Source organism: Lepisosteus platostomus, chromosome 2 (genome assembly GCF_059453375.1).
Source record: "Lepisosteus platostomus isolate fLepPlt1 chromosome 2, fLepPlt1.hap1, whole genome shotgun sequence".
NCBI classification, from domain to species: domain Eukaryota; kingdom Metazoa; phylum Chordata; class Actinopteri; order Semionotiformes; family Lepisosteidae; genus Lepisosteus; species Lepisosteus platostomus.
The window spans coordinates 64,680,579-64,799,575 of record NC_142612.1 but is presented as its reverse complement, the minus strand read 5'-3'; the positions used below and the strand labels follow the sequence as shown (position 1 = coordinate 64,799,575).

Genomic DNA, 118,997 nt, shown 5'->3' with positions numbered 1-118,997 from the left:
CTTGTAATAATGATGCTTCAAGAACTAATTTAAGATGTGCTTTACATTTGAAAATTAAGTGAATGGGTTTCATATTTCTTATGGAATTGTTATCCTAATAACTTCAAACTGCAATATGAAATATCTTACTGTTGAATAATGATTTGGATCAGTGTTCTACTTCTCTCTCGGTTGCATTATTAATGAATTGAAGCACAATGAATGAAGTCGTTGCAGATTTTACATTGTTCCTCCATGGTGATAATTAGTTGTTGACAGACAAAAGTCTTATTCTAAGCATAAAACTAAATTTTGCAAGGTCAGTAAAATTGTGGATTGCTTAAAAAATGTCACAATAGACACTGGCTGTCCCAACTTGCTAGGTTTAAAATAATTGGGGTATAGACAAATTGAGTTGAACTGAATGTTTAGTCCATTCAAAAATGGAAAAACACATTGTTCGTGGAATGGGATTATAAATGATATATTAAAGTGACAATGTTAGATGAAACAAAGTGTGATAACCTTTAAATTTCTAGTATTGGGGAAACAAGGGGCAGGTTGAATTTAAAATATTGCTTTTATTTTATGGAAACAAAAATGAACAGGTCTTCGTGTTGATTAAAGTGGACAGAGGCCAGTTAAAACTAAACAAGACTGAGGTGACCTTTTTTAAAAAAACATCTTTTGGATTAAGGTTTTTTGGCCCTGTTTGTGCTGGGACAAATAGTTGTGTTACCACTACGCGTGCAGTTCATCCGTAGGAAAAGTCAGAATCTTTAATTGTTCTTTTCATTACAAACTCTGCAGGCAACCTTGCAATCGCATTCCTAAAGCTGTTTTTTTTTTTACTTGTAAAATAAATGTCTCATTTAGTGCTGTATGATGATTGGGTTTTATGTTCAGATGATCAGAGAACACTTACACTGTGACGTTGTTTAGTCTATATAGAACCATTGTGTGTGGCTGGGTAATGTTTTTTGATATACAACACCAACACTTTAACACGTGAAGTGGGTTTATTTATTCGGTATCTAGTATGTTGATTATGCAAATAGGTTCAAAGCAACAAAAACAAGGTAGTAAATTGGAATATGTGCTGCATGGGTTGTGAAAAATCATACTCTTAAATGTAGTGTGCGCTCAGAATGTGACCTTTGAAATATTCCAATTGTACGCTATGGGTAAAATTTCCCAAGTCTGTCAAAGAAATGCACTTGGTGTCTATTTAATTCTACAATGAGAAATGTATAGCCCTGAAGACTAGACGTGCAAAATTCAACAATACAAATTTTTTGTAATGTTTTGTCATTCAAGCTTATGTTTTTTTGCATTGCGATGCATCAGTTGTTTAAAACCCGTCAGCTGTATTGTACAGCGGTTTTACACCAAGGTACAGAAAGGGGAGACATCACCACCACCAAATCTGTTACAGTGTCTGTTCATTCAGCCTGATTACCCTACTACAAGTGAAATCCATGTAAGTGTTATTCTAGTCGACCTTGGCTCTTTATTTTGTGTAGATGAGTTTCAGAAGGCTAGCACTGTCCTGCCAAGAGGTTTTTAACCTTAATCATCGCGATCCCCTGAACCTAAGCCAGTAGCTCACAACTGGGGGATTAAAAGCCTGTGCGAATCCTGTTTATCCCTTGATGCTTGTTCTGCCATCAACTGAAAAAGACCTACTATGGCTCTGAGGCAGTATGTTTGAACCGCGTGTCTTTTGTGGGGATCCACCTAAAAAAGAGCACGAAAAAGTGCATTTCAAATGTGTATACACTATGAAACGGACATGCTCCAGTTATACTGGTTGCCAGGCAACCTATCCGAAAGTACCGGATCACTTCAAAGGCTATAAACATTTACAGTGACGCCATTACAGAGATTTATACACATCTGACCTGTTGACATTTGGTCTTTTTTTCTTTCAGCAAAAGTTTAGAAAGAGCTGTTTTTTTCCCCAACTAGGTCCTTATTTGAAAGCATAGACTGTGAGCAGAGAAAAGGCAAACACTTAATAGATGCTTGCAGAAGCTAGCACTGGTGTGGTGTTTCAAGGCCAGGTTGGAACAAGAGCCAGTTGATACAGGGGTCCCCAGTACTGAGGTTGAGAAACTGGGGTTCCCCTTCCCCCCTTCCTAGCTCTGGGGACCCCTACACCAACTGCTTTTTGTTCCATTTAAGCACTATAATAAATCTTTTAACACGCTGTAAACCTAATAATTTAAACGCTTCATTGTTTTCATTTCCTGAACGTGTAGGACGTTGCCTTTAACTACTATATTTTTAATAACTTAAAATTTCCCAGGTTTGAGGAAAAGAAGCTTGCAAAGGTTTTAAGCAAAGTTATCGCCTAATTCACCCACTGAAGTAAAGAGCTCAGCTTTTATGAATACCAGCAGGTATGAGGATCTCCAGCACTAGAAATAGTACCTGTTTCATGAACCCCTCTGTTAAATACAGCCCTGGGAAGACCTAAAGCTGGGCTGTGATCTGTCCATGGGACTATTCTTCATCAAGTAAAGTTATTTTTATGCTGTTGCCATGTGAAATTTGCACATGAACCAAGGGGCCGTAGCGATACACTGTATAAAACCCTACAATGACATCCGAGTCTTCTTATGCAGGCCTTGTGGTGGTGTGGCACCTTATGAAGGGTTGCCTGGAAACCAATGACATTGTAGCCTGTAAATATAATACTGTATCAGGTAACATTTCATTCCTTCATAAAAACCATTCATTTTTAATATATGATTTTCCCATTTTTTCCTGTTTCTATACTTGTTTCCTCTATATGTATATTCATTAGTCATTATGACTAACTGGCTAATTATAGCCAGCACCTGCAGTACATCACCCTGCAACTCACAACTGACAACCCACTGATATTAAGCAGGTATGAGCCTAGCTAGTACCTGGATGATAGACCACCTTAGAAAGCTGCTGGCAGAGGTGTAAGTGAAGTCAGTAGGGGGCACTCACTCTGCGGTCTGTGTGGATCCTAATGCCCCAGTAGAGTACAAAATGGCAAAAGACTTCTGCAAGATGAAGAGAAACCAGAGGGCATTGACTCTAACCTATAGAAAGGCGCTGGCTGGATAAAATATAAAACCAAGATCCCATTGTTCTTTACCAATAATGGCCTCATTATAATCCTCATCTAGGAATTGGCTTCATCATTCTCCTCCTCACTGATAGCTGTTGTGTGGTGAGTGTACTGGTGCACTATGGCTGCCGTCGCATTATCCAAGTGGTGATGGAGGGGAGTCCCCATTACCTCTAAAGAGCTGGAGAGTCCAGAAAAGAGCTATATAAGTGTAAGGAATGGTGGTGTTATTATTACTAGTTGTAGTTTGTAGCAATACATTTTTCAATATATACATTCACAATTATAAGTAGATCCATATGTAGATATCGCTTATTTGGAAAATGCGACTGCAACGCTCTGTGTCGATGGAATTTCTTGCCACTCGTTTAGCTAATTGTCATGTCTGTACAATCATGTCATGTAATGAAACTAAACCAGGTGCAGCTCCTGGTTTAGTTTCATCTCCCCTAGAAATTAGTTCTTCAGTTCTGTACTGTGAAGCTCCAGTCCACAGATTTGGCTTGCCTAGGGATTGCAGAAGACGAGTAGGTATTTGAGATGGTGCTGGAGACCTCTCTATCTCTATTGGCAGCACCTTCTCACTGGTGTGTAACTATTTGCTGCCTCGAGGACTAGTGCCTTACAGTATGTTCAGTGAATCTTCAGCCATTTGGGCCTTGTTCTGAAGTTTTTACAGCACCATTGAGGAACATACTCCGGTGTTAAAAGGCTGAGTAATGCACCTGTATTCCAGAGAAGGAAATATTTGCTCATGTTTTATACTGTAACGCAACGGGGTTCAGGCAGGCGCCCTTGCCGCATTAGGTCGGCCCCCCACACCATCGGGGGCTCGAACCCGGGACTCCCGCGTCACTCAGCAGGGACCCAGCCCGGTGAGCCAAAGAGAGATCTCTCTACAGTCCAGTAGCTGTAGTCCTGGTATCACAGGGAAGGGCGGCGACGTCACCGCTCTGGTAAGCCGGCTCTTACACAGTGCCTGTCGGCCGTAAGCGTTACAATACTTTCACGAAGGATTTTTAAATATAGTACCGTAGAGTAAAACATAAAAGGCGAGGTAGGTTCCTCAGTATTTTTCGATCTAACAAAAACCCGCTGGTTAGCACTGGAGTGCTTATAAACACGATGAAATATAGTCCTTGAATTCACTCGTAGCTGTGTGACGCATTTAATTCATGCAAACAAAAACGTGGTTGTACTTCCAATGTAATAAAAAAACGTCTGGGTTTTGTGTTAGGAGTGGCCACTAGATGGAGATGTTTACAGTTAGACGTTAAACTCCTGTGAGACCCTTTTGGAGCACGAATATGAATCACTTAAGATATGTAGATTGTTTAGCTCTTTAAAAAGCACAATATTACAATATATTGCAGTAGTCTTTGTATAATAAATTTAAAATAAATGTATAATAATAAATTTAAAAATAACCTAGACTGAGCCTTTGTTTAAACTACAGGATGATATGCACTGTCCTAATCAACTAATGTGGTTTGTAATGGATATGAGCTTGTTGTTTATGAACACAGGCAGAACATACTAACTCCACACAAACAGAACCCCACGTCTAGAATTTAATCCCGGGCCCCAGTGCTGCGAGGTAGCAATGCTGACTACAGCCACCCTTGTAACAATAATGCGAATTATTCATCTTAACTGATGGGTCGCAGTTATCAAAGAGGCGTCTTTCTCCATTATCCTTTTATTGTGTTACGATAAAAGACTGTAGGATTTTCAATGCTGCATTTGGTTTACTGCTGATGGAACGCTAGAATCTTTGGCATTAGCAGAGTATGGCACGGACAGGTGTAGTGCGATAGTGAGATCCTCCACTTCTCTTTGCTAAGAAGTGCTGCTCCATCTTGATCTCGTGCCTCTCCTCCATTCAATGACTCACGTCAGAAAATTACAGACAATGAGGAGGAAATGTATATTCTGATCACAGCATGGAAGCATAGAGGGAGGGTAATGGAGAGAGACAGTTATAATAAATCACAGGGCATTATAAATTATAACGCAGGTTAAGACTGGTTTCAGATATGCACATTTTAGAATATCTGGATGTGAGGAAGATGGGGTGCAGCTGAAAGACGTTGATACTGTATTACTACAAAACTCATCCTTTTTTACTTTTTGGGTTTAACATTTTTACTTTTTATTTTGCATATTGTAACGCAACGGGGGCTCAGGCGGGCGCCCTTGCCGCATCTGGTCGGCCCAAAGTATAGGTGGCTCGAACCCGGGACTTCCGCGTCTCTCTGCAGCGACCTAGCCCCGTGAGCTAAAGAGAGATCTCTCCACAGCCCAGTAGCTGTGGTCCTGCTATCACAGGGAAGGGCGGTGACGTCACCCGCTCTGGTACGCCGGCTCTTACACAGTGCCTGTCGGCCGTAAGCGTTACATTCTCCCCCGCTTAAATCGCCGTCCCCGGCGAAGGGCTATCCCACCCCGCTCTGACACCAATGTAACGCAACGGGGGCTCAGGCGGGCGCCCTTGCCGCATCTGGTCGGCCCAGAGTATAGGTGGCTCGAACCCGGGACTTCTGCGTCTCTCTGCAGCGACCTAGCCCCGTGAGCTAAAGAGAGATCTCTCCACAGCCCAGTAGCTGTGGTCCTGCTATCACAGGGAAGGGCGGTGACGTCACCCGCTCTGGTACGCCGGCTCTTACACAGTGCCTGTCGGCCGTAAGCGTTACAATATATTCACGACCAAATACATTTCCAAAATGTGTAGAAATGGAATTGGGAAGACTATTTTAAGACACTGGTGAATCAGAACAGAATTACACAGAATGACAGAATGTCCTCGCTGAGCTTTTTTTTGTTAAGATTTACACTGGATGTGAAGATTTTTTGAGTTCGCAAAAACGTTGCTACTGTCATTGTTTCTTACAATAGTGCTATTTAAAACTTAAGCTTCTGCTACTCTAATTGGATAAAGTGGTTAGAAGATGGATGGATATACAGTATAAGCTCAGAAAACATAAAATTATACATAAAAACCCACAAAAAATAAATATTAGTGATGTTGTCAGAGCAGCAGAGATGACAGTCCATCTTAATCCATGTGTGTGAGATCAGGAGTGGTGTTTTTTTTTTTAAACTAACATCACTTTATTAACCCTTTATAATTTCTTGCATGAGGAATGATCTTTTCACATACCCCAGCTTGCTCTCCATGAGACACACAGACAGGGAGAGAGTCCCTCCCTGTAAGGGCACAGGGTCTGCCATTGTACAGCACCCCTGGAGCAGTTGGGGTTAAGGCCTTGCTCAGGGGCCTAACAGAGTAGGATTCCTCTGCCAGCTGCAGGATTTGAACCAGCAACCTTCCAGCCACAGGCACAGATCCTTAGCCACAGAGCCACCGCTCCACACTAAGCTTGGTGAATTACTCTCCCATGTACCGTTGGAAGGATCAAAATCCTTTGCTGTTGCAAAAGCTGCCGGACATTGTGGATTGTGGTGGACATTGTCCTGTTCAAGGCTTGGATGGTCAGGCACTTTGGACTAACACAAACCAAACTATAACATGGCTGAATATGTTAACCCTGTGTTTTATTTTTCCTTTTAGGTCGATAATCGCTAGCTGTTACAATTACCTGTGGTTCTTACACATAAATTGTGGCACTAGTTTATGCAGCTAGGTTTGTTGGAGCAATCTGGATAAAGGTCCTTGGTGTAATGTGCATCAACAGTATCTGCACTTGGGATTTGAAGTCCAGAGCCCATTGTAACACCTTTGGAAGTACACTAATGGGGTCTGTGTGACATCTGAAGTGATTTAAAGCACACTCGGCTCTTGATAATGCTCATCATTAGACAGCTGTGGTATCAATGTTTATGGGATTGGGGCTCTCCTGATATAAACTGGTGGTTGCTTAACATGTCTTTCTAATTATCTGACTTGTCCAATAAATACATCTGGACTACACCTTGTAAGTACAATTCGAACAACCTGTGATATGTTGTGATTCTTGTCAGCAGTTTTCAGGCAATTGATTGTAGTCAATACCATGTGTGAATCACAAAAATCAGATGCTATGTTTATAAATTCACCCTGTTTGCCATGCAGTATACAGTATATTTAAAAGAATAAGTTTTGCACAAACACAACAACTAATAATGACTTATCGCATAAACTGTCCTCATCTGTTCTACACTGTTCCAAACAAATCAAAGATCTTGTTACACAAAATATAAGAATGTTCCACAGTACTAGTGAATACAAGGAATATTTTGGAAAGTCTCCAAGCAAGCAGAAATGGTTACAAGGGGTGTTCTGGGGAATGCGTCAATATTAATTGGATGCTCAACCATTTAGACATTTGATTAATCTCGAAGAGCCGGCTAATTCATTCTGTTACTTTGGACGTTACGAAACGGAGCACAAGCATTCCTAAGGGTGTGTGGAAGCAGTGTGAGGAATGGTATTGATTTTTCTTATTTTTATTTTCCCTTGGATACGAGTTGCACTCGTTTGGTTGCAAAAGTGAAAGATCAGAAAAGTAGCTCTGCAGGCTGCTTGATTCATCAACGGCCAGAAAGGAAATGACATTTTCCGAAAGGTATGAGAAGATATAAACAGTACAAAGCAAGGAAGAAACAATCTAGGCCTTGGTTTAATTATACCCTTTAGCATCACTGTCCAGAGTGAAAACTCTAATCCCAGCAAATCACACTTGCACACAATGATAGATTAACCTCCACTATAATAGGAAATTATTGTGTGTTAGGCACGTAGTTGCCTCAGGACTGATGTAGATCTATTGTATGACAACATCTTGTACTGCAAACCAAACTGATTAATACTGAGATTTGAAATGGACATTCATAATGTGAACTCATTTTGTTCTGCTTTGCTTTTTGTTTTACTTCGAATGTAATTTGCTTTCCGTCTGTGCACATTAAGCACAGCAAGATAAAATTGTTTGTTTTATCAATACCCACCACCCCCAATGACTTTCATTGACTTGGACTTCAATACATTTCTGCAGTATAGTTTACATTGCCCTTGAAGAACATGAGTGTACAATACAAACAAAACTTAGCGTGAAATATACATTTTTCTGCCCCACTGACTTTTAAAAAAGTTGTCATTGATATTTCTGACCCATCCATCCATTGTCAGGATTACAATTATACTTAATAAGGGTTAGAGCCATCCAGAGCCCATCTTGGAAACACAGGGTAAAAATAGAATTATACTCTTGACTGTGAATTTGGCCTTATTTATATTGTATACTTCAGTAACACTTTATAATGAGGTCACACCTATAACATTTAATAAGCAATTTACATAATATTAACAAATAAAGAATAATGACTTATAAAAATGTAGTCTTTAGTTATAAATCTAGATAAATTAATACTCTTCCAAGAAAGCAAAAGCTATAGAAAGCAACCTGGTAAATGTAATAATTTTTTATTGTCATCAAACAGTGAGGCTTTTTGTAATGGTGTATGCTCTTCAATATTTACTATAGAGGAATATATTTGACTATAGAGTTTATAATATAGTGTTGAAACCAGGTAGAGAAGGAGTTGTCAAAGGGTTCAGACCTGAGCTGTAATTTTGCATTTGTTTGTTATTCATTGCGATTCTGCTCCTTAAGGTCTTGCAATGATGCTCAGCTTTCACCTGACTCATGGAAATGTGTTCATGACAGGCAGTAGATTGTAGGAGTCTGGGATTGAAATGATACAGATTAGTCATTGTTGTATACCTCCTCTTCCTGGGATATTACCAAGCAGACTGCAGTCTTTAAAATTCCACCTTCTTAAACCTTCGGGTGTGCTCTAACTGACAAAGGAATGTGTGATCAGCCATGCCTATGCCATACAATCTAATAATGAGTAAATGGTTTTAATCTCATTTCAAAAAGCTGATCTGGATTAGAGAAGTCCAGACAATCTGTTTTGCCCACAGGATCCTTGCCCCTTCAGTAAAAAAGACAGGGGGAAAAAGAGGACATTTAGTTATGAATGATGCGTGCTAAATTAGCTCTTCCTGCTTTTGTGGCTGTGTGTGTATAAGTAGGTTGTATCCCTAAAGGCTTAAGACTGTCGTCACCTGTCGTCACTGTGAATCAGTTTATGAAAGTGAGCTGGAGCCTGCCTCCTCCTTCAGCCACTCAGCCAGCCAGTTTGCTTATCAGCGCTGTGCAGCCCAGCTCACTTGATCTGCTGTCCTCTCAGCGTCACAGGCGGCAGAGCGCTACAGACAGAAACAGTAACAGCAGCATCAGCAGCAGCAGCAGCAGCAAGAGATCCGCAGCAGTGAGGGCTAGGTCGTCTCGAGCAGTGTCAGCATGCCATCCCTACTGCAGCTCCTCGTTCTCCTTGGTATCAGCTACTGCCTGTCCAAGCCCCTGGCCACCCTGCCTCCAGACCCCTGTGAGGGCAAGCCATGTCTGAACAACGCCACCTGCGTCCCCTCGGCCGGAACTTCACCGGAGATTCAGGCTTACAACTGCACCTGTAGCCCAGGGTTTACTGGGCAGAACTGTGAGGTAAGGTGGGGGTTTTGTTATCAGTGTCTGTACAGTTTTCACAAACAGGCCTTGGCTTGCATTAAACAAAAGAAAACTTAATGTCTGCTCTTCACTTTCCTCTCGGTTGCTGTTATGCTTGATGTGTGCATGTGCCGTCAATTAGATCTTTAAATATTAAAATGCCGTTACTCTGGCAAACCAACTGTGATCGCAGGGCTGCTGGTAAGGAGCTACTGTTACAGCACTGTGAACGCTAAGGAAACTGGAGGTGTCATTTTTGTGAAAGTACTACACAGCAACATTTAGTTGACGCCTGTTTTAAAAAAAAAACGTTTCCCTTAGAGGCTCTGGGAATATTAATTCTTATCTTTTTCAATATCAGCATTATTTTTAAAGAGTCAATGCTGTACGTACAAAATAGGTCACAAAGCAGTATCTAAAACCTGTTTTGAGTCTGAAATTCCAGTTCCAGAGTGTTAACATAAAATGTGCAACCATCAATATGGTGAGCAGTAAGTACAGTAAATTAAAGAAATAGTGAAAAAATAAATTTTGAGTTTAGTTAGTTAGACCTAGTTCCTATTTTGCCTTTTTTGAAAATTGTGCTGATAATGTGAAACTGAATTATAGACGGGACTGCACTAGACACATCAAGTTAAAATCTGGTCAATTGTGCCAAACGGTGTTTAATCTGGAACCTACAAGTGATTAGAGTATTTTGTCTAAGAGCCCTTTTATAATTTGACTTGAGGGGTCAACCTCTGACACTGCCATATTATCTGTTTCCACTGGCAGAAAAATAAATAAGTCTCTTCAGAACTCAGCAAATCAAGCAATTACTACAGGCCATGTATTTAATCTTAAACTTTAGGCTGATTTGCTAATGAAAGCCTGGAAAATGTCCACTTCGTGCTGAGAGGTATTCAGGATCTGTTTCACTGGATCCTTCCAAAATAACTGTAAGCTGCCCTCTTGCATTCTACGATACGCCTCGTTGAGATTGCATTTCCGAGCTGTTTGGGCTTTTTTTTTTTAAGAAGTCAGAGTCACAATGAAACTCATTACCGTTCATTAGCTACTGTAGATTTTACTTTTTCTGTGGTGGTGGAAGGCACGTGTTTTTTTTTTTGTTAGTTTGATAGAGAGCAATCTCCATATCTGCATCCTGTGAACGGCTGTTGAACAGTACTGTACGTATGTCGCCATCTGAGCTTGCACAACAGTTACCAGTGTGGCAGAGACAGGCTAGAAGCTAATTGGTTGAGGATTGCAAGAATTTGAGGATAATAATGTTGACTGGATTACAACTCTGCACCTGCTCTGCATTGTTCCAGGCTATACAATGTACTTCCTCTGTATCGTAGTCTACTACTATGGGCTTCAAAGAAATTTTCATGAATCCCACAGGAGACATGCATAGTTTCAGAAAATGCTATGTGTATTTTGGTGACATTAATGTGGGTAGTGTGATCAAAACCACACTTTTTTAGGATAGGTTACACCTCTGAAGAAAAAGCAGTAAAAGGATGATACCAGTCGATGTCTGTAAAGCTGTTTTGCTTTGGTATTGCAAAGATAAGGTCTCGGTGTTAGCTTACATATTTTTGGGCTTTGTGAAAAGACAGAATATAATAGTAACAAAATACCAAATTTTTAATTGGCAGTTTATGAGTGGATCAAATTTTGATTTCATGTTGCCACCATTGTCTACAATGTCCTATAAAATAGGTTATTTATAGATCAGGAAGGTGGTGTTATCCCTTTGGATAGAGAAGCCCTGATTATGACAGTAATCAGTGGGCCAGTATACACTCAATTTGCAAAATTCTTAAGGAGACTCTTTCTCAACTGATGTGATGGATTAAGATGCATAATTGCAAAGTGCACTTTGTATTATTTACGTATGCTGTGGAGATTCTACTGACAATTTTAAAGCACATGAATTTAGAGATCGTTTAATGGTCACAATAGAGTTTAATGCATTATAACTTTGAACAATCCCAGATTTGTGGTTAATGGTATCCTGAGCCTACTATGCAGGTGGCTTCACATGGAGCGCCTTGTCATCTAGTTGCTTCATCAGCTGTTGGCTTCAGTGTATGGGGCCAGGGCTGGGCACTGTCTTCTATAGCAGTCCCATCAAAACATTGCTGAGACTCCAGTGCTTGTGTGGCATGTCACACTGCTGGTACAGCAATGTTTGTCCTGAGTTGAAATGACAGCACTAGGCCTAATGAGCCTGCATGCCACTTTTGAAGGCTATTCTGAACTGTTCAACACTCCCATTGATTTGGGGAATACAGACCTCAATCTGGACAAGTTTGATATCATTATTGCTCTGTCTATCTGATCAAGTAATGAAGTTGGACAAACTGTGGGCAAGTGTCCAAGCTGATGATCCAAACATTCCCCCAGCTAATAGGTTGGTTAGGATACTTATGATGTCCTGAATGGTGACCAAGCCCACAGAAATGGCCTCTTGTTATTTTGAGTGGAGGTTTTCACCACCAGAAAGTTCTGGTGGAGGGGCCCTTCACAAATTGTCCCTCAGGTGTTCCCAGGGTTGCTAAGGCCAGGAGAGGGGCTACAAATGTGGACACCTATTCTTTCCACTGGTCAGACCTACTGTGAAGTAATTAACAAGTGCCTCAATATCCCAATCTACACCTGGCCAACACAAAAAGCAATAAGCATCCCACTTTGGTGCCAGTCATAATCTACAGATGTGGACAGTGCTACAAAATCAAGGAATCAAACCATTGTCCCACATCACAAACAGGTGCCTGTGTATGTACTCCACTTTGTAGAAAATGGTGAGTGAGGATGTCTGCTGACACTTAACGCAACTGCAGAGCTCAACACCGGGCATTATTCCGAAGTAGTTTTACTTGCATCAGCTGACAAACGTGCAGGGACTACAGCACACATTTATCTGCCAAATAGAGATTGCAGAGACAACATAGCGACAATTAGGAGGAATCCTGAATGTCTGCCTTGATGTCAAATACTTGTAGGATGATATAAAGGGTCAAAAGATATTGTTCAGAATAGGACCTGGGACAACACTATAGGCAAAATGGTTCTGTGTAGGCCATGTCCTTCGAAAAGTGATGGTTTATTTGAACCCAAAAGGTTTTATCCATACATATCCTATGCTGAGAAGACTTATATCTGAGAAAGTGATTGAGAACAGTCCATGACAACAATAGATTTTGACTCAGAGATGTCATGGTCAGTAGTGAGTAGCCAATTAATGACAGCCTTCAACAACGCAGATTCAGTGATGTGGTACAGCTGGAAATCTGTCTAGAGAGGCACAAGGAAGCTATTTTCTGCACATTAGAATGAAAAGAGGTGGATAACAGCTGGGACCATCAGAATGAAGTGTTGATTTCGTTAAGAAATTACACACAGTGGTACTCAACTGATTCCTATATTTGTAAACATAGGAAAGCACTGAAAGAAGTAAGCGAACATCAGAAAACATGTTTCAAACAATAATACATTGATGCAACTGAGTGATTTTAATAGAATACACATACACATACTATAGTCTTTTTTCCAGCTAAATATATTTTGTTAATACATTTTTTACTTAAAAAAGGTTTGTACATGTAGTATTACATAAATCGTTTTGTAATAGCATTCTTAAATTAAACCTTTTTATTGATTTTTTTTAAAGATTTTGCATCTGTCATGTTCTGATGTTGTTATGATGCAAAGTCATAAACTTGTTTTACAGACACAGCAGCTTGTATTTTTAATGGAGGCTCATGTTTTTGTCTGGAACTGGTGACTGAATTTGAGGCAGAGGGAAAGGAAGCGATGTTTGTAAATTGTGCTCTTGACCCAAGAAACCAGACCCTGAAGTAATATGATGAAATGTAAAACAGTGCTCTGCTTGACCCAGAATGCGAATGGTTTACTAGATGAGGGTGGGTTAAAATGCGTTTGCTTCAGTGTTTCAGGAACTGAAGTAAAGCACAGCATTCTGTGTTTTAATTATATATACAATATGTGTTTATTGAGCAGTATTTTGCTTCTAGTGTAGCTCTAAAGAAAACAACTGTAAAATTAAGGTGAGCTACTGTAACACATTGAGATAACCACAAATGAAGTATTACCACTTTGTATCTGTTAACAGTGCTTTGATTTGTGCAGATAGGCACATTTTTTACTGTCAGGAGCAATAATGAAATCATGAATTCCTGTCATAATTGGAAAAGGACTGAGATCTTTTGAGATTTGGAGCTGACGAATATATGCTGTACTGTACAGCACTGTTCCATGGCATGCTCTTGGAATAACGAAAATCTACAGGTTCAAATCATTACGTATTGGTTAAAGGATTCCCTTTATCCTGTAGTGTATCTGTTTAATCTAGTAATTTCATTAAATGTTCAACTCTCAATTTATAATCTCTTTCTTTTTTTCAAGTAGACGTCTGTACCGTCTGAAATGTGAATATCCGTACTAGTATTCACAGCTTTTAGTGGTAATGTGTACAATTCCAGATAATGAAAACCAGCAATATTAAGATACAAAAAGGTTCATTTTAGTTTAGAGTAACTGCTGAAAAACACTGGATTACCATTAACGTAGAAGAATCACATGATACATGGATGCATATGATGGGTTTCAATTTATCCCCTACTGTCATTCTCACTTCATTGCCCATCAAAACTGAAGCTGTTCACCTCTTAGAAACTGTGCGTCTGGAACATTGCAAAGCAGCAGTAAGAAGACACATAAAATACTATGAATCCACTGAAATGACCACATCATGATGGTCCCGCCACCCCTTAGGCTGACTTGCAGTATTCTTAAACAGGGTCGTCTTCTGTCTCTGTTAAGTGCCCTAGTTAAACATAAAACTACTGTTTTAACAAATGTCTTGTTTAGTTGCTATGTTGGATTCCGTACCAGCAGGTCAATTGGCTTCTGGGAAAATTGGCCCTGGTGTGCGTGCGTGCGTGCGTGCGTGCGTGCGTGTGTGTCTGCCCTGTGATAGACTGGCATCCCGTCCTGGGTGCATCCTGCCTTGCGCCTGTTGCTTTCTGGGATAGGATCTAGCTTCCCCGTGACCCCTGAATTGGATTAAACGGTTAGAAAAGGAAATGGAAGGATGGGTTGTGATGGAAAAGTAGAGTGAAAATAATCAAGCTTCTCTGTTCGTCCCAGACTGCTTCCCTCTGTTGAAGCTTCTGCCTCTGTGTGAAAACACAGCACCTTGCTTTAGTGGTGTTGTCTTGTTTTATGCTGGTGTTCCCTGCCACCATACTGGGGCCATGATTTGGTATACTAACACCAACTAAAGCCACAATCTAGTTTTCCTTAGAGGTGTAACGACACAGTTCTTTCCGGACCCTATGCGGACGACACAGTCCGACGGAGTGGGGAAACACTGGGGAAACGTCATGCAGGAAAACGGGGCTGAAGACAAGGGGGCGTGTCCAAGGTGCGCTGGTGCACGGGGGAGGTGTGGCCGAGGCAAACGATCCAAAAGAGTAATCCAAAGAGGGAATCCAAAAACACACGAGTAAGTCCAAAGCCAGGAGATCCATCAAGACAAGGAATTAAAAACCATGAACCGGGTCGGAACCGGCGGACAGGGAACAGGAACGGGAACCGAGGTTAAAACCTTAACGGGACCAGGCGCTTCCTGGTCCCGGACTCGCACGATATGGAAATCAGATGCAGAGCCCGGATGAGCGTCAGCGCCTGGCTTTTAAGGTGGGCTAGGTAAAAGGGGCTGGAGCACCCTTAAGGAGGGGGGACTATAATCGTGACAAGAGGTCTATGAGTTCAATACTAACCTGCCCCAGCTTTGCTTGGCATCTGAGATCTAATGAGAACATGCTGCAGGGTTTCTTCTGAGATTTAATAAGAGCAGGTTATAAGGTGATAATCCTGTTGTCATGTTCATAGTAAATGATCCTGGTAAAAAAACATTTAATAGTGTGGTAACCTTGTTTGTTGCAAATTATAATGATATTGTGCTTTAATTCTAGTTATTAGACTAGAATTTTTTATTAAAAATTCAGTGATGCCCATTTATCATTGCAGTTTGAAGCAAAATTAACTTACTTGAATTCAATTGAAATGTAAATTTCAGTTCTTTTTAATTCAAATACTCCTTTATTCCACATTGAGTGAAATAACAGACATAATTACGCCTGATAAAGAGCTGAGGTGCCAAAGAACCTTTGTATTTTATTCTTAAATTGGAGATCGACCCAAAGTACCGGCCCTGATTATATGTCTGGAAAAAGTGTCATCATAGGGTTGGAAAGAGGTGGAATTACACTACTGGGGATCCTATTTTTCATTTGTTTTACTTTTCTATCAGGATACTGTATGATTAGGACACCCACCTAGCCTTAAAAAGCGATGCCACATTAATGTTGGCGAAATGAACTGCCTCTTCATTGAGCATGTGGGGACGCAAGAAGTCACATTGCAGTTCAGTGTGGTTCTGAAATAAGTTTATCACAGGCGGCCATCTGGAGAGCGAGCAGTGAGACACCATGTTCCCTCATTCCACAGCTCCAAAACCACAGAATTTTTCCTATGTGCTTTTACACCCATAAACGCAACGTTAATAGGTTGCCTTTCTTACCATAAAAGGTGTGTTTGGAAAGCAGTTCCAAAAAGGACATATCTAGAAAGAGTGAAAATTTCAACGCCAACGTAGAAAACAATGTTTCTGACCTCCAGAGCGGCCAGCCTTGCACTGTCCATCTGTCACACATCTCTCATGGCCCCAGGCAGTTAGAACGCCGACGCACACAAGGTGTCCTGTTTTTACACTCATCAGAAAGCAGTAGCCATGCTCCTTCATTTTAACGTGCTGAGAGTACGCCAGCCCCACTCCTGTGACGAGCTGACGAAAAACCAACAAGATGAATTTCTCATTGAGCTGCCTCTCATCCTCAGGTAGTTGAGGTAGTTGAATCTGTGGAAGAAAATAGTTTGATACGTGCTTGATATACCAAATCTGTTTAATCTATCCATCCATCCACTTTCTAACAGTGTCATCCACCTCAAGGTCATGGGGGAGCCAAAGTCTATCCTGGCAAGCAACAGGCACAACACTGGGGGGGAACAGCCCCACCTTGGGCAGGATACCAGACCATCACAGTGTCTACACACACAAACTCTTATCAGGGCCAATTTTCCCAGAAACCAATTAACCTACCAGTATGTCTTTCGGCTGTGGGAGCAAACTGGAGTAAACCCATACAAACACAGTAACAACATCCAAACTCCATGCAGAGAGCACCCCAGGTCCAGAATTGCAAGGCAGCAATGCTAACCACTGTGTCACTCACAGATCTGTTTTAGATCTGTTTTATTCTTTTATTATTCAATGTATACACGTTGTTAGGAAGAGAAATTGCATTTTGGAGTTTTTCTTGGCAGTATCAACCATGATAGCAATATCAGTGCTTTTCTGAACACTTTAGTCATGACTATAACAAAACTAGGCAGATTGATGGGGAAAGTTCTCGGACAAAACAGGATTGTCTAGCCACATTGACCTGTGACATCAAACTTAACCAGAGGACAGTATATTCGCTCATACCTCCTAACGACTTTTGACTGATTATTTATATGTAAGTTCATTCCGCGTCCGGTTATAATGTACATCACAACTTTAAAAATATTTGGGACCCCTTTTGTGTCTTACAGTATGTGTTATGTATTTATCTTCATAAATGCTTGGCAATTTGTTTCTTTTTATGGTTATTTGAAAAACTGCGAAGGCTTTACTTTTGGTAGATGGTGACATCTTGAACAAATACAGTGCTTTTATTTACTGGATGTGAAATAGAGCCTGCATGGAGAAATAAAAAAAAACTTGTGCATTCCGTATACACAGTGCTTAAACACAATAGAAATCTGAAAAGGCAACATCTGTAATGTTCCTTAGAGGCTAACTTGCCTGTGGTTAGATGCATGATTTTCCCTTGGTACAGGATATATTTTCATTACCTATATATTATACTCTTTGCTTATGTAATCAGGGGATTTAAGGTAAGCCACGCATTTTAGAATAGCTATTTATATTCAGGATACAGTTCTAATGTCTGTTATATATTTATAGTGGTTCAAAAGTCTTGAACACTTATTATATCAGAAGACTGAAGTCTGAAATGCAACAAAAGCAGTTGAAAAAAATAACCTCTGAGAAGCAATGATTTCTTTTGGTTCTTAAGCATATGTGAATCTCATGTCTTTTTACACAATTGTGAGCAGACAGTGCAGAAAGACCGAAGCTATTGAACCATTGAACCATGTTAATTTTACATATTGAGATACAGATGGTCAGAAAAACTAATTCTGGTTTTCTCAGAGGCGTCAGAGGTACCCAGAGAATGTAAAAGTTGAGTCAAGAATGAATCAGTCTATGTGTTACAGAAACTGTTGTAATCAAAGCTAAAAAAGCACTGTTCACATGCTATCTGTACGATAAGTGTTATAGTGTAACTGTCTCTCTGGCAGTTATGAGTACTGATACCATTTTTTTATTTCATTTTTCAGATGAATAATTATTCTTGTAGCAAACAATAAGTAAATTAGCATCCTCATGAGCTTTCAGGAGCTTTTTGTTCTAAACAATAATTCGGTATAGCAAGCCAAATCTTAATAAGTTAGTATTTCTCCTTTCTCTCCTCTAAACTTTGCAAAGTTGTCTTATACTGTCTTTATTTAGCTTCCTACCTTTTCATGCTATCGCATCTACGGTGTACGAATTGGATGTATCGAACTAGAAACAGCTTTTTGTATTAAAACAACAGCACATTTTTGTCTCCACTAGATTAAAATGTATTAACAGACATGTTCTGCCATCACACTCTGTACTTTTGTCCTTCGCTGTTCTTGTAGAGCTTGTTTCTTAGCAACCAAGCAGCAGTGCCTCCACCTCCTGCTACCCACTGTATATCACTGAATGAATTCCAGCCATGATTAAGAGAAGGAGAGGAGAGAGATATGGGAAGAAAAAAAGATGAGCCCAGACATAATGATACAATTATGAGCACATTAACAATTTAATTCAAGACAGGAAACTTCAGGGTGGGAATATGATGACAAAATCCCTGATTCAGGGTTCACAGATACATTGATTCATTCTCTTTTAGTGACTTGTTCTCGTTCTAGATGGAGCCCACAATTGATTGGTGAAAGAGAGGAGTCTGGTACAGAGCCTGTGAGGCCGACAGACAGCTGGAAAAGCAGCTTGGTCATTGCTGCTCCTGGGTCTCATCTTGCCCAGGATTGCTCAGCTGTCAGGGAAATCAAGGCTCTGTCTGACACTGTCTCTAGCTGGTCACCAGCCTGTCTGGCAAGGACAGCTGTTGGCAGAGGAGACTGCTAATGAGGAAAAATGTGTGTCGCAAGAAGCTTGCAGGAACCTAAGCCACCTGGATAAAACACAATAAAACACACGGAGTGAGCTTAGAATACAAAACCTACTATAATTAGAGAATCTTGTTCTGATTTTATTGACATGTATATTAATACAGAGAATTTTAAGAAGAGATTGAGCATGACAACAATGAACATATAATCATCAAAAATGTAAATCTTCATACAGTCTGAGAATCCTTTGCTAAACAGATGTCCTTACACAGGCAGTTCCCATTTCTGTCAGAATTTTTTTTAAAAATAAATTTGCTTTATTTGAACCCTAAGCCTCCATGTAATGTTTTCATATGGAGAGATGGAATGTAGAGTATGTTCGAATCTGGGATCACGTGCTTTTTGAGGGACAACTGATAGTCTGCCACTTGTGGCCTTGCCTGATGATTTAGCTAGGTTTCCCTTTTCATAAAATGTATCTTAAATATTTAAGGAGTTTGAAAGGATTTACATATGGGGTCGATGGTTTTACAATACAATACAGTAGTACCTACAGTAGTCCAGCCCTTGCAGCATTCTGTTACATTATTTTAACTTACCATCTCGTTGCAATCATTGCTTTTACTAACAGAGAGTCTTTTAACCATGCTTTGGATCAGGGTCTCCAACCCGGGTCCTTCAGAGCCCCAATCCAGTTATTTTCCCGGGTCGTTTAAAGATTAGGAACACTTGTTTAATCAGTTGATTAATTAAGCAAATAATGTTTCAAAGAAGGATCTTCTTGGTCCTTAAGGGCTGAATGATATTCGGATGTTTGTTCCAAATGATCTTAAAATGACATATTTAAACACATCAACTGTTTAGGTGAACACTGTTCAATCACTCCAGGTCTTTAGAAATTTAGAATTTAAAGATCACCCATAAAACTTGGTAGACTTGGGCTCTGCAGAATCAGGGCTAGAGGCCCCCTTGACAAACTGGACTGAGGCTCTTGAGGACCAGGGTTGAAGACCCCTGCTTTACACAGATGTTGTTTATCTACGCGTGGACCGCATTTTCTTTCTAATTTGTACCTCTAATAGCTTAGAATAAATCACCGCTCTGCTGAAAACCTTGGTTGCTTGATATGGATATGAAATAGTAAGAAATATGGGTAGTCCATTAAGTATTCAGTGGGTCCTCTAGTCTAGACATGTTCTCTGTCAAACAGGAAGGAAGATATTAGATTTTAAAACAGCTTCCCACTTATTTAAAAAAAAAAGTGACAATTGTCAGGTAGGTGTATAACTTCATTTAATTGCTCACGATTCGCTTCTGCCACAATGTCACGAAAATGGATTTCCATTTTAAATTCAAACACGAGTTGTTTTTGTGAGACAAACACATCCTCTTTCTAGTTGGTGTTTTCGGCTGTGTTGTGTCTCTCATAATAGCTTCAGTGGCGCCGCCCCTGCAGAGCCGGGTTTCAAGTGCTGCATAAGTCACGCTCCCAGCTGGAGTGAGTCCATTCCTCGGCTCCTTTTGTCTTCCTTTCCTGAATACCCTCCTCCCACTTGCTGGCTGTGCGCTCTCATGCTGCACTTTCCTCCTTTCTTCTAACCTTTTCCAGGCCAACAGTATGGAACTGCAATCTCGCCTACGGTCCGGACACAAAACAACTTCCGAAAAACACATTTCTATTTCAGATAAAAGAAAAGTCTTGCCATGAGAAGAGGCCTGAGAAAAGCATGCACCTGGGTGAATGAAAATCAATAAATACAACCCAGCTTTGAAAGATAAAGAACATGCATATTGTATTTATCAATGGGGTTTCATTCCTTCACTTTACCTTTTAATTAAGAAACATTCAAAAGGGGCTTTGTTGGGTATCTTGTAACTGTAGTAAAATTTATTAGCACATTATCAAAATGCAGGATGTATGCTGAGATAACTACGGTCACATAGCAGTTTGATCTTCTGCTCTTGTGCAAATAGCGATGTAACAGGAATGCTACAGTATGTAGCAGCCATATCGCCCTGCAACTCACAACTGGTAACCCACTGAAGCCATGTGGGTCCTAATGCCCCAGTATAGTGATGGGGACACTATACTGTAAACAGGCGTCGTCCTTCGGATGAGACATAAAACCGAGGTCCTGACTCTCTGTGGTAATTAAAAATCCCAGGGCGTTTCTCAAAAAGAGTAGGGGTGTAACCCCGGCATCCTGGCCAAATTTCCCATTGGCCCTTGCCAATCATGGCCTCCTAATAATCCCCATCTATGAGTTGGCTACATTACTCTGCTCTCCTCCCCACTGATAGCTGATGTGTGGTGAGCGTTCTGGCACACTATGGCTGCCGTTGCATCCTCCAGGTGGGGGCTGCACATTGGTGGTGGTGGAGGGGGGTCCCCATTACCTGTAAAGCGCTTGAGTGGAGTGTCCAGAAAAGCGCTATATAAGTGTAAGCAATTATTATGTGTTTAGTTTTATTATCTGACCCAACAGCTGGTGGTGGCTCACTGAAGATCCTGTGGCTCTTCATCTGCTAGAATGAATGGAGGTGCTGCACAATGGGAGTCTTATCTTCTTTAGTTTTAGTAAAACGCTTTAGTTTAAGGGCTTTTTGTTCCAGCTGGGAACAGCTTTATTTTTCTGTTTACAGTACCTGCCTCTGGGAAACAAAGATGAGGCTTGCAGGAAATTCCTCTCTGTGTCAATGTGACCTTAACATTTTGCAGGTGGATAAATGATTGTTTAGCACATGACAACACTTTAATATTCCTAATCTGTGTTGTGTGAGAGAGCTTTAATTATGTGGTGCCATGGGAAAGGCTTGCAGGGTGTGATTCTTTTCTTATTTGGAACTGCTTTTTTGTGAAGGTTAATGTTTACAAATCTGAAAATTGACCATGCTGGCTGCCTATAATAAGCTTATATTTAAATCTTAACACTTGCGATTCCTGTTCTCATCTAGAATATCGTTAGCATTACCTAGCACTCAACATTAATGTTACAAGTGGAGCATCACATGTTGAAATTTTCACACGGTGCACCCACGTTGATTTAATGCACAAATCTGAGCAACACCATGCGATTTTAAAGTAAATAATGTAATCCATATTCCTAAGACCTATTTCCCCTGATATGACCTAGCTTTCTGGCTTTTGATTGAACAGTATCAGTAGTTAATGAAGGAGCTGGTTGGGACAAACTAAAAACACGCCCGTAACTTGCATGATTCTTCTCTGTGTTTTGAAGACCTTACTAATTACCAATGCTGGCAAAAAATAAGCCATTTTGTGTTGTGGCCTATGAAAGATACAGCCAACAAACTGTGTTTCTTACAATGGACTGGTTGTAAAATATCTTCAGAATTAATTCGAGTTTTAGAAGTGACTTGGTAATTGACCTTGCTGGATCTCAGCTGTACTGTAGGATTTTAGTCCGAAGAATATTGGTATAGTATTTAAAGGTTTTAAAGCCAGGAATGTTTCGATTTTAAGAGGTAACCAAGAAGGCATGGACATGTAAGAGTTAAAATATCTGTCTATTCCCCAAGGAAATGTTGTTAGAACAGTTTGCAAAACAGTATAATTAAAAAATCACATGCAGCTGGGTTTTCTTTGCAAAAAGAAGAAAAAATGAGATGTGTATAACTATATGTACAAAAAACGTATGGTATATAATGCCTCCAAATATTCTGTGGAATTTTTTTACTGAAGAAATTTTAATAAGCCCATACTGTATTCCATGAGGTAGGACATGAGGGTTTTTATATGTATTACATCCTCACCTAGAGTACTCTGAGGAAAACAGGGTCACATACGAACTGGTCCATCATTTTAATTGACACACAGTCAATAAGAAGAAAGGAAGGGGAGCTGGTTTATAGCATTAATGTTTTACCCACAGAGAGTGTGCCAACATCTCAAACTGCGTGTTAGTCCCAGCTCGCCAATTATGAGGTGTCTGCAGGAAGGAAAGATGGCTGAAGGGAAACTATGCTTTGTGGAGGAAAATTAAAGCTTTTCAAGAACGCTTTAGCACTGACAATAGGAAAGGGTTATCTTCTCTTTTCTTGGCTATTGAAATATCATGTACAGCCAGCAAATAATTTAAATTGCTTCCCTATCTCCTAACACATGCACCCCCAGAAGCTATCCGTGAAGACACATAAAGCATGAGTTTTGCTGTATTATTATATTTCTTAAAAAATTTAAACATTTCATTGAGAAGAATAGATGTGTTTCTATACAAATATGCACTCATTAAAGTAAGCCACTGTTTTTCCTATAAGCAGAATTCATGTAACATATAATAGAAATTATATAGAAATTCTAAACAGTAAGTGATTATACGTAGACAGTATAATACTGTATATACTGTATGGCATGCATTCAAAATTCAAAACAAGAATAGCTTTGACATTCATAAGAGTTGGAGCCTTGCAAAAACACATTTCAACCATCCCAGTTCATTCAGGCATAAAGCAAAACTTTCCAGTAACTTGATATATGTATAATTCTCTTGTCCTCAGAGATTCTTAATTAGAAGTGTTGCATGCCTTATAAATCGCAGTTTCCACCACAGTGCACAGTGCATTCTTATATTTGGAGAGTTTGTTAAGTAGATGCATTCATTAAAGTGTATTCATGACAATTAATTGTGCACAAGTGGGCTTATTGGTTGTTCTGGGCAATGCTCATTGCGGCAACTTCACAACTCCGCAACATCCTGCGTGTGTTTAAAGAGTTAGTAACTGGAGTGTTATACTGATGACTAACAGTGCTGTCTGGGAGTCAGATCTTTTATTCCTTTATCTGATCTGACTCGGAAAAATACATTCTAGATTAGTGGGCAGCGATCTGCCATTCCGTCATAGAACTTTTAAAGGTTAAAAGCAGCAGCTTCAAACTAAGTGATATTTATGACGTTTATCATGTTGGTATCCTGTTTAATCTTGCATTCTGTTACCATGCAGTGTTGCAATAGCTATTTCCATAATCACATCTCATTCTACGCGAAGAATTCTAGTTGGAAAAAGACTGAGCCTCGTATTCTGCAGTGAAACTATGAGAAGTTCAATCCGTCTGCAGCTGGGAGGTTGTGTAGTGATTGCCTACAGTATGTACTGTATAGTATTTACCCATCCAAGTGGTTGAAGAGGCTATGGCTGCTGACCCTGAGCCTTCACTTCTCTTGCTTTATTTAGATCAGCTTTTTCTGAACTTGGTCTGCACTGCCAATGGTGAAAGATATGCACGATACCTGTGGTTGTTTCATTATATTTTGTTTTAGCATTTTGATATCAGTAATGTGTTATGTCTTTGGTGTCTCTAACCCCAGTGGGGTCCAATCCCACATCCTGGTCCTCATAGGTTACAATGCAGCAATTTATTTTTAAGGTCTCTTCAAATCATTGACATTAAGTCATGGTTTACCTGTTTACCTCTTCTCTTCCAGTTTTTAGTTTTTTATATGGTGAAGGCATGTACAGTATGTGTATGTGTAGACATGTACTTTGATGGATTGCTTCTCTAGTGATCAGTGCTGAGGAGCCCAAGGTTTGATGATAAAAGGTTTAGTGCTGGCCTATTCAACGCTCTGCTTCTACACATCCAGTAAGTGTAGTGTTTGCACTTCCTTGCAGAGGTAAGGGACTATAGGGAAAGTGTTTTTGTTGGCAGTGAAGAAAGATCGATGGAGATCCATGTCAGACATTTCAACTTCCTAAACTGATCCTCCCCTGCTTTTTCATGTCTGTTCAGACCCGCTGCCCAAATATTAGTAAAGAAATAAGCATCGGAATAACCATCATCTTTGAAGTGCTAGTTATTGAGTTGACCTACTGACCTATTGCTGTGCCAAACACTTTTTCACAACTTTGACCCCTGTGAACGTTTCCCATGATGATGTCAAGGTGAAGTCAAGCACAGGAGTAAAGGGTATACTGAATCCCACAAAGTTAGAGTGGGGGTTAAGGCTAGGGTAACTTGAAGACCCAGCAAAAGCGCTGCAGTAAAACAGTCTAACCGTTCTGCAAACCTGCCTACTGCTTCACACAGTAGAAGGGATAGCACAGGAGGAGTTGTTGGTGTTCTAAATCCCATTTTGTCTGATTAAACTACAGTATAAATGTACATTTTTCCTGAACAATAACTGTGGTTAATGCCTGACTATCTGGAGCAATACATATACAATAAATCTAGTTGTTACATTTCAATGTCACTGTAATTACTGCAGAGTAATTGTAATTGCAATTGTAATCGAACAAAATATCACTGAAATCAAAATTATTTCAACTATCAACGCAACTTAAAAATTTTGAATAATTTTAAATATAATTGACCAAAAACTCTTTTTATTTTTTTTAGCTCTAGTAGCAACAGTCAGTTTTGATAAGGGCTAAAAAGGATATCCGTGAAGTATGAAGTCTTATTTTCAAAATAAACGACAATGAAAATACTGTAAACCAAACCTAAAGAGAAAAGGGAATGATGTAACTATAGTAAAATAGATTCAGATCCTGTCTTACCACAGATCGTGTCATGTAGTCATTGTCTGGATGTCCATGCAGGTTACAAATAAAAATAACATCACTTTGGAAACACATTTAGTTGTATAAATTTGGTGTTTTCTATTGTGCCTATAGTCTTTTGCAGTACCTTAGATTTCCCAGAGAAGTGTGTAAAATATTGTTTTTTGTTAAGTTTTGTTTTTGGGCTCCTTGGGGTTTTGTTTAGTGCTTGTCTTACATGTTTTCAGTTGTAAAATGAAAGCTTCGTTAATATTTTATAAAGTAAAATATTTTTAAAATAAAGTGGATTCACAAAGCAGGTTAAAACGAGTTTGTAGCAATTATTGCTCACTGTTCTGAAGAGTAGATTATATAACAAAAATATTTCTTAAGGCAGAGTTGAGTAAGAATAATTATCCCTGAAAAATGATTATCTTTTAACATCACTGTCATTTTGTTATTATTTTATTGGCCTAACTGTTTCCAGCCAAAAACAGGCGGGATGCATCAGGTGTCTTTAAGACAACACAGTAAATTTGACTTTTTATTGCATCCTAGGATGAAAAATGGTTTCTGAATTTAGCTCAGAGAAAAACAGTGCCCACATATTCCATATATTTTGAACAATTTTATAGCAGGCACCATCTGTCTCTCTATGAACAACTCTACACTTGAGGCTTGATTTTCTTGTTGCTAGCTCAGAACATGTTTTGAGGAGTCATATTTTTTAACCACCTGGGACAAATAATCCATCCATCCATTTTCTAACTGCTTTATCCAGTACAGGGTCACAGGGAAGCCAAGCAAACAACAGGTGCAAGGCAGGATACACCCTGGATGGGAAGCCGGTCCAATGCAGGGCAGACACAGACACACACAAACTAGGACCAATTTTCCCATAAACCAATTAACCTAACAATATGTTTTTGGACTGTGGCATGAAACTGGAGCACAGGAGGAAACCCATATTAAAATAGGGGGCACATACAAGCTCCATGTAGTTAGCCCCCCAAGAATTAAACCCAAGGCCCCAGTACTGCAAGGCAGCAGTCCTTACCACTGCGCCAGCCCACAACTTATACACGTGGTTCAATAATTAAGAGTCTTAAATGAACTGTAAAAAACAAAAAACAAAAGGTAATCCATTCTAAAGCGAGGGTCAAGTACAATAGATCAGTTCCTATCCTAATACAGCCACCTGTAGGTCCTTGTACTTGTTTGTTGCAAACAGCCACTCATGGGTACTGTAAGTATCAAGCAGTCAAAGAGTCTAATACCAAACACATATTAATGTTTCACAGTGGAGTTCGGACCAATTGAATTACTTGCATTACCAGTATAATGGTCTTGTCTTTGTGATCATTTTATTAATACTTTACTTAGTTGTAATCATTTCCATTGTTTCCTTTGTACCCACACTTAATGATACACTTTGTAAACACTGTAAGTCACTCTAGACAGCAGCATCCACTAAGCAAATGAAATAATAAAAATTGCTTCCTTGAAGCTCTCAGATTAATTTAATTATTGCAATCAGCTGAGAAGAGGGAGAACTGGAATAATTTTAGGAAGCTCAAATCTTGGATGATGTAGAAAAATGATGCCCTTACACAATAAATTACATAATAATACTGTATAGTTTTTTTCCAAGTTTATTCTTTCAAATTAAATTGCCACAAAAGCTAAGATCAAGTAGAGTCCCATAATTCAAGTTCTGATGGAGAGATAACTGCACAGCTTGGAATTTTGACAATCATTTTTTTGCTATTATAGACGTATATCATTCAAAATAGCTGGAACAAAACGGTTTAGACAAATCTGTATTTATTAAGTCAAAATTATTAACATTTTGTTTTTTGCAGCATGCTTTAAAATATTTCTTACACTGACAAACAGATTTAATCAGTCTAATTAAGGTTTTTATGTTAATGTTTATGTTCTTTCTATCACTCAGCACAACTGATCAAATAATGCCTTGAAAAGTGTTAAATAAATTGTAGTGAAATAGTGATGTTTTGTTTAGAAATAGCCGAAGAAAACCAAGGAACTCCCACAGCCAGCTAAACCATTAATGGCCTGAAATACAATCTCCAAAATCCCCAAAGGTGAGCTGTCAGAGGCCTCAGAGCCTCTGAAAAGATAATATAAGATGACTTTGACAGCCGGTTTTGTTGTCTTCTCTGCTTAACTGGCGTGTGTCTCAGACTCGGTGGCATCTGCTAGGAGCACGACTTGATTTGGGCTTCGCAGTCTGCTCCTGATAAAGCTCTTTGTCTCGGAGTCCGAAGATGATGGGGCAGAGGCAACGCGGCGCGGCAGGACTGGAAAGAGAGACGCCGATCAAATGAAGATAAGCGAGGCCTCTCACAGCGGTCCTCTCGTTTGACAGGTTGCGGAAGACAATGTTCTGTAGTTAGCCACCGAGAGGACGTAAAGCAGGAGCTGCAGGCCATGCAGAAGCACAGATTCCCAAGCTCTGACCTTTGGAGATGTCTGGCATGCCTCCATGCAAATCGTGCAGTGGGAGAAATAGGAGAAAATTATTGTCAGCCCACTGCAATGGAAGTCGAGACCGATGAAACAGCCTCTTGAAAAACTGAAACAACAACATCGAAGAAATATCTAAAATCCCTTCCTTCATGGGGGGAACTGACATGTCAGAGAATCTGTGAAGTCTACGGCTTTATCTGTATTGAAAGGACCATTCAGGAAGTGCATGGGAGCATCGTGGCAGATTTTTAAGTAACTATAGGGCAAGAATGCCTTTCAGGGTTGCAGATTGAGAGACAGTGCAGAGGCCAACAGGCTGCAATGTACTTGTCCACACACAGAGCGGTGATGGTGAAAAATTCACTGATCACACTGGAGAAAATTGGCACATAATTGTTAGGGCACAGACTCCTGGGCGGAATGATATCCATTGCCCAAAGCCGATAGGCATAGGTCGACAGGGTCAGATAAGTCAAATCACTTACGAGGAAGCTGGACAGCAGCAGGTCCCTTGAATCTTTATGGGAAGCAGGAATTTGGAAGATAGCATCCAGGACAGCAAAGCTGGAAGCCATTATGAAAACAGGACAGGCAGACTGTGGCAGCAGTATCGCCCAAGAGAGACAGCTGAGAAATTCCTTTGTTCCATTGCCAATATCCACACTGCGTAAAATGTAGAATTTTACTTTTCACTGCTTCTTTCATGAAGAAAATTTTATTTTTTATTTAAGTAGGCGCTTACCTCCAGAAACAAGTTTCATCCTCAGTAATAAACAGGGGTTAAACTGTTATTCCAGTAAGGTTTAAATGGACGGAGACAAACAGGAGTTCTCTTTATCCCTTGTCAAAAACATGTTGAGTGTAAATGTAGCGCACATGCAGGAGATGCAATGCTTTGGAAAGGATGACGTCTTTTAATGCTGCGGATCACAGCAAAGGGCAGGGATCTCTGAAGCGTGCTAAGGCAAATGGATGCTTTGATGTGCTGAAATAGATAATGTAAAAGGTTAACTCAGATGCTCTCATAGAGTGCACTAAAGAAGTGAAAGTGTGAATCCTCTTGCTGGAAAAAGTGTAATTTATTTGAGGTTATTTCAGATGCAAAGGTCTGATAGACATCTGACAAAATTACACTGCCTTTCAGATGGAGATGTTTTGAAAAGCAACACAAAAAGGCAAAAAATCCATATACTCTTACACAAGTATATACTGTATCACATGTACTGTATACATTTATATGTAGAGTATGATGGAGTTTAATTTAATTTGGTTGTTTGTCAGTATGCATTTATTTATTGGAGCAGGATTCTCTAATTTCAGATACATGGTCAAAACTGTTACATACAGTATATTTCTAAACGTATTATATTATTAATACCTCCAGGATGTGGGACTTGCTATTGTGGTCTGTTTTTTCAGATCATACCGTAAATGTTCTACAGGATACTGATAAGTCATCAGGGACTGATTTTTATGTTCTCCTGTTCTTTTCGTCATGACGTTTGATGCTTTTTGCTTTGCATTGTTACAATGCAACACAACAGAAAGCATATTTTTTTTACTGAAGTATTGAGGTAAACACTGTCACGATTGTAGTCCCTCCCCCTTAAGGGCACTCTGGCTCTTTCACTTTTGAGTTGATTTTGTGCACCTGCTCCCGGTTCCTGCCTCCCTATAAGAGCCAGACGCGCACTCTGTTCGAACTCCCTTTCCACCTTTTTCCCCCCGACTCTCCACCTGATACCGCTATGGTTTTTAATCTTGTTTGCCTCGTCTCGGTTGGACCGCCCGGCTTTGGACCTTTTGCCTTCCTCTTGGATTTCCCATTGGACTCTAATTTGGATTGTTTGCCCTGGACTCACCCCCCAGAACACCTGCGCACCATGGACACGCCCCCTGTTTTCATTCCCGACTCCCGTATGCTTTTTTCCCCGTGTTTTCCTCACTATACCCCGGATTGTGTCGTCTGCATAGGGTCCGGAAAGAATGCTTTTGTGACAAACACCAAGGCAAAACAAGATCCAAAGCAGTTCTAAAGCAGGGAAGATGCATTGCTCTGCTTCACAGAATGAATGGCATTCTTTTTCTACATGTGCTTCTCCTTTATTATCATACTCCTGAAGAGCCTGACCAAACATGCAATTTATGTTTAATCCAAATACGTCCTTTGGATTCCTTTGACTTTGGAGTTTGGCAGTTTTGTGTCTTTTGTGTTCATGTTATCATAGGGCTCATCTGCTGACCCCAGATTCATGAGATTAAACATGAATGGTAATCTTGGAGTCAATCTTGTGTCCTGGTTGGGTGGAAATGATCTCATTATCCTTGTGCATGCTGATGAAGGTGGATTCTTGTGGATTTTTTTATATCTGTCAATGGAGTTGTTGAGGTTGATAATCTTTTACCTCAGATCTTGTACACTTCTATGACTTGCCCTGTGATGAGGTGCTAAGAATTTTGCTTATGTGTTCAACCTTCTTTAATTCCTAGTGACAGTCAAAGTTATTTCCCATGCCTTCTAAAGGCTGATTTTTCTCTCATATGACTAATGTGAAAATAAAAACATTAAAGGATTAAATTTACAAACATTTATTTTTAGTAATTAACAGGGTATGAATACATTTGAACATTTTCAGTATGTGTATTTAGAAAGATCTACAGTCAAGCTAGTGATATATTCTGCACTCCATTTCATTTTTTTTTCATAATTTTAATTCATAAATTTTAAATTTTTCTAATGTTCACATGTATTTTGCAGATATCCTGGTTCTACTTTAATTTAATCAGTTAATTGTGGATTTAACTTTTAATTTATATAGTAACTTTATATAATATCTTAGTTCCATAAGGCCCCTATAAAAACAGCAAAGTCTTGGCACTGAAATATTTTTTAAAAGATATGGAAAACACAGGTTCTGTTTCTATTTTTTTAACATTATTGTTAGAATTGTTCCCTACCTATTTTTTATAAAGGGACATTTCATTTTAACTGATACTTCTAAGTTGAAAGTAGGTTGTTGTGTTAATTAGAATTCAATTCTATCTCCCATTCTTACACAAGGGAAATAAAAAAGATCCAAAAATAAGTAGCCCCAGTTCTCATTTAGTTTTGCTGATTGGAAGAACGTATAAATGCAGATTCCTTGTTGGCGTTTAAGAGCTTAATCACAGAGCATCTTTAACATCTGCTCCTTCGTGGACTGGAGAACCCACAATTAGGAAATATAGCAGAAATCTTTCAAATCGTCTTTCACGAGTGTTTGGGAATTATATCCCCACCCTACTGAAATACAACCAATAAATGAAATGGATGGTTTTAAAATTGGGCAGATGATTGACAGCAAGTGTTTCACACCAGATTTCCTATCTCACCATTTATTATCATTAAGTGACAGGTGATAGCATCCATTGATGTATCAGGGAGTGTGCGGGGATCGTGCTGTATAATAAATCAGTAAGGGACTGAATTACCTTAGTTATAAGGATGTGGACGTTTTTTGTAGGAAGCAAGATGGCCACCTGCTTTTCTGCAACTTCTTGAAAGTTTGTTTGGGAATTTTTACTGTTTTTCATTTTACTCCTGCTGTGGATTATGCCAACACAGTTTTGGTACACTGGACCATGGTAAATGCTACGATTCTTTGATTACCACCAAATACTGTACCTATCGGAGGAAAATGATTGTTCAAGTGATAGTCAGTTGTTTCTTAAATTGGTGAGGTGACCAATGATGATAATACATTCCTCATTGCTCTTAGGGGAATGTGGTTCAGACAAGAATCTCCATCTTGTCTTCACCCATGGGATTTTTACACGCTACAAAGGTTTCTAAAAAACATTTACAATAGTACATCATGGTTTACTCATCATCCAGTGTAGTGACATAGCAAATGCACCTTGAAGGATATAGGACTCTGATGTGGTGGCCATCACTACTGCCTCATGCTTGCAGGGTCTGTGATTTAATTCCTAGTTGTTGTGAGGTGTAGGACTTTAAGGGGGGTAAAATCTAACCAGATGGGTACTTCACCCTTGTCAAGATTCATTTATTTTCTGCTAATTTGAAAGAAAGGATACTATAGTACTGTTACCCTATCCTCCTGTAAAGCAGAAGAGATGTTTGAAATCGGAATAGGAGGGTTTAGAAACCCCAAAGGATCCAGGTTCACCAGTCAAAACCTGCGTGGTACTGTACCATGTTCTAATCACCATGGCATAGTACCTTGATATAATAGTTCTTGAATATTATATACTCTTGCGCAAATCGTGTCTCTCAGTGAGCTACGCAGTGGGATGAATTAATAAAAATAATCTCTGTGGATCATATTCCAAGGGTTTAATGATATGGAATAGAATATGATTTCTTGGTGGGGGGACAATTATTTTTGTGCAGCTGATTCCACCTCTGTCCTCATTCTTCTCTGTTTTTATTTATCCTGGAGCTTGATAGAACTGAAGCCCAGAAGTACTGGGAACTCCTTGCCGTGTCTCAAAGCCTCAATGTGTCACATCGTAGTTTAGATTCAATTTGAAGCGTGTCATTTTGTGTTACAGCACCGTCAATGTCAAGAGTTTATTTTCAGAAATAAAAATAAACTGTTTGTTCTGGCTTAAACAGTTTTGTTTTATGATGTTTTATTTATAATCAGAAGTTAAAAACATTTTTTTAAAATTATGATTAAACCTTCAAAAACAGAACATCTTTTTTGACTTTAGTGAATATGTCCATATATTGCCCATTATTCTGCAGTATTATAAGTTATATCATAATATCATAATAATGATACAACTGTGCCACTTCTTTACAGTGCATGGCTAAAATCAGAAAGGCTTCCTAACTACAGTAGAACTCCTTTGCACTCCATTTCATAGTTACAGCTCGTTTGAAATGTAATGCTCTTAAAAAGCATTTTCTTTCCACGTAGTTTGTCAAAGACGCACAGAGAAGATAATTGCCCCATGATGAAATTATGTTGAATTTGTAGATGGTGTTTTTTTGCTTTGTTGTGAATAATGACTGTCAAAAAAGGGGTACACATCCTGATCATCACCATAGGAGAATAATCTCAGATCACACCATACAGAGATATTCCAAAAACAATTTGATTCAGCTGATGGCAAGTATGAATTACATGTTGCCGCAGTACGTGAAAGGTGTTAGACAACTGCAGCTGGAAGCTCGACTTGGATTTCAATCAGCAGTGCTTGTGCCATTACCTATGTATTAGACAACAAATGCAGCAGTGCATTGTGGGCATCCAGTCCTGTCAACCCATAAAAGCTAAACAGAGACTAAAATGTAGGAAGCAATTTCAAATGCACGGCGCAGGGAGACACCTTAAAGTACCTTTAAAGTCCCATGTAGTATGTGCTATTTATTGTTGATGTTGTTTCTTATTAATCATCCAACATCTAATGCATATTCTTCAGATTATGCAGGGAATAGTGGAAGTCACATTTGTTGAGAATACTAAAAAGAGAATTCCCAGTCTCAAACATCATGTTGCTTGTTGTCTTTTAATAAAGCAGCCATACTGTGTACTGTGGTCTAGGTCCCCTCATGAGGGATCACAGTTAGGCACTGCTTCTCATAACAGGGACGTATTCCATGCACTTTATGCACTTGAGAGCATGCGCTCCTCTCACTTCTGGTGAATTAATTTACCTTGGCACTAAAGTCCCAAAGATGATGATGGTTTTATTGGAGAAACAAAAAAAACAACAACAAATGTGTGTCATTGAGTGCCATTCAAGATAACATTATACCTTGGGATCATGTTAGACTTAGAAAAAAATCATAACACCTTATGCCATATACTGTAAGTGGGCTTTGTCAAATATCAAATGTTCATGCATTCCTAGTGTATCTGAAATTATATGTGATGATTAACATTAGTTAGCTGTTCTGCCATTTCCTCCTCTCCACACCTAAATTCAAGAACACGCAGTGCAACACACCACAAAACAAAGCAGAAGACACACAATAGAAGAAAAGAATTTTAGAAATGAAAATGACAGAAAGGAAATAGCTAGTCTTCTTCCTAAATACTGTACCACAATAGCTGTGATGTTCTCCTGCCCACTTATTTGCATTTTGATGTAAAAGGCTTTCTGGGACACCCAGGCTCTGAACAGATGTTCGTAGCCAGAGCGCATTGCATTTTGTTCATCTTATTAACCCAGCTGAATGCATCCCTTCCTTTCAAGAGGTTAATTTTGCAGTTGTTCACATTGTGAAACATACCATCACTACATTACAACCATCCCTGCCTAATCAGTGGGAGACATAATTGATTTAATATTCCTTATTTCCTCCACAAAATAAATTATTCCTCTCTTATTCGTTTGACTGTGTTCTCTTGCATAGGCATGAATGACTGCATTGAATTTGTCTCCTTTCCCAGAAACTGTGTCGTTTTCTGACTTATTAAATACAATAATAGAAAATGAAAGATCAATGAAAATTCTTTTGAGTTACATTTTGCTCCTATAGTTCTGCAGAGATTTGCGTGTAATCTCTCTTTTCAAAAACTTGTTTGTAAACACAGCAATGCAGATGGAGGCATATGTATCAGACCTCTGAATCTGACACAAGAGATTTCACAAATTAATTCAGAGGATGTTTGTTTTTCAGTGCTACTTCTTTAAAGCTGTTTAAACACTCATCGATCCTAGCAACTGGTGGTAGATTTTACAGTAAATGTAAGAGCTCATGTTTTAAAGCTGTACCATGATTTGTACTAGCATCCAGAGAGGTCTTCACCTGGATCTATGGATTTTTAAAAGCACTTAACATGTTTTTAGTGGACCAGAGGTTCCATACAAAAAAATCTATTTTATCCCTTATATTTGTGGTGTATAAAAATCTTTTGTCCTTAAGACAAACCTTGAGTTTAGCATACTGTAACAGTAATATAAAGGTACTGTATGTAACATTGCTATGTTGGAACATTTTTTAGCAGTAATAGTGTTGCATCGATTGTCATTTGAAGAGTTAATAAAGACTATAAAAAAAGCAACAGAATAACCATCAAAGGTAATTTCTACTTAAATGTAATTTCCTTGTATTCTTCCCAGGAGATTTTACCAGCACAGACACCATTTCAAAAATGGTTAGAGGGGTGGGCAGCAGTGACTGTGTTTGTGACACTTAAACATATTTTAAGAGACTTGACTTCAACTATTTTGAATGTTTCCAGCTGTGTTGTTAAGAGTATCACACAGATTTGGTCACAGTTTTAGTCTTGGTGCAATGAGTAACAGGAGAGATGGAGGGTACTGATAGGCAATATGCAACATGAAACATTCACTGAAATTAAAAGCAGGGGTTAGCATTGATGCCTCGCACAGTTGGGGCAATGGGTTCAATTCCAAGCCAGGGGAGCTATCTGTGTTTAGTTTGTATGTTCTCCCTGTGTTCACATGGGTTTCTTGTGGGTGCTCTGGTTTCCAAAAACATACAGCTTGGTTAATTGGCTTTGGGGAAAATTGACCCTATGGATGAGCGTGTGCATATCTTTCTTTGTTTCTGGGTGTATCCTGCTTTGCGATGTTGCTTGCTGGGTTAGGCTCTGGCTCCCTTGTAAACCTGTATTGGAAGAAGCAGTTAAAATTATTATTATTATTATTATTATTATTATTATTATTATTATTATTATTATTATTATTTTGCCACAATTACAGTGAAATCTATGAGTCAGCTACTGAGCAAGGAAGGCTGAGTAGTTCAGCAAGCCAGCATGAGTAAAATGAACAATAGTTACTGCGTTTGTACATGTGTCAATGTCTCAAGGTGATCAAACAGAATGAAGTTTAAAGTCTGGAAGTCTGGCCAAAGCCGGCAGTGTGCAACAACTGCTGCAGTACATTCACTTTCCTGAGACAAGCTCTCGCCAGTGAACCGAGCTGAACTTGTCTCTTTCAGATTCGTTCTTGTGATCCGGCGCTATGCCCTGACACTAAAATAGCCCTTGTGAAAGTATTCCAGTGGCTTTGCCTGTAATATACAGTATACCTCACACCTCTTTTGCTTTAGTATGCTTCCTGCAGTTTTTATCATGTTTCACTGTATCTGCTTCTGTTTTGCAGCATGGCCATGGGTTTACTGTGCTTTATAGCAGTTTCCAACACTTTAATTTTTACTTTGGTTTACTGTCCCGTTTTATATGCTGGAGCAAAGGCCAAAAATCACTTATTTCTCACCTGAGGACTGTGGGAATTCAGTGTCTTGGAATTCACCATTAGAGCTATGTCAGAGATCAGTCCTTTGCTCAATTAATTCAGTAGTCATTTTCATGTTAATTTTGGCTGAGAGAAAGAAAAATGTCTTTTAGAATTTTAAACCTGATGCAAGAAATTCAAAGCTTGCTTAGAAAATAAGTGATGTCCATATAAGGGGGACATTTTTAAATGTCTGTCTTGAAGCCATCCTATTTTGTTGTGTGCATGTCTGTGTGGCGATCTTGGACCATGGATGTTTGTTCGACTGTGAACTGGCACACAAATCAACTCTGCTTTCCAGATTCAGGAATCGGCAAGCCTGACTCCGAATGCTCTTGTTTAAAGACTGGAAACAATGGCCTATTTTCCCAATGAGTATTTATTCAGCTCAGTCAGATCTGTTTACCTCTGCATAAGCTGCCAACCTAAATTTGCAGTATTTCAGAATCATTCAGTTTGATTATTTCTGATCATTACACTTGTACTTCAAGGGACACTGTTAGTACGCAAGGTGGGCATACAGTTATTTCTCCCATTAACACATTCTTGAAACATTAAATATTTGAATACAAAATAAAAACAATACATTGTAAAAATGATTTTTTGAGATTTTATAGGTGACATCATAAAGAACAAGATTTTTTTGTCTGCAAGACAACACAATTCATGAAGCTACCATGGCATTTTGGAATTATTCTCTGGAGAAGAATGTATGTATTGACATTTGAAGGTATAGCTTTGAAACTGTCACTTTCCTTTTTGTGGCTGTTCTACTGAATTGCTGAGGTGGAATGAATGGGTCTGCATTTTACTGCGTTTTTTGTAAGAAAAGAATCATTTGACTGCTAAGCAATTAGTAAATCTTACAGAAAAGAACAGGCTGTAGCAGTAGCAGTATTGAAATCCGTATAAATACACATTTTGATAACCTACTATTACACATGAATACAAAGGAGTTTTTGAATCACTGATGACATCTTAAAAGTCTCTTAAAGTCTTACAGGGGCAAAGTAAGTAAAAGTAAAGTAAAATCTGAGTTTAGTCCTGGTAGTTATTGAACCTCCTACACCCATTTCAATTAATTTTAATTTACAGTAGAAATCAAACAAAAACAGTGGGACTGAGAAACCCCTTACTGGCCACGTGGTGTTCTCAGCTGAGGAACATAGGAGTGGTGAGTCTTCTCAGTTACCTCCACCTTGTAATGCAGATGCCCAGAACAGTAATGTCTTATTTCTTCCAGAATTAATGTCAACATATCCTGGAGCAGAGTTGAAAATTTTATGAGACTCTTTCATTCGTTCTTGGTTGCTGACTAATGCAAATACGTGGTGGTTTTTTATTCCTTTCTTCCTTTTATAACCAATTTTTTTTGGGTGAGTGAAATAGACCTTCGCATTGAGACAAGTCAGAGGCAATTTGGGGGATAGATTTTAAAGATTGATTCCTAGATGCTACAGCAGCTTTGTTGTCTGTCAAGAAATCCTTGTTTGACAGATGATCCTCACAGTAATTTATAATATTCCTCCTTTTTTGCTCACCCAGACAAGTTTTTTTCTCATTCCTGTCCTCATAGATGTTTCTTGTTTTCTAATTTTTTTTTTACTTGTTCTATCTTACAAGCCAAAATGCCCTGTTTGAAGGACATTTTCTTCTCATCTTGGTGCACAAAAATACCTGTCCTATGTACTGTAGCACAAATCTTCTGGGTACTGTGGCAGTGCCCTCCATTCATCAATTACAGCCTGCTTTTACCCTGCAGAGGGTTTTGTAATGAGAATCAGTTCCTCTTATATAGGTCACCATAACCTTAAGATGAAGATTCAAATATGGGGAGATTATATTCTGTGTCTGCAAGAATCTTCTTTTGGATTCCCTGGTGGGAATGTGCTGAAAGAATCTTTATGAGGAGACGTGAACTGAATAGACAGATGAGCTGGGATCCTGCTTGCTCTGTATTAAGTGTTCATGTTTACTGGCCAGATCCTTTCTTTATTTTGAATTTTCAGAACCTTGCTAGGTCATGGTCCAGCCTTATGTTGTTATTTTGCCTGTTTGATTTTATTTTATTTCACAGAAAGTGGTTTGATTTCACTTTCCACTTTTTGTTAGATTTCACATTTGAGCACCCGTCCGTGTGGACACCTCTGCTTCATACTGTAAGTAAGTCCAGGAGTCAAGTTTGTTTTCGTGCAGGACAGCAAACACTAAATTTACTCTTGTAAGGTCATGGCAAGCCAGTGCTGCTTTTTAGATAATCTGAGGTAATGGATTTGCTGATGCTTTTCAAGCAGGCAAGCTGCAGGAACACAGGCAATCGGATCACTGCTAACGATCACAAATCAAGGTTAAATGATAATGAAATATATTGGGAAATTAGAAGGGAAAACCTACAGTACCTAAGCATTTAAACATTATTTATCACAGCAGTAATGCTGAAACCACCAGGGGATTAAACACCTGTAAGTCAAAATACTGTTTACAATAACATTGATTGTTTAACCACTACCACAGTGCTGCATTGACTTTACTGGACAGCTGCCAAATGCACAAAGCTTTATTGTGTAGTCAGGCGGTCTATCATTTGAAGTTGAAGTACATTGCATGTTTAAATAAATGCTTTGTAGATCATTCAAATTTCGGAGGGCATTACTCCCTTTCACTACAAATAATTGGAAGAGATTTCTCTCTGTTATCTGTTCTCGTAACAATAAATAGGACTTCATAATTCTACATCCTGATTACATTTAATTAGCTACCACTTGGAAATTACATTTTGAAGAAGGCATGCATCAGTGGGTCAGTAAATACTCAGAACAAGATGCATCAAGTGTCTTCTAGCTGCAAGGCCTTTATGCAGATTTCAGATTAGTCCTGCTTGACTTAAATGTACTTGAAAGGAGCAAGCAAAGGTTAATTTCATGCTGCAAAGAAGAAAGAAGAAATACAATGTATCAGACGTGAAGCCTTCTTCGGGCATGGGGGAGAGAGGTGGCAGCGATATATAAAGCACAGGAGAACAAAGGTTAGAGCAGGTATGAGCACACTGGTAAGAGAGATTCCAAATGAAGGGAGATCTGGGAGTGAGCAGTGAAAAGTTTAAATCTGTAAATCAATGGAGAGGATCCAAAAATAAATTAGTCTATTACTGAAAGATGTTTACAAGAGGATTGTAGAATCAGGTAAGACTGGTGCTATAAGGTAGAATTGTGATGCCCTAAGAGCATGGAACAACATTACAAATGGTACAGGAACAGCAGTACAAATTTTATACTGCTGGCTTTATAAACTTACAAATTATTGAAACAGCATTAATTTTAGTAAGGTTTAATGTATAATTGACAAGTAGATTTCATTTTCTTCTGCAGATAATGTGTTATCAGTTTGTTAAAATTCAGTGCTCTCTCAAAGTTTCCTGGGTGTTAAGGGATTAGATGGCCCTTTTATCAGTGTTTGAACATCATCAGGAAAGGAGTATTACTAGGGATTTTCTCCACTCTGCTTGGTCTGGAGCAGATTAACACAGTTCTGGTCCTAGAGAAATTCAACCCTGTGAGTCTTGCATGACACTTTATATCTTCAGCACCTACAGAATTTGGGAAAGGTGTTAAATTGGTCCAGTAATGAGATCAATTGACTCAGAGCTGAAGTGCTGCACCATCCAGATTAAATCTAAATCTTTAGAGGAAGCATTAAGGAGGCAAGAACAGCTTACTGATTGCTCAACTGCAACTTCGGTCTCCATCAAGTTCTCTGCTCTTTCCAACATGACTGGACACTCACTTTTGGCAAAGTCTGCTGCATTAATCCAAGATAATGTGCTGCGTGATATGAAATTAATTTAATTTTTAAAAATTTTCCCAACCTTCCATCTTCCTCAGCCCCCTGTTGTAGTTTTGACACAGTCTGTGGAAAGACTATTCACTTCTTGTCAACATTTATTGTTTTGTTAATTTTCCAGATGGCCTTATGTTAATTACAAGCAGTCATGGAGACTACATTAGTATGGCTTCACTAGCTTCAGATCATTAAGTGATATTAAAACTGGTTAGTGCATATTAATGAGGATACACATTTAGCTTAGTTTTTAGAAGAATAATATCCTAACATTACTGTGCACACAGAAGGGTGATTCAAGAATGACATTTCTAAGATTGTCCATTTTGCTGCCCAAGAAGCTTGCTCCCATTTTCTATTTCATGTTAAAAAAGGCACGGATTAATAGGATGCTTCTAGTTCTTGCTAATAAAAGTCCAGGGTGGCTTTCAAACATTTGGCTTAAGCTGGCTCTCAATGTTTTTTTCCAAGTTGAAAGGTTAATTACGTAGACTAATTTCCCCCTTTGATCAAAAGTTCATAACCCTTTTTTTGCACTCCGTTATTGGTTTAAAAAAATTCCCTGCTCAGTGTGCATTCAGTTTCTCCTCAACTTACTTATAAGATGTTAGCCCACTCATTTCTTTCTACACAGTTCTTAAAGGATGGCCAGTAAGTGATTTGTAGGCATCGGTAAGGATGGCATTGCATCTCAGACTCCAATTCCATTCAGCTCACATTCCACAGTTCTGAAAACCAGAGATGAGTGCGGCACTGAAGCTAATTACAAACTGCACTCAGTTAAGAGCTGAAACCCTTTTATTTTTTAATAAAAAGAAAAAGATCCTTGAAAAGCAACTAGAGATCAATTGACCTGAGTAATTAACAAGCTCAGCTGGAGTGAAAACCAGTTGTTCTTAAAGGCCAGGACTGAAAACCATTTCTCTAGACATCTAGACGTCTCAAACTGTGTAAAGGGGTTTCTCAGAGAGAAGGAAAATCAAAAGGCAAGACATGCGCTGGCATATGTCATTAATTTAACAATGACATCTCTCTCTTGAATTCATGTGTTACAGATTCCGCCTTATCATAAGTTCAGTCTGAATTCTGCTACGTGGAGGGAAAACATTCCCCTGAGTTTGACCGTTAATTTTCTTCTAGCCAACTGAATTGTTCCATGCAGTGGATGAAACAAGATTAGTAAATGTATCTCAGTGGAAAGAGGCCAAAGTCTCCCTACAGTGTCTTCAAAACTTGAAATTGATGATGTCAGTTGCTTAATGGAATTCTTGTTCATTGCGATTGGTATTGATTCCTGGATGTTAGTGAAAATTCTTGCAAATTAGCAAATTGATAGTTTAAACAGAATGATTTTTTTCTTCTTTTTAACAAGTGAAAAAATGTTTAGATCAGTGCTGGATATGGCCATGATGTTAACTGTTTGAGGTGGACTTAGTGACCTAAAATTCCTTGGTCAGATGAACTACTGTATATACATTATGAGGAAGAAACATTTGCACGTCTAGAGATTTTTTATTCAAGGCAAATTTAAATGGGTGTCTGAATCCCTTCAGGTGATTCTGAATCCCTTGATGCAAAATAAACAAATAATGTGTTGAATGAACAAATCCAGTTATAAGATAAGCCAGTATAATACTAGATGGCATGATATTATTTCATATTTCCTTCATCTGTTCATCCTGTCAGTCAGGTTTAAACAGAAATTACATCATATGTTTTCACTGCAGTCAGTGACAGACAGAAAACAGAAATATCTGTTTGAGACTCACTAACACTATGCATGTGTTTGTCTCCATTTGTTCGGAAAAAAATGGAGCATTTTTACAATACTGATATGTATATACTGCATACAGGTACACTGTACAGAGCACATTCATTGACAATTATTGTTTTATTATATCAGTCACATTTTTCACAAATAAAAAAAAAGTGGAACCTGAGACCAAAAACGTGTAGATGGCCCACACCTCCACTTTTACATTTTTGTGTCGAAAATAATTATCCTAGATATTAAAATACTCTCCTAAATAGATGTATCTATTTTTTATTTTATTTGTTTTATAATATATTCATTTATTTTGCAAGTAGTTATCACTACTCTATATGCCTTCCTTCATTTACCTTTTCTTTTTTTTGTAAGTCTTTTCAAACAAAACAGGCTTCAGATCTGATTAATACATTGATCAAGTAGATTAGGACGCCTAAGACTTCTTCTCTGAAAACAAACAAACGGTAATGACAGAGGGCTATTTTGTTGTTTCCTCCTAACCTAAGCCCCCCCTCCCCCCTCGCTGCGATCAATAATAAATTGGGAGAACTAATTCATTATACAAGCAGGGATGATATCTTGCTCCATGGTAACCACACGATCATGACCTTGCCTTTGCAACTGGATAGGTTTACTGAAATTGTATCTGCAGCTTTCATTCCAGACCTGGGGGAAAAGCCACTTCTCCTCGGCTCCCACAACAGCCTTGCAGTCGCAGTGCTGGATGAACGAAGTTTTTGCTTTCAAAGGGGACTACAGGAGAATTTTTTTTTTGTTATGTTAGGTTTGAGAGTACCAGTAATTAGGCGAACCAGAATCTAAGTACAGTGGATTTGTTTATTGGCTGTTAGAGGATTTTCCTTTTTAATTCCGTTTTTATTTCACGTAGTTACTTTTCCCATTTCATGGCAGTTTTGATATTGATCAGGTGCTCTTTGTCACTGTTGTTTTAGCATTGTATTCTGTGTAAGGTTATTTAAAGATCTCCCAGAGGAGCAGTGTTCTTTATGGGCAATTGAAGGCTGAATTTTTTTTTAATGAGAATTATTTTTAGCTCCCCAGACTACGACACTGGTGTAGTCATCTATTATGGCTGCAGCAATGTTTTGCTGCAGTGTACCAGTTCTCTCATTCCCAATGTTTGGTGTGCTGTGCGTTTGATCTTGAAGCTTCTTGGGGAATTTTTCTGTCCTCTGTTAATTTGCCGAAGAACTGTCTCCATGCTTATCTGTGGCAAACCCGATTAATAACTTTGTTAATTGCTCTGCTTTTAAAGACTTGGTAATCAAATTAACTTTGATTTAAAATGAGAACTCCATGGATACTTGTGGGAACACCAGCTAATGTGCTGTCATGGGTGGAGCTTTTTTACCAGTAAAACAGAAAGCAAATGTGAGCTGTTACATGTGACGCCACTCCCCTTCAAGACAGATTTAAGAATTTCTAGCCCTTTCTGCCTGGGGCATAGTGGGTCAGTGAATTTCTTGCCTACAGAAAAAGGGTAGTTGTTTAATACAAAACATGTCAGTAAGAGCTCCATTTAAAACAAAGGAAACAATGTGAAAACTCTAGAGCACATTCTAGACATTCTAGAACACATTCTAGAGCCTTGAAATTAGAAAGGGGGCTTTAATATCTGGACCAATATTTTCTTCTTGAAAGTTTTTATTTTTAAATTAGACAAGTAGTTATTGAGTCAAAGATCTCTTAATTATTTCAATTACCTCTTTAAATATTTTAACTTAGCACAATGCTTACTTAGAATAGGACAGAACATATTCAGGGTTCTTGTTATTATGAGATGAAGATGGAGGTTTGCCCAAACAACCTCCTGTAAAGAGCTTAAAATGGACTCCAGTAATTGCTAAATATGGCAGTGATATAAATATATAATCATACGAATCTGTTTTCTTGGAATCTAATCTGGCTTTGTCTTCATTGCAGTTTTTCGCAGACCCCTGCACCAGCAGCCCTTGTCTCCATGGTGACTGCAGCAGCAGTGGCGGCGGGGGATACAGCTGTGTCTGTAAGGAGGGCTACCAAGGTGAACTCTGTGACCAGGCGCTTCACACAGCCTCTGTCGCTAGCAGCGAGGCCTCGCCATCTCCCTCACCGGAGCAGCCCAGCCTGGCACCCGCAACCTCCCTCCCACCCACTACTGTGCCCACCACCGTGCAGGCAGCTCCAACTCTGCAACCGTGGCAACCGCAGCCTGGCCAAAACGTAGTTGAGCTACTCTGGGAAGCCAAACAGGTGGGCTTTGACAATTACAGAATATTTAAAGACACAGAAAGCTCATCTTCCTGATGTACAGTATAGGATTCTTAGAGCCCAGAGATCTACTAAATATGTCTTTGCAGGGATCTATTTAAGGGGATACAGCAGATTCCGGTTCTCTTTGTTGTAGATTAGAGTTACATAACAACAGTGACCCAACTCTTGTTAGTTCTCACACTTAGGGGTTGCCATGTCTTTATCACTTTCTGGAGAGCTTTTGTATTCCCACTCCCCACTGATAGCTGGTGTGTGGTGAGCATACCGGCACACTATGGCTGCCTTCGCATCATCCAGGTGGGTGCTGCACATTGGAGGTGGTGGAGTTGAGTCCCCTTTATCTGTAAAGTGCTTTGAGTGGAGTGTCCAGAAAAGTGCAATATAAGTGTAAGCAATTGTTATTTAATTGATATTGATTTTTTCAGGCCATCATCGCAATGTAGTGAATGTAGTGAAGTAAAAGGTTTGGTTCTAATAAGAAGTCCAACTTTATCACAAATGAAAATGACAGCTATGCTGAAAATGACAACAAAGACAGGGCCTACTTGATTGTTTTGTGTGTGTGAAGAAGCACTTTGCTGTTGAGTGTAAAGGCAGATGGCTGGCACCACTGACCTGAATATAAAGGGTGCAGATGTTTTCCCATGTGCATGATGCCCTTTCTCCTTGTCAAGGATGTGTAATGCATGAGTGAAATGTGTGAAGATGTTCACATGGGCAGAAGCTTCTATCTTGCTCATTTTGGCAAGTCTTTATTGGGATTTAAATATCTACTGTAGGTTTTGAAAACAGAACCCTTTTTATGAATATTTTGCTGGAAGGGAGGGGAGAGGGGGTGGGGGTTGGTGGTAATAAGAATCTGAAAATGTTTCAATGAATAAATTAAACGGATTTGCTGGTAGGCTTGAAGTGAATATAGCAGATTAGTTTCTCGTGCTTGTTGAGCACTCAGACTTAGTGTAGTGTGAGGAGGGGGAACACAAAGGGATCAGAGGCACACTGCTTGTGGTGATTTTCCATCTGTACAGCAGAACACTGGAATGCACTTGGCTGGAATCTCGATGTATGCTTCTGCCAGCCTTCCGTATATGCTATAGAAACATACCATGTGTCTTTGCTGGGATAGCTGTTCATCTATTTCCCCCGTCGCACAGAGGAGTGGGACACGTTTTATCTCTCTTAGCACAATTTCAGCCTTGCTTGCAGATAAATCAATCTTCATTAAAACTAACTGCACGTATCAGTATTATACATTACTGTGAATATTGTGCAAGGGGCTTTAATGATCTTCAAAATAAATAAGCGAGGAGACATTTCTAAAAAAAAGGTAACAAATTCTGGATTATTAGTAAGGAAAGGAATTGTCTGGGAGCTTTTCAACCTTCAGTCTTTATTGGCACAGCAATGAGTTGTAAATATTGCAAAGAGATGTGCCCCCTGTAGAAATAATTAACAGCTTTATCTATCCACACAGTGGCAAAAGATGCTTTGCTGCCTTAGTTATCTTCCATGTGGCTGAGTAGACACAAAAGTGTGTGATTGTATATTTCAGATAACCCCGGAGTCAGTCTGCGGAAATACAAGTCTGAACGAATCTACAGGAACACAGAGTTTCTCTCTGGAAGTACCAGAGGAGACATCAGTGAAGTAAGAACAAAATATACTATTTTTATATAGTTACATGCTCTGATATTTGTGTTCTTGTTCTTAATTGATATCCTATGTGCACTCTTTAGAATATCTTGTGCAGTAGTTTTTCCTCCAAAACTTTTTCTTTAAAGCAGCTAGTGCTTGTATCAGATTTTATTAATTATGCAGCAATATTAATCTAAATTGCTAGCCTAATTCCACGTTAGTCTCTGCATTTGAAAGACATATTTAATGCTTCTGTTTGATTTTCAAAAACATCTTAAACTTTTTTTGCCACTTCTACCCAATTCAGAGTATAATATTTGGTAGGTATTAATGATGGAATAAAGAAGTTTAAAGATAATATTTTAAAGAAATAAATTAGAAATAAAGAAATGCAAATGAGACAAAATAAGCCACGTTCACTCAGTAAATGATGCTACACAAAGATTGTTAAAAGAAACAATTAACATCTAATTGCCGAAGCCACTCACTTAACTAAGTTGTCTGTCAAGCATTTTGAAATCTTTCTGGTATTGGCTGACATTTAATGAACGTGAAATTAATCAGTAATCATTTGTCCTATCTTATGCAAATGAAGTGCTATTCTGGTGCTCTCAAATGAGTGTTGACACAAATTTGCAATGCTTTGACTTCTCCAAGTTCAAAGAGCCACATGGCGTGGTTCCTGGTTTGCATGCTAATAAAAACTATTGCCGTAACATTTGGCAACAAGCTCAGTATAATTAAACAAGGCTTATTGTAAATGTAGCAGAAGCATTTTTAAATGGCAAAAAATAGAAAAGGTTTAGAAAAATATTGCAGTAATTGATTAATCATGGCAGTCCAAAATGAGCTAACAGATGAAGAACAAAAATAGTCAGAATAAGAGGTATCAAGATATTATTAAAATGGGAACGACAGTATAGACTAAGCCTCCAGAATAACTACATTTTCTTTTCATGTGATATTGTTACCTATATATTGTTTTGATGTATTGTACATTTGATTCTTGTTGACTTTAATTTCTAGGATTAAAGTGAATATAACAGGATTCCCCACCCTGTGGAAAGTCAGCGAGCATGGATTCAAGGAGTCCTCTGTTTCTGAAGGGAGAAACATTCCTTTTCTTCAAGCTGTGGATGGTCTGGTGCTGTCTGAAGATGCACTACCCCCAGGAAGCAATTACTTCATTGGTAAGCGATGACCAGGCTCTCCTGTTAAACAGATGGGTGTTTTTGGTAAAGTATGCCAATATGTCTTAGCCTAGAGGTGAGACAGACATACAGTACTTATCTTTTACTATCTGGCATACATTATACACAGAAGGCATTTTAAAAAAACTGAAAGATGTATGTTTTAAATGTATTTGGGTAATTCGAGGGAGTTTATTCAGACACACTGTCTAGGAGTGTTCAGTTACACATTTACATAAAACATAGTCCAGCTGTGTATAAAATGAACATACTTATTAACTGCATCTGCTCTAGCAAACCAAGCTGTGGGCCAAATCTGTGCTTTAAAGGCCATTAATAATAAGATTAGCTATAAATATATAACTATAAATACATCGGGAATTCTGAAATTCATTTGGACTTTTTACTTTATTTGAGGACTTGTACTGAGAGGCATTAAGCTGGAAAGGGTTGGCTTAAATTATTAATAAACTCATTAAAAATAAAAATGAATTAATATAACCATCAATGCATTTTAGAATGCAAGAAACTGTAATATTGGGGATAGACTTTCAGCCCATCGGTGCTTACCCTTTCCCTCTGCCCGAAGAAATACTATCAAGCCTACATATGGAAGAACTGTGTTCTGGTAAATCTGTTCCCTGTGTAATTCTGAGTAATGAGTAATTCTCTTTTACATCCGAGGCAAACATAAAAAATAAACACACTTTTGATTTTCGGTCACGGTTGTTACTCTGAAGTGCACTACCAGCACAGGAAAGCTTTGTACAAACAGATGAAGTGAGAAGCATGATCACTGTTACCTCACTGAACATACTGAAATGGCCCAAAGGAGAGGAGGCCATTCGACCCATCTAGCCTACAGTATCTGGCCTATCTGGTTTCTAGTAGCTAATTGATCTGAGGATCGCATTCAAACAGTCCCTGGAAGAAGCCAGGGTATCAGCCTCAACAACACGTCTTTTTTTCAGATTCCCACCACCCTTTATGTAAAGAAATACCTAAGTTATCAGTTTAAGAGACACTTCGCCTTAGCTTGTGCTTGTGTAACCTGGCTCGTACTTCAGTGTTTATTCTGAGGAGGTCCACTGGGTTGAATTTCTCTGTGCCTTTGAGTATTTTTAATACCTGAATCGGGTTGCTTCATAACATTGAGTTCTTTCAGTCTGCCAGAGTAGAACATTCCTTTAAGCTCCAGATATTGTCACCATTCTTTGGAATGGCTTCAGAGCAGAAAAATATTTTTGGGAACATAGTTACCACAATTGTTAAGGCAGAAATACATCGGGTAAAATTAACATGACAATCCTTGATGTTAATTATATAACTTAACCTTCTGTTTGTTTATTGCATTGTAACTACAAATTATCTAGAAGATGATAGTGTTGAGTTAAAATTAACATCTTTTCCAGGGGATGCTTCTTCATCTTAAGTGGTTGTCATCTTATATTTATCTGTTATGGTTCTGCTAGCATCTCATAACAGTCTGTACTTTGTACTCATCGGCTAGGCCTTTTGTCTTGAATTTTATTTAAATCTTTTACAATTTCCTTTCCAGGCCCTACAGTGTTTGCTTATCCTCTTGGTTTGGTATGGTTTGTGAACTTGACTTGTTTACTTACTATACCAGAACCTAATAACTGACTTAAATTAATAATGGTCCTAATACAGTTGCCTGTGGTACACCCCTAATTACATTTATTCCAGTTTGGGCTTTTGCCTAATGTGTACTTTCTTTTTTAACTAATACCTGGTTCTTAATCCAAGTGCATTTATTAAAGCCTACTTCAAATAACTTCTGCCAATAACCAGTTATTCATCTATAGAAGGTGTAATCTTACTTATTTGCAATGGCCTTGAGAATGCTTCAACAAACAAATCTTTAAATCTTTCATTGTTCATTTCCAGCATATCATAAAGAATTTGTATTCTTACTGTGTAAGTATGTCTTAGCCTTTAGTGTGTCTTTTCTTACAAAAGGAGAGAAAAAGCAAAATGGTTCTATGTTTTTAAAAAAACACAGGAAGCCCAGGCGGAATAAATTTAAAGTCCATCATGCATTAAACTTCACAAAATGTCTTTAAATTCTGTATAAATCCATGCAATCATCCTTTCCAAGACATTTTCCTTAATGCACTCAGAATGCTTTGAGTGGACGCACTCTGATGGCTTTTAGTAAATCCATGATCAATGGACCTGCACAGATGAGCTGCTAAGTTTAGGTAGCCTGGTACTCCCAGGTGGAATCAGCTAAGTGTAACACCTGGTGCTTCCCTTTGCTATGAAAACCTATAACTCATTGTAATCACAGTTATAGCATTATTCACTACCCTACTCATGCCCCTGCTTTCAACTAAGGAATATTCGTGAAGGCTACGCTGTAAATGTGAGACTGATTTCTGTGATCTCATCAGATAATAGATTGTCATTAATAATACTGTAATTGGTTTTTGTCTTTGCTTTAGGTTTGTCAGGCTTCTTTTTAGTTGCTGTGTTGGCCTTTTGAAATTTACATTAATTGGCTTTTTGATTTTTTTCCATACATACAGTAGAGAAAATTGCAATTTAGAAATTATTTCATGCTCATATTTTATGTCTTTTTTTTCCCTTTTCATGATCTGCAAATGGCTGTCTAAACATTTTTTTTGGAGCCTATCATAAGGAGTTTGAACAAATCAATAATTGGGCTCAATTGACATGAAGCACATAGACGCGCTGAGCTTGATACATTTACTGGATACATTTACAATGATTGAGCACGCCCTCATCCTTCTAAATTATTGAAGATTCATTTTAAACATGATTTGCATGTTGAAAAATATATAGCAGTTATAGCAAGAGTATAAATATGCGATAAAAGTAAAACAAGTTAAATATACATCTGTTACATATTCTTGCACTATCAAATGCAGGGCATTGGTTTGACGTATTATACTGTGCGTATGGGCCATCTGAAAGAATTGCCATAGTGCAGACCTTGCGCAATAATCAACAGCAGGGAAGCTATGAGCAATGCAGTTCAAACTTCTGAAGAAAATAATTAGAATATGTGGGCAGGAAAAATGAACTGTTTTTTTCTCTTGTTTGCAGTCCAGCAGTGATGGCAAATACAAGCATACAGTACAGTATGTCTTTGCTGAATCACACTTTTGCCTCTTTTGGGTAGTCCCTAATTCTGATAATTGACAGGAGTGACTCTCTGGAGTGGTATTATAGGGACACACCTTTTACTAGTTGTCCCACACATACTGCTTTAATTATGAGAGTAGCATTTGCTAAAAAAGGGAACATTGATCAGCAAAGTCGGCACTCTACTAAAATTAATGCAGCTTTCTATTCATTAATTAATTTAGTTTTAATGTTTATTAAGCTATTCTCATTTATCAACAACTTCTTCTTTCAAATGTATGGAGCACTGATGTGTCCTAGCAAGTGATAGAGTCCAGGTGAATTAACAGAGTCTGTACAGGAGGTAGTAACAACATTGATATCTACAGTATGTACTGTAGGTACAGGGTATAGTAAACTTTAAACCAGTCTCTAAAAATCTCTTATTTTATCCTAGAATCATTCTTCTGAATTGCTGGCATAAATTCTTGCTCAAAAAACATCATTGATATAATTCAGAAACTAAGTATAGACTGTATTTACTAAGCTAAATTAATTTTCAGATAGCATTGATTTGAATGAAGAATGCCTGCACATTTGTGTGAATCTACTGTATCTTTGTTTGAGTTAAACAGACCTACATAAAATACAACATTTAACCCAATTCAAAGGAAAGATTGTGACTGTGTGTTTTTGTCAGAGTATCAAAAGCTTCTATGTCTGAATTTAGAATCCATGGTGTGAAATAATTTTAACGTCATGGTTCTGGCCTGGGGCTTTTGAAGGCCAAGTAGGTTATCCTGAGCCAGGTTTGCTCACCATGTAGAAGTATTATTTCTGCCTGTGCTGTGAAAAGAGGGCAGTTACCAATGGCAGGCTGATTCTGCATCTAATGGTTGTATTGCTAGTTTCAGAATATGAAAGCAATAAAAGGAAAAAAGGAATATTTTGAGCATTTCCTAATCTTTAGGTTTGACGGCTATGTGCTTAGGAAGAATAAGACTGAAGAAATCAGAAAATCTAGTAGCTGACAGGCAGATTTTATTGCTTAGATTGTAAAGTACAAAGAATGGTAAGAATTTGATGGGAAAAACTAAGTGCAATAGTTAGAGTGTGCTTATGATGTTTTTTGAATAAATATTTCTTGTGAAAAACTACAGAAGTCCACCTGGTAGGCAGATTTTTTTAAGGTGATTTCTCTTATTCTTTACACACCTGGTAATTTGCATACAAAGGTATAATCATTCTAAAACTTTTTCTGCATTTCACACATATGTGTGAGCAGGTGATTTATGATATTTGTCTTTGTCCTTATTCTATTCCACCCAAAAGTTAAAGGATAATAACTGATAACGAAGGAGATAGAGAAAATGGGACATGTTGGACATTCACACACTTCAAAAAGCACATTGTCAGGACTTATCTCTGGGCGTGTGAAAGAAAGGAATTTTGTGGAGAGTTTAAAATCTTAAAATCTACTGTATAAGGTACTCTTGAACTCAATAACATGGAAAGAAGTACCTTCCTGCACAGGTACAGGCACTTTTCTAGAGGTGTAGATTGAAAACACAAACCAGCCAACAACTGCAGCATTTCTATAATATGTCATACTTTGTGAAGGATCCCAATTTATGTCTACAATATTGAAAAAGCTTCTCAAAACATATATTATTATGCTGAATTTATATTATTATTTTATATATACATTCATATATATGTTCATATATACAGTATATATAAGATAGCTGCAATAATACATTCTACAGATTATGCACAAAACTAGCAATATATTCTGGATGTAAGCATCTTCTCAAAATTATGGGAGCATAAGAAAGCTTTTCCCATGAGAACAGATCATTTTCTGTCCAGTAAACTGTCAAATAGTGCAATATACTCTCAAGTGTTGAGAACAACAGAATACATGTATTGATCAGTTACTGCCTTCTAATCCTCCATAGTGTGTTGTTTAATCTGCAATATTGAATCTTTTCCAGACTGGTACCACCAACACGTGTACAGTACAGTGCATCTAAGATGCTATGGATGGCCATGCCAGTCAGAACTGAATGTGAAACAGTTGCACTCCAAATTAGGTTTACAAGCTTTCGCAGCTTTCTGCTGTGAGGGCATTGAGGATTTTTCCTCTTATGAATGTACAAATGCTCAGTGCTTCAGGAAATAATGTTTATTTTATAAGATTTGGTGACATTTAAAATGCTCTCACTGCTGTTACATTATGTACAGAAGAATAAAAATGGCAATGCTTTTCTGAAAGTAAGTCATAGAAAACAGTTCTTTCTTACCGAACAAGTGACATTGAATAACATGTGTTGTGGTATTTTTAATATATCTTTAGCCTTACTCATACATGCTGGATATGAAATAGATGTTGTGTAATGCTGTGGTATTTATAGCTCTCCTTGAGTCAGGACATTGGAATAATGAGATGACTCTCCCTTGACCATTTCACTTTCATTTGTAGCCAGCTCTCTCCAGAATTTAATGGAAAATAGTAAATTATATTGTTCATGAAGCTTTCAGTAGTCATTGTTTATGGTTTCTAGTTTATGACTTTATGGCTGTCATCTCAGATTGTAACCTCTATGCTGGTAATTTGCATGCATCAATTTATACCCAGAAATGAATAATTTAAATTTTAAATAAATAAATTTTGTTAATTTATTAAATTTATTCTCAAGTAAGAAAGGCAACAAAATGGCAATATCATGCCATCATGCCTACAACTCTTGAAACTCCAACTACTCTACAGCCTCTGATGTGGTTTTTATATTATATTTGACACATACATATATTTGACACAAGCACATAGTAAGTGATTCTGTGCGGTTCCAGAATTTTTTGCAAGATTGTGTATTTTGGTGCCCAAAGCAGTAACGCCCGTGATCGTATTGCATTTGTCATCAAAGTAGAGCATTTCTGCCATCCTGTTCGCGGATATGGAACAGTGGATGTTGACGGCGTGTTTTCTTCCAGGATTTCTGAATGAGTCTGGGAAGTCGGTGGTGACCCTCCGTCTCCATGTGAACGTCAAAGTCAGCAACTGTGTGGAACCTGGGAGCAGTTTTAATGACCCTCAGTGTTCAGGCAAGGGAAAGTGCATCACACAGCCCACAAAGGTAAGAGTACCCAGATCGCAAGCACAAACGGAATAACAGCTAGGAACTTTGACTCCACATTTAGGTGGCTGCATCAACAGCAGTCGGTTGTCCTTAATCGACACATAAATGTCCAATGTATTGTCATATGAAATTGCAGCACTGTTTTTAAGAGTGAAAAGGAATGACCAATCCCCCATTAATTTCTGTGTATCCTCTTTACGTGAAAATATTTAACAGAATAGAAAGATTCTGGAGGAAAGAAAGATGACGGTTTGTTTTATAATGTACAGTAGTATGATCAGTGTTTTACTACCCACAGGCGTTGACATGTACCACAGAAACCGAGAGAAATTTAAAAAGCAATACTGTGCTATTTAAAAACAGCAGGTAATGCTGGTTACATATTACCAGTGTCAAGCTGGTACAAAGCTGTTTGTATATCTTAATTATTATGGAAAGGCAAAGAGAGTGAATAAGGATTCCAACTGGAGATTGCTCTGCACATTCAAAAATGTTATAATACAGCATTTTTAAAAAGAACAGTGAATCCAGGATTCTTTACACTTTCAAAATAAATCAAAGTCAAACATTCTAAAGCTACCAATGATGACATGAACATGTTCAAATTCCTTTACGTAGAGGTTAATATTGTTGCAGTGCTCCTAGGAAAACAAACATACTATTACACTGCACAAGAAATTGTACTTATATATTTTAAAAAAGATACAATTATAAATTCTACAGATTATGCACAAAACTAGCAATATATTCTGGAGGTAAGCAGCCTGGATATTGATTCACTGCATACCTACTTGCAGCATTGTATAAAATGATGAGGTCTGCAGAACAATAGTGTAGAATAAAAACATTCAAAGCAATAAATCTATGTTTTCAGAAATATTCACAAGGTAATACCTAAATCTATAGAGCTTTTCTCCATAGATTTTTCAAGTCCAACAAATACGAGTATGACCTATAATATTCAGTTAGTTGAATTCAAAATCTCAATGAAAATACGCACAGGTATATTTGCTGTGATACACAGCATATACAGCAGTAGGATGGATTTAGAGGCTTTAGTCCATAGTCCAAAAACTCTTTCTCATTTTGTATGCGGCAGTTTTTAAAATGTGTTTTATTTGCAGTATCATTATGAAAGGTGGGATAAAATGTGCTTGCTCTCTTCACTGTTTAAAAGTTTCAGCGAAGAGCTGTGAGGTAGCCTGGCTTGCACAGTAACACTCCTGCCAGCTCTGCTGTGCTACATTCTGTCACCAGAAGAAAGATTAATCGACTGCATTGGAGGTTATGTGTTTATACTGTATATTGTTTGTACAAATTGGTTCAATGCCTTTGTCTGATCTAATATATCTTGTTTAAAATAAATCTGCTTTCATCAATGCATTTTTTTAGTCTGTCCTGGTGAGAATCACAGCAGAAACTCACTTTTAGTTGCATAATCTTTCATCACGCTCAGAGAAATAGCTGGTTATTATTATTGGGGTCCTGAAAACATAATTAATAATACCTGAAAGAGTTTTTTTTTCTGGCCTGTGGGGTGCTTCATACTGTATGACAGTGTTAAACTATAAACGTTTTTTTCTTTGCTTTCAATGTTTCAGACTGCCTTCTACTGTGACTGTGAACAAGCGTATTCTGGAATCTTCTGCGAAGAGTTTGATGCCTGTTACGAGAATCTGTGTGAAAATAATGGATCCTGCATTGATCTGAGGCAAGGAGGAGATGGGAGAAACTTCACTTGCACCTGCCAACCAGGTGTGTAACAGAGTGCAGAGAGAGAGCTTTATTCTGAACATTTTCTTCTCTTTATCATGTTGGTATGTAACTAGGCTCTGCATTGATCAATCTTCAAGGTCCGCTGCAAGTTCAGCTACAGTACAAGCTCAGCTTCAATAGAGCTGCAATCTGCGATTATTGAATGTAGTAGCACAGCGATGTCTTAACTCATTCCAGAAAGGAATCCGTTTAGACAGCTAATAATACTGCGAAAGATCTAGATGCTGTACCGGTGAAACATAAGTGAGACAACACAGCAGGAGTGAATGAAGGCTATAAGATGCTGACGATGACACCCCAACTCTGTAGATCTCTGCACCTCTCAAAAATCTCTCCTTTAAGGTTTAATATTATAATTGTTTTGAATCAAAATTGTGTAGCTATTTTATACCCTCCTCGTTCTTCGTTGCCAACATTTTGTTTTTTTCTTAAATGCTTTTTACCAGAGCAGCTTACAAGAGTTACGTTTACCAATTCCTTTACCTACTGTACACATTTTGGTAACCATTTATACAGCTGGCTTCACTGCAGCAATTCTGCAATCAAATCTTATTAAAGGGTACAGTAGCAGAGTCACCACCTGGGACTGAACCCACAATCCATGAATAAGGTAGGTCAGTCTCTTTTCCAGCCATAAAGGCCTACGGATAACGGGGAGCAAGGGCAACCATTTTTCTTGACCATCCGACACTGGAAGTGGAGGTGATGTATGTCGGCATCACACTCCAGTCAGCCTATTACCCCCAGAAGGATTAACCCTCAGTACTTGTTTGGAAAGCAGGCTGAGTGGACCTGGGAGCCATCTGGAAGGAATTAGAACAAGCTACATTGCTTGCCCCTACCTGGGATTGAACCCAGGACCTTCCAGTCAGAAGTTAGACACCCTTGCTGTCTGAGCTATCAAGGCTTCAATCCTAGAATAAGGAGTTTTAGAATCTTGCACACTGCATCCCACACACCTTTCATGGGAAGATGTTACATGAGACATCCCCATTGCCAGTTGCAATTTTCCTTAGCTCTTCACTATGTAGCACACTTTAAGCTCCACGGTGCCTTGCAGAAGACTTAGCAGGAGTTAGCTAGGAGTTTGCAAAGTGTTCCATTTCACTAGGAATAACCTCAACTACCAATTAAGGTTAGGTCTCCATGCGCAGTGAGGAGTGACTAAGGGACAGCTGCAAAGGTGGAGATTGGGTGGAGGTGAAAAAGACAAATGCGGGGGAGAGAAGGAGTTTCTACATAGTATTTACCTTGAGTTAGTTTCGTAGTTGTGAGGAAATGATGTTAGGAATGATTAGGAATTAGTGGAGGTTGATGTTATACACTACAGGCTATAGGGCTCAACCAGCGCTTTTAGCAAGTGACTTTCTGGTTGAGCCACTGGACAGTTTTATTATACCTATAATAAGAAAGGTACTCTAATTTATTTTATCATGTCTCCTATATTGAGTTCACAAATTCCTAAAATTATTTTGACAAGGACCATTTGGGTAACTCAAGTGGTACAAGTGCTATCAAAATTAAACTGGTGCAAGGTGATGAACTGGTTTGCATTCGTCTCTAAACGCCTGGAAAGCCTCTGACCCTGTGATGAAGCCGCACTGCAAGACTAACGCTGGAAGGAGGGGCCTTTCCCTAGGGGTGGAAGAGCACATGTGTATCATTTTATTTTTGCTGGAGTGCAGCTGGATATTTTTATTTACATTGAGAAATACAGAAATGTTCTTTGCGGACATTAATCGTGGTTATTTTCATTCCAGACATTCATCTAGTGGCTAATATTAAACTAAAATTACATAATACAGCAGTGATTTAATTTCCACTGTTACAATAAAAGAAAAAGGAGGTCAGAATGTATTATAACTGTGAAGCTGACAGTCGTGAAATATGTGTTGATAAACTTTAAAGTATGGGTATTTGTATCATTTTAGGCATTAATTCTCATAGTAAAATTTTGCGTAGCCTCTTTTTTCCTGATCAGTAACATTACCACAACAAATGAACCTTGGATTTACTATTGGCGTGTTAATCAATCAAGACAAATTTAGACAACTAGAATGGCATCTCATTCAAAGCAAGCACTGGGATTAATCAGCCTTCTCTTCGGTGCTGATGACCGACTCCAGTATGACAAAGTGCTTGTAAGAATGACTTGAAAGGCTTCATCATTTATAACAGATATCCAAGAATCGAATCACTAAATAACTAGGTAATCTGAGTGGTGTGGTTTCCTGCCTGGTGTTGTGTATCTTGCGTGATCACTCTTCATTAACATTTGTGACAAACACTCAGCACAGTTCAGGCTAACATACAGTATCTCAGATGCAGAGAAGGGTGTTGTGTGAAGCTGTTCTGAAAGGGAGATATGAAGGGCAAATTTTTGTTGTATTTTGTAACGTTGAATGCAACAAATTTAAGCACCTGTATTCTTCTGGTAAATCCTGAAATTTTACCCATTGCTGTCATTTCAACAAGTCTAAACATGTAACCTGATGGTTTGATTGAAGAAGACTGGACTGTTATTCTCTAATTTCTTTTCAAATCGTATCAGAAATCTGGTCTGTACTGTATTTTTCTTAAGTGATGACAGTGATCAAAGCTGATATGTTTCTTCACCTAAGGGGATACTTACAGTGCTGGAAGCTGTGATTTTTGTGTTGTTGTTGATGATTCATGAGAATGTGAAAGTGAATAATTTGGGAGCTGGAGGCTTAGCCAGGGGGGACTTCTTGTAATTCGGGGAAACATAATACTGCCATCCTCTGTTTGACAGCTTCTGTTTGTCAAAAAATATAAAAAAATAATTTTCCTCAGAAATAAATTACAAGGGCATCTTATTCATTCTTCCTGCTGGGAGTGTCCTACTGCTCAAAGACAATGAGAAGAGGAATCACTTGGAATGGCTTCTACTGTAGTTCTTCTTTTTTAGCTCTAATTGTTTTGCACACCCACTGTAGTTATAATAGATGACTTTCTAAAGCACAGAGAATATGTTCTAAGCTGTATATCCAACAGTCACCTTTTCACTTTTTTAAGACTCTTTTCAGCTATTTTGTCTTACTTTTTCAAGATTCAGAAACCTACATGTACAGTAGTTGATCTTTAATCGAAATGCATGTGTCTTTGTCAGAACAGTAATTTTGTGCTGAGATTGTTTGTAGATCTACTGCAGGAGCTGCAAAGAAGCCCTGATAAAGAACAAGACTGGGCTCACTGATATTAAAGTGTGTCTACATAGAATGGTATGAAACCAGGAAAGTCACAATATGTCTGACTGGTCTCCATTTTTCACATTACACTTCTTAACATGTGTTTGAATAGAAAACAGTGAATAATGAATCTATTATAATATGTGAGGACATTCATTTGTTTAAGAAAGAGGTTTTTTTTATTCTTCCTCCCGGGGACTCTGGGCTCTGAATTTATAACTGCAAGGTTCTACTGTTGTACCATTGAGCAGGGTACTACACTTGGATTTGTACTCTTATTGATGGGTACACTCCAGATTCTCCATCGTAAATGAGAATTTATTTTCCAATGATGTATGTGTTTAAATGATAACAAGCAGGAGCAATGAAGACATCAGGGAAGTCTCACTACTCCAACAGCAGCTTGGCATCAGAGGGAAGATAGCAGCAGCTCTTACCAATACCACCACAAGTCCACAGGCACCACAAGAGCTGCCATTGTATGACAAACCAAGGATGACTTAGCTGGCTAGGACCTCAAATAACTCCAGGGGCTCTTGGCCAAATGTATGCAAAGGTATGGGGAATCCTAATCACGGACCCAGACCAGATCTGTAGCAGGAGGGTCAACCTGTTTTCTAAAAGTTTTCTTTTGGAACAAAACAAAACTCTGAATTTGCCAATTTTGGTTTTTCTTTTTATACTCCCCGATTCAGAATTGCCAGTTGTTTTCTATTCTGTCTTTCACTGAGTCCTGTGTGCCAGCAAGGCATGCACTTAGATTGTGAATGCTCTGTTCTGAAACGTGCTGTCAGATGAGCGAGCTTCATATTCACACTGTGAGCCTCACCGTGCCTACAGTAGAGTTAGTGTTGACAAGAGTGATGCAGCTCCCATAGGGATCACTGCTGGCAGCCAGATGACAGCCTGGCCGACTCAAGTCTGTCCTGAGATGCATCTCCAAAACTCCATTCTCAAATGGTGAAGATAGTCACACATGCAATGGTAATAAAGGGAGCCTTTTGTAATTACTTTTATTTTTTCAGTTGTTGAAACAGCCTCCGTTTTGTTGTATGTGCTCCTCCAAGGGCTCATAGGAAACGTTGTGGGAAATAACTTGGGGAGGCGTAATAAACGAGGCCTGTCTAGTCTCAGCTGGGAAGGTCCCAGTGGCTGCAGGCTTTCCAGTGAAGAGAACAGTCTCAGTCGTGTTCTGCATGCTCTGCCTTGTTTTCTCATGGGATTGACAAGGAGTCATATCATATCATATATTTTGTATGCTTCCATATTTTGTTAAAGGAACAGGAAAAGGTTCATTCTATGCTGAAAGGTAAAGAAAAAAAACACTATGTTTCAGCTATAGAGCCTTCTTCAGGTGTAATGTTTTTAGTTGCAGATGGAACATAGTATTTTCCTGCACCTCAAAGCTGATTTTAGATTTCACTAGTCTACAAAAAATAAATGTATGCATTAACACAGAAGATTGAGGAATCTCTTTCAAAGATTTTGCCAAGTTTTTTGTTTCACTGAATGTGGACAATATTGTATTATTGTCATGCCATTGATATGACAATTCTGAAGTGCACTATGGTGCAAAGCGTCTAAGTTGATTTGCAAATATCCTGGTAATTCCATGACTATTTAAAGAGCAGTAATTTAAGAAAACGATGTTCTCTTTTCTGTGCTTTTCGCTGATCTTAATTGAGTCTTACACTATATGACTAAATCCCCTTTGTGCAGATGGCATTATGAAAGAGCAAGAGACATCTAACAATGCAGCAACTCGATGTTCTGTAACACTAATAAGGTCTAATTGATCTGAACGAGTGTGATTGCTGTGAAGTCATTGCATACTGAAACAGCAGTAATTTAATTGTTATTAATTTCATGATGTATCTGATCAGAAGGTTTGTATTAGACATGCCATCTGACTAAGAAGGGAAGTGTTTTAGTGTATTTCAAAGGTTTCTTAGTTGCATTCACGATTTACTCAGTACAGTACAGTATGTTACTTAAGATAATGTAGCACCCAAATTAATTATTTAAATAATTCATTTCCCCTGAATTTAGGGATTTCTCTAGGTTCATAATAGCATACAGAGAGGGTACAAATCGAATTTTTATTTAGTTGTTCCTTATTATAATCACCTGTGTGTACAAATACTAGCCCTATATAATGAAATTATAATCTATAAGAGACCTTCACGTTTAAGTGCATGCAACAATTCATTGATTTCCGCTAAGAATAAGAGCTAAGAAGTGCATTAATCTGTCTTCCAGGGTACACAGGAAAGCGATGTCAGGCTTTAATCGATCACTGTATCTCCCAACCATGCAAGAATGGAGGCACCTGCTCCAGTAGTGTCAGTGGGTACAGCTGTCAATGCCCAGAAGGTAGGCACAAATAATGGCATAGATCTTGGTTGCTTCTGATGGCTTTTGGAAGGGTTATAAAATATGCAGTTATTAGCCATGTACTGTATAAATTACACCTTAGTATTTTGCATATGTATGCACAAAGAAGTATAAAATGTCTTTACACTTCAGGCTTAAATCCCCCTAGAAAGTAGAAATAGTTTGTTCAGGGATGAAGTAAATCCAGGCTAAAAACTGAAAAAGACCAATTTTAAATTACAGAGTTGCTGGCGTGCTCCCTTCAGCACATCACACTGTGCACTACTAGCAGTAAAAGCCTTCTCTTTAAAACAACACTTGCCACGGAAGGCTGATATTTGCTAAGGGTATTTTTTTGTGTTAAAGATAAAATCCGTATAGAAATTAACTCATGGGACATGAGGCAATTGTCAAGCCACTTACTTAATAATGCATCTGTGAGTGAATTATTAATTGGATGTAGAAGTGCATGGATGGGGCCATTTAATTTTAATTTGTTGCAGTCTTAAAAAAACAAAGTGTAAAACAATAGGGGGATAACTGTAGTGCACTTTAATTAGTATGTGGACTTCTTCAGGAACAACACTAAATATTTTATGAACTATGTAATGGTCACATTGCAATGGGGAAATAATTCCCAGCCCTACAAAAAAAATGCTCAACTTTGTTTGAAACCTGCTTTCAGAATTAGCAGCTTTAAAAAAAGTGAAAATAAGCATAATTCTGTATAAATATGATTCAGTGTAAAACAGAATTTTAACTCATTCTTGTCAACGGACATTTGAGTAACTAAAAAGCAGTCTCAAATCAAAACAATATTTATTCTTTATACTTAATATCAATTGCTTGGTGACAAATGCTGGCTGTGGTATATGGTTATGATCAGAAGGAAGCTTAACTGTTATATTTTACCTACACTTTGCCCAAAACAAAATAACAAGACAAAAATCAACTAGCAAATAAGCATGCTGCTTGAACTACAGTTTTACAAGGAAAGAACCATCCTCCAACATTCAGATTTCAAAAAATTCACCAGAAAGATCTCAAAATTGAATTTCTCAGAAAAAGTATATTTTTGAGCAATTATTAACAGGAAAAAAGGCCATTATGTGCTGTTTCAAGTTTTGGAAGTCAAATACTATACTGCAAAGACAGATTGAATCAAACTATAGTGGTCTGAGAGATGCATTTGTACCCGTGTACAATTGTTATACTTTGTTGAATAGACAGAGCTTGATTTATAACTATTATATTTTCTGTACTTTTCTATTTGTTTTGTTACTCCCTTGGGTCTCTGTAAAACCTGAAAAAAAAAAGTTAATTTGGTATCTTTTGTCATCTAAATCTTCACTGCTGTTCCTTTGTGTGAAAGCTATATTCCCCAGAGTGCTTTCTTTCCTATCTCCAACATTACGATTCAGCTGGTTGTACTGTAGCCGTTCTATATTTAGATCAAAGTAGAAAGAAAAAAAAGGGTTTTTGGTTCATTTTCTTTAAGGCCGTTATAAACTCTGATGTCCTTTCTTTTAAGTTGTGTCAGAGCTGGAAATAAGCACAAAGCAGTGACACTCTTGCTCGTGTGGATATCTGTTTTTTTTTATGTCTTTGGCAAACCTACAGTATGTATTGTCCTATACCGGTCAAGTCAAAGCTATACTGGATAACTTATTTTCATTGATCGGTCTGACATTTTTATTAGAAAGTGAGTTGTTATTCCCATACAAATTTAGTCCTTGTTTATAGACTTGGATTTGTTGGGTAAGATGCCTGAATTAAGGGTGCAACAGCATCATCCCCACCTTTCCTCAGGAATCCAGAACACTAACCACTTCGCTGGTCCATCCAGCCCTTCTCAGCAGAGACCTGGAAAAATCGTTATATTGTGGCTTTTAATGGCACAGGCTTGGGACTGCTGCTATGAGACATTGTGCATGTGTGAGGCAATAATTGGCAATAGCTGACCAAATTCTTCTGGACTACCAGCTCCCAGGAAATGTGAGAAACTATGTGTATTACCATTTCAGGAAGAGAGCCAGTCCGCCCATCACAGCCATTAAGGCCGATGCTTATTAAAATACAGGAATTGTTCAGCGGGGAAGGATGTACATTCCCTGCCAAAAAATGAAGATTTTTAGTTTTTAATGTGTTATTTTATTTTGAAAACCAGAGGTAACATAAATTTATTAAGTCTCTATTCCAGTAATACCTGCCAGACCAAACACACTTATTTTTTTATTAGGCTTTAGTCAGGCACTGCAGGTTCTGGGCAGATCTTTATAGCATTCAAAAAATAGCAATTACCCACTGTTGTTCCCTATTTCTGTAAGAACCCCCAGTCAAACGCATATACAGTACACTCTCAGTGACAAGCAGCTGATGTTTTGACTGAGACAGATTTCCATTATCTTAAGTAACCTAAGCAATTCCGTGATCTCAGGTCTGTTGAAATGTGGTGGATTGGCAGGATCAATCCCACCTGCCTTACCCCCATCACCAGCTCAACCAGAGGTGATGTTGCTAGAACTATGGGATGGGATCAGGCTGCCTAGTACCATGCACACCACACCATTTGTTCTTGCTGCTCAGGCCCAGCACTTGCATTGAGAAGGGGTTCCTAATATTTTGACCAGTGAGTGTATGACATCATGTGAGCAGAACCAGAGGTGATTATTCATTGTTCCCAAATCCTGGAATCAAAGTTACACTTCCCATTGTGACATCATATGTATAAGTTAGGGGACATATTAACTGCCCTCCACCCATCCTTTTAAAAAAAGGCAGTTCATTTATGTAATCTCATTACTTTCCTTATTTAGTCTTAGCAGCAGAACCCCTGGAGGCCATATTATCACCTCAACACCCTCCTGTTTGGCTCTGATTAGGCATCTACAGTGTCACAATCATTTGAAAGTAACTTAAATTATGCACAGTCACAGTCTATCTCGTTTGGCAGACATGCTCAATATGTCAGGTGGCTGCCCCTCATAAAATCGATTCAAGTTAAATAAAAAAGAAAGAAAATCATTCTTATTGTGTGTATTTCATATGCAAAGACATCTCAGCTAATGGAGTGGCAGTCTCTTGACAGTGAAGCACAATTTCAGAATCCCTCAAGGTTTAGCTATCAGCTGCTATGGGTTTTCTATAAAACATTAACTATAGCCAGTTCTACCAAACACACACAATGTGCAAAGAATCTGTGCTGTTTGCAATGAATATTGTAGACTCCTACTTTGTAGCCTACTTTTTGGTCTGGAAAGCAGAGCGGCGGTATTTCTAGTATCCATATGGCACAGTGAAGCTACAGTACTCTAAAAGGCAGAACACTATCATTTCACTGCAGCTCTCTCTGTAAATTCATTTTCTATGTTTGTTTTCTTGGAAGAATGTGCTAGGAGAACAGGCAGAGTCAGAACCAGGTGTGAAACAAAAACCAGTATTAAATGAGAGCTTTGAGGTGTCATAAATGACTTTAATGCGTGCAACAATAGAGGCAGAGGGTGACACAGAGGACGAAAGTGGTTGGGGGGGAGGGGGTATTATCAACAGTGATTTTCATAACAGGTATTTCTGTTCAAATGCCTATCATTTCCAAATACGCCACACTTAAATTGTCAGCTAGAGTTAATTGTATTGTTTTCTGTGTTAATGTTCATCAATATATATATACAGTAATTTGCTGGGCTTATGACCCTGCCAACACAAACTCAAATTATAACAGTACTCTTACTTATAAACATCAAGTAGCATGAACCAATAATAAATGGAAATTCTTCCATCTGGTTCTTTTAATGGCATGTAACATATACTGTACTGTATATCAGCAGAATCTGACCTGCATCATGTTTTCAAGAATGGAGCCTATATAATGGTTCTTGAGTTTTTCTGCAGGTACTGTATCTGACACCATGGCCATACAGTAAATGTTTGTTTTAGTTTCTGGATTCTTTTAAACTATGTGTGTTCCACATCTAGGAGATATTATTAAATTTGTTATTATACAGTAACTTGCTTTATTTAGTACTCTTCCGATGTTTGTTTCTCCTTGCGCTGGATAGAAATGTGTAGCTGTGTTTTCTCTGCTGCTGTTCAGGATTCCTGGGCTCAGCCTGTGAGCAGAAGATAGACCCCTGTGCCTCCTCCCCCTGTCAGAACAATGGTAGCTGCTACTCTGATGGACTATCCTACAGCTGTAACTGTGGTCCTGGATACACAGGGCCTACCTGTGCACAACTGATTGACTTCTGTGCCCTCAACCCCTGTGCTCATGGAATCTGCCGCAGTGTTGGGACGAGCTACAAATGCTTGTGCATTCCAGGTAGGTGCTCCCACGCCCTCTGGCAGCCCAGTACCTCAAACTGGCCGCTTGAGGCTGATTCATGAGACCAAGACAGGGTTTCCAGTCGCCATCTGGGAAAATTATGTCTCAACCAATTATAGCAAAGCACCAGCTGACACTGCCTGCCCAACCACAGTATGATACAGTACTGTATGTGCCTATTAACTTGGAGTGGTGGCCAACAATGTACTGTAATAAGAAGATAGTGTAGTAATTAGCCTTCTGAATTGTAGTAAATGTATTAATTATTGTAGTAGATCACATTTCTTAGTTTCTAGGTGGTTAGCTCTACTTTAGATTGCTTTGGCATTGTTTTTAATGCCATGGTTTTCCACAGTTTCATGTTGTCATACTTCATCATTCCGCTGTTTTTATATTACTGTAAATTTGCAGGGATTTATTGAGGTTTTCTTGACATTTGACATAATATACAGCAACCTTTATAGGGTTAATCATATTCTTTGATGTTTATAAGCAATCCAAATATAAATAATTGCATCTAATTCAATTATACTGGTAATTTATGGTGGATATTTGTTATTCTGTGATTTTTGAAAGGAAATGCACCATCAAGTTAAAGATATGAAATTTGTGATTGGCAGGTATAGTACATTGATGCCTGGGTTTAATCCAGGTTTTGCTGTACATTTCGTATTAAATGGTAGTAAATTTAATACTATATATATAGTAATTACAGGCTCCATATACACCATTTAAAATAACAAGAGGAATGTTATGTTATTGAAGAGCCAAAAATCACACCTTTCAGTTTCCTTAAAACATTGTTTTCCCACTGTTAAGTGAGTTCAGTTGCCTATGTTTACTCCATGAATTCAAAAACTAAAAAAAAATTGAAGTGTTAACAGGCTGTTATACTGTACATACGTTTTTGAAGCCCTGTGTCATCTTTTCTTCCATTTTCGTTACTCTGTTCAAATGTAAGTTTCACTGAATATTATTATTTGTGATCTGATGAAATTCAAGCTAGGCTTTGTTTTTAAGTCCTGCTCAGATGGGAGGTATATTTTAACGCTAAGCATGAAGATGCTGGTTTCAAATAAAGCATCTGCTCACTCAGTGGAGATAAAAACCTTTTTCCTCCTTTCCTAATATTCCCATTGGAGCCTCTGGAACTATTATGCGTGTTCAGAAATTCTAAGCAGAAGCAGCAGCAATAGAGAGATGAGAACCCTTTTGAATAAGACAATAACATCACCGTGAAATAAAACCTTATTAGCACCATATAAACTAAATTTGGACCAAAATTTGGTCACAGTACACATTCAGGGGTAATATGCACTAGTTATTGAGCTTTTGATTCAGTAGTAAATTTTAAGTTAATTTCATGGTATTTACTGAAGCACATAAGGAAGGTTACAAATAAGATAATGACATTTGTCCCTTGGTTACTACCAGTTTATGTATCTGTGGGACTCATTGAGTCATTTTCAAGGGAACTGGGGGAGTCTGCTTAAACACACTGAATTGGCCATTCCAAACACCAGCAAAACTTTGTAAACTGGCTGCTTATTCACATTCTGAATGATTCTGAATGGATTAATAGAAGAATATATCACTCGCTTTATACTAAAACAGTCTCACCATACATTGCATAGTGCAAAATCGTTTCTGTGGTTAAGGATCTGCGCCTGTGACTGGAAGGTTGCCGGTTCAAATCCTACGGCCGGCAGAGGAATCCCACTCTGTTGGGCCCCTGAGCAAGGCCCTTAACCCTAACTGCTCCAGGGGCGCCGTACAATGGCAGACCCTGCGCTCTGACCCCAAGCTTCTCTCCCTGTCTGTGTGTCTGTGTCTCCATGGAGAAAAGCTGGGGTATGCGAAAAGACGAATTCCTAATGCAAGAAATTGTATAGGGCTAATAAAGAAACACTGATATCTGATGTGTGGTGAGCGTTCTGGCGGACTATGGCTGCCGTCGCATCATCCAGGAGGATGCTGCACATTGGTGGTGGTGGAGGGGAGTCCCCATTACCTGTAAAGCGCTTTGAGTGGAGTGTCCAGAAAAGCGCTATATAAGTGTAAGCAATTATTATTATTATTATTATTATTATTATTATTATTATTATTATTTATGTGAATGAGACCTTAGATTTTAAACCTTGAGTGCTCTTAATTATTTTAATTACCACTTAGATGTATTTCGTGGTTGCTGAGTTAAATCTAAAGAAATATGGCACAACTTTATCATACTTTTTAGGATTGGAATAACCTTATGAAGTTCCCTCACAGTCTTCTCTGTTGAAGACTAAAGAAATTCTGTACCCTTAATCCATCAGCACACGACAATTATCTTCATAATGTTGATCTCTGTCCCCCAAAACAAAAGCATACTTAATTTCATTTAGACCACTTATTTTCTTGTATTTCTGTTTTAGAAAAATTAAAAGTATTAAAAATCTACATCTACCATACACTCAGACTTGTATTCAATTCTCAAGCTATCCACAATGAATACACTTGCTGTCTAAATTAATCTGCCTCCTCTATGATAACTAATTTGGATACCTTTTATAGCTGTTTATATGTCAATTTCAATGTTGCTGACAGGTTTTATTTAGATTTCTCACAAGATGCTTCATGTTATTTTCTACCACAAATTCAATTTGGGAGTGCTGGGTTTTTGAGAGGTACTGTATGAACTGTACACAAATTAGCATGAAGTTTCTATGGAGAGTTACTTTGTGTTTTGTAGATCGGGGAAGCTCATTGGGAAAATTGGCAATACAGTAGATACTTTTTCTGTTAATTCTGATAGGGGGATAAATGTTTTAAGTAGATTATTGTAGGTTCTAATAAAATTACTTAATTTAATTTTGGTAGTTCCTACCTTTAAACTTCAATCTTGATTTCAGTTTCATAATTCTAACCACTATTTCTGTGTTCTATAAAACACCTGAGTTGAAATTGTTGTCTGAAGACCTTCCTCTGAGCTGAGTGTTATAACTCAGATTGTCTTAGAATCTACTGAATGCATAAGTAATAAGTATTGATAATTAAAGATTTGGTTTTGCGTACAAGAGGTAGAGTTTTATGTAGTATTCCTATGGGCCGAAAGCCTCGTCCAAATATCAAAATCAGTAACACTGTTCAATAAATGGGCACTGAAATATTTGCTTAACATGGAGATTTAATAAGTCCATGGAGAGTTTCATATACTGTATGTGAATACTTGTTCTTGACTAATGCTGTTTACTCATGCATCAGATCAGAGAAGCTGAGGTATCATTTTATTTGACCTTTCAATGAAGGGTTCTTTAAGAATTAATCTGGCTGCCCTGTATGTAAATTAAGTTTTTTATTGTTATTATTAGTATGTTTTAAAGCAGAGAGATTGCTCAGATGATCTAAAATAACACTGTAAGCCAAACATTTTATTATCTTTTTATCATATTCTGGTGAATCACAGATCTTCTTGAAATTGCCTTTTGTCTGTGTGTGGACAGTAATTACACAAGAGCTCTGCATTCTTACATTGCCAATACATTACTAAATAAGAGATTTCTGTCAAGAAAATTTATACTGTGGTTCTCCTTTACCACAGTTTGGCAACGATACTGTATTATGTGCAGTGCAGTATAATACAGTACATGTACATCTGTTATGAAGAGTATTATTTTGGCCCTAATTTTCAGCTTCAGCTGCTGAATTTGTGCCAAAGCTGTATATCACAGCGATCAGTAATTGCACCCCAGTACTGAACTTTTAAAATAATTCCCATCCTTGCTTTTCTTACAGAGCCAGTTTTTCTGACCGAGTAAAATGCTATTTGATTTCATCATCATCAGATTAAACCCTGGCCTAACAGATGTACTGTATGTTTCTTTAGAGAAAAAATTACTTAAAATCCACGTGAAAGGACTGTCATTTTACACCATAGCAACTGTTATTTCTGTATTAAATCTTGAGGGAGTAATGTGCCTCCAACACCACAGGCTTGCATTTGACTAATGAGCCACTATAAAATAAATTGATCTCAATGGAGTGAATGATCTTTTCACGCCCATAGGTTTTTTTCAGATCTTTAAGAGTATCATCCTCAACTGAATGGAGTTCATAATGAATGTTCTGGAGAAAGGCAGCCATGAGTCTTTGGAGTCACCTGATCTAGGTTTTTTACACATAAGTACAGCATGCTTTGCTCAAGCCCCCGTAGACTTACCTCACTTTCGAAACAGCTACAATTTGGTTTGTTCCATCTACCTCATTTACATGAGCATGACGTCGTCCCTCAAGCCAGAAGATCATGACCTTAAATCTTCAGGCCTCTAACTCAGACCATTGCTTGTTGAGGTTTGTCTGCCTCTCCTTAAAGTTATGTAACATCAGTCACTGGTGGGCCAGGTGATCCTTGCAATAGCAACACATTATTAGATTCAAGGCAAATTATTCCATAGAATACAGCTATTTAAATCTGTATGATATGCAGCAATGTCATAATTCCTTCATTTGTCACCAAATACTGTATGTGACATGGATGTTTGAAAGTCACATTACAGTATGTTATAAGTCAGATTAATTCATTCGCAGATCTGCACATGTCTCTTCAATCAATGGTGTGTCCACCATGGGCTTAGAGCCCATGTCTGCCAGTGGCACACACTGGCCGTGATGTTGCTCATGGGTGTGCAACAAAAACAAGGATGTTAGATTGTAAATTGGAAATGAAAACCCTGACTTGCAACATGTGTCTACTTTCCTTGTCAGGGGTCAGAATCCATTTTAACAGAACTGTACGATTTATCTTGCAGACATTTAAAAAAGCATATCAGCGGTCACTCAAAGCTGCACAATCTTGATTTCAGTTTCATAATTCTGAAACACAGTGTTGTGATATAGAATACCTTGCTATTGAACTGCAAAATGTACCACACTCATAGAGTGTGTGGCTAGGCAGGATATTCGTCGCTGGTCTAGAAAATGTTTGTAAAGGGTCACACAATAGGAGCTGTGCAGCACATTAGAAATGATTATCCTTTTCCTTAAGCACAGACGTGTAATTGCATACTTTGTGATTATAGGAGCAAACTGCTTCTCTCGTGTGGGCATCAGATGAGTCATTTACACTTACTCTGCTTTTTTGAGTTTCATAACATTTAGATTGTGCTTGACAAAAACAAAAAATCAGAAAGAAAAATTAAAGCTTACGTGATTGTAAGATAAGCTGTTGGCAAGACAGACTGAAAAAGCTTGACTGAGGTAACTGCCCCTAGAGTATGACTCATTGAAAACTTGACTACCAGTACTCTTAGTCTATTCTGGACTATATGTTTATGCCAAAAACTAAATACAATAAAAAAACAAGACAGAATACTTTAAAACAAAAAGTTCCTCCAATCAGTTTATCTCACAAGCATGGATAGTTACTGTTGAGGTCTCCTATTTAGCCCCCAAAAATCTCTGATATAAATTTGTTGTGCCACAGAAGTTAGTAGCAGCCTTTACTACCACAGCTGTACTTGAGACAATTTGCTTTCTATGACACAAAATAGCTGGGAGGAGACCCTGGTTCTTGGGAGTGCTGAGAAATGGATACATTAAAGAATCATTGTAACTGAATGTAAAATCTGACCTTTATTACCAAGGAATATGATTTATAGTATATAAAAAATGTGATCTGCAATACTGTGTAGCCCCTTAGCAATATGTTTAAAGATAGATTAAATAATTAATAGATACTCTGATTTTTGTCTTGTCAGTAAGTGGTAACGTGTCACTGACAAAACCCCTCAAACACAAAATCAAGGGTTTTCATTTATGCATGAGAGGCAATGAAATGCAGCTCTGCACTTGTAGCTGACACTTTCCATTATGACCTTTCTATTAGTTCTGATCTGTGTGTTCCAAAATGACCTTTAATTCCAGCGCAGTAATGGGGCATTAGGGAGATTATATTAGCCTAAATTGTCATTGTCTCTGTTCACGTTGACTGGAATTGGAAGGAATGTGCTGCATATGATGGCCTTGTCTCACATCTCTCTAATTTGACGCTGTGTCTTATTGCAAGGCTATCTGTACTTTGAGACAAATTGCTTCCAGTTAAGGGTGGAAAGGCTTTCGAAGTTCCACCACGTCTCCAGCCTCCTTTCGTGTCCTTGTCTTTCATAACCCTCAGCCTGCTCCTCCACTAAAGTATCTGCTTTTGTTTCATTTAAGTTCCTCCGCATCGCACAGGCCGTACCAGGAAGAATTTTAAACAGTTTCAATTAGACTCAAGGACTGTGGAAAATACAGAACAGAAAGTTTGCACCCAGCTGGGAATCTGTTGTTTCTGGCTCTTATTGGACTGCCATGACAGCACTGGGCTATGAGAAATAAAGAGTGCCTGCCAGGAATATCAGCTACTGCTCTGTAAGGCATTCTGAAGTGGGGTCTGTAAGGACAAAACAGATGTTTACTCTGTAGAATTGTCACTTTCCACATTACCTGTCTGATTTTTCAAAGCATTCCCTGGTTTATGTCTCCATTTACTAGTTCACTCACTGTCAAAAGAAACCAGAGCAGATTAAAGGCCTCAGTAGGTGTCTATGGCCTCACAACATTACATAAAAGGAGATTCTTGCGCAGAATCTGAATTGTTTACTCAGAGATTGGTCATTTCTGCCATGTACAGAAACAGTCAGCCCTGTCTGCCATGTCCAATCAGATCTTTCGTCAACTTGGAGAAAAAAAAAAAGAAATGCAATCTGATTTAAAGAATTGTATGATGACAGTCCTTTAAAAAAAAATCCTTTGCAGGGGTTTCCAGTTTTGCCTGTTTTACAATTCAGAGTACAAACTTGAATAAAAAGAAAATGATTTTTATATGACAGCTGTGTGTTTTCTGAAGATGTAGAATAAGATCAATATACTGTATGCAGATCACAAATATCTGGAAATACTGTAGCTTGACACAATGTGTACATTCATTGCAATACTTACTAAAATGCAAGCATGCTCTTAAATATCCAGTCTTCTCCAAAAGACAGGAAGGTCTTTCAGGTCTTTCAGTGGATCTCAAGCCTACTGTCTTCACAAAATCACAAAAGATAAATCAGACAAATTAGAGCAGCTCTCCACAGGGAATAGTTTGGCATGGAGAAGTAACATGAAAACCACTTCCCTCCTTGTGAAAGTATAGATTATTTACAGTTTTTGTTTAATGTCTTGATTTCTACTGGAGATCACTGCAATTGAATCATTCTTTCCCAAAGAATTGCACTCCTATTATCAAGCCTGTTTTTCTGCTTCAAAAAACGTACCTTGCTTTCTTTGCTGAGGCCTGAGAACAGCCAAAGAGTGAATTTCTAACTTCTGGTTGCCATGGAGCCCCATTCAGTGTCATGCCATTAGAGAAAGGCTCTTGCATCCAGTGTTCTTACACTGCTGAAGATGAGGGAGTACCTGCATAATGAGTTGGCAGCTTTTGGCCATTGATTCTGCTTGGTGTCTATTTGTGTGACTTCATATCAACTCATATAGCTAGCAAATGAATTATGAAACATCACAGATATGCAAAATATCTTGGGAAACTATTGCCTTTATGTTCTTTATAAACCAATAAAATAAATGGCTTATGATAATTGAAAGCACAGGCTTTCAATTAAGGGGGCTGACAAACGAGGGACTGAATGAGATATGAGCAAACACTAATACTTTCCTCTTCTCAGTTTCCAAATTCATTTTCAAATTCCCACTGTTTTTAAGAGACACACTGGAAGATAACAATGGCAGCTTCTCCTTGTTTGCCAGCAGGGCAAGACTGTATAGCATCAGCGGTGTCTTCATAACCTTTAAAATGAAAGACTGCTTCTGACAGTGTGACGCACATTAGTCAGACTGCATATGCGGTAATTCAAACAAGATGAAGCCCCAGTTTATGCATACTTTGCAGGTCTGCTTGCAATTTTGCAAGTAAGCAGATGAGAAAGTGTTTTATGACCAGACGTAGTGTTGAAGCATAGATTTGGTTCTTTTATGTGCAGAAGATGACAGGAAATTTTAGATGACCTAGATAAAAAAAACCTTTTTATAACTGTTTACGCTTTACTGTGAATGTTTAACACCTTAAGTCTTATTCATCATTGCGTTCTTTTTCAAGAGCAAAAGTTAACAATCCCTATGTTTCTTGTGTTCTAACCTTGGTGTCAATGTCTTCTCGGGCACAAACCCCACAATAGAAAAAGAGACATACTGTACTGTATGTGCAAAAACGGGTTTAGAACATGCTGCACCCTACTGCCATCAAGTGGCCAACAGGCAAAACTTCGGATTAATTTGGATCTTGTAATTATCGAGAAACAAGACTTTCAATTCCAAATATTTTTAATAGCTTTCATACATATTATGCATATTTACAGACATCTCTTTTTTGCTTTCTGGAAAATATATTTAATGTTAAAATTTGTAGGGAATCTACATATACTGTATTTAAAATGTTGTGCTTGAGCGTTTCTTTAACACTCCACATTTCTAAGAAACAAAACTTCCCTGACAACCTTTCATGCATTTTTCCTCATTGGAATGTTTCTGAATTGATCTTCTTTTCATAGATTTTTTTTCCTCTTGAGTTGTTCCTAGAGGCAATATGTAAGCATTAACAGAAATTCACTCTCTCTTCAAAAACCAGAATACAAAACAGAAAACAACGATAAACAACAGCAATGTCATGTACTGTATGAAAGGACAAGGAAGTGTTTTTGCAGCTATCCAATTAACAAAGAGAGAATGTGAGGATATCATGGTTATTTCTTTCTCACAATAATTGGCTGTACTTTTTTATTGTCCTTTGTGCCAGGTTACCATGGCCTATACTGTGAGGAGGAGTATAACGAATGCCTGTCAGCCCCCTGTCAGAACTCGGCAACCTGCAAAGACCTCGTTAATGGCTACGAGTGCCTGTGCTCATCAGAGTATGAAGGTATGTGTAGTGTTTGTCAAGTTAATATCATGTTAATGAAGTGTTTTATAGTTCATAAGTTAAAAAAGTTATTATTAGGGCGGCAGTGTGTGGAAGCACAGTGTTTAACAGTACTCCAATTTCCTACAATAAACCAAAAACGTGCAGGCAGGTCAATTGGCTTCTGTGAAAATTGACCCTGGTGTGAGTGTGTATCTGTGTTGTGTCTATGTGTGCCTGCGATGGACTGGTGTCCTGTCCAGGGTGTACCCTGCCTTGTACCAATTTGCATACAAGGATAAGGTCGGCTCCCCTGTGACCCTGTATTGAATCAGGTGCTTAGAGGATGGATGGAAGTTACTACGAAGCCTTCTACTTGGAGCTTCCTATAATTTTTATACGTTAAACTATGTTAAACTGATTGACGTGATCGAAGAAGAGCAACCTTTCTTAAAAGAAGATGATGGTCCCTCCTACAAATTATTGCTTACATTTTGTATAATCTATGAGTTTCACACATTTTGCAGGGCAAACAGCTGTATGAAGTAAAACCATGGGAAATGGGGAAAGCTATTCATCTGGCCTTTCTCAGCCCTGGTGTTACAGCATGTTTCATTTCCATAACAAACAGGCGAACAGTACCAGCACACTCCAGGAATCAACCACTACCCTTCAGCACAGCCCTCCCTGATTCCTGCAACGCCCCTTGCAATAAAAGTTGTAATAGTGGCTCCAGTCATTATCGGAGCAGTTCATGAGCAAGCACAGTTTCTTCACTAAGAATCTTACACTGTATCTTTGGTGGCCAGTGTGACTGATGTACTTTGTACCCCTGTGGAGGATCAATCATGGTTGCCAGCAAGCTCAGAACATACACAGCCAAATGGGCTCCACTTATTTGTACTGTAACTGGTCTTATGTTCTTAAACTAATACAATTAGTTTTCCTGTTACCATGTACTATACCTTCAAGGCCCATGACAGCATTCTAACCATGCATAAAAGGAAAGATGTTCCCCTTGGACCAGATAACTATCAAAATTTCTCTAAAAGGATGTTAATCCTCTTTTCCTCTTTAATGGGATTTGGAGTCTTTGATGAATCCACGAATGTAGTACATGTTTAATTTGCACTGCGGGTATAGAGCACTTGGATTTCAGAATTGCAGAGCTAATATGCTCAGATACCTCCAAAAAATGAAACATTGCTCTTCTTTGTAAATACAGACTAGGGAATATATAGTTTATTCTCATGGGATATACAGTAAATCCTGCTTAAAATATTTGACTCCGTCCTACATTTTCCACTCTGTCTTCTGCGGGAAGAGAGGAGAGATACGACAATGTGTGCATGCGTTTGTTGTGGAGTAAAATCATTAAAAAGCGTTTTCAACCATAAAAGTACAGAAGCAATAACGGAAATGTTTCTTTCTGCTTCATTTAAAGGGAAGCACTGTGAACTCTACAAAGATCCTTGTCTCAAAACCACCTGTCAGAACGGGGGTACCTGTGAGAGCGAAGGACTGAATGCAACCTGCTTGTGTCCACCAGGGTTCTTAGGTGAGCAGTTGGATTAAAATATTGAGAAAACATTTACAGTATAAGCAGCACCTTTATACTGTAAAAAATGTTGCTGGTGTTACTTTTGTTACCTGCAAATGGAATTGAATTAGTACACACCTAAGCCAAGCAGTATTTCCCTGCAGTAACAAAATAATCAGTCCATTAGCCACATCTAAATGAACTATCCCATGCCGAACTCATAGCTCCTGTATGAGGCATGCATGTCATATACTGTATGGTTTTACCTGCCTCGTACACTTTTTGATCTCCAAGTTTTCCCAGGAGAAAATTCACCTCCCTGAGCAGGTTGGTGAAAAAAGACTAAACTTACAGCGATACAGTTTTCAACTTCCTTTGTGTGAATCTGGATGTGTTTTTTTTTAAAGGTTAACACACAACATGGTGCTGCACATGACAAGAGTGTTTCCTTTTCTGTAACGGAACATTTGTGAGAGATATCTAGAGAGACAATTTAATTGCATATTCCATGTGCTGTGGTGCGAATCTTATGATGGAAATTCATTACTTACCACAGCCCATGTCCCCTTGTCAGCCTTTAGATTAAAAACTATTTCTGTGTGCAGAATACATATTGCTCATTAGAAATAAATTTGATTTGTTGCCCATTCAGGTCACAAGTCAGCACTGTAACCTATTAGAAACATGTGCATTACAAGATGATGCCAACCAGCATAATACTCCTCTGATATGTACTGTATAAAATGGAAACCTCATTTTATTAAAGTTTACTGCCTGAAACATTTCAAATACAAAATCTCATCTTACACAAAAACAACAATTCCCCCATCATAAACAACCGTTTGACAAAGTTAACATGATGTATTAAATCAGGCAGTAAGTACTGAAATACAATCATGAGGCAGCATAGTGGCGCAATGGTTCAAATGGCTGCCTTGCAGCACTGGGGCCCTGGGTTATCTTCAGGACTTGACTGCTATGTGTGTGGAGTTTGTATGTTCTCCCTGTATTTGTGTGGGTTTCCCCCAGGTGCTGTCGTTTTCTCCCATGGTCCAAAGACATACTAGTAGATTAATTGCCTTCTGGAAAAAAAATTGGCCCTGGTGTGAGGGTGTACACTATGTGTCTGTGTCTGTCCTGTGATGGACTGGTGTCCCATCCAGGGTGTACCCTGCCTTGCGCCCACTGCTTGCTAGGATAGGCTCTGGATCCCAGGCAAACAGGGATCGGAAGAAGTGATTAGAAAATGATTGGATGCAATCATGAAAGTCCTGTGGCAAACTGCAGCATAAATAATGATCGGGGCATTTTTATACTCTGCCTGAAAGGTCAGCAAAAGAAATATTCTCAGTCACTGACACTTGTGCACTGTATTCATTTTTCCACATTGTTCCACAGATTCTCGACTGGGTAAATATTCCAATGATACAAGTGGTCAGTGAACCAGATCTTCCTGAGTGTTCCTTGCAATGTTGAGCCAAGCATTATTGCACAGTAAAATGAAGGGGTTACACTGAATGTGGTGTAGCTGTAACAGTGGATGGAGCACAGACATAAACATGTGGTCAATGTTACCCTCTCCAGTGAGACTGCTATATAAAACAACCATCTAGAACCTAAAGTCACCTCTTCCCCTGTTCCCATTCAATTATACTAAGTAAATAGTAATTTGACTTTTTAAGTGTTTTCTTTTTTCCCTGTTTTCTTTTGCTGTTGTCCATCTTGAGTCTTCCAGAAAACTCCAGTTTTCCTTTAGGTTTTTAGTTTACTTTTATTTTGCTACAGAGATGTGAAATGTGATACAAATACATGGACGTTTGCTTTTTATATTACTTTATTGCTTGCATTTGGTTGAAATGGGGCCTTTGCGTTTAAAACAGCCACGCAGATCAACACAATGAATAGTTTCTGTCAGGTTCCTATGTTAACTTCCTCATCCGTAGTTAATTTATATCTCAGCCTCTTTTAACAGTCCTCTGAATCAGGTAGTTAGATATCAGTGTGTCTTACAATTCAGCGAACACCTGACTGGTTTCCTCAGATGTACTAGCAGACCTGTCCTTGTTCCCTCTCAGGGGAGAACTGCGACGTCGACATCAATGAGTGTGACAGCAACCCCTGCCATCATGGAGGCACCTGCATTGACCAGTCAAACGGCTTTATCTGCCACTGCCCCCAAGGATGGGTTGGGACCAATTGTGAAATACGTAAGTTTTTTACTTTGTTTTACTTTGTTTTGGTTTACTTTTACTTCACAATTAGCTGTAATTGAAGCTAAAGGTGCATCCACCAGTATTAAAACAAAGGAGGTGATCAATATATAATCAAATATTGTCTGGTTTTTGTGTGAATATAATTGAGAAAAAGCTTTAGAGTTTTAGAGATTCCCGAATGGAATAAATCCATTTTGATTCCATGACGTAAGAAAATAAAAGGTGAAAAATGCCAAAGGGAGTGAATACTTTTTATAGCCACTGTATTTGGTATTTAAACAAAACCAGTAGTATGCCCTCATTAGCAGTAGTTTGTTACTGAAGATCTTTCTTGCTTGATTTATTTTTCTTTATTTTAAATGTCAAACACAAAGACGAATCCAAAGTCGCAGCTTGTTTTTCCTCAACCCAAGAGGAGACCAGGAACACAACCAGCCATTGCAACAGCACACATCAGTTGACACTGCAAAAATACACTTCATAAAACTGTATTTATTGCTGCAATAAATTAAATATTGTAGGTTCTCACTTAACCTGTCCATCTGTATGTTCACCATCCAGATCTGCAGTGGAAGTCCAGCCGAACAGCAGAGACACTGAGCAACATGCCTAGGCACTCCCTGTACATCATCATCGGGGCTCTGTGTGTGGCTTTCGTTCTCATGCTCATCATCCTCATCGTGGGGATCTGCCGCATCAGTCGCATTGAGTACCAGGGCTCCTCCAGACCAGCATACGAGGAATTCTACAACTGCAGGAGCATTGACAGTGAACTGAGCAATGCCATTGCATCCATCCGGCATGCCAGGTATCTGTCACTCTTGCCGAGCTTAGGTGGTCACCATGGATCACTGCAGAAAAGACTGGCACACTGGCTCCTGGGGTCCCCCAGTTTAGACAGGATAACATGAGTAATCACTTACTGTATATAACCACAATCAAGCTAAAGTTGGGATGGATGGCTGAATGGATGGATAGACAGACTGACTGATGGACTGATGAATGACTGATGAATTGATGGATGAATAGATGGAAAGACTGAGCGATGGCTTGATGAATTGGTGGATGAATGGATGAATGGACAGACTGGCTGATGGATTGATGGACAGAAATGACCAATGAATTGATGATTGGATGGATGGACAGACTGAGTGATGGATTGATGAATGGTTGAATGGATGGATAGACTGACCGATGGATAGATGAATGGATGGAATGACGATCTGATTAAAAGATGGATGAATGAATGTGTCATCTACAATACTAGTAGTAACAGTATATTTACAATATCTGTATAAATTTCTTTTCAGATTTGGAAAGAAGTCTAGACCAGCAATGTATGATGCCACTCCAATTGCTTATGAAGACTACAGTCCTGATGACAAGCCTTTGGTGACCTTGATCAAGACAAAAGACTTGTAAAATTAAAATGCCTGTAAACTTTTGGAGAAATGTACTTAAATTACCTTTTAAGTATTTCTTTAAAAAACTAAATTAACAAACATAAGAGGAAAGAATTTGATAAATATATTTTAAATGTCAGAATCTGTGATGTTATTATATTAATACTTTAGTATGCATATACTGGTATGTGCATTTATTTAACAAATGGTGAACAAAATTACTATGTACACAACCGCTACTGGTTAGTAGTATTGGACTAGTTTTAAACAGAGTACTGTGTGAGCTTCCATGGTGCCAGTTTAATTGATAGGGTAAAATAAAATTGTAGAAACAGCATAGAAACATCAACACCTAGTGCTGATAAGAGTAATTGAAAATGTTGTAGTTATAGGTCCATTTGTTATAAAGTACAACAAAAACAAATAGGAAACTGCTTTAGGTTTTGCCTTATATGGTGCATGGTTATACTATATAATTTCTTCATTATTTTATTTTGCAGACCTCACAGATGTCACTTATTTCAGATATGTTTTGCCTGAATTACTAAGATAATTAATGGCTCTTTTGAGAATATGCCGTGATGGGAAAATCAATTGAAATGCTGAAATACGAGAGACGAAAGACATTTATTTGATGCAAGTAAAGATTATTTGATCATTTGCTGCTAATGACAATGTCACTGCTGGGAAGTTCGTTCCAATAGTGAGTTTGCTGTAATTTTGCTTATTTGTAGCAGGTATAGTTTTCTGTAAATGTACAGTATACTATTGTGATGTTTTAAATGGGGTCAGTCTTTAATTCTTCTTAAATGCATCATGTTGAGATATGACAAATATTCTTCCTTGGTCATCTTCCTTTTTTTAAAGAAAACATGTATTTAAATTATTATATGTTGAATGAGATAATAAAGGTCAAAATGAACACTTCCTTTTCTGTACTTCCTGTTCATTCTGAAATATTTGCTTTTTAAGATGAAGCAATTCAGTCTTCTGACAACTGTATTGTACTGTATGTGCAACAGTTAGTAACCGAACAGTTTCAATGGACTTATCAAATATGTGTTGACAACACATCTGTCACTGCTGTGGGAGAGCCTGGGCATACAGTGGCAACGCTTCTGGATTAAGAGCAGCCAGTTGAGGTGGTGTGGGGATCTGGTTAGGATGTTGCCCTGGAGGCTTCAGCTGGAGCCAGGTCAGGCTAGGCTGGAGGATCTCCATCACTTGTCAACGATGTGTTTCTTAAAATTAAAACAGATTTCTTCTGAATTACATTTTGAAAGTATAGTAGATTGTTCATTATGTAGGGAAAGAATGGTCCTTAGATTTTCAGAAACTCCACAAAATCTCATCAATGTTTATTTTATAATGGTTTATTTTTGCACATTGTGGTTTATGATGTTGTGTAAGTGTTTTAATATTTGCACGCTATATAACCATGTTACAAAGCATGTAAAACAAAACACATACACAACAACCAGATTTTGCAGAAACTGAGCTGCAGTTGACAAAGAACAATGACAAAGAACAATACATTACGTTTGATACCCTACCTGTTTGATGAAAAATAAAGTATTGTTAGTAAATATCGTATGACATACTGTAATTTTGCCAGATTAGCCCGTTCCTGCCAGAAAATACTGGAAGCAGGATGGGATTAGTCCATAACCTGCTGTGGATGAATTTGAAAAATAAAATGTGAAACATTCTTAATTTACAGTAGCTGTCCTCTACCAAGAGTGACCAAACTTTTTTCCTGGAGCAGGAATTGAGCAGATTTTATAGGTTGCCTTTAAGTGACCAGCACTTGGAACACTTTTACTGTACTGATTAGTTTACTGTGTTAATCAATTCAGTTCAGTCAGGATCCATGAGAAAAACAAGTTTCTGGTATTTAACCAACCTCCAGACACGTTAACTTGAGCAAATAACTGCTTTAGTGGTCAAATGGAAATTCCTCCATACTGTATACTGTATTAATGGTTTAAAGGTGCTATACGATGGACTGGCATCCTGTCCAGGACGTACCCTCCCCTGTGCCTGTTGCTTGCCTGGATAGGCTTGAGCTCTCATGTGCAATGGTTAGAAAACAGATGGATGTATTATTTAAAGGTGACATGGGAGTTGTCCAGGTGCTCTGGTTTCGTCTCTCAGAGACATGCTGGGTAAGATCAGATGGCTGCTGTACTGCATATCGTCACCCTAGAATTCATCCCCACGAGGAAGAGGGCTGGCAGTGACCCTTCATTAGCCAAACACAACAGAGAGGTGTTAGTGTCTCTCTCCCTTTTGCCCTGTTTTTCAAGTTAGGGGAATACACAGACACAATTCTTCAGAAATCATGTGTAACAGCTGTCCAACCTAGGATTAATGCCATAGTGAAACTTTTTTTCATACGAATTAATTGAACTTACACTTTTCAGTTTTGTATACATGGGTCCATCACCAAAAGTCAGGAGTTTTATCTCTGGTCCATTTCACCATGCTCCTGAAAACAAAATCTGCTCATACTGTTTTTTGACTTTATTTAAGTATTAAAATAATAACGCCAAATAATATAGGTCACAAACAATGTTTATAGAATAATTATTATATTGCATCTTACCATTAATATATTACAACATATCACCTGTCACATTAAATTGCTGTATCTGGAGGGTGTTGTGAAATTAATCAGTCTCAAAATGAATGTAATGATGCATGCTTATTTGTTTCACGCAGGGTGTAAAATACATTACTCTGATTTTAGATGAAATGTGTTTATAATTTTGATTAACTAAAGGCACTGAGCTTTGAATTTGAAATGTGAATGAAGTAATAAAGGAATTCATGCTATTGTTTTTTTAGTTGATGGCAATTATGTCTGGCTCGTATTACCTAATTGTAGTAAGGACTTCAGAGTGGGGAGTGGGGATTTAAAGTTTTTGGAAACTTCAGAAAATTCTGCATTATTACTGCCATGTCAGTTTAAATACGGAGTATGTAACTGAGTCTTTTGGCTTTTATTTCATCCAAGACCTTACCTACTGTAACTGGGTTAATTATTTGATCACCTAGTAAAGCTGACACTATTTTCCTCAAGTAAGCTTCAGGACAATAAAAGCTGGAGTGTCAGCTCCAGAAGCTCCTGTGATCTTCAAAGAATAGCTAGCATCACATAATATGTCTGTGAACAATCACATTTAAGTAGCCTTGAACAAAATGTAAATATTTCCAAGGGAAGAAATAATTACAGTGGATCAATTGAGCTGAATTATCTAGAGGAAACTAGAAGGCAATCCAGAAGCTCCTGTGATCTTCACAGAACTGATTTATATTCTCCTGGCCTGTTGATTACATTCTAAGGCCTGCTAACGGGAGTGAGTGTTTTGTGGCAGGGGTACTGTCTGGTGCCAAGACGAGCATGCTGGTGAGCACTCACACGGTGACATGCCGTCTCACAGCTCAAGGTCCCTGGGTCTGGCATTCAGCATCTGTCCGTATGAAGTTTTACACGTTCTGCGTGTGTTTGCCTGAGGTTTCTTGGGGTACCCTGGCTTCCACCCCCCTCCCATGCAGGAGGACATGGGGGGACAGGTTTGTCGACTTTCAATTTTGTCTTCTAGGGTTTAATTCCTGGTCTGACAAAGGAACGGAGTGGGGGGCACACCAATGCTGTTATTCTGACCGGATCAGAGTAGATTAGGAGCCGCTCTGCCGTTGGCTCAGACTTCAGTAAGGGCTGTGCAGATCAATATGGTGGAAACCAATAGAAGCAGAGTGCTGCAACTAGCAGGCAGCCAGGAGTCAGTTCTCTGACTGCCTTTACAAGCTGTATCTGTCAACCCAGTCCAGAAGCATGGTACCAAACTCGAATAATGAACAACTGAAGCCAGATCCTTGAATGTGTAGCTCATATCAAAGATAAAACCATCTTCATGAGTTTAAATAACGGATGCACATTTCCTCTTTTTTTTTGGCCGAGAAGAGGAACTTATTTTGCTGATGGCAACAACATCACGTTAAACAAAGCCCAACCCTCTCCAAAAATACTTATCGCACACAGTAACCCTTTCTACTGTTTGAGCCACAAGATTCAAGGCAGTAGTTCAGTTACTGAACTATTGCACAATGCTAAGAATAAAGGATGACAGCACTGGAGGTGTCACACTGTCACTAAACGGAGGTATCAATGCTCAGACGTTTCTGGATCAGTACTAGCAGTCTAGCTGCTAGTGCAGTGTAAATCTAACACGATTTTCACAGATGGTTCTTTACTGTTATTTGAGTATGTATTGTCCCTATCACAAAGAGAATAGTTACTGTTATTTTTTTAATCTAAAATGTTGATTAGTAAACATATTTGTCTGACTGGTGCTAGTTAATTCTGAAAAAAAGGATGCTGTCAACGTTCTTTTCACAGAAGAGCACAGAAGATATGTGTAAAACTATAGGAGAAGATGATATTGTGACATATATATATATATGAGATATATGATATATGATCTCATCCCAAAAAGAATTCAATGTGTTGGATTAAAAGATCTAGCGTGAATTTGAATATCCTGTGATATTAAATGTATGTCTGTTGACATGCATGGAAAACATATGGATTTTTCATGCTTTTCTATTAAAGAAAATATTAGAAGTTACAACTCACATTTGGCCACAAAATAGTATCACAATTAACAAGACACTTGGGACTGTTATTGATTGCGCTCCACGCCATCTCCAACGTCAGACTGCCTAGCCCATAATCTCTCTTGCTTTGATTTGTCGATTCAGTCACTTGAAAACGCTACTACTCCTTTGGGGGTCCGTGTTTCTGGACACAGTTTAAACATGAGCAATTGGCTGTTACAGCGAAAGAGGAAACCACCTAGTATTTTCAAGATTTGTATGGCCTAAAGGAGTAAGCATGTCATGAATGATTCATGGAAGTTTTTTTTTTCTTTAACAAGTCATGTTCAATGCTCTTTCTTTCTCCCAATGATCCAATGTGCTGCTAAAAACTGTGAGATTAAAATAATTAATCCCGATTTTACATTAAAATGCCTTTTATTTAAAATGCGATTTTTTTACCTCATTTTAGTAAATCCAGTTTAAATAATGAAATGTTCCTAAAACGTGCTATTACCTTAATGTTTTTTTTAAGTAAAAGCCAAATGTATATGCTTACGCTGTATGAATGCTGTACCGTTTGACCTCTTTTTATTCATGGTAACTTTTTGGGGTTTTTGCTTTTGCTTCACAGAATGATGAAGTCCACTTCTGAAACTTCTGAAGGCCAGCAGAAAGGAGCTCGTTGGGCTCTATGGTGTTATAAAGAATGCGCAGACCTCTTCTCTCGGCTGCCTTCTGCAGTTTCTCATTGGAACTGAGTAAAAAGGTTCCTGTTATTTTTGCAGGCGGAGCTCCGTTCTCGCTTACCATTGGAATTCACTGTTTTCTTCGAATTACTTCGGATTGCAGGGGAGAAGACGAGAGAGAGCATTCTGTGGTAGCAGATGTGAGCTGGACTACACATCAGGCAGAAGCAAACAATAAAATAGCTAGGAAAACCGCGACTGTATTTAATATGTGGCAACCTGCGACAGAACGATTGCAGGTAAGAACCAGGCGATTCTGTTTCGTTTGTTGATTTATAGGTAATATTGTTGAGTTTTCCCGCAATGAAGCGCTTGAATATATGATAAAATAGCTTGCATCCTCAATATAATTTCCATAGCAGTGGTAAATACGTATTGACTACACACGCCTGGATATACCTGTGATATTGTGGAATACGATACTGATGTCAGTGGTCCAGGCTATTGTACTGTATGTAGCCCAGAAGCAGACTTGTATGTGGCTCGTTGTGAGCTTTTCTACATTTGACCATTGCAAGTTAAATCGTTATATCGTATATAGTCCTATATAGTATATGTAATATTTTATAACAGTAACTTGTACCAGTGATGGTACCACACAGCTTCGGATACGGATAAGTTAAATTGAGTGACTGGTACTCATTGACTAGACGGTTTGCCATCTTGTAAAATTGTTAGCATACGAACGCCTGTTGTGCTGTAAATTCAACTTGTGCATGTCCTCGGGGTATATCACTTAGTGTTTTTCTACGCTGTTTCGTGCAACATATGTTTACAAGCTGTTGTATCCTTCTTAGCTTTGTACACAAACTTTTACTTCGCAAACTATTTTTATTTTAATTGAATTCAGTGTGCGTAACGTCGTAATTAACCGGAGAGATTTTGACCTGTTTTGTAGGTGAAACAAAAATGTTAATGACACGTATTGTGGTCTCAGGGGGCTCAGGGTTATCCGTGCTCCAATATTGGCTTCTCGTCCTTTCTCCCTAAATGTTAACCAGATGGCGAATCAGACAGCGTGCCAAATGAACTTGCACAATACCACTGACAACGTTTGGCATGAAGACAGAAAGATTGCATCGCGTAGTAAACTTTGGAATACTGTTCTGAGTGTATTTTGCTCTGCTTTAATCCGTGAATTGGACATTTATTTCCATTAATAACACAATACAAACAAAATAACTTTATGATGTATTTTAATAGTACTGTGTGTTTGTGTAGTCACCTACAAAATTACATGCTATTCGATTATTTTTTACTTTAAAGACTATTGTTTTTTACATTTGGTTTACAAAAATACTGCAACTGTAAGACTGTGTACAGTAAAGCTGTATTTTGCTGTACTTTTTGTTATCGATCACTTAATTTACAGTAATATTCAGGGGAGTTAACGTCACGAACTACTGTCGATTAAAATTTTAGTGAACTTGAGTTTGCGTAACTTTCAGGCACTTAACCGGCACTTAGTAGAACTTTATGCATCTACTTTTGCGCATAGTACAGTATATTACTTTATTCGGATTGTAAAGACGTTACGGCGTATTTTGCAATGCCGGCATTATGTGTATAAGGAACAAAATTGAACTTTTTTGTAAACAGTTTTAATTGTTATAAGTGCAATAAAGAATATCTAACCAAATAACAACCAGAATAAAAACGTCCAAATCCCAGAACCTTTTTTAGTGACTTAATGACGACGGTACAGTAACTCACCTCAGCAGAGAGATGCATCCTAATAGGGTTGTGATATAGCTGTAGTTTGTGAACTTGAAAATTTCAGACTTCAGTAAGTAGTCCAGTATAGCTGAAAACGAAACAGACGTGTGTTACCGCTGGGTTCAAAATCTGACCACTTAATTTTTTCACACATTCCATGGATAGTACACCTCCCCAAGCACAACCACCATACACACAAAACTAAACAAGCAGTTCTTCATTTTGGAAAAACAATTTTAGAAAGAACAGATTGTTTTCTTTGCAATTTAGAAACGGTGAAAATATAGTTCTTTTTTATTTATGACATTAACAAAGCACTGGTGAAGGCATGGTTTACAAGGCCATTAAGCTATCGAAGAAAGAGGGAGGAGAAAACCTTTTCAGAAAGTACAGTACCTCAAAAACTCCATCTTGATAGAGTTCGCTATAATACTGTGCTCAGAGAGATCCGGTGCAGACAGATATTGTCTTTAATTATAGTACTTTTCCTGGCACACTGGCATTCATAAACACCACCTTCTGCTGTTTAATTGCTTCTCGTGCAAATAACAAGACCAATAGAATGATTAGAAAATTTCTAAACAGAGCGAAAAACATGAATAACTTAGGTTTTTCTAATGTTAAAGGTAAAAAAAATACCCCTTTTTGACAAAAACACAGACATCTGCACATTGTTTTTAGTAATTATTTATTTATTTAGATTTGTTTTGTATTGTAGTCACAAAATTGACTGCATGTGAAGATGGCTATTCTATGAATTTAATTGAAAAACTGGGATACATCTGAAGCTGATTGTTAGGCACTGGGCAGCACAGAGTGCCCGTTGTTAGCTTTGAGCATCCACGGTGCACAGATTGTCTGGAACTGGAGGATTGCCTTGGTAACAGCAGTACAATATCTGGTGCCTTACAGATGCAGTGGTGCCAAGGCCTTGTTTTAACAGTACCTCATTATCCACAGTTCCTTCAGTTCATGTGAACCCACCGTTTGTGGAATTCTAAAGACATCTCCATTATCCATCTGTATAGCTACTGTACTGTACGCATTACTGTGTGTACTTACCTTGTGACTGGAATGGCCTTTGGAAATGACAGCTTTCTATATACACTCTATTCAGTATGATATAACTGGGTTGGTAGTTTGGCAGTAGGAATTGTTACAAAATGGAGGGTTTCAGGGTTTCAGGAGATGGACACGAAGATGTAGTCAAGCTCCCTTTTATGTACAACAAAGAAATCTCCACAAAAGAAAAACAGACACTAGCTTGTTTTTTAGTTCTAACTACATTTAATCCATATATCCCCTCCTGTAGATAGCTGGGATGCTTCTATCCCTCTCTGATGAAGACAAGAACTGCAGTATTGCCTTCACCTGCTGGCCTCTTACAACAGTTATCGATATATTCATGAATGCCCTTGATACAGTGTAATTAAAACTTAATTTTTTTAAGGAAGTGAACATTACAGGCTTTATACATTAATGAATTCAATTGTGATAAATACATTGTGCAATACATAAGGAGTCCTGAATACAGTTTGTCAATATCATAACTGTAAAAATAAGTAAATATGAAACATGGCACACTGCCACAATTCAAACAGTATAAGGAATAGAGTACGACTTCCTAGGGCATTCGTACTCATACCTGAGCATTTGTACTCACACCTGACCAGCCTCTGGACAGACTGCTGTGGGATGATCCACCACTCGTCCTGTTCAGCTGCAGCCCACGGGTGAAGTTTGTTTGTCATTTTCCTAATGTTTTACCATCCTAGTCGTTGTTATCCTGATACTGTATCGCCTTGCATTGTAATGCACAAGCATTTCATCAGTGTATCACTAATCCGCGAGGCTATCCTCAGTGTTCACCAAAGGTATTCCAAATCTGGAAAGGAGATTCTTCTCCACATCAGCATCACTCTACCCCCCCACCCACAGGATAACTTGAACAACTAAGAAATCAGCATAGTGGTCACCACAACATCTCCACCATGTTGTCTTCCATCAGGTCTCTCAAGGACAAAACACCTAACTCCCCTCTCTGCTACCACATCAGATGCTCACAGAATGCTCCTACAGAAGACAGCATATCTGTCTCTGAGCTGCCAGGTTGTTATGACTTTGTGGCCTCCGAGCATGCAAACTATTTTCATGCAGCCACAGCCATACAGCTGATATGTGTGTTATTTCTTTCTAGAACTTCTTATGTTGTAGCCTACAGTCTGAAAATGATTCCATAGATGGTTCAGATGGATGTGATAGTCCTGGACCAGTATAAAGTATATACAGTGCCTTGCGAAAGTATTCGGCCCCCTTGAACTTTTCAACCTTTTGCCACATTTCAGGCTTCAAACATAAAGATATAAATTTTTTATTTTATGTGAAGAATCACCAACAAGTGGGACACAATTGTGAAGTGGAACGAAATCTATTGGATTTTTGAAACTTTTTTAACTAATAAAAAAATGAAAAGTGGGGCGTGCAAAATTATTCGGCCCCTTTACTTTCAGTGCAGCAAACTCACTCCAGAAGTTCAGCGAGGATCTCTGAATGATCCAATGTTGTCCTAAATGACTGATGGTGATAAATAGAATCCACCTGTGTGTAATCAAGTCTCTGTATAAATGCACCTGCTCTGTGATAGTCTCAAGGTTCTGTTGAAAGCGCAGAGAGCATCATGAAGACCAAGGAACACACCAGGCAGGTCCGTAATACTGTTGTGGAGAAGTTTAAAGCCGGATTTGGATACAAAAAGATTTCCCAAGCTTCAAACATCCCAAGGAGCACTGTGCAAGCGATCATCTTGAAATGGAAGGAGTATCAGACCACTGCAAATCTACCAAGACCTGGCCGTCCCTCTAAACTTTCAGCTCAGACAAGGAGAAGACTGATCAGAGATGCAGCCAAGAGGCCCATGATCACTCTGGATGAACTGCAGAGAACTACAGCTGAGGTGGGAGAGTCTGTCCATAGGACAACAATCAGTCTTACACTGCACAAATCTGGCCTTTATGGAAGAGTGGCAAGAAGAAAGCCATTTCTCAAAGATATCCATAAAAAGTCTCGTCTAAAGTTTGCCACAAGCCACCTGGGAGACACCCCAAACATGTGGAAGAAGGTGCTCTGGTCAGATGAAACCAAAATCGAACTTTTTGGCCACAATGCAAAACGAAATGTTTGGCGTAAAAGCAACACAGCTCATCACCCTCAACACACCATCCCCACTGTCAAACATGGTGGTGGCAGCATCATGGTTTGGGCCTGCTTTTCTTCAGCAGGGACAGGGAAGATGGTTAAAATTGAGGGGAAGATGGATGCAGCCAAATACAGGACCATTCTGGATGAAAACCTGTTGGAGTCTGCAAAAGACCTGAAACTGGGACGGAGATTTATCTTCCAACAAGACAATGATCCCAAACATACAGCAAAATCTACAAAGGAATGGTTCACAAATAAACGTATCCAGGTGTTTGAATGGCCAAGTCAAAGTCCAGACCTGAATCCAATCGAGAATCTGTGGAAAGAGCTGAAAACTGCTGTTCACAAACGCTCTCCATCCAACCTCACTGAGCTCGAGCTGTTTTGCAAGGAAGAATGGGCAAGAATTTCAGTCTCTCGATGGGCAAAACTGATAGACATACCCCAAGCGACTTGCAGCTGTAATCGCAGCAAAAGGTGGCTCTACAAAGTATTAACGCAAGGGGGCCGAATAATTTTGCACGCCCCACTTTTCATTTTTTTATTAGTTAAAAAAGTTTCAAAAATCCAATAGATTTCGTTCCACTTCACAATTGTGTTCCACTTGTTGGTGATTCTTCACATAAAATAAAAAATTTATATCTTTATGTTTGAAGCCTGAAATGTGGCAAAAGGTTGAAAAGTTCAAGGGGGCCGAATACTTTCGCAAGGCACTGTATACTGACACACTCTCTCAGTTATCACCTCAGACTTTTGTTGTTGCACAGAAGATTGTAATTTTGTTTTGCAGTTTTCAGCATTTTACTCCTGAATGGCTTATGATCATTTTCACTCAAGACAGCAAGGTACACTACATGCTTTTGGTCTTCGAAAAAGTAAAATTGCTCAAACTATATTGTTTATATGTATGAACCCCTCCAATGAAAAAGTCATGAAATACTGCAGGATTCTAAATGTGTATTGGAAGAAGTGTCTGACTAAAAGTTACACAGGCTGCTACATTATGTGTCCATGACATGCACTGTTGAAAACTGTTGTTCTTTTAAACTCAGCATTAGGAGGTTTAAAACTTAATTGGCCATGTTTTGCCTTGTCCATGATAAAATTGTGTTCAAGTCTTTGTGTCATGGTTTGGCTGCCATCTCAGATTTGATGAAAAACACTTGAGTGAGTCGCCAGTTAAATCCAAACAAAAGCGAAACATGGCAAGCATATCATAAGTCATGTTGTCTGTCAAGGAGCTTTCACAGCAAATAGCTGCCTTTTAAAAAACATGGCCGCCACAAACCATTAAAATTTATTGGTGTACAGAAATTCCATATTTTCCATTTCCCGATTTTGTTAGTACAGTGTGCCAGACTCAGGAAATTTCAAGTAGTCCCAGATCTTATGCCCAGGCCATGACACTGCCTCCACCATGCTATAGGATAGAGCCAGGAGCGTTTTGGAACAAAGTTTTATGGACATATGAGACCAAGATAAACCTTAACCAAAGTGATGGAAATGTTAAAGTGTGGAGAAAGAAAGGAACTGCATACAGTACGTTCCAAAAAACACAACCTCATGTGTGAAGCATGGGAGAGGTAGTCATGCATGGCCGCCTTTGGAACTGACTCATGTCTGTACTAATGATGTAAGTAGTGGTAGTAGCAGTAGAATTAATTCTGAAGTTTACAGAAACTTCAATTAAATTCACAGACTCCCTTTCTTGGGAAATGTTACACCGACTGCACTGACACATTTGGACCTTCCAAGTTTGCAGCGATACTTTTCTGCCCACACCAGATCATTGTGAGACTTAGCAGGCTTGGGAATCCTTGGAAGTCTTCAAAACCTATCAATTTTCTTGTGCTTTAGCAGGTGTAGTCTGAAAAGAAATATGTGGATGGATGAAATGGCTGTGATGTTCCTGAATCACTGTGGTGATCCTCTATCTTATCTTGGTTTAAAGGAACTTACTTAGAACAGCACTTTTTGTTATTTACAGCATTTCACTGAATAGCCGGGATATTTTGTAACCAGGAAATCAAGTGACGTCTGTTGTCATGGAATTGTTCATTGTAGAAGATACAGTACATAGCCCAGTTCCTCTATTTTTTTGGATATGTACAGTAAGCATTTTAAGACATTGCAGATCTGAAGTACAGTAATACCCATTCAATTATGAATTGGCTTCATTACTCTGCTCTCCTCCCCACTGATAGCTGATGTGTGGTGAGCGTTCTGGCGCACTATGGCTGCTGTCGCATCATCCAGGTGGATGCTGCACATTGGTGGTGGTGGAGGGGAGTCCCCATTACCTGTAAAGCGCTTTGAGTGGAGTGTCCAGAAAAGCGCTATATAAGTGTAAGCAATTATTATTAATTATTATTAATTACTTAACTTGTGATTTCACAGTTCAACATAAAACTCCCTTTCCTGAATTCTGATTCAGCTACTCTGGAGCACAGAATATGGCTTATTGTTTCACTTAGTTACTTTTGAACATAGAGAAATACTGCTAACATGTTGCACATTTTTTTGTTCTTGAATTGAAAACCACTTGTTCATCTCTCCTTTAATATAGGGCTCAGCCTGCTCTTTGCTCAAGGGCCTGCTGTTTGAGACACTCAGGAGCTCCTCTTTTATTCTTTCGGATTTAAAATAATATATGCTTTGCATTCAGTGCATTCAAATGTTTTGTTACTCTTTCCGTGAGTGGTAATCATTTGGCTTAAAGAAGGCACACACATCGTATGTTCCAATTGTTTTCACCTCTATAGGAACATAAATCAGACAGAGTCAAACAGTTTGTCAGAAACCACATAGCAAATTTTGTTATACCCAGGTTAGGTTGTGTTACAAATCCATCTGCCATTTTATTTTAGTCAAATGGAAAAGATTTTGATGACATTTTCAGGACCTTGCTTGGATGGAAAAAGCCAAAAAGATTCAGGCATTAAGGCGTTTTTTTGTTTGGACTTGACAGGTTTAAGGTTTGCTGCTCAAATTACACTGTACTGTGGCATTTTAGACTTGTGAAACAAAACCGCACATTTAAATCAGAAGGGTGAGGTTGCAGTTGAATGAACCCTGAAGCTGTCCCAGTCACTGTATTAAAATTCATTAAATGTTTTTATGTTTGTTGCTTAGCATTCATATGTGAATTTTATATTTTTCTATCTTTTTCCTTTTCTTAACCTATAAGGCTGATTGTTCATAGGGCTTTAAATCAATTCTTGAAACTTACTGAGCTGCATATTTGAGGCCTTATTTTAGAAATGTTAATATATTGTACAAACGCAATCTGTGCACCCTTTCAGTGCTTAAACACCTGACTGGTTTGTTCAACTTTTAAGAATAGCAATAGGTCATTATTTTAGTACTTTTGAGTGTTTTACTAATATTTTTGTCAGAGAAAAAAATGTGCTCACCATCTTATTGTTTCTATTCTGAAATTTTGCATATTTTATACTGAAAAACACTTTTGAAAGCAAGGCGCATGTATTACATTGTAGGCTTCTGATCTGGTAAGTTTCAGTGCTCTTACAGGATGTTTAGATTTTATTGACATGTATATAACTTATACTGTATATCTATGTAATGTTTTGAAATAAGGAAAACAAAGAAATAATTCTTAAGGCTTTTTGTTGGACACATCCATTTTGCAAAAAGTCTGGAAAGGATATGAAAACTGTAGTGTAAAAAGTGCGTATATTCCACAACTTCTTCTGTAACCACATGTGTCAATAATAAATGATGAGGCAAATTCCAATAACTTACTGGGGTTTCACCTCAATAACTGCAGGCCTTAAAATGCAAGTAATGTACATACTGGTGTTCCTGTCTCACAGATGGCATTTATATGTAAGCTGTTTGTCTTTAAGAGCTGCAACAAGATTTATTGCATCAGTCCCTTCCATTATGAATAAACACTACACACTGTGAAGTTTCTCCTCTTTGTGGTCTTCTGGTTTGTTTATAGAGCATATGCTTGTGTATCTAGATTGTGACATTGTGGTTAAAGAGTACTCATTCTCAGAAACAGAGTCAAGCTTATTGTTATCTTGGAATAAAACTGAAGCTTCTTTTTATGTGTTTAACCTCTGGATTCCAGCCAGTTCCTGTTGATGCACTGCCATTCCTACACCCCAGCCAACATCTGTGACAGTCAAGTACTGTCTTTCTCAATAAGTTTGCTCCAGGCTCTCCTTACTTTTGCTGAAATGATTGTGTTCCAAACATTTAAGTTTCAAGAACCAGTGACACCAGGGTTATCGGGTACAAAATCAATTTAGAAATGCACATTTTCAATAAATTCTGGTCTTTTGTACACTGTTTTCCATTATGGAAAACCTGCTACCTGGCACATACTGTACTCAGTTGTTTTACTTTACCCATAAATTTTAATACATATACTGTACAATACTATATAATCCAGTAATAAAAATAAAACAGAGGTTTTTTAATGTAGTGAAACAGCTATCATTTAAAAACAAATGAAAAGTATCAAACACTGATTCAGCTCCCAGTGGACACATTTCTGGACAAACCTAGTGGAATTTGATAAATCTGTGTTTTAAAGTGAGACTAAGTGGGCTAATAATTTCAAGTCTCTAAATCCTAAACCTCAAATGCTATGATTTTCACCCTCAAATCAAGATTGCAGAATTTCCTGACAATCATATCATGCCTGGAGACTTTATTTGTTTTGATCATTTTAGAAATGTATGGCCTCTTCACTGTTCTTTCTCTGCTGAAGACTGGCAGAGAGACATTTCACTTATAATTCATGCCATGGACCAATCAAGTAGACAGCTTATTTTTTAGCCTATGGAGAAAGCAATAAAGGGGAAACTACAGAGAAACACACACAGGAAAATGTACAAAGTGCTGAGCCTACAAGAACTGTTTACCTGTCATAGCTGACACGTATTTAAATGTGTTTAAAACAGGAAACAATAATGGAATGCAAGAACGTTGATGTAGTGTGGCTTAATCAAACCAAGTTAAAGGAGAAGCTGTTAACTTTGTCTATGGAGATATCCAGTACCTGATCTAAAAGCTGTCGTTAAAGGTCATCTGCTATGCGGAGACTGAAACATCCAGTATATCCAGAAGACCACACTTCCCATGTCTGGATGAGAGCAGCTGGCAACTCATTTTATATAGTGTAAAAGTGTATATACAGCATGGTCAGCAAAAAAAACTTTGTTATAACTTCTCAGTAATTCAGCATCTTGACACTGATTTTATACCCTAAGGCTTTGTCAGTGAAGTCTGTATGCTCAGTGTTTTCCTGCTTGTCTCTCTGTAGTAAGGTACCATCAGTTCTGAACATGTCAGCTGTGTTTTTGCTTCTTTGCTACAGACCTAAAATGCTGTAAATATATTTTGGCAGAATTAAGTGAATGTCACATACATATCACAACTTGTTTTACTGTCTTCTCCCCTCTGGCATAGCTGGGGTTCAATTATAACAATCTGAATTTAGTTAGGAAGAACCATTTGTACTTCAGTATACTGGCCAGTGTACAGCCATCTGCTTGTCTGCTTTCCAGAGGGCTCTTTCATCTCTCCACTCACTTCCTTCTTGCTGACCCTGGGCATCCTTGTCAGTCAGCGTCTTGAATTGGATGTGTGCGTCGCAAAATAAATACGCAGTACTTACAGCAGACACATCCTGCTCTCCGTTGTGTGCTGACCTCAAACCCTGTAGAAGTTGCTACTGACGTATTTGAATATATTTGAAATATCACATAATTATCTTTGGCATAGCTTAATACAGAAAACATGTTAAGCATCCGTTTTTAGTTCCCAAGTGTTACCACGAAGATATGGTCCCCAGTATAAACATTCCATTTATTAAAAGTTCAAATCAACAGTGGGCTTCATATAAACTATTTCTATTACATTGCATGGATATATAAAATGAAACTACTGTTCATATGATATGAGCATTGCAATAGTATACCGTTCCAAAAAAAAGAAATACGTAAAACAAACATACGATCCATAATATTCTCTGTTTTTAGTCGGCGTGAGTGAGTAGTATTGTATTCATATTGTTCTGTGGATAACAATAAAGCATATTTTAGCCTGCGTGAACAAAACATACCATCTTTCTGAAGGTTTTTAGAGTGGTAATTGGGATCCCACAGAGAGGAAGAGCAAGTCGGAGAAATACAGTTCTTACAAGACTCCAGATCTCAATGACTTGAAATCTTCTTTCACAAGGAATGTTTTCCCCAGGGCCTGGAAGCCTTTACTTAACATCTGTAATCTGTTAAGGATCATGCACACTGCTATATAGATTAGGATACAGTATAGTTAAAATACTGGTTCAGCTAATGCATTGTATGGCCTATAATGACATTTATTTTGTTAGCTAAGACGCATTTTTCTTTGTACCTGAATATGTCTTTGTTTAAAATATCTGCGGCACCGAAGAAAAGGTAACTGCATCCTGATGACACAGACTGCATGGCATGTTGTAAATGTTAGTTTTCTCTTTAATTGGAAGCTGTCATTATTGTAGCTTTCTTAAATCTGTGTTTCCAGTGATAGAAGAGTGCTAAGGTGAGTGAGGCATTATTATAAAGAAAAAAGAACTGTAAAAGGAAACAAAATAGTGTTAATGACATGCTGAAAGTCTGTGATGACTTCTACTACAGGGCATGGTGAGAGTTAGACATTTCCATACAAACACACTCTGCCCTCACCTAATGTTGCAGAACATTCTCATTGGAGGCCTATAAGTGATAATTGAAAAGCACCAGTAATCTTCAAAGCATTTTACAAAGGAAAGTAAAAAAGGAATTCAAGTCAAACTGTGCCTTGCAGACTTGACGATACTATTTTTATAGTTGTCAGCTGTGTTTCATGTAAGGAGCATTATTACAAAAAAAAGATGTCAGACGCAAGATAAGGGCAAGATTCCACATACGCTATTGATTTAAATGTAATGTAACTTTCTCTCTTTAAAAGATGTGCAGCCTGAAAATGATTTTACTGTACGGCTGTGAGGTGCCTCTTTGTCTTCAAGAGCCTTTTGTTGTAATACGAACTGATTTATTCCAAAGAGAACTATTCAGAAAATATGACATTTTCTCTAAAGATATGTTGGTTTCTGTCTGTAATATTGTGCCATCTTAACCTTTCCTGTAGAACTTTTCTGGGAAGAAAGCAAGCCAAGGTCAGGACGTCAAAGGTTCCTGTCCGTCCACACTATTGCCAGCAGCCTTAGCACAGGCTGTCCTGTTTGTACTTTTATCAGATCATTATTGACTTGTACTTTGCTCTAGACATCTCGTAAGAGGTACCACATGGATCCCAACTCTAATAGATAAGTAGCTGAACAAATTGACATCTGAACACCACTGTTTTTGTTTTTTTGGAAAAAAATAAGTTAGTACTGTACATATTTGAATATCTTTTGTTATGGCCATGATCAACAAAATGGAAAATCGGATACTTTAAATGCGAGGTGTTTGTTTCCGTTACAATGTTATGATGTGGTATAGGAGAAATGTCGGTTACATAGTAAAGACATACACATTGAGCTGCTTAATATTCAGATTCGCACACCACACTTTGCTTGATCTTAAAAAACACCTCAGCCAAGCTGGATTAGTCTGCCATAGCCTGGAATACACTCTACAGATTAAAAGATAGCATTGCCATTGTGTTGCAGTATAGCAGTATAGAGGTGATTTTTCAGCATCTTGTTTTTCCCCATTATTAAACTGTGCATTTATAAACATTCTGGCAGAGCATGAATTAACTGGAGAGTTACGTCAGCAGCTGGAAGTCATGTTAAATATTTCAGTAGTTCAAATAAACTCTTATTAAAGGCAAAGAAGTCATGCAATTCATTTAGTGAGCTTTATTGGGGTAACTCATCTGACGGAGGAGAAGGAAAACCAGTTTATAAGGAAATCCCAAAGAAGTTTTCTCTATATTGAAGGGAACTCAGACATCCCCCCAAAAAAAAGTCAAGGTTAAAATGAGACCATGGTCAATTTCCACCTGGAATGATGTCCCCTTAAATAATATATAAATAATATATGTAATATCTCTGGAAATGATAACAGTAGAAGCCTGGTTTGTGGATTAAATTAAAGCTAAAGAAGCTCTGACAGGGGGAGCCTCAATGAGAAAAAATCATCCAAGAACAGAAGGATGAAGACAAACTTGTAAATGAAGAAAGATCCAGAAGCAGGCTACTGTAAATCTCAAAAAAGTTTTGAGGAGTGTAGCAGTTGAAAGTAAGGCAGACTGTGTGAAATACGTATCTGACCAACATACCCTACAGTAAGTGCCTGAGGTAAAGGGTTCAAAAGGCATAAACTTAAGTTGTTGTGAGCCGTTTTGTGTTGTGTTGTGAGAGTTTCACTGCTTTGACTAGCAGCTAAAGTGGTCAATGACTAGATTGCAGAAGGTAAGAAGGAACGTTTCAGTCTTGTGAGTTGTGAAGAGAGAGAGAGATGACAAAGCACATTTAACCAGAATACATGTGGATGACTATACTTAGAGGGACTGATCCCAATGGGCGGAATGGGGAAGGGGGGAAGGGAGAGCAGGTGAGTGGCTCCAGTGGAAACAGGGAAAGAGGCGCACGTGTTTCCATAGATGCGAAGGCCTGAGCTGAAGGCAGGGGTACAGATCTGGAGCCGGGCAGAGGAGCCGCCAAAGGAAAGCAGGAATCCGAGGCACCTGGGAAGTGGGACTGAGCCTTGCCAGGACTGCAAGTGGAACAATCTGGGGGATAGAGTCGAGAGCGGAGAGGTGGAAAGAGAATCTGCTGCCTGGCCACAGCTGAACGAAGGCGGCAAGGGCGTTGGACGCAGACAATCAAGAAGAAATACTTCAAAATAATTTACACAAAGAGCAAAATAGGTTTTCATTTCAGTCTTTGGGAATTTAAGATATGCTCAGGTTTAGAAATGGCGAAAGGGCAGATTCTTACATTAAGCATAACATGCATCCAGGATTTTTATCTTAAAACTTGTATCATAATACTTACAATTCCATAATATTTCCTTACACCCAGTCTCAGAAGAAGCAGTGACTTTCTTTTTGCAACCACAGGAATGTCAGCTCCTTTCAGAGCATTTAAAATGTTGATGCTAAGGTCACCAAACTTTTATAGACATGTGGCTTTTGTTGTACTGTATTTTTATTTTTTTAGGTTTTGGGGTCAGAGAGGATTCTCGGGTTACACTGAGGGTGAGACATGGGGGTGTTCTTTTCTGCTGGAACTGTAGGCTTCCAGTTTTGGTTTTTGCCACAGAAGCTGCATTTGGTTAAGTTCCCAAAGAATTCTGGACAAGCTGAGGGGTAACTGTGGACAGACTGATAGCTTTCTTCAACCTCAGTAGCATATTATTTCATTTCTTAAATACCTCACTGGTCTAGCACTTAAAAGGCCTCTCTGGCAAGTGTGACAGTGTATGAAAGAAACTGGAATGCAATGTTGTCCATCCACTATATTTATTTTCAGAAATTAGAATCTGAATTTTCAATGTTTGAAAGCAACTATAGTATGTCTTCTCCTTGGCAGGAAAAGAGGTGCCTTTTTTAAAATGAAAGCAGAGAGATGACTCCGTGGGATGACTGGCTCAATATAGTACATAGTTCCACCTTAGTTGGCAAACTATACATTTAAAAGCCTCATCAGACTAAAGGGCCACAAGCCATTAGTGCTCTGCACAACAATTCATGGTTCTCTTCGTCAGCAAATACTCAGCATTTCGTTACATGAAAAGCAAATACCATTCCAAGATGTTTAAGAATAGTCAGAGCACTTTTGGAACCTAAGTAATGTTAAGTAGCACTGAGGTATTTTAGTAAACATATTGATTATATGGAAAAAATATTTTTAGGTCAGCATTGCAAAATGGAATGCTTACTGTATGTACTATCTGCAGTTCTGAAGAATGGGGAAACCAAGTATTATGTAACTCCACCTGGAGTAGATTTCCTGTTGATTATTCCAACCAGCATTTGTAGAACCCAAAGGAGAGGACTCATGGTGATCTAAATCTAACATATGCACTGGAGTGTGGAATATTGCGAGACATAACACAGACCCGGCTGAAGGCCACAAACACAGTTGTAAGGATGTGGAAGACTGGGTGGAAAGTGAGATGCTTGTAATTTTCTCTAATTTTTGAAGTATCTTCTGTCCTTTAATAACACTTTTGGAGAGCTCACATGTGGCAGGTCCTGAACTGCCTCCCAAGGCTTGAATTTGGGGTCCCAGGGTGAAATCCGTTTGGGTGAAGGGTGGAGAAGTAGGGATTTTCCTAATTGCTGTCAAACTATAGGATTTCCAGTTTACACTGTGGAAAACACTGGTGCGGTTCAAAAGGTTTCGATGGAAAGTGTTGTAAGCTTTTGCAAGGTACAGTATGTGTAAAACAGGTTTTATACAGTGTCATTCTGTGCGTCTACTAAACCATTAGATGAGGATTGTACAGGATTCTTTATGCAATCTTAGACATACTGTACACTGCAGAACCGAAGTCTTAGACATTTTGCATTATTCTGCTCTTTTAACCTAATCCTTTTCCTCCTTTATGAAAGAAAGTTGTGACCTTCTTTCAATGTTCAATTCATTTTGCTTTAAACTAACAGTTAATCCTGCTAGATCAGTATTTTGTAGCCTGTTGGCTTTATTGATGTGATGTGATGTGATGAAAACGATATAGAACACACGGTTATGAGTCAATTAGATGCGATATTTAATGTGATGAATCAGCTACTTCAGCACTTCAAAGTTGTGCTGCTTTTCACATCTGCTTGTGTGTACTTCACTATGAGACGTTGTGATCAGGTTTTTGAACATACTGATCTATGTGAATTAAAGACCTATGAGCTAAAAGCTGGATTTTTTCCAACTTATATAACAGTCAAAACTGATAGAATAATATAAAAGTACATACATTTAATAAGTTGTCAATATTCATAATATTTAACTTCCTGATTGTGTCTACAAAGTCTAACAGTTTTACAGAGTAATGTATAATCTGAATCCCAGTTATTCACTAATCATAGCATTTCTTATTAATTAATGAAATTATTATATTATTTATGCATGCATAGTATATATGTACACATATACATACAGTATATAATTGAATTAAATCTTTGTATTCTCTCCTTGGTTTCAGCACTTCCAGACAATGCTGAAGACCAAGCTCAATGTTCTAACACTGAAGAAGGAGCCACTGCCTACAGTTATATTCCATGAACCAGAAGCCATTGAACTCTGTTCTACCACACCCTTAATGAAGAACCGGACCCACACTGGCTACAAGGTAGTGAGCAACACCACGCAACATCAGCACCTTCACTCACTTATTTTGTGTTGGAGAGGATGTGGACTGTTGCATTTATAAGCAGAATTTAAATTAAAACCAAAGGACACTAGAATTCTGTAAAAAATGTCAATTTTGTCTGTTTATCCACTTATTTCTAATATTTTTTATGACTGATTGCTGAGTGGTATGGGTAATTAAGCTACATCATAGGCTGCACAGAATACAGATGCTGTTTTCCATCCATATAATATATCCTTAAGTGCACAAAAAGGCCTATCCTGTTCCTGCATGCCCATGGAGTGCACAGGTTTTAATGCCAAGCTCAGCTCATAACAAGATACAGCTGTAAGTTACTTATATGGACCAAACAGTTCTCCCAGCTCCTCAGGTGCTGGTTCTGTAAAGAGACCTGAAACCCTGCAGACATACCTGCCCTCCAGTACTGGGACTGGACAGTCCTGTCCTTTATAAGTCCATTTATATCTCTAAGATACAAATAAGTAACTTATACTCTCCTGTTTTTGACACAGCAGACTACGCTTTGTACTTTTCTTGGTTTCATGCTTTGTCCAACAATGTGTTTTTGTTCAGGCACAGCTCAAGAATTAAAATTTGATGTTTTGTTATTTGTGCTGCTGGATTTTTAGCTGCTCTCCAAACAAATCAGTGGGCCCTCCTGTCATTATTTCCTGCACATCCTGCCATGTGCACTGCTGAAGAAGATTCGTAATGATAACGAAGTCCTGTCAGATCACAGTCTGTCACGCTTGCTTCTTTAAGACACTTGTGAAGCCCATGAGTACACTCCCCATCAGTCTTCTGACTGCCTTGCAGCAGACAGTAATATTTGCTCCAAGTCCTCGTCTAGTCAAACTTAATTACTCCTTAGTCTTGGACGCCTAAGTGAAAGAGACAGATAAAGGTGCCTCCTAAGGCCGTGTAGAAGGAAAAGAAAATCACAAATGCTTCTAAATCTGTTTCAAAATGACTTCATATAAAACGGCTGCATTCTGCAAGTGCTTACATTACAGAGTCAAAATTTCCCTTCACTGCATTTTGCCAAGCACATGTTTCTGAAACTTCATGGTGACAGTTGTGATCAGGAGGACTAAAAGTACAGTACATTTAAGAACTCCATTTAGTATCATACTGTATGTTATGTGTTGCCAATTAGACAGGGAGAGCACATTGTATTCTGTCTTATTTTCTGTTCATCTTCAAGATGCTTGTCCAAATCTTAGCTGCCACTATTCTGTTCAGCAGTTAACATCACGTTAGCTTAGCTCAAATGGTGCCTGTTAACCTTTCCTTCAAAGCTAGTCTTAATTACTGCAAGTAACCTTTACAAAACAGCTTCTTGCATTGACTGGTTTCATGTGTAACAGGTTTATTGGACGAGCCTTATGCGGTCTCTCATTATCATTGCTTTTGATAACGGTGAGACATCACTCTTATCACTCTTAGCACCCCTCTTTTCTCCAGTCCTGTGGTTCTTGGATAAGGGCATCAGATAATTAATACAGCTAAAATGACTCATTTATGACAGCGCAGCATAACGTAGTGGGTAAGCCTTTGGACTCATTGTGGACTCATCAATGACAGGTTGTGGGTTCAAGTCCCTGCTGCAGAGCCACTGCTGTACACCTGAGTGAGGTACTTTACCCCCTAGTTTCTCCAGCAGTATAAGTGGGGACCAGCCTTGCTGGGGTGGGGTCAGTCTTTCGAAGAGCCAGTGTCCTATCCAGGGGTGGAGCCACATGCTCTCTGGTCCACTTTACACTACAGAAACCAGGATGAGCTCTGGCTCTGGTATGGACCTTATCTTTTTGCTTTGGTATGTTGGTGTGGTAGACATTAGTATTGACACTCAGCTGTTCAATAATTAAACTGTATGAGTATGCTTTTGTCATTGTTGCCTCTTCTGAGCTTAAGAAACACATATTGATCCTAGCAATTTAAGATATAGGGCTCGGTTATGTTTAGCTTTACACATATACTGTAGCATTTGACCTTATGGTCTATACTTTCTTAGCTTGCAATTTTTGTGGATGGATTCATTAAACAATATTGTTGACAATATGTAAATATGTTTTTTGGCATGTTTCATTTACTTAATAAATTAGTAGATAATCTTGGTTCATTTACAGTGTGACATTTCATGTGTCTGGATCAGTATGTATAAGTATAAGTATCAGTGTGTGTACAGTATGTATAAACTGTATTTTATAACATTGTAATTTACATTTATCTGCATCTCTTGTGTTCCAGTAAACCCTTGATTGTTCTACCAGTTTTATCATTTCAGTTGATTATGAGCCTCTATGCTGTAGCAGGTATAGAATGTCTGTAGAAAGTTCAGTTATTTCAAGGCAGTGGTAAAATCCAGTCTGTGTTTCCATGGTTACTGCTACATCCATTTATACAAGAAAACCCATTGGGAAGGCTGTTTTTTTTTCCAAAGCATTTTCAATGGCTTTTATTTTAAGGGGGAGGGGCTGATTTAAAGAAATGTAGAACATGGCTTTAGGGCTGTATTTAACAGCTAAATGATAAGAAATGGTGACACTTGTATGTTTTTGCTTGTAAAAACAATAAGGGTTTGATTCTGCCTGACTACTGATCTATTTCGCTCATTGTGCTTTCTCTACATTGGTGCAGAGATGTTAAATATTTCCAGACTTCTAATATTTATTTTGACTGCAAAAAGATGGAAAGAAATGGTTAATACTTTTTTGTACTATTTCCTTCGGTCGTCTCTGCCAAAACAAATGAGACCGATGAAAAGGCAGCTTAGACTGCACACTTTTAAATCTAAAACACTGGTTTAAAGCAGTTTTGTGGTCTAGGGAGCACTCCATGTGTTCCCAAATTAAGAGACTTTTAGAATCTGAATTAGGCTTGTCTGGATTAGCCACAATACTGCAATACTGTTTTCTGTGGAGCACCTTACTGACACATTTGCTTGTTTTGATATTATCCTGGAAAATCAATGTAAACATTTAGAGATAAATACAGTGCTTTGATAAGGCACTGTGCAGGAAAAATCTAAAGAAAAATACAATACAACATGTAAAACAAAAAATACAATTTCTGTAAATAAGATGGTTTTAATTGCTTAACTTTAACTGAGTTACTGATACTTATTCATCCTCTTTTCATTGGGACCTTAATTTCAAATTTGCCACTTCACAATCAGTTTCAGCTCAACAGTAAAACAGAGACATAACCCTTGCTAGCTTTCCATTAAAAGATCCGAAAGAATATAAGAATAGAAGAGCATGGTTTTTAGACAATATCTTTTAATCAAGCAGTATGGTGTATCTTTACATAGCGTGTGGTCCCCAGAGAAGTTGTGTGCTCTTCCAGTATTCCTTGCGGTGGAGAAGGCGCGATGGCACCAAAGTGAATGCAAGCAGATGGCCGTCCATCTCTAATCAGGCTGCTCCCATCTGAAAGACATTGCTGATTATGCAATGACTGAACTGTGCAGTGCTTAGCGCTGTTGCCATGGTTACCACAGTGAAGAGAGCCGGGTAGGGTAGGGCTGACGACTACAGTCATGGGAATAGAACACCTATTTGTTTCTTGAACTCTCCTGTTAACTGGGGAATCTTGCACCTCGTAAGAGACTCTTGTTCATTTTGTGGGAGGAACTTGGAGAGAAAGAGCAGGTGATTTGTGGTCATTTCCCCAAATAAAATATTACTTCAGTTTTGAGAAACACGCTACTTCTGGGAAGTCACAGGAAAAGGGAGCATGCTTCACTTTTTTCATTGAAATTAATAACTCTTCCACACCATTATGCAACCCTTTAATGTGCTATGCTTGACAGAACATGGTACAAAAATAATAATTAAGCTGTTAAAGTTAAAAAATCTGTCTTGAGAATACATTGGGCATAGGGCTGCTCTTTAGAAAAACAGCCCAGTGTCCTGAAGGAATTCTGTCAGCTTGTGTTTTTTCTAAATTTTCTGTTTAGACACATCACTCTGTCTTTGAAACATGGGTGATTTATCCTTTTCTGTTTTTATATGTGCGTGCAGTTAATCCATAACTTCAAAAGGCCAGACAGAACTTGGCAAAACAGATGGTATGGCAAATGCATGGACTTATATGGACTTCAAGATGTTTCTTGTTAAGTGCAGATTCAGCAAAGACATATTAATCATATTGACTGCCCAGGTCACAGAAAGGTTTTTTTTCTCTATGAAGAATAAGTAGGTTTGTTATATAAACCGCAATCCTTGTTAAAGTCATTTAGTCTGTCACTCTTATTTTTTGATCCTGCGCAACGAAAGAATTTACACGTATCGAAGTGAAGAAAAAGCACAGACATTTTTACTAACGTTTGCTAAATTATTCCAGATAGACACCCCTTACTTTATATACTGTAAATATGTGAAGTCTAAACAATAGTAACTGAGGGAATGCTTAGTGACAAAATGTCTTGCACATACAGTACAATATGCTCTGGAAACTGAGTGTGTCTAGCTATAAAAAAGAAAAGATAAAATTGTGAGAACAAAAGTACAAGTATTTGCTAAGTCTCTAAATATTTTCTTAGCGTTATGATGACCGTGAAATGTGCATTGAGTTATAGAAAGAAGAAGAATTATGTGTAATAAAGCCTTACCTGTCAAGTCTAATATCTGAAAACCCGTTCTTAACAGACTGTGACAGGATTGCATTACCATTTCCGTGGCCCTGTAGCACAGAAGCATTTTTGATGTATACTGTACAGTATGTATCTGGACTGTTTGTTAAAAAAAGGCTTCATTATAGCATCCATTTGGAGATAAGAGGATGGAATGGGCATCTGAAACAGATAATGAAGAGAAAAGAAAATAAATAAACTTGAAATATACGGTAATAATAATACCAATAGAAAGAATGAAACAACAAAGGTTTCTGCATTGCTTGGCTGCCCGAGAGAGAAAAAGCAAAGTCTAGAAGAAAAAAAGCCGTTGATGACACGTGGACAGGAGAGTGAGAGGGCTGCTGGTTGCCTGTTTTACGGGTACAGGCAGCAAGAACACAAGCCCATCAAGCATTAAGCATCACTGTGTTTCCCATTATGCAGGTTTCCTAACTTGAACGATGACAAAATTGTTATTGTTCAGAATTGTACAAGTAGCTAAAGCTATTTGACTAGCTCTTTGAATGCTCCTATACAGTATGTTCTACATTAATCTATTTGATATGTTAATATAACAGATTTCTGAAATTAAAAACAGTCACTAAAACATGCACTTGAAAAGTACTTTTCTTCTTTTGGACTGATGTCACCCTAAACGAGCTCATAAAACCATTGTATTGTGCTACAAACATTAAAATCTGAAATGAAGCATTTTTCACCCATTTGCTGTGAGAAAGTGAAGGGGTGAAAACACTGTAATGAAGGCTTACTACAGTACATTATTTAAATTGATGTTTTACACTAGTTGAACTTTCAGTTTTACCCAGAGAGTACTGTAGCTTTTTATGTGGTTTCACTCATATTTGCTACAAAAAAAAAAACATACCCTTGCAACAGAGGTTTCATATTAATGGCAAAACACTGCCATGTTATGTTTAAGTGGTGCCCCTTGTGGCTGCTATGCATATGACTGTTCTGTTCTATAGCAATAAATGCTTTCATTGTAGATTGAAAGAAATCAGTTTGACGGCACCTACAGAACTGCATTCTGGGGGCAATTTGTCTGCTCTCAGGAGTAATTAAAGAGAAAGTTATGGCTAACAACCCTGTAACACATGTGGTTATGTTCCAAGAACACTGTTGGCATTTCCTCCCCCTTGTTCATCAGGTGAAAAAAATGCTCAAAACTTCACTTTAAATGCATAGATGGTGTACAAAGCATTTGCAGGTTATGCAGTAGTGCTTTTTGGGTAATTGAAGTTAAGGGATAGGAATGTGCTTCAGAACCATTCATAGCTAGGAATGTTATTGACACCTTGCTGCTACATTCCGAAAATGGTTCAGGTTTAATGTCACTGAGTTCCGTTTTCAGAAAGAGATCAGCCTTACAGTCTTTACGGGTATGCACTGTAATATTGGTTACAGCATTACCTGCTGAGTTGCAAAAGGACATAATGGTATTTCTAAGCTTGTTCCAGTACAAGTTAAAGCAATCCATTGTCTGAGTGCTTCCTAGATGCTAACATACAGTACCAGTATGATGAGGATCACATGTTTTTTTGTGAAGGTCTTGAGGAGATTTTATACATACTTGTCATCATTTATTTATAAAATTACTTATTTATTTATTCCATTTATTTCTCCTGTATAGAACCATTTCTTTTACTAGGCTAATCTGTGTAAACATCCTGATGATTTTAGCAAAATTACCAGTTCATACCAATTTGGCTCCAGAATTGATGGAGAGCAGCTTGCACATATATTGGAGTTGAACCAAAACAATTTATCCTGTAATATCTGTTACATAAAACAGCTGTGCATCTATTTAGTAAATAAAGTCTCAGTTTTGACTAGAATGGTCTGACCTGTTTTTTAGACTGCACAGCAAACTTGTAAAGCAGCCCTGAGCCTAAAAGCTGCCTCACAAACAGCCTTATATTTAGGCTCTCTATGTACTTGTTGTGACTGTGTATAAACACAAGGATTTTTTTTCTCGTCAATGAAAGCCACCTTGCTCTAACAGTGAATTATTGTGCTCCAATAATAAATCTATGCTAGTATTAATCAGAGAAAACCAATGAGCAGGATCATAGTTATCTCACATTTACTAAAAAGAGAAGAATTTATTTCCAGAGAATCCCATGTCAGCAGTATTCTGGTTTTTTTGTTAAACATCTTTGTAAATAATGTACAGTCACGTCAAAAACGATGTGAGAGGCTCTGTGCAATGCAAACTATGACTTGACATCCCCAGATATTATACTTTATATCTGTTTTATTGACTCGGATTACATTCTGCACAAAGTGAACAATAATCAATGGTATTGTACTGTATATTGCTGTATTGTAGTGAATCGTGTTTTTCCTCCCTCTCTGTTTGTTGCTGACACCCTGTGCTGCGTGAGTATTTTATCTTGTTCCTGTCAGGTCTGAGGCATTAGTCTGCGATATGTGGCTCAGGTGATTGCATAAGCAGCCCTCACTGAAAATTGGGCTTGACATTGGAAATTGGGTAGCCTGAGGCACAGGGCTCTGGATTTTATGACCCCTTAAGAGGAACGCGAGAGTTTTTCATACAAGCACTGTCTTTCAGCATGACCACAGTGCACGCATGGAAGCTAACATGGCAACAGGGAGTATATTGCAGCCTTGACTCTCAGATTCTCTCCAGGGCAACTTCAAAGAGCAGGCGAGAGCCAAACGACGTACCGGTGCTATGCCCTGGTTTCTCCATCATGCCGCAGAATGCAGCACTGGAAAGTCACTGGAATACCATTTTCCTGATGTCCCCCTGGTGGTCAAGGCCTCTGTTTAACATAGGCTTACGCATTTCAGAAAAATCCATATAAATCCATCTAGTTTAATGGAATTGATCGGCTGTGTCAGAATTCCAAGTTCACTGACGCACTAGGGGTCATTTTTCACTGGCAGCCAACGTGTATTTCATTCTGCCGGACTGGGCGCAGTTGCTTTAGGCTGATTGAGGAACCAGATGCCAGAAGGTATTATCAACCAAAGACATATTTTTCTTTGCACAGCTGGGGGTGAAGACCACAAGAGTATTATGATGGTAACGTCTCTGATTTTCCATGTGTAAAAATAAGCCTCGTATAGAGTTTCTCTCAAGTAAAATATTTTTTTAAAGGATTTAATTGCTGGTCTTTATTGGTTTTTGCCTATTTAACCATATTTACCGCTAACCAAAGAGCTCTCTAATGATATCATCTGTCTGAACTGCAAGGATGAAATCTCTGTTAGATTACAGGTATTAGTGTTTTCCTGCTCTTCCTGTTTTTCACCATTTTATACCGCGGTGTCCTGTAAATTTCAGATTCCTTTAATGGTGGCCATATGGTTGCGAAACACATGTGGGTCTTTAGCCATGAGATTGCATTAAAGTGTTTCTCTGAAACAACATTTCTTCATCTTAAGAAACATTTTTTCTTAATAGTGATGCATTTCACCCAACATGAATGCTTTACACTTTTACCTTATACACAAAGATACTGTATCTGTAACAGTTGAGTTGAACAGGCTAACTAAAAAAAATTTTCTGTGGTGAATAATTTTATAGGTTTTTTATAGTGTTTGTAAGAATGAATTCCTAAAAACCCAGGAATTTCTAAATACTCCTTATTCGTTGTAAGTCTGTGAAAACCATTATAATTGCATCTGACAAATTCCTAATGCAAGTAATTGTATATGGCTAATGAAGTGATATACTGTATATGAGCCCACATACATGTGTGATAGTGCCACAGTTTGTATTATCCAATAAATAGTTACTTTAATAAATATTCAATAATTATTGATTTTTGTCACTTTCAATGATACTCATGTTTCTGCCATTTATATTGTGCATCGTAATAATCATTGAATACAGCAGATTGCAAAATTGCGTGTGTCTCAAGCTGATTAATGAAGCTCTTTATTCTAGCATTTTGTCTGTTCACAAATAAAAATTTTGTAAAACGTCTGCAGTCAATTAATGATAAGAATAATTACAGAAAACCTCCCATCTAGCCATCAAGATGAATCAATATTCATGAATCTATGTTTTCTATCGCATCAACATAAAACGCATCACATTTCCTTACCACAGTTTTCATGGGCCCCATAAAGTCGTTGGAAGAAAACGTTTTAACCATGAGGTGAGGAGGAGCAGTCACTGAGATTATGTGTACACTGCTGGCTTTCAAGCAGTGTACAAAATAATGGAAGAGCATTTTTCTATTGTTGTTGCAATAACCAAAACCTGTCTTAGAAGTATGCGGTGTGAATGTTTTTTGTGTCACTGTTTTAAAGTACGGAAATAAGACCTCTAAATAAAAAGAGAGCCCTGCCTCCTACTTCGAGTACGTTGCTGTGGGGCATGTGGTAATCTGCAAACTCATTTTGCATGAAGTGGGTTAAATGAAGCTGAACGCTTGCTCCTGAGAAAGAGAGTTCTTCTCAAGTGGGTTTCCTGAAAGACTTCAACAAATAAAGAGCTACTGTACAGGCTGGTTCAGAATGACCACCATTAGGAGAGCTTCAAAAAAATGTCATGAAGCAAAGCAAAAAATGCTTTTTTGAGCATTTATTTCTCTCCAACATCATTAACCACCTTACTGTATAGCAGAGATCTTGGATGGAAAATAAATGAGGAAACCATTTCGTCTGATTTGTTTGAAAACACCCCTTTGGTTGGGAAAAGAAAACTTGTGTTCTGTGTATTTACAGGGACAAAGTCTTTTCAGTTTTTATTTGCTTGCCAAATAGTTCCCAGCACAGAGGCTGTTGCGCAGCATGTGTAAGGCATTCTGCAGAAATAGTGCTGTTTTATAAGATACAGTAGATCATCATTTGGTGTTTAGGCATTCAAACAGAAGACACCCTTAAAGCAGGAGGGCTTGTTCCATCCCTCAGGTTTTTGTCGGGTGTGTGCGGCTAGTCCTGCGTGGAAAATACAGGTCTTGCATCACAACATTACTATTTCTTCCAGCTCTTTGGCATTCCAACTTGGATGCACTCACAATCTCGGAAGAGGACAGACTTTTTCAGAGTAAATAACATATTTTAGAGCGACAAGAAATTACTGGTATTTCCTGTTCTGTCTGTGTTAAATCCTCATCTCTTTTCTTCAATGTGCAAAATGTCAATACCACACAGATCTGAAACCTCACCAGTATTCACCCAGAGTACTTTCCCATTATAGCATTTAAAATAAGATGCACAGTATTGGTGGCTACTTGGATAGTATTTTTTCATGAGTGGATATCACATTGTAATTTTCTTTTTTATCTGATGATAAGAATCTTACGTCTGTTTTTTCACGTAAAACCTTGGTAATTGTATCGGAGTATAGAAAACATTAAATGCTGTCTGGCCATCTTGTCCATAGCGCTGTATCTTCAAGCACAGCTGTTTCTCCAAGGCAAACCCAGAGGGTACTGTGGCTTCTTCGAGATAAGCTACCAGGATTAATATTTTTGCATTTAGATTTTTGGCATGTGCATGTTTGCCTGCTTTTCCTTTCTGCCAGCTCATCTAGTTATGTGGTCATCTGTTTGGACTTCTTCGTTTCCACGCCAACAATGAGCTCAGCGCTTCTGTTCTCCATTTAAATCTCTTCTCTTACAACGTAAACAATAAAAATTATTTTCTTTATAAAACTGTTGTATTTTACCAGAGAACACTAAAAAAACATTTTACTACTGCCTCTAAGGTCGTGAGGATTCGCAGCGTGGGCGTTCTTTCCCATTTGAACCAATTGAAAAAGCAGATTTTTTAAAAAGGTGTACTGTTTGTGGAATCCCTGGCACTGTCCTCTAGGATATCTATTTTCTGACTAGTTGTTGTTTTTCATGATGTGCAGCACACTGTATGTTTTTCTTTTCTGTACCATTTTATACTATTATACTATTCTGTACTAATTGCTTTGGAGGTAAGTCTTTGTTTCACAAGGACTAAAAAAACAGTCCTACGCAGATGAGCTGGATGTTTTGTATTGAACGCATCATTTGAATATCAGCAGATACTCAAACATGCTTCATCAGCTTCAACTTTTTATTTACGTGTCTGAAGCCTTATCTAAACAAGCACAAAGTGGCATAATCCAAGTTTATTCAGTGATCTCTGACTGAATCAAGACTCTAAACCAACAAAAAAGCATAAAAGAGACACTCTAGGACGTTGGGTTACAGTGCAAAGCATAACCTTTTGACACTTTAGGTTTAGTAATTTTGCTGCTGAAGAATTCTGTAAACCTGGCAACCTAGAGTACTGTCTGAAAATGTGAATTTTATTTGCAGCTAAAACAAAAGCTAAGCATTGATTGGAAAGGTTCCATACAACAACGAGTGTAATTATACAGGCCTGCTTCTACTGCAGCAGATGTATTGATGAAGATACAGGAGACTTAATCTCAGACTCAACTCAAACAGCCAACCCATGCATTGTAAAACCAGACGTTCAATTCCTCCTGTGTTCTCGGTTTTTCTGGGAGCCACCTACGTAGACGAAGATAAGCAGCATGATAGAGGTTAAAGAAAATTATGAGCTTCCTAATCTGTCCTTTAATTAAACGCTTTGTAAAACTGCCATTTTCTCAAAACCTTATCTGTACATCTTGTGCTGGGCACACTTGAAAGATGGTGGCTTATTGTGGCTGATCCGAGACTCTTGACATCAAAGCTTTATGACTGCATTGAAAGCAAGACTCAGTTGCAAATGACAGGACTATAACAGACACCAAGGATGTTGAAGGTACCTTGAGGTCTATCTAAACACCACATGCAGTTGGTTAGTTTATTAATTATGTTGTCCTGCAGTGGTGTCATGTTAGGTACAGTACCTCTTCAGTTTTGAATTGGCAGTCACACAGCTTTTAAACAGTAATACAGGTGGTACTCTTCTACTTATTAAAAGCTTGGTTAAACTGCTAGTGCTGTGTGGCAAACAAACCCTGTTTTTTTTGTGGCTACCCTGGAGGGGCTATATTTAAGTTAGAAACAGGCATTCATTTCAGTGTATCTGTGACTTACAGTACATGCCAAACTGTGTGTTTGCCTAAGGTGTTTATGTAAGCTTGTATATACAACAAGTTATTTACAGGTTTTGAAAATAGGTCTAAGGGAAATCCATTAAGTGTGAAAAAGAACAAGTTCCTAGGTGTCCACTGACCTGCATGGCACTTTTTTAAGCCAGAATTTTTTTTCACCACAGACTGAACTAAAGTGTGTATTATAAATGGAATTGCAGGTGTGCTAATGATATTGGGAACCAGGGTAAATATGTTTAGTCTCTATGTTATTCTGAAGTTTATAGTAAAACACCTTTTCAATAAGGAGCTTTGAGTTGGAGAAGACATTTTTGTTTGAAAAGGAATTTCTTTGGGGCTTGTGCTGATGAAATGAGGTTACCTCTGTTTAGTCGGCTCGTGGAATGTCTAGCGCGTTCGCACCAAGGCCAAGTCTCTCTTTCCTCTTGCTTCCAAGATTTGTTTTTGCCACTAGACAAAACTTGGCTGATCTTAGGCTTGGAATGTCAACAGTTTGCTCTTAACAATTGGAAAAAAAACTTCTGGCATTTATATGACTACTGTAGGGGCCAGCTGGCCCGCCCTCCACCCGTATGATGATCAGAATGAATACAGTTTAGCTCCAGTTAACTTTGCTAACGAATCAGAAACAAAATTAAAAGGTTAAAGCCAGTGTAAACATCAATTATTATTTTTCTTTAATATCAAGTAATGAAATAAAATAAGCACTGAAATATAGGCTTCTGTGCAAATGCGTTTTGGATGTACCTGGATTTGTTAGGCTTCTTCAATCCACTTTAAACCGGAATGCAGAGATAAAGAACTGAATAAATAGTGTACAGTATGTAAACTTGCATGTCCTGAAATGTGGGCTCTTTTTATGAATAACATGCACAGGCAGTTTACTACAATCACAAAGCAGTTCCATTTGTTTTTAGAGGGCCTGCCAGCTGCAGTTGTGGTATAGATTCAGCTGAGAAATTGGTTCAACTTGGTGGTTGCGTCAGCTTTATTTAAACTTTATAGAAGAATAACTTGAAGGAAAGACTGTTTCCCATGCGATACCTTAAATGCCAGTTTGCACACCCAATACCGAATAGACCAGATACATTTGAGATAAAAATATGTGCCCCATTAAAGTCATTTTAACACCGAACATGGAAGAAAAATGGAAACCAAACAATAAAATTACATTTTTCTAAAGTTTTAGTCACCACAACAAGACAATTTTTTCCAACACGGCTGTGGCAACATGTGGGTTTTCCTGTTTTTTAATGGCATTGTCCAAATTTAGAAAGGGGAGGCTTCCTTCATCGCCCAATGATTCTTCTTTTCAGGGTACATAAACTTTGTATTCATTCAGGATACAGAACATATAATAAGGGTGTGCGTGTATGAGATGTAATGTGACCGCAGCAGTAAAAATACGCTACGAGTAAACGGTGAGCAGGAAATAGTCAGTTAAGGGTTTGTGAGATACCAGATTGTGAATGGATTAGGCACCTTGTTGCTCATTGTAAAACAGTCAGGAATAACTTCAGTTACTTTCACTGGACGTTCTCTGGACAATGATCTGTGAACTAGAGTTTTACATTTTCACACCTGCTAGAAACCATATTTCAGGTTGCTCATTGAAAACATTCACAAAAAGAAGTTTGCCTCATGTCATGGTAAACATTGTCTTCAGAGATATTTGTCATGCCCATGAATTTGAAATATTCTATTTGTTTTTCTGTTTAAATAAAAATTTATTCTTTTTTTGCCTTTTCGCTTTCACACACTTTTTAAATTTTGCAAATGATTGAAAGCCTAAACATTTCCCTGTGTGTTTAATTTTTTTCAAAGATTAACATTATTTCTCCGTCTCCTCTGTGGAGATTAAAGGTAATGCTAGCACAAAACCACTCAATTTACCATCATTTAGACCCCTGCCATTGATATGAATCCTGTTTCCCTTTTAGCATTTTAAATGATTTGCATGGAATCTGCAAAAGGTAGAGATAAATGGAATCTTAAGTCATTAAAAATGAATGTGTTTTTTTTCTCCCACTTCTGGGAGATCAAAGTTGTGTCCTTGGTTTAATCTTTGAAATTGAGCAGATTGTTCTAAGGCCTATCTCACAGAAAACATGTGATTTTCTTCACTCTGTTTTTAATTGTGTGTATTACAGTAACCATATTTGAAAGCTTTAATTAGCTCCTGGCTCAGGTTGACAAGTTCCAGCATTTCCTGACATGAGACACAAACCTACAGCTCACTGTTAAACAGCAAATTCAGTTGACGGAATCTGGGATAAAATGTATCTTTTGGATGTACCATAGGTCTGACTTTCCCTGCCTCCCCAAGGGAGAATATCAAGTTTCCTGTGGCGTGATGAGTTTCAGCGTGTGTTTCATTACAGATGCTGAGTAATACTGAGCGCCAACACCCTAAACATGAACAGTCTTCTGAAAATCTAAAAATAAAGATGTTGATGTATCATGGTGCAGTCGTACTGCACTCTGTGATACGTTTTATTAAACAGTTTAAAAAAAAGTTCACAAAAAACAAAGCAAAGATGGAAGCTGAGATGGCGTAATAAGACAAGCACAATATAGTTGCATTTCTTCAGTTTTGCTGGATGTATATCAATCTCGGTGCCGTTGACCCCCCAGAAGAAGACAAAAGAACATTTGTAATTAATGAAAAAAATTCTTTTTCTTTCCGGTGTGCCTTCAGGTGACGTACTTAGGCAAGGTGACCATCAGGGGGACTCAGTTTCTGTCTGGCTGCACTGAACCAGCTGTCATTGGCCTGTGGGAGCGCCGAGCAACCGCCCAGGAAGACACGCGGCCAGCCAATGCCGTCTTGGAGATCAGGCCCTTCCAGGTCCGGCTGCACCACCTGGATGACCGAGGGGAGGCCACAGTCCACATGGACACCTACCAGGTGGCGCGCATCGCCTACTGCACCGCGGACCACCACGTCAGCCCCAACATATTTGCCTGGATCTACCGGGAAATAAACGATGACTTGACGTTCCAGATGGACTGCCACGCCGTGGAGTGTGAGAACAAGCTGGAGGCTAAGAAACTGGCTCACGCCATGATGGAGGCCTTCAGGAAGACCTTCAACAGCATGAAGAACGACGGGCGAATTCACAAAAGCAGCTCGTCGGACGAATTTCCTCAGGAGTTTGCCGCAGATGATGGCTGAACGGAGTCTGCTAAGGAAGCATCCGAACTGCAGGAACGCTTTCGGGGAGGTGAAAAGGATGAGGGGGTGTTTGAGGGTGGGGGTGGGGATGAAATTCATGTGGGGGGGGGGGGGGGGGGGATTAGAAAAGACAAAGAAAAAAATCGAACAAAGAGAAAATCCCTGCCACTCTCTTGGGTTGACCGCCTTTCCAAATCAAAAGGCTGATTCAGTACCTAAAGATCTGCATCATTAAAGTAATTACATTCCTATTTCAAAAGCTGCTGCTGCACTGTAAATGTGAGAGTAAGCTTTTTCTCTGAAGCTTAACAAAAACTCAGACTCATCCCTCGACTCTAATTTGTCCCAATTTGCCTAATGAAATCCATCAAGCTATTGTACAGAGCCTGTGGAATCATCCTCAGACTTTGCGATACAACAAAGCTGATATTCTTCAGCCAGAAAGCTGTGAAGATACACCAGAAGGAGTTTAAAGAGACAGTGTTTCTTTTTTCACTGCCTTTTTCCCTGAGGACAAGAGGCCAACTTCATTAGTGTGTAAATCATACCAAAATTATTTGTTATAAGCTTGCTTTTAATGTTGTTTTTTCTCTTTAATTTAATACACACATCAAAGTACACAGAAGGAAACGGTTTGTGCCTAATTAATAAGATATGGTAAATGTTGTTCATTTAGTTTACAATGTGGTATTTGATGATCTTGTAACACATTGCGATATATTGTAGGGTTCAAGTAACTCAAGCACTGGTCATTACAGTTATTATTTGTAATGCACAGATTAACTTAAAACATAAATGTAATGCACCAAAACAATAATTCAGTAGTTATACAAAAACTTTCATGAATGTTTTCAGTTATTATTAGATGTTTGCTTATAGTATTAAAGTGCCCAGGGTTATATTTCAGGTGTGATTGGGCTGGATAGATGAAGATAAATCTTCACAATAAACATATATATAATAAAGTATTAAAGAGTAAATCCAATGCAAAAGTAATGCACCGTCATTTTTTCACTTCAGTCTAAAAATTAACCTAATGCATACCCAAATTGTAGATAGGAGGTATTTTTGTAGCGAGACTAATTACATTTGTTCTCTGCACCTGAAATGTGCTTTATTTTGGATCAGAAACATCCAAAACACTTGAACCATCCTTCACGATGAGCCCGCTTAATAGTGTCAGGCAGTTCAATTTCTAGTCAAACAAAAGTTCTGCAGATCGAGTAGCTGAAACAGTGACACCATCCATCTGATGTGTTAGTGTAGGACAGTGCGCACACTTAACTGGCTCCTGGCACTGCTGCTCTGCTAAATGATTGCTAATCGAGATACTGACACGTCCACTGCCTGCTGACACCACAGCAGATGCTGCAGCATGAGCTTGAACCCCAAAAATGCATGTTTGCCAGTTGTTCCTTATGTGAGCCCTCTGCTACATACAGTAGCAGGACACCTGCTGGTTCACTGGAGTGGTGTTTTCACGTGGACTTGTGTTAAAGTTGAATTCAAAGAATGCATATTCCCTGCGTATAAATTTATGTTAGGATATCGGTATTGGTATATTTTTCCCCTGACCAGGCATAGCTCCTGATGAGCTCTGTGTGCAGTTACTGTAGTACTGATTACAAAACAGTGAAAGGTGTGTGATCTCTGTGCAGTTAGTGTGTTATTTCTCCGCCACAGGGAAAGACAGGTACTGTACAATTTCCCTCTGAAAATTGAAACCAGGAATTTTAAGGGCAGTCCGGTTCAAGAGAATTATTGTAGAACATGTCTGAAAATGACTTTACAGGCTATTGTTTAAACAACTGTTTCTTTGTCTTAAAAAAATGATGGTCTTACCAGCATTTTTGTCAAGGAAGGTGAACTGTTGTAAGAAATTTCAACATGATCAGGATGGTCTCTCGCTGTGCTTCCCTTTAATTAGATAAACTTGGTCACCGTTGTTATGATTGTGCTGCTTGCAGAACTGAGAAGTGAAAGAGTTAGAGTTTGAGTGAAAGAATGTGGAGAGAAATAAATATAAATTAAATTAAAAAAATAGAAATAAAAATCAAATGGTAAAAATGAGAAAAATTCTCAATTTTTCAGTTAGATGCTGAACTTTTCTTCCCATAAGAGTCGTTATCCTTTTTCAGTTTAGATTGTTGTTTTTTTTGCATTACAAGCTTCTAACATCATTTAGTTGCATTTTTGTTATTTCAAATTAAAGCAATTATATGAAATCTGTACAGTGATAATAAAACCACCTTGTATGGGAATATTAAGGGAACCATAGTTTTCTATTTTTTTTCTGAGCATTTAAAATTTCTTTCATTACTTTCTAAATCTCTTTCTGAATGAAACCGTTAAAATGAATGTGTGGATTTGGATACAGACTCATACAGAACAAAAGTTTGCCATTATTCTATAACAAAGCTACCAATAGACTGAATATACTGTATAACCTGCTGGATCCTACCTTGATGTATCTAAAATAATAGAAATGGATAAAAAAGGGAATGGTCAGCAAATATTTCTGAAATTATTAAATAAGCTCATGTAAATAAAATGTATCAGTTTCCAAATATTACAGCATAAATGGTATAGTTATAATTTTAATTAAAAATAAATGTTTATTCGCCAACTGTGAATATACAGAAAATGATATAGTGCTGGAAATTAAGGTAGAATTTGCAAAGCCATACATTGGAATAAATGTGTAAAGAAAGGAAATATATGGAGTGTTCTAGACTATTGTCTGTCTCAGAAAAAAATTTGGATTTGCTTTAATATTTCATACTGTTATGTGTTTTCTATACATTATTTGTAAAGATAAAAATACAAACATAAAAGTACTTGGCAAGAATGATTGTGGGTTTTTTGTGTTTTTGAAATATTATAGTAAGCTCTAATAAAAGCAGAATATATTAAATGACGTAAATGACATACTACATTTACTGATTTGTATATTTGTTTCTGTGAATTAGGACAGTGTGGGTGATGTTACATCAGACATCTGTGTAACATCAGATGCAGAAAAATCACACTTGCAGGTATTCTGAAAAAAAAAGGCTCTGCTTCTTCTAAGAGGGATATCGGTTTTCTTCACTAAACATCCAACTAAACTATTAGCAAAAACATGAGTTCTGTATATACTGTAAAATATACAGCTTTTCCCACTAAGTGGGTGAAGTATGTTTACATTAATTAACAATATTATGCACATTGAAACTGCATTTTCAGCAATGAGTTGGAAAACCATGGTTTCCCTTGGGCTGGAGGATGGTCACAATACTACAGTGAATTTAAAAAAATCTTTCAGATGTCTCCGACATATCTTTTGAAAATGAAGTTCAAAAGTCTTCTTTTATATTTTCAGCCTTCCCCTTGAAATATGAGTTCCTCATGACATTTTTTTAAAGAATTGTGTTGCACAGAGCGGAAAAAAGTACCCCAAGCAACAGCAGGGGCACCATTTAGGAGGAAGAAAGCACAGAAGGGATCTGTCAGTAAAACACAAAGATAAAAAAGAGACAAACATAGGCAGTGCTTTTGTGATGTGACAACTGTAGAATGTGTACTTTCATAAGAATAGAAAATACCTTAAACTTACATGCCAACCGGGAAAAAAATGAGGGCATTGATTTAAAAATGATAATATTAAGTAGCTTTCATATACAGTATTTTTGTGGCTTCATGGTTTTGATTATGTATGTTGTGACCATACTCCACATGGGCTAACTTATGCA

General features: G+C 38.2%; 2 protein-coding genes and 2 long non-coding RNA genes across 5 annotated transcripts; 2 read left to right on the top strand and 2 right to left on the bottom strand.

The window, feature by feature from the left end:
• Window positions 1-9,197: 9,197 nt before the first annotated feature.
• Window positions 9,198-79,775, top strand: dner (delta/notch-like EGF repeat containing). Of its 2 annotated transcripts, XM_088613018.1 has the most exons (13): window positions 9,199-9,594; window positions 43,697-44,005; window positions 45,579-45,673; window positions 46,688-46,851; window positions 52,954-53,096; window positions 54,701-54,854; window positions 60,344-60,457; window positions 64,551-64,775; window positions 73,591-73,713; window positions 75,137-75,250; window positions 77,308-77,439; window positions 78,007-78,253; window positions 78,756-79,775. In XM_088613018.1, the coding sequence occupies exons 1-13, from the start codon at window positions 9,394-9,396 to the stop codon at window positions 78,865-78,867; spliced, it is 2,133 nt and encodes a 710-aa protein (XP_088469144.1). In that variant the 5' UTR covers window positions 9,199-9,393; the 3' UTR covers window positions 78,868-79,775. The 2 variants fall into 2 exon arrangements, with proteins under 2 accessions (XP_088469155.1, XP_088469144.1); XM_088613029.1 differs by lacking the exon at window positions 60,344-60,457 and having other exon boundaries at window positions 9,198-9,594.
• On the bottom strand, window positions 79,484-86,115 carry LOC148676788 (uncharacterized). The gene is made up of 2 exons (XR_015928533.1): window positions 85,910-86,115; window positions 79,484-80,089 (listed from the first exon to the last, which is right to left on the bottom strand). It is a non-coding gene; the product is annotated as an uncharacterized LOC148676788 (long non-coding RNA).
• Window positions 84,207-118,114, top strand: pid1 (phosphotyrosine interaction domain containing 1). Its single transcript, XM_088613042.1, has 3 exons — window positions 84,207-84,435; window positions 100,264-100,410; window positions 114,790-118,114. Exons 1-3 carry the CDS (start codon window positions 84,406-84,408, stop codon window positions 115,264-115,266), a joined length of 654 nt encoding a protein of 217 aa, XP_088469168.1. The 5' UTR covers window positions 84,207-84,405; the 3' UTR covers window positions 115,267-118,114.
• LOC148676787 (uncharacterized) lies at window positions 103,705-109,301 on the bottom strand. Its single transcript, XR_015928532.1, has 3 exons — window positions 109,147-109,301; window positions 105,047-105,229; window positions 103,705-103,862 (listed from the first exon to the last, which is right to left on the bottom strand). It is a non-coding gene; the product is annotated as an uncharacterized LOC148676787 (long non-coding RNA).
• Window positions 118,115-118,997: the final 883 nt, after the last annotated feature.

Bases quoted from the DNA above. Each gene is read 5' to 3' on its own strand.
- dner (XM_088613018.1), top strand. From the start codon at position 9,394: ATGCCATCCCTACTGCAGCTCCTCGTTCTCCTTGGTATCAGCTACTGC. The intron at 46,852-52,953 runs GTAAGCGATGAC...GTTTTCTTCCAG, and splicing joins AGGAAGCAATTACTTCATTG to GATTTCTGAATGAGTCTGGG. The intron at 54,855-60,343 runs GTGTGTAACAGA...TCTGTCTTCCAG, and splicing joins CACTTGCACCTGCCAACCAG to GGTACACAGGAAAGCGATGT.
- pid1 (XM_088613042.1), top strand. From the start codon at position 84,406: ATGTGGCAACCTGCGACAGAACGATTGCAG. The intron at 84,436-100,263 runs GTAAGAACCAGG...CCTTGGTTTCAG, and splicing joins CTGCGACAGAACGATTGCAG to CACTTCCAGACAATGCTGAA. The intron at 100,411-114,789 runs GTAGTGAGCAAC...GTGTGCCTTCAG, and splicing joins GGACCCACACTGGCTACAAG to GTGACGTACTTAGGCAAGGT.